This window comes from Callospermophilus lateralis, chromosome 4 (assembly GCF_048772815.1).
Source record: "Callospermophilus lateralis isolate mCalLat2 chromosome 4, mCalLat2.hap1, whole genome shotgun sequence".
NCBI classification, from domain to species: Eukaryota; Metazoa; Chordata; class Mammalia; order Rodentia; family Sciuridae; genus Callospermophilus; species Callospermophilus lateralis.
This window is the reverse complement of record NC_135308.1, coordinates 161,564,579-161,702,737: the sequence shown is the minus strand read 5'-3', so window position 1 is coordinate 161,702,737 and position 138,159 is coordinate 161,564,579. Positions and strand designations below refer to the sequence as shown.

The following is a 138,159-nucleotide window of genomic DNA, read 5'->3' as shown; positions in this document are numbered from 1 at the left end:
TTCTGAGGGTCCCATCCGACCCTTGGACTGAGTCACTATCTTGAAAGCTCCGCCTCCCTCTGTTCCCAGGTCAGTGGCGGGGCTTGGGGTTTGTTCTCAGGGCACTGTGCCGCGTCCTGGGTCCCTGGGTCGGACTGACTGAGAGCCCCCAGGCCACCCCGGACAGCATAGATGTCCTTCCATGTGGGAGTGCGACCTCACGGGCGTGTGGTTCTAATGACGTTTCCCTGCCAACTGAGGGGAAGGTCCTTGTGAGTCCAGAGGGTGCCCTGCGGGGAGCACCAAGTCACCCGATGGCACTCAGCCACTATCAGGCTGCCGCTCCGGGACCTGTCTGCTCCTTGGCCTCCCTTTTGTGCGTGTGCTGTACAGCCAGCACCTCAGTGGTTACGCTCCTTGCTGCTGTCGCAGCTGAGGGTTGATCCTCTGGTCAGGCATGGGCTTGAGGCCTGGTTCTGCTGTTTATTACCACGTCCTACACTGTCCCAGCGACTCTTGGGACCTTTATTTCCTGGTTTGTGAAAGGGGGTTAAGCTAGGAGTGGTGGCGCAGGCCTGTAATCCCAGAGGCTGGGGAGGCTGAGCCAGGAGGATTGCAAGTTTGAGGCCAGCTTGAGCAACTTGGTGAGTCCCTGTCTCAACAAAATAAAATGGCTGGGGACGTGGCCCAGTGGCGAAGCACCCGTGGATTCGATCCCTAGCACCAAAAGAGCGGAGTTCATTGTTTTGCCTCAGAAATGCAGTGTGGACCGCGCCGCGATTAACCTTCCGACCTCGGTCTCCTCGCTGATGACGAGGGTGGCCCTGGCGGCTAGAAGAGAGTGCTAGTTGCTGATGGCTGTTGCTGGGTGAGAGGTGCGGCTGGGGTTTGTGTCAGACATTGGCTGTCCCATGAGTGACCAGGGTCTGGGGCAGATGTTTCCTCTGCACAGTGTCCAGCACACAGCTGGGGAGCGTGTGGTGTCCTTGGCCTCAGGAGCGTGTGAGCTGGGGTCAGTGCTGCTTGTCACCCGGCCCAGCTCCGGCAGTGACTCTCTTGGCCCAGGATGACAGCCTGTTTTCTTGCCACCACTCTCCCTCTGTTTCCCTTCCTGATGGGCTGGGCCCGGGCCCAGGGCGGCACCAGCTAGTCATTTTCACCATTTCTGACGGGTTGGACCTCTCCCAGGCTAAGCTCATCGTGCGCCTGCTCCCAGCATTGCTTGGGCTGCAGCCCGAGCCCCAGGCAGCCTCCTCACCGAGTCCCTGCTCCCCCCAACACCTGGGCCACTGCTGAAGGGCCCAGTGTCCCAGCCCACAGCCCCATCCCATCTTAGGACTCCACCCCTAGTCCACGGGCTTTATCGATCCTGCGGCCTTTGTCCCCAGGCCCGTGGTCCTTTAGTTCTACCAGCCTCCTGTGCTGGGAAGGGTGGAGGCCGCCTGGCCCTGGGCTCCTGCCCTTCACTTGCCAAAACTTCCTCCCTGTGTACTGTCCTCCAGCCCCACCCTCTCTGGACCCTTCTCTAGAGGTCATCCTTCCCCCAGGTGGGTGGTGAGCTCCCTCTAGGTGCCACTTCCACTCTGTGGCCTCCTGCCCGCCCGGCATCAGCTCATCCCGGGGTCAGGCGGGATCTGCTGCAGGGACTGCCCGGCCCTCTCTTCACTGCTCTCAGCCGCAGCCATGAATTCAGGGGAGAAACTGGATGAGGGGGCGATAGGGATGAAGAAAAGACAGACACACAGAAAAAGCTGGGCCAGGTGGACAGCCAAGCTCTGATGGAGCTCCACTGACCCAAAGCTAGCTCAGCACATTCATTATGGGGGTTTCATTAAAAGGTTCTTTGTGGGATAGTTTCAGCAAAACAGACAACATGAGGGACATGGGCCTGGCGAGACATTAGGGTCATCTTGTTATGCTCAGAATTCTCCATTCCCGGGAGTTGGTGACTGAGCCCAAGGTTCCGACTGATACAGCTGCATGCCTTCACACCTAGCCTCCTCTGGCCAGACATCACCATAGCAATGGGGCCACCTTGACCTGCACCTTTGCACAGGCAGTTCCCAGCGCAAAAGCAGCCATGGGGGAGTCAGACCATGATGCAAATCACCACTCTCCACTGGGACCCTGGGCAGCTCCCCACCAGGGCTGGAGCCGAGGCCTGGCACCCTGGACCCTGGGGACCCATACCCAGGCACCCACAGGTGTTCACTGTGTCATTTAACATGACCTGTTCCCAAATGGAGCACCCTGGGGTTTCAGGACCCTCTGTGAGCCAGCAAGAGCACATTGGCTTTGTTTCCTGTTTCTCAGAGGATGGGCCCGGAGCTGCAGGCCGCGCTCTAGGAGACCATGTTTGGACAGGAAGATACACTAGGTCTTCTCTGGTTTCGTTCCAGCTACAAATGCTTTAAAGTCAAACTCGGCCTTCTCCGCTATTTGTGGGATGAAGTGTTGCCCAGCTTTAGAATAGACAATGAAGCCCATCATGCTTTATCTGGTCTGTTTTATTTGGTCCTGGGGATTGAACCCAAAGGCCATTAACCGCTGAGCCACATCTCCATCCCCTTTTTGATTTTTTAAATAAGTTGTTTAGGGCCTTGCTTAGTGGCTGAGGCTGGCCTCAAACTTGCAGTCCCCCTGTCTTTGCCAAGCCTCTGGGATGGCAGGCGCGTGCCACCACACCTGGCCCCATGAAGATCTTTGTAAACGGGACAATGCCATTCTCCCTGTTTGTTCCCCAGGAGCAAGTTCAAGTTCTAGCTCACACTCGCTCCTGGTGTGGGTCCTGGTGTAGCCGTTGGGCTGTTTGCAGGAGCCAGCTGGGGACTGCAGTGTCCCCTACAGGCAGCCACAGGCCTGCCATATGTGCCCAGCAACACGTGTTTACTACCTTGATTTTCTTATATAAAATGCCTCAGGTTGTCCCAGCCAAAGTCTGAGTGCTCTTCCTGGGACTTTGAGTAGATCTTTTCAGACGGTGAATTTCTGAGGAGCGTAGGGTGTAAAGCTGCCCTCGGAAGGGCTTTGCAGGTGGCCTGGCTGCTGTGCAGCCCTGTCATCAGCAGCCCCTTCTTAGGCACAGGGACAAGGATTCAGTCTCCTAGACACCACATACCTCCAACAGCCACGTCACCAGCCTCCTCATCGACAGCCCTGCTGCATGGGGCAGGGCAGGGCGGGGGCACACTACACGTTAGAACGGCAGGAGGGTGGCCCGGCCTGCACAGCTGGGGAGCCCTGTGCGTCAGGCTGGGGAGCCGGCCCACGGGATGGGATTCTGCAGGGGCATCACCTTCAGGCCCTCGGTGACGTCAGGCTGCGGTCTAGGTGTGTGGTTCAAGAGGTTCCCCTCCACCAAGACTCCTGTTCACTCAGACCCCAGAATGTGACCTTGAGAGAGGGTCTTTGCACATTAGTCAGTTAACCCGTCATTTGCTCCAGCCACAGGAGACCCCCGGGGTCGGCAGAGAGGATCCAGGGGGTCCTCCTCCCCCAGCTGGCCCTGGATGACAGCTGGGAGCCTGTCCACTGCCTCCTGCCTGCAGGGCCCCCAGCCTGGCCCGCAGCATTGTGCTGTCCACCTGCACTGTGCTGTCCACCTCTCCCAGCGCCAGGCTTCCACTTCCTCCCAGCCCCGCTGTGTGGACTGGCGGTGAGCGTCCCCAGATGGCTGCTATTGTGTCCCTGCACCTGGTACCAGTCCCCCAGCCGGCGGGTCCCTTGGAGCCTTGGTGTCTGATTCCAGGGCCTTCTCAGTACTTCCCTCTCCCTCACCTCTTAATCCATTGTCTTGGTTTCAGCCACTGAATGCCGTCCCCTCTGTCACCTGCCCCCATTCCTCCCAGTTCCTCTCCCAGAGCTGCAGCCTTCCTCCCTGGCCCTGGAGCTGCTTCTCTGAAGGGGACACCTGGCTGCTTCTGTGCTTCCGGACTCCTCCTGGCTCTCGGGGTTCTCAAGGGGGTGGAGGCAGCGGGGGCTGGTGGCACCCAGGGAGCTCTCCAGGACAGGGCTGGGGAGGAGACGCCTGCCTGGGCTCCCTCCTGCTGGACATCCCCCCTCCTGTGGCCACGGACTCTGCAGGCCCCAGCCCCTGTAGCCCGCACTTCTGGGCTGATTTCCACTCTGGCTGGACCGGCTCTCTGGGCTGGTCAGGCCGCTGGACACAGTGCCCAGGCGGGCCTCGTGGCTGCAGGGCCTCTCCGGGAGGAGGGCCAGGCCTGCCGGTTCACCTCTGTCTCAGTTGTCCTGACGCGTCCATAGACAGTGTCGGGGGGGTGAGGGGTGAGGAAGGGACATGGCGGGCCGTTCCAGCTGGGGAGACCTCACCCTGGAAGCCCTCGCTGTGACCTGGTCCCCAAACAACAGAAAGCAGTGCTGAGGACCATGAGCAGGCCGGACCCTCGTGACATGGTGTCCTCCTGCTGAGCATAAAAAAAAGGCACAAAACATTAACAGACAAGAGCAAGACCCCCCATGGCCCTGCATGATCCTGTCCAAGCCGAAGCGTGCCTCCCCAGCTGGGGCCTGGCCCTGGGCTGTCCTGGGACAAGGCTTATCCTAGGCTACCATTGAACTCTCCCCTCCCACGGGACTCTGCACAGAGCACCGCCCTGGCATTAGTGTCCCCAAACTCCCCAACAAAACACCACCCAGCAGGAGAGCCATAGGACCTTGCCCTGGGGGTATTTTTTGGCCCCCAATGTTCAGACCTTCATTGGGCAGAGGGGAAGCCGGCCCAGAAAAGGGCTGTGACTCCCCAGAGTCACACAGCTAGGGAAGGGCAGTGTGACCACCATGTGCTACCTCTGTATGGGAAGGTCAAAGACAGACTGAGGCTGAGCTCCCAGTGATCACCCAGCAATACCCAGGGGTGAAGATGGACAAATAGTGGTGCTCACTGGCCTTATAGGATCTGGGAAAGCAGAAGTGCTCAAGGAAGCGCCCAGGGAGTATTGACACAGACAGAATCAGGCAGCAGAAGACCAGGACCCTCTCTCTGCCCTGCAGCTTGCTGGCTGTGTGACTATCAGCAAGTTACTGAGCCTCTCTGAGCTGTGCTTTCTCATCGGCCTGGTGGAGATTATAACCTGAGCCCCACCTGCCTTACATGGTCGTCCTGAGGAAGGGAAGATAAAGGCTGCAGAAAGGCCAAACCCACGTTAGTTAACTTCTCTGGGGGGAGGGGGGAGTACCAGGAATGGAACCCGGGGGCACTTTATTACTGAGCTACTGAAAGACCCCAGCCCAGCAACCTTAGGCTTAGTTACAAAATTATTAGGGCACGTCACAAACCTGCAGACAATGTGTTTTTCAGATAATCAGTTAAGTGTGACCGATTGAAAAGGGAAAAACAGGATGGTTGGGAAAGAGCAGAAAAACAGATTCCAGGGCATGCCTGAATAAACAGGGGCTAATAAGCAGGAACAGAAAAATCAGAATGCTCATATGTAACTGTCATGTGGTATTGTTCCAGGAACATAAAATAAAAAATAACTTTACCCTTTAGGTAACCTATATGCTGGGTTCAAAATAGCCAATAAGAAACCTGTCACTTCCCGTGCGCGCGAAACCTGCCCCTTTACCCTATAAAAGACCTGTACCCCAAAGCCTGGTGTGCCAGCTCACCAAAAGCTCCGGCTGAGGTTTCGCTGAGCACCCACAGGCGTCTGTGTCTGAATAAACCTCTTGCGTTTGCAGCCAGTGCCTCGTGCGTCTTTCCTGGACAGGGAATCGGTGGGTCTTTCACTACATCCCTAGCCTTTTTATTTCGTCTATTTTGAGATAGGGTCTCACTAATGATCCTGCTTCCCCGAAGGTTGAAGTATAACCCCAGAGAAGCTTTATTGAAAGGCTAGAAGAGACTTCAATCTTGAGGAGGAAGGGGACCCAAAACACCGAATCCGTGGGATAGGAAGTCCCATCCCTTTATACATCTAAAGTTTTCTTTGTACTTTTACCTTCTTCCCTCATCTCCTTCCTTTCCCCTCATCCTGTGTGTGTGACTGGGAGATGCCCTGGGAAAGCCAAAAGGTGGGTGGAGTGATCCGGCAGGAAGCCCCCCCCCCCAATTAATCAGCAGTTCTCTAACAGGTCGGCAGGTGGGAGGAGATGCTTCATTAACAGTTCTTTAGGAAGGGCACCGTTGGCTGGGCTTTGGGGAAATCAACATTTCAATCTCCCCCCAGGCAGTCTCCAAACTTTGGGACCCAAACTAGTTGGTGGATTTTCCTCCATCTGGCCCAACTACCTTTTTTTTTTTTTTTTTTTTTTAAGGACACATTTATTCAGCGTCTTGATCAGACAATTGCATAGCAATCAACAGCATGAGTGCAAAAAGAGTCTACATTAAACCCTTTGTTGGAATGTTTACGCTTTCCACAGATCAGAACTAAAATAACCTGTTACACAATTAGTCACAGATACAGAGTTTTGGGCCCACACACACGAGCACTGTCTGAACTGTGTCTTTGGAGCAGGGAGGCCCGGCCACCACGGTGCTTGGCTGAGTTCACAAATCTGTGACCTGTGGCTTCCCTGTCACTTCCTGGCTCTCCTCTCCTGAGAAGCTCTGTTTCCTGGCAGTATCAAAACCTCTGCCCCTGCCAGAGCTCCTGCTGCCGCTGCTGGAGCCCCCAGAGCCACCTGGGTCTCGTGGTGGCAAGATGTTGGCCTCCTCCACCGTAAGGTCCAGAGCTTCTGCCTCCAGAGTTCCCCCCTTCGTGGGCCAAAGTTTGACGACTGGTTGTTGTAACTGCCCAAATCACTGCAGCTTCCACCACCTCCAAAATCGCTCCCATTGTTACCAGATCCATTGTAGCCAGCCCCGCTGCCACCAAAGCCGCCACCACCACTGAAGTTCCCTGAATCGCCATGTCCACCAACACCGCCTCCACCTCCACCAACACGGTTTGCAGAATCACTTCAACCTCTCTGGCTAGAGGAGGCCCCAGCCACCTCTTGCTTGGACCTGGCTTTCCTCACATCACAGGTGTGGCCCTTCACAGCAGGGTCTTTCTGAATGACAGTCTTATCCACAGAGTCATCAAAAGTCACAAAAGCCAAGCCCCTTACCCTAACCCTAACCCTAACCCTAACCCTAACCCCTAACCCTAACCCTAACCCTAACCCTAACCCTAACCCTTCAATTTCCCCTACTATTCAAAATGATCTCGTAGGTGATGTTCCTCGGTGTCTTCTTTAATGCCACCAACAACCATCTTTTTCACAGTTCAGTGGGCCCTGGTCTTTGAGAGTCTTCTCTGGAGACAGCCCTCTGAGGTTCCACACCTTCCATCCACCTGTGTACAAGGTCTTGCATTCATGGCTGCAGTTGTTATGCTCCAATTCGGGACCCCCCAAAACACAAGAGACCAAGATCGATGTAAGCAGCAAAGAGGTGTTTATTGTGAGCTAGCTCTGTCCTCCACCCACACCGTAACTGGTGATGCTGAGAGACCCCGAATCCAGGGTTTGGTGGCAGTTTTATACACTCTTTGGGGAAGGCAGGGACCCCCACATACATCATAGCATCTCTTAGCGAATCATCACACACCGCGGGAAAATCAAATAACAACTAAAACATGATTAGCACATTCACTGGCGGGAACAAGTTGGGTAGGGGTGATTGGTTACTACAAGAGGGGGATTCATTTGAACTGACTGGTTTAAGCCAAGAGGGGTGTTCATGATGAACTACATGGTTTCCCAACACCATAAACTCCTGGGAGGGTCATCTGGCGTCCCAGGTATTTCCCTGTCTCATGCCGATTGGTGGCTACTAGGGGATTGCTATGGGTCCCCACCTAGCCAGACTGAGTCAGGGACACCTGATGCAGCAGATCTCTCCTGTTATTTGTAGATAAACAACTTAGCAGGGTGGGAATGTGCCTAGGAGTGCTCTGTGGGTCTTTCCAAGGACAAAGGTCATGTCCCTTCCTTGGACAGGCTGGTTTTTCACAGCCACTTCCTCCACAGTGGCATAAATGACAAACCCAAAGCCCCTGGAGTGTTTTGTGTTTGGGTCTCTCATGACCACACAATCCGTGAGTGTCCCATTGCCCAAAATGGCTTCTCAGTCTCTCATCAGTTGTCTCAAAGCTCAGCCCTCCGGTGAATAGCTTCCGCAGTTCGGGCTCTTTAGGGGACTCTGATTTAGACATGAGGCAGCAGGAAGAGAGACTTTGATGATGCTTTCTCGGTGGCGTCCATGGGCAGAAAGGACCTGACTACCTATTTTTAATTCTAGCTTCACTAACTTGCTGAGGCTGGCCTTCAACTTGCAATCGTCCTGCCTCAGCCTCCCCAGCCGCTGGGATTACAGGCGTGTGCCACCGCGCCCAGCAGTTAATACTTTTGTTATGACTTTTGTTTAAGAAAGAGTTACAAGGCATATTCAACAATGACAAAGACAGTGCAGGCCCAGTGCCAGAGAAGTAGCATGGATGAGACATGCCCTACAGCTGTAAGTTGGGCTGGCTGGGCGATGGGGGGCTACCTGCTGTCACTGGTCCTTGCAGCTCAAGAGCTTCAGAATGGGTGGAAAGATTATGAAGGATTTGGGATGCCTAAGAATTTGCACCAATTCCTTAGGGACTAGGGAGCCACTGAATGTTTTTGAGGAGCAGAGTGATAAGACTGGTGTTCCTAGAGATGTGACTCTGGGGGCAATTGAGAGGGTGGTGGAGGCCAGGAGACTGGCAGGAGCCCAGCAGTGGAGGCAGATGGGGAGCTGAGGATGAGAACCAGGGCAGGCGCAGAGGATCCAGTGGGGAGCTGAGCACTAGGAGACTGCTTACAGGCAGAGGGCGTTGTCCAGAGCAGTTCTCAGCTGCCCAGCAGGGGGCGGACGTGTCCAGGGGCTGGAGCCTTGAGAGGAGAAGGATTGCCAAATAACACCCCCTGCGGGAATCCACCCCAAGGCCAAGAAGGCTCCCATTGGACCAGTTCCTGCATCTTGGATAAGTTATAACAAAAATCAGAATTTGGGGAATGGGAATTAATTGTAATGGGAAGCCGGACCTGAAGGCGACTCTCCCGCACAGCCGTCCCAGGCACCCAGCTTCAAGGGCAGGGGTGAGAAGGGAAGAGCAGGAGAGGAGGCCAGAATCAGGGGCCGGCTGGCAGCTGCCGAGGGTTTGGAAGCGGCCAGGCCTCCCAGGTGGTTTTGTAGAGCTGCTGGGCTCAGGCCATTCCTATCTGAAGAGGGCCCTGGGCTCAGAGCAGGCCCCATAGACGCACCTGTCCGGATCCAAGGGGCTAAGTTCAAAAGGTGCTGTGTCCTTGGAGATCCACCCAGAAGGCCCCTGAGCTGGCGGCCTGGCCCAGGCCTGCCCAGTGCCTCCCTTTTCTCTCCCGATGGCTCAGTGCTTCCCAGCAGTGGAATGCCCCTGGTGTCCTTCTGGATCACCGCAGCCCACAGAAGTAGCCTGGGCTGCGGGGCCGGCGCCTGTTGCATGGAACCCAGAGAAACTCTTCCTTTTTATGTTGCTAGTGATGACCCCAGGCCCTGGGCTTGTGAGGCGAGCACGCTACACGGACCCCCACCAGGCGGTTTCCCTCCTCCTCTCCTTCCAGGTCTCACTGAGTGGCCAGGCTGCCCTCGGCCTCCGAGTCACTGGGATCAGGGCTGTGACCACCGCTCGAGGCTCTCTGAGGGTCTAACCCTATAAAAAGTCGCCAGGTCACAGCGAGGTGAGCAGATGGAGAGCAAGGGGGGTGGTGGCCAGGAGAGGGCCTGGGACAGGGACGATTGCGGGGAAGTAGAATGGGTTGATAGGACCTGGTGGGCACAGGAGCAAGGGCTGGGGGAGAGTGCCCGGGCTCCGGGGTGAGGGGCCATTCACGGAGGGCGCTGCGGGTGGAGGGTGAGGGGAAGATAGAACCCCGAGTGTGAGAAATGTAAAGCTTGAGAAATCTTGGGGACACTCACCTGGGTGTCACGTGGCATCTAGAGGGTCTGAGGATAGACGGGGGTGTGGAGCTGAGGTCCGCGAAGGTGGAGGTGGGAGGGGTGGCCCGGAGCCCAAGGGAGCCACAGGGCGGTGCCCGGGTCACGCGGCTGAGATTCCAGGGTGCCTTTGAATTCACAACTGGAGGTTCTGTAGGTGAGGGCAATGTCACGGAGTGGCATCAATGTCCCCAAGGAAAGGGATCATCCGCATAGGCTAGCCTTTCAAGGAGGGTGGCCAAGGGGGGAAGACAGGGGCTGTGCTCCCATTGGGGTCCGTTAGGGTTCCTAAGCTACTTCTGTTCCCTGTCCCAACATTCACAGGTGCCCTCTGTGTGCCGTGAACTGTCCTAGGTGCTGGGGACACTTGGTTAAATCGGACGAGAAGGTCTCTGCCAGTGGAAATGGGAGGAGAGAGCGTTCTGTGACCAGCTTTATTGAGGCATAATTGGCATGTCCTAAACTCATTCGCTTTCAGTGTGCAATTCAATGATTTTTAGAAAATTCACGGAGTTGTGCAATCATGTCTGCAGTCCAGTCCTGGAACATTTCCACCATCCCAACAAGGTCCTTCATGCTCGTCTGCAGTCACTCCTTGTTCCTACCCCAGCCCCACGCCATCCCAAAGCCACCGACTGTTTCTATATTTGTCTTTTCCGGAAATTTCCTGTGGCATTCTGGTTTTGAGGTTGATGCCTGCTGTAACATGAATCGGCATTTTGTTCCTGCTTTGGGCTGAATGGGATTCCATCATCAATGGATAGGTCACATTTTCTTCCCCACCGCCCGATGACTCGCAGTCCAGCTGCAGCAAAATAAGGGGGGGGGGGGACGAGCAACTTAAGGGCTGAAATGGTGTCCACTATTTGGCTATGGTGAGCAGATCTGCTATGAGAATTTGCACAACTCTTTGTGTGGACGGGTGTTTTTACTTCTCTTGAGTAGACACCTTGGAGCGGACTTGCTAGGGGAGGAGACATTTCAGGGTATGAGGAGGACGGAGCGGTGCGTAGGCTCCCTGAGCCCTGGCCAGCAGGGCGAGGATGGGCCACCTCCACAGCTTCTGCTCACTTGCTGATCTGCTGCGTATCTCTGTCTCCCAGAGGAGGTCTGCCCCACGAGGGCAGCCCCCTGTCTCATTCACCACTGCCTCCCCAGCGCTTAGAACAGTGTCTAGCACTTAATAGGTGTTCAATAAACCTCTGACTTCAAATCCTAGGCTCTGGAACGGGAGTCCCTGGGGAATGCCTGTCCACCTCCTGGCCGTGTGATCTGATCTGGGCTCTCCCATCTCTGTTCCTTGGGGATGGTGACATGAGAATGACAAGTATCCCTACCTGCCAGATGGGCAGCAGTTGTGACTGACCTCGCACCCCTGGGCCTGAGCCAGGCCCTGGTTCCCTCCCTGCTATTCTTAGCAGCAATGATGACAAGCCTGTTGTCGAGAGCGGCCCCTCCCTGTCCCACTGTCCCCTGGACAGGCAGTTTCCAGACCCTGCCCACTGCCCTCTGCCTTCAGAGAAGGGCAGCCCAGCTGGTGGAGCCAGGATGTGGGTGTGTGCCAAACCGGAGAGACTCAGGGCTGGGAGAGCCCGGGGCTGGGCGAGGGCTGAGTCACAGCCATAAAGCTGGGGGTGTGTCCTGGTGACACCAGACACCCACTTCCGGCCCTGAGGGACTGTGTCTCAGGCCTCCCAGGCTAGGAGCCCTCACAGAAAGCCTTTGAGAAACACAGGAAACAGGACCAATGGAAATTTTTGCATAACAGCTGCTCAGCCTGGGAGCTCCCTTCTGCTCTGGAGGTCTTTGACCTGTACCTGGTCTAACCTGTCACTCGGCCTGGGCCTCCCAGTCACAGATGCAGCAGAGACTTCAAGAGTCCGCTGCCCAGCCCCCCATGCCCAGCAACCCCCGCCCCGCCCCAGGGCCACCGACATGAGGTTCCTGTTCCTGGCAGGCTTCCTACCCACCCCCCTCAACACTCGGTGGAGACCTTTCCCTGAGGCCCGAGGCCTTCCACCACCTTCAGACCCAGCGCCTGTCACTGTCCTCTGCCTGTCCTTGACACTCAGGCCTTGGACACCCCTGGCATGTCAGTGGGTGCTCCACGCTCACCCCTCTATCTCCAGCCACTAAATAAATTGTCCACGCCCCGCCCCCGCCATCGTGAACAGTCATCTGATGACCTCAAACAGTTCCACTGACCGCCACTCACAGTTGCCCAATCTCTCATAGGGACTTTTTCGTGGCCATATGACAAAGCAGCCTGCCGCGGGCAGGCTGTGCCCAGGGCTGGGGCTGCGGCTCAGTGGTAGAGCACTTGCCTGGCATGTGGGAGGCACTGGGTTCAAGTCTCAGCACCACTTATAAATAAATAAAAAATAAATAAAGGTCTATCAACAACTAAAAAATATTAATAAAAAAAAAAAAAACTGTGCCCAGTTGATTGTAGCAGCTTTATTCATAATTGCAAGCAAACAAAGTAGCCTTCGATAAGTACATTTTTAAAGAAACCAACTGGGCACTGTGGGGCATGCCTGTAATCCCAGAAGTTCAGGAGACCAAGGCAGGAGGATTTCAAGTTTGAGGTCAGCCTCAGCAATTTATCGAGGCCCTAAGCACCTTAGCAAGATCCTGTCTCAAAATAAAAAAATAAAAAGGGCTGGGGAATGTGGTTCAGTGGCTAAGCACCCTGGGCTCAGTGCCTGGTGAAAAAAAAAAAATGACGTGGCCCTGTTTTTCTCTATAGCGCTGAGAAGGCTCCTGGCCACACGTCTGTCCTTCCTCTGAGCTGCTAACAGAACTCACCACCCCATTCTTCTCTCCCCTGAGGCCTGAGCCCTCACAGGAGGCATTTGTTGGGTGACTTGTTTTCCTTCCCCTCCTTCCTGCCTCCTTTTCTTTCTTTTGATTGAACCCTGGGCTGCTCTACCCGGGGCCATAGCCCCAGCCATTTTTATTTACTATTTTGGAATAAGATCTTTCTAAGTTGCCCTGGCCTTGGATTTGGATCCTCCTGCCTCAGCCTCCCCAGTCACTGGATTATAGGTGACAAGTCTGTTTTTGTGACAAACCCACTCCTGTGGTAAGGACATGACTCCACTCATGAGGGGGGAGCTTCCATGACGTCCCAACACTGTCACACTGGGGATCCAATTCTCAACGTGTGAATTTCGGGGGGTCACATTCAAAGGATAACACATTCAAAGAGTTGCATGGCCTCAGGTCCGTCATCTGGTTGAGGAGAGGATGCAAGTATTTAAAAGAAAAAAAAATGCAGACGTTCCACAACTGTAGTTTGACAAAGAGAGCAGGAGAAGAGGGAGGGGAGGAGACTTCTGCTCACTCAGAAATTGTGGCTGCAATGTCAGAGGTGGTCTGGGGTCTTCTGGAAGGTTCTTCCTCACCTTTGTCTGGGTGGGCCCGTTAGCAGATGGGGTGGGGCTGAGGGGTCTGAGCCAGGAGGTGGGAGAGGGCTCTGCTTAACCAAAGCTGTGCTCCCAGAGGCCCGGGTCTGAGAGCCTGTGGGAGTCCAGGCTTCTCTCCCTGTTGGAGACTCAGCATGGCCTGGGGCAGTGTTACAGGTGTGGCTTTGGCACCCTCTGAGAGCTGCATGACCTTTACCTCTCTAAGCCTTGAGTCCTGAGTGCAGAGTGGGGTTGTGGCTAGGTAGAAAGCACTGAGCTCCGAGGGGGCCAGTTGTGTGGCAGCCAGTTCACCTCTGCAGCTCTTCCTGGGCTCACCCCGTCCTGCAGGGTCTGTCCCAGGAGGTGGCTGACCCACGGGCTGCATGCATGAGTGAGTGGGGAGCTATGCCCCAGGAAGGGGCCGGCGCTGGTGTCCGGGTCTGGGCACGAGCAGGAATGCCCGGAGCTGTAACTCACCCAGGCCTGGCTTGGCAGGCGGACAGGCGCTGCCCGGTGCCCAGGCCTACTCCCATCAGCCCTAATGAGTGCACGTGCTGCAATCTGAAACCCTGCCCCCGGCTGGAACCAGTTGCACAGAGAATAGAGTTGTCACAACAGGAAGGGTGCGTCCAGAGCTGCAGAGGGACATGGGGGTGCAGCTTACTGCACTCCAGGCCCTGGAGCAGCTGGGACCCAGATGCCTGGAAGAAGGCTACTGAGAGGTGCCTTTGGCAGGGCGCTGGGTGAAGGCCCTTCTGGCCACCCTGACTGTGGTCTGGAGCCGTAGGGGGGCTGTGCACTTGTGCTCTGGCACTTTACCCTCTCTGTCCCTTTACCTGTCCCTCAGACACCCTGCAAGTCCTTCTTTTTTCTGAGGAGCTGCTGAAAGTCCTCTTCCCAGAAGCCCCACAGGATCCGCCATGCCCTGCTCAGCCCATCTCTCGAGCACAGCCCCTCTCCGGTCTCCACCCACCAGGAGTCACTTGGAAGTGGGGGTGCTTCTTAATTCGGGCCTAGTGTGTTTCCGGTGAATTAAACCAGACAGAAGAGGGAGAGAGTTTGGTTCATTGAGGGAAGAACTAGAGAAGGAGCCCGGGGGCCCAAGTTTGAGGGGGGCCTCTGTTCTCTGGGAGCCCCCTGGCAGTCGCCTGAGTTCCCTGGGCCTCGGCTTCCTCACCTGGAGGCAGGGTAGGCCTCCCTCCCTCTCTCTGGGGTCCTCTGGCTTTGCTGTTCTGTGGCCCCAGTTGCTCATCAAGGCCTTGTCCTGCCACTCTCTCTGACCTGCCCACTGCTGCCCAACAGGACACTTTGATGGGAAATTGTCACCCTGTTCTAACTTTCTGACCACACTTTATGTCTACTCTCTATCATTCCATGCTCCTGAAGAGGAGGGGAACCGTCCTTCATCACTGTGGGGGCACACCCCTAGGTCAGATGACTCAAATAGAAGGTAGGCTCGGGCCTACCAGCGCCTAGACCCAGAGGAAGGTGGCAGCGGGTGCCATGGGCAGTCGTCTGGGCAGAAGAGTTGCTTAAAAGGGACATGGAGTTGGCCTCCCCACCTGCTGCCCCCAGGGGCTACTTGGGGTGGAATGTGGGTCTCAGACTAGGTCTGGAGGCTCTTGCAGAGGAGGGCAGGAGATGAGGCTGGGCAGGACCGGAGCCTGGGAGGAGCAGCTGGCTGTGGGCGTGGGATGCAGGGGCTGGGCAGAAGCCTGGAGGGGGGAAGGGGGCTGCCTTCCTCTGCCCCCGATAACAGCTGGGAGTGGGTGCTGACCTGAGCCCCAAGCCCAAGTCTACTGCCACTCGTCCACTCTTGAGCGGCAGGAGGCCTCAGCCACACTCCTCCTGGGGCAGGCGGTAGCGGGGTCGGGCAGGAGCCACAGGTCTGAGCTGCAGGCAGGGCACTTCCTCTACTTGAGGTGCCGTGGTCACAGCACTGGTGGAGAGAGCGCTGACTATGTGCTAGCATGGCCTACAGGAGGAGAGGGACTCAAATGCATCTTTGTTTTTGTCCCAGAATGGCAGGAAGATATGTCATCGAAACTCTAGGCTCAGGTTTATGGAACAATTTTCTCTTTTCCTCCCTCCCTTCCTTTCTCTCTCTCTCTCTCTCCTTCTCTCTCTCTCGTTCCCTTTCCCCCAGTATGAAAGGTGTCTGTGCTTATGATAGTGTATGGAGGCCATATTAGAAAGCAGACAGGAGAGGGGAACCTGAGCCATGGCTTTCTCCTGCCCAACGCTGGCACAGGAGTTCATTTCCTGTGGCTGTAGTGACAAAGTACCACCAACTGGATGACTTACAGAAATTTACCTTTACAGTTCTGGAGGCCAGAGGTTCAATATCAAGGGCAGATAGGGACCTTGGAAAGGAGCTATTCAGGGGACGAGGAGGTCCTGGGAGCCAACAGGTATCCCACTCTGAATCCTAAGTGTCATTTCTCCTTTTTCAGGGTCCTGGATTGAAAGGCACCCTGCGGTTGTTATGCAGGAGCAGAAGGTGCTGGGAGAAAGAGTTCCTGAGGGAATTGATATTTTTATCAGGTATTCAGTAGATCTTGACTTTGTCAGGTCTTCATTCAAAGTTGCAAAAGGTCAGTTTGGAATTTTTGACACTTGGCTCAGTTGGTACAAATGGTAACATTGTAACCTTAACCCTAACAAAAGAGATTTTTCACTTAGTAAAAGTTAGACAGTAACCATCCAGATTTGGCCCTCAAACAGCAGGAGGCAGAAGAAGCAACTGAGGAACTCCTGAGAAGTCGGGTCATCCTGATTCTGGGCACCCTGGCGATGCCTCCTGGGGAAGCCCTGTCCACTTGAAGTGTCATATCCCACTGCCTTTGGGTGGTGCAGGCTCCAGTCGATGGGTGGCATGTGTGTGAGCAAAGTGTTGTACTCGCTGGTACAATTTTATGTGAGCAGAGCACATAGGCCAGGGAACAAACCAAAACAAAGCAAGAAAGGCTGCAGCAATTGCCTCCTAATCAATGACACATTCCCGAGGAATTCAGATCTTTACACACTTGGCAGGGAAGCTTCATTCCTAGGTACATCCAGAAATGTATCGCTCCAGCTACAACAGTTAACGCTTTGGTGTCTGCAAGATATTAACATGCGAAGGACATGTTCTGTTTTTCCTTTCTTTCTTTTTTTAAATCTTATTTATTTTTTGGTGCTGGGGATTGAACCCAGGGCCTGGTGCATGCTGTGCATGCTCTTTACTACTGTACTATATCCCCAGTCCTCAACCACAAGTCTTTTTTTTTTTTTAATATTTATTTTTTAGTGTTAGGTGGACACAATATATTTTTATGTGGTGCTGAGGATGGAACCCAGTGCCTCATGCATGCTAGGCGAACACTCTACCACTGGATCACAACCCCAGCCCCTCAACTACAATTCTTTTTTTAAGTCGAAGCACTTTTACGAAAGGTGTAGGGGTCTTGGAACACACAGAACAAGTGGAGACTGTGTCAGGCCCCATTCCAAGACCACTGCAAGTTTAAGTTCAGGCAGCTGCAGTGACTTGCCCAAGGGCCCTAGCTGGAGAAGGGCAGAGGCTGCAGGGGGCTGTAGGCTGCCTGAATAGGGTTGAAGGAGGTGGCTGGGCTGAGATACTGTGAAATGTTCCCAGCCTGCAAAGAAAGGGGAGCTGCATATGAAAACTACCTGGATAAGCTGCTGGGATAAAAGGTGCCCCAACCTAAAGAATTTAGCAAACAGTATCAAACTGCTGGGCTCCAGAAAACAAGAGGAATTTTGTTTCTTTTGAGGAGATGGGGAGATAAGAAGAGGGGAATGTGAAAGGAGCCAAATGCTTGCAGAGCAACTGTATTGCTGCATGGGTCACATGACCAGGCAGTGACCCCTCACCCCTGGAGCCAGGAGGTCAAAAGGGCTTGATGCCTTTCTGTGGCTTCCAGTTTCCAGGACCCCTGATGGGATGTGTAACAGCAGAAGGGTTGATGGTGAGGCCAGTGAGCACGGGGCACAGGAAGAGCAAGGGGCCACAAGAAAGACTGGTGCTCAGAAACCTGGGTGGCACCTCTGGATTGCTCAGGGCATGGCTCTGCAGCAGCAGCTGACCTTAGGCAGGTCTTTAGGGCAGGGAACCCAGCTGATGCCTGGGTCCACTCAGGTGATCTAGAAGTCCCTGTGGACGGAGTCCCGGAGATCACATGGGACTTCTTGGCAGTGGTTTGTCTTATCATCAGGTTCTTTACTTTCTTTCTCAATTTGTGTATGTGTGTGTGTGTGTGTGTGTGTGTGTGTGTGTTGCTGGTTGGGGATCTAACCCAGGGCCTCACACATACTAGGCAAACTTTCTTGGTTCTTTTCTTTTTGGTACCAGGGATTGAACCCAGGGATGCTTAGGCACTGAGCCTCATCCCCAGACTCCTTAATATTTTATTTAGAGAAAGGGTCTCCCTGAGTTGCTTAGGGCCTGGCTAAGTTGCTGGGGCTGGCTTTGAACTCTCAATCCTCCTGCCTTGGCCTCCTGAGTCCCTGGGATTACAGGGGTGTTACACTGTGCCCAGCTACTTTCTCAGTTCTTATAAGGACAATGCAACAGAACAGTCTAGAAGGTGAACAACCACTATTTCTTTGTGACTCTTCTAGTTCCTATCCATATGCAGTAATAATTAGAGAGTTTCCACCATTTAAAAATCTATCCTGCTTTTACTTTTTAAAAATACATTTATTTATTTAAAAATAAATTTATTTATTTATTTTTATGTGGTGTCGAGGATTGAACCCAGTGCCTCACACATGTTAGGCAAGCACTCTGCCACTGAGCCACAATCCTAGCCCCTGCTTTTACTTTGAACATTTTAATTCCAGCATTTTCCATATTGCTACAACAGTCCTCATTACCATTCTCACACGGTGATGTGGGACCAGCACAGGCCGGCAATTGGTCCAGAGGATCTGGGCTTCTAGTCCTGGCTCTGCCATTTGCTCTTAACATGGTAACTTCATGTTATCCCCAGCAAGTTACCTGGCTTCAGGTTCCCAACCCTCACTTGGGTATACCCTTACCATCCTCTCACCAGAATGATGTTCAGGAAATGTTAGCCCATTTGACTCACTATTTCCCTCTGTACACAGAATGGGGTTAATATTCTATCCTATCAAGCAAGTTTTTTTTTTTTTTTTTTTGTGCTGGGGATTCAATCCAGGCCTTATGCACGCTAGACAAGCCCTCTACCAATTGAGCTATACCCCCAGCCCCACTATCAAGCAAGTTTAGTGTGAGAATGAGAAAAAATGTGGGTATTTTGCCATCGAGATGCACTCTTGGCCCTGTTTAAATTAAGCTGGCTCAAGTGGATACATTCAGAGTTTTCTAGTTGAAGGAACTTTCTGAAAGTCTACCTTCCCCGAGCTCCCAGTCAGGCACGGTGCTGCCCTGCTGCAACCCCCACCCCTAGGAGCTGGTTCAAGCCGCAAAACGCGCGGACCACGGTCTTCCTGAGGCTGCAGATCTTGACCCCCTCAGCCCTCTCAGTTCATTAGGAAGGTACTCCCGCTTTGATTGATAGAGGAAGCCGCCAATGCACGCTCAGGGGAGGCCCCTAGAGCGCGCTAGGGGGCGTGCCACCTCCTTGCTCCCCTGGCCCAATCCGAAGCTTCAAAGGGACTGTGGGGCGGAGCTCGGCATCTGGCAGCCAATGGGGCGAACACAGCGGGCGCGGCGGGGGCGGTGCTGTGGCGGCTGGCGGCAGAAGCGGCCGCTGCGGGTCTGGGCAGGGTTGGGCAGCGCGGCCGGAGCGAGCGGGGAGCTGGGGCTAGAGCCCGAGCTGTGGCTGGAGACGCCGTCACGGTAGGAGCTGGGTGCGCGGCGCGTCCGGAGGCGAGCGGAGGCCGAGGTGAGCTGCACTCCGCGACGGTTGGGCGCCAGGGCAGGACGCGGGGGCGCGGGTCGGCGGCCGGGCCCGTGCCTGACAGGCCGCCGCGCAGGGGCCGAGCCGAGCTCCGCGCCCCGGGAGCAGCTGTGGAGCCGCGCCGCGCGGAACTTCCCTTCGTCGTGGGAGGGGGCGTGTGCGGAGGAGCCGGGGCCGCCGGGAGAGGACGCCGCGGCCAGTGGGGTGCGCTGGCGGGAGGAGTGGGAGTTGGTGAGTTCTGGGGCGCGGGGCGCGCTGGAGAGGAGTCCGGAGCAGCGCCGTCCGGGCCCACGGGCCGCTCGCGAGGGGCTCTAGGCAGCCGCAGAAGTGGGAGGTGGGCGTCTTCAGGAGTCTGAGCCGAGCAGGGGCGCGATTGGAGAGAAGGCGGAGAGTCCCCGGGGCCCGCGGGTGGGCGAGGGGTGCCGGGCAGCGGGGCTGGAGGAGAGGTGTGGCCGGGGAGCGCCAGTGAGCGGGCAGGAGCCGCGGATGCGCCCATTCTGGGCTCTTTGATGACCGCCCTCCATTTCCTTCCTTTCCACCCTCCCTGTCCTGGCTCTGTGTGCGTGTGTCTGGGGAGGGTGGGAGAGCAAAGCCCTTCCATGTCAGCAGGACCCAGGATTGGGGGACAAGCAGGAGAGGCTTGAGTATTTGCCCGTCTGACTCTCCAAGTTTCTCCAGACTCATTGAATCCCAGATGGGGATTCTTGCTCTTTCTCTGGGGCTTGTAAGCTAGTTTATCCTGAGAGGTATGGTAGCTGCTGAATTTCAGCGATTCATTCAGTTTCGCCCACTCAGAGTCGGATTTTCTTTCCAGAAGGAGAGCAAGCTGTGCTGTCTTCTTGGGATCAGTACAGCCCATCTTTGGTGCCCCAGGGAGGCCACGCTCTGATAGGGTGCCTGAGGGAAGGTGGCCTTTGGGTGGGGTGTACACATCATTCCTGGGTCTTGCCTCTTCTCCTTTACCCCAACTGTCCTGAGTTTTTGTGGTCAAGGAGAGTTGGCAGCTCACAGTCTCCAAGGCTACTCATTATACTGTTTACCAAACACTCCCTGGCTGTCCTGATGAAAATCAAGAGACCAGCTCAAAGAATTTAAACCTGAGCTATGGATGTGAGCTCACACTTTCCTTCCCTCCTCTTGGGTTCCTCTCTTTGCAGTTATTTCAGAATGCTGACGTTCTGTTTTAACCCTCCTAGGATTGCCAGCTTGGATCCCAGGGAGAGGGGACCAGGTGGGTCTTATTGAGTGCTAGCCCTCCTGTTCCATCCTGAAACACTCTTATTCCCCCGGCTTTGCAAGTCTGCCCAGAGCTGCCTCATAAAGGTTTGAATGGGCGCCAGTGCAACTTGGATTTCTCTTGATTCACCTGGAAAGCATTGATCTGTGTTCGTTTAAACTGAACTGGAGTTGTTTGGCAGCCTCCTTTGTGAGGTTATGCTGGTTGAGATACGAAGCCACTACATCAAAAACTTTCCTGAGGGGCTGGGGATATGGCTCAAGTAGTAGCGCGCTCACCTGGCATGCATGAGGCACTGGGTTCGATTCTCAGCACCACATAAAAATAAAATATTGTGTCCACCTAAATCTAAACAAACAAACAAACAAAAAAACAAAAATAACAACAAAAAACTTTCCTAAAGTGTGTTTTTCTTTTGACAGTTGTCTTAAAGTTTTAAAGAAATTGGCCATTAGGCCAATGATATTTATTACTTGGGAAAGTAATATAACACAGGAGTATATGAACAACTCATTTGAATGGAAATGGTAGTTTTTTAAAATAATATTTTTTCATTTTATTCCTTTATACATGACATTGGTGTGAATTTTGACATATATAGGGAGTATAACTTTTTCTAATTAGCATTCCATTCTTGTGTTGTACATGACGTGGAGTTACACTGCTCTTGTATTCATATATGAGCATAAAAAAGATATGACTGATTTATTCTACTGTCCGGAAATCTCACGCTGTTTTGGGAACTGGATCTTCATTACTTTTAGCCCAGATGTTAAGAGGTCATAATATTTAAATAATTTAAATTATGCATATGTAAAAAACAATATCTAGGTTTTCAACAGGGCCTGCTGCTGTGAAGTAGGATTGCCTTTACCTGGTCCTGGGTGTCCAGTCCAGATTTCGGATAACCAGGTATTTCTGGGGTAGGAGCAGAGGGGTTCTTAGCCCTTTCATTACTCCTCTGCCACTTGAAAGTCTGTGCTGAGTTAAGACATGATGCCAGGCTTCCTGCTTCTGAAGGGATCATCAGTTGATTATTCCAGGATGTGTGGAATATCAAACAAATTAAAGTAATATTTATAATAGCAATGGCACCCTGTGTTTAGATGTTGCTGTAGCATTTACCAGTGCTCCCAGCTCCCCTCACCTGAACCACCCAGCTGACTTGAGCCTGCCTTATCTGCCATCTGATTGTATTTCAGCTTCATGGAGACCGCCCTGTAGATTATGTGGGTAATGGCCATGTTCACATGAGTGATAGTGTCAGTTCATTTTTTTTTTTTCCCCAGTTGTTTGGAACTGCCACTGCATACCTGAAAGCAGCAGAACCACCTTGCATTCCATAGGTAGAGTCCTTTCTTTATGTCCCCACCTGAAAGCATTGCTCTTTTGAAACTTGGCTTCTGGTGGGTCTCAGTGGTGTTCTGATAGTTATGTTCTGCCTGCTGAACATTACATCTTAAAACAATTCTCCAAGTATTTTGCACAATGTGACATTTTTGACATCTGTGTAGTTTCAAAGGTAACTGCTTGAGGGGTAGCAGGCGTCTGAGAGCACACATTTTGGTATTTTGATTAAAATCACATGTAAAGCCGGGTGCGGTGGTGCACTCCTGTAATACCAGCAGCTCAGGAGGCTGAGGTAGGAGGAACTCGAGTTCAAAGCCAGCCTCAGCAACTTAGTGAGGCCCTAAGCAACTCAGTGAGACCCTGTCTCTAAATAAAATACAAAATAGAGCTGGGATGTGGCTCAGTGGTCGAGTGTCCCTGAGTTCAATCCCTGGTTACCGCCCCCCCCCCAAAAAAAAAAAATCACATGTAAAACAAAGATCCTAAATCTCATGCTTATTCTCATCAGTGTGTGTTTATTTTTTTTTGCTTAATAAAGCAGAGTACCAGGTAATCATTATTTTTTTTTCTTAAAATAAAGTCTTTTCCTTTTTTTTTTTTCATTCCCCACCCCCCACCTACTTCTTTCCTTCTTCTCTGTGATGGGGAACCCAGGGGCTTAGTTACACAACCTAGCACATGCTAGAGAAGTCTTCTACCACTAAGGCTCACCCCTAACCATTTATTTATTTATTTAATTTAGTTGTAGGTGGATAGCATGTCTTTATTTTGTTTATGTTTATGTAGTGCTAAGTATTGAACCCAGTGCCTCTCATATGCTAGGCAAGCGCTCTGCCACTGAGCTACAACTCCAACTCCCACCCCTAGTCCATTTTAAAAATTTTTAATCTTCAATCACTCACGTTTCTTGGCTCCACACAGAGAATGTGGCAATGTATACAAAACAAACTCAATTATCAAAAATCTCAACAAGAAACTTTAGAAAGGATAAATAAGGATAGAAACTTTGCTATAAATTTAGAAACCACGGGTGTGATGGTTTGTGTAACATGCTCTGTAGCTATATGAAATTTTTTTTCACTCCTCAGAATATGGGATGGTAGTGTGGTAGGACGTGATGGAGATCAGGAGCCCTAGGCTCTGTCCAGCCTTTCCCTGACTAGCCCTGAGGTCAAGGACAGTCAACACAGATCTTGAGGTCTCAGTTTTCATATTTTCTTTTAAATATTTTTTAGTTGTAGATGGACACAATAGCTTTATTTTATTTTTATGTATTTTTATGTGATGCTGAGGATTGAACCCAGTGCCTCACACATACTAGGTGAGCACTTTACCGCTGAGCCACAACCCAGCCCCATCAGTTTTTCATATTTTCTTTTGAAATTTTTTTGTAATTGTAGATGGGCAGATTACCTTTATTTTATTTGTCTATTTTTATGTGGTGCGGAGGATTGAACCCAGTGCCTCACACATGCTAGGCAAGTGCTTTGCAGTGAGCTACCTCAGTTTTCATATTCTTAAAATGTGGAGCTTAGAGGTTCTTAACCTTTTGAAACTCTGATAATAACCATGATCCCCTTCCCCCAAAAGATGCATGTGGCCAGCTTGAGGGGCCTGGAACCCAGGTTAAGAGTGGGATCTGGGGCTGAGGATGTGGCTCAAGCGGTAGCGCGCTCGCCTGGCATGCGTGCGGCCCGGGTTCGATTCTCAGCACCACGTACAAACAAAGATGTTGTGTCCGCCGATAACTAAAAAATAAATATTAAAAAAAATTCTCCCTCTCTCTCTCTCTCTCTCTCACTCTCTCTTTAAAAAAAAAAAAAAAAGAGTGGGATCTGCCCCCCAAAGCCGCCTCTCGCATGGCCTGGTGGTATCGTGGTGGGCATCTCGCATGGCCTGGTGGTATCGTGGTGGGCATAGCACTTTCTTCAGCTGCCTCTTGCCTCCCGTATTCTATAACCCTATTTTCCTGGTCATCTTTGAGCTAATAATAACAGTGGCTTTTATTTATAGAGGACACACATTCCAAAGCATTTTCACCTATCATTTTTTGTGTCCAGAACATTTTTGAGTGGATGGTAGTGGTAGATGTTCCTTTTTGTAATGAAGAAAGGGTCGCCAGGCGTGGCCACCACTCTGATGGGATCTCGAGTGAGGCCTGTCCTGAGACTAGAACTGGACTCCAGTTGCCAGCATGGTTTTTTTCCATTGGGTTTGCTTCCTTGGTGGTTGTCATTATGAGTTATGTTTGGCAGTGTAAATATCCCAGAATGTGTCACTTGCAGAGGAAACTATTTGTGCGTCTCCTGAAGGACTGTTTTTCTGTTGGAATTTGGATCCCTAAACACCTTTCTGCCTGACCATGAAAAGGTTATTTATATATTTTTTTCTTGCCACATTTTTCAAAGGGGCAAATTTGTAGAGCTTGGGTTTTTGAGCAGATTTAATGTTTATTGATTAAAGAGTACATTGCAATGATGACTTCTCAGTTGCTTGGCACTTCAGAAAGTTGTGAAATAAATATTATTTGAAAATTCCAGATGTTTGACTTGTCCCATCCAAATATGTCCTCCTGGGCGATACGCTCCCTGTGGCCTGAGGTTCCTCCCTGGGCCCAGAGTCTCTGGGTGGGTTTGAAATTTTGGATTGTGCCAGTGACCATGACTATCTAACAGTAGCTTCTTGTGGCCACATTCCTAACACCTTCTGGATTGAGTTTTGTCAGTTTATAAGCAGAATAGAGAGCCTCAGCTATGTAAAGAGCACATGTATGTGAAAGAATACAAAACTTTAAAAAAAATATATTTATTTTTTAGCTTTTATTTATTTATTTATTTAGGTGGTGCTGAGGATCGAACCCAGTGCCTCACACATGCTAGGAGAGCACTCTAACACTGAGCCACAACCCTAGCCCCATGAACACGAAACTTTAGAGCTGCCCAGATGTTAGATTGTTTATTTCTGATGAAAGTAATCATCCTAATCAGTGTTTTGATTGTGCAGCATGGAAGTTGGTAGAGCTGCTCACAGTAGGCATTACTCACGAGTGGCAGGTAGCAGAGGAATCCCCCATCCTCCTGACAATCCATGCTGGGGTCTGTCAGGAGAAGGGCTGACTAATCTTCATCATTGAGGTGTGGAAAAGAGATCTGTGTGTATCACAGACCATTCCTTTAAGATACCTGCGAGTATAAGGTAGCCACGCGTGGCCTCAGGGATGTTGGACATGAAGCCTCTCCCAGGGAAGGGCCTTCTTGCGGTGAGAGGAGCTGTTGGAGGCTCCCGCTAAGGCTGACTGGTGAGCAGTGGGCCACCTCCCAGAGCAGAAGTCTGGTGGGAATCCAGGCAGTCAAAGGCGATGCTGTGATGGAGAAAGAGCAGCAGGTTGTGCCACCAGGCAGGACGGTTCCAGTTACTGTGGAGTGTGGACGCGGCCTGCCATAGGCCTGCTTCTCGGCTCTGCCTGCACTCGGGCTACTGCTCTTCCCTGTGGGTTGGCCCACCCCTTCCCTTGGCTTCCTCTTTGATTTAGATATCAGCAAGGGGGCAGGGTGTCAGCAGGGAGCTGGGGACACCGATAAGCTGCCATGGAAGTGCTGGGGTTTCACTACTGTCACACTCTGGGCTGCTTGGAGGTTGTCTTAGCTGCTGGTGTCTGGATGGGCGTCAAGCTGAAGGGAAATGGGTGAGGTGCGGTGAGGGGGCTGCACTGGCAACTGTGTTTCTGTTGTGCCTCTGGCACCTGGCTCTGCCTGCCTCTCTGGGCCCTGAGATTAAGGGACTGTTGTGCTCTGTGGAGTCAGCTCAGGGTCAGCAACAGGCCTAGAAACAGTTATGTTTCTCGGTGACAGTGCCAGATAGGAGGGGTGCACAGTGGGAGGGGAGGAGGGCAGGTGGGACTGCTCACGAGATGCGGCTGAGACTGGCCTTCGCCAGCACCGAGGTGGGGTGATGGAGGAGAGTCTTGGGCAGAGGCAGAGTTGTCAAGAATATGCAGGTGGCATGTGTACAGGCTGCCGGGTGTGGAGGAGGGAAGGTCAGTGGGCAGGCTGCCTGTGTGCTGGGCTTGGGTCTGAACCCCCTCCTGGAGACTGGGGCCCACACAGAGCCACTTTAGGGTATTCCACAGAGGAGGATGAAGGTCTTGGCAGAAGCGGGAGGTGGGTAATGGGTCAGCTGCCTGGGTCTGCTCTTTCCACGTGGTTCATGCTCACAAGTCTATGAGGTTAGAATGAAACCTTCACTGTCAATTCCTGCAGAAAAAAGGTCATGTCGCATTAAGGAATCAGAGGTTAGAAACATGGCTTTGGCGCCTTTTTTTTTTTTTTTTTAGTTGTAGGTAGATATAACATCTCTATTTATTTATTATTTATATATGGTGCTGAGGATCAAACCCGGTGCCTTGCCTTTGCTAGACAAGTGCTCTGCCACTGAGCCACAACCCCGGCCCCTAGAAACATAGTTTTATTTTATTATTTTTATTTATTTAGTTTTTTTTTTTTTTTTAAGGTGGACACAATATCTTTATTTTACATTTATGTGGCGCTGAGAATCGAACCCAGTGCCTCACGCATGCTAGGTGAGCGCGCTACCACTTGAGCCACATCCCCAGCTCCTAAACGTAGTTTTAAGTAAGCCCTGGGTTGTGTTTCCAGCTCTACCACCAGGTGACCCTGTGACCTTCCTTGGCCAAATGTTTCAACATTTGTGAGACTGGGTGTTTTAGTTTGAGCTACTGTAACACAGAGTACTTCAGACAGGTAGATTGTAAACAACCGGGATTTACTTCTCACAATTCTGGAATCTGGAAGTCAGATCAGGGTACTAGTATGGTTGGGTTTTTTCCCAGATTATAGACACCTGAATTCTGATTGTACCTTACAGTTTACCTTATAAGGCCATTAATCCCATTCATGACGTCACCCCTTGTTTAGTTCTCAGATCCCATCTTCCAATACTATTGCAGTGAGGGGCAGGACTTGAATAAAAGAATTTGGAGGAGACATAGACATTCAGTTAATTGTACCAGGACCCTGACAGCCCCTTTTTCCTAGGATTGAGGTAGGTCCTATGAAGTAACAGCCCCAGAGTTCATCATGTGTGCTTATTGATAGTCCTGGCTTAATAATTTTGGTGTCACTCAAAGTATGTGTAAAGTGCCATGTTGATTTTATTTTATACAATTCTGAAAATCCTTCTAAAATGTTTTGTTCTTTCTTTAGGTAGAATGTATGTAATGTGTTAGACTTCCCTTGGTGACAGGGGTCCTGTGTGGCATACCCTTGTATCCTGGCTCTCCCAGACTGTCTCCTCCCTTCTCACCAACTCTGGGTTTCTGCCTGCTTCTCTCGACTTTTTGGGAGTAAGGCTGAGGTTGGGCGCCTCTTCCCGGGGTTTTGAGGGCAGCCCTGCCAGGTAGGGGCCTTCCTCCCGGCTTGATGACTCTGTGCTGAGGGTCATGTTGGTGGCTTGCAGAAAGCCTGAGACTGGGATGAAGGGATGTGGTTGTGACTGCACATGGTGCCTAAGAACAGGAAGGGAGCCTGTGTGACTGTGATAATCACTCACATGTAGGCGAAGAAAAATGAAAGGACTTGGAAAAGTAAATGATAAGGGCAGGGACGCAGCTCAGTGGGTAGAGCGCTGGCCCACACACAAGGCCCTGGGCTCGATTCCAGCACCACCAAAAACTGTATGTGCACTGATCTGATCACATGTAAAATATTATTAAAATTTTATGCAGCAGTGATAGTTAAGGCTGTGGAATTATGGAAAGTCTTCTTTTTTTCCAGACTGTACCATTGCCTATTATGTTTCAGAATTAATATTTAAGTCATAACTTGATTTTATAATTAAAATAAGTGTATATAAAAAGAATCTGGGGGCTGGGGTTGTGGCTCAGTGACAGAGCACTTGCCTGGTGCATGTAAAGCACTGGGTTCGATCCTCAGCACCACATAAAAACAAATAAAGGTATTGTGTCTATCTACAGTTAAAAATTTTATTAAAAAAACCAAAAAAAAATTTGGTTCCCAAGGTCTTTGCAGCTTATCACCAACTTCCCCACAGCCTTCATTTTGTTTTCAGAACAACCTTGTTGGTTTGTTCCCCTCTTTGTGGTTCAGAGGAGAAGAGGCGAAAGTGGATGGGTCAGTGACTTTGCCTGAGGCCACCGACCCAGACCCGGCCTGAGCCAGAGCTCCCAGGGAGGTAGTTGAGAGGTCCTCTGTCTGTACCTACAGGGTGGTCTGTAGTACATGAAATCAACTGTGGCTGGTGTTTTGAAGTTTCCTATTGAATTAAATGGAATTTTAGTATAAAGTGATGCCTAAAATGTAGTTTGTGAACATTTTCATATTTTAAACCATGTTTGTGTTCCATTATACTAAATTATGTTGCCACCAAGTGAGTGTGCCAAGGTTGTGAATTGCGGTCTTCAAAAGAACCACGGACAGGCTCTGCTCCCTGCACAGACCTCCAAGCCTGCTATTAGCGGTTCTGGAACTGGTTGATTTGCTGAAGCCGGCCTACCTTGGTGCCCTTTAGCTTGGATACGACCATGTTTTAACTAAGCAGTTGTGATCCTGCACCAGCACCTGTATCATCATTACGGAGGCTGGGCCTGGGTGGGAATGGGATCAGTGGTGAGAGGGGGCACCCCCCTGCTGAGTTCTGGGGTTTTCTGAGGGACCATAAAAGAAAGTTTACATTCTTGCTAGTTGAATTCTTGCAACAAGATAACTTTAATTCTACTTTACCCAGTAGTAAACCAAAGTTCAGAGAGATTAAGTCACCTTCAGAGGGTCAGAGTTGATGCTAAAGCCTACACTTAGGTCCTTTTTTTTTTTTTTTTTTTAAGAGAGAGAGAGAAATTTTTTTAATATTTATTTTTTAGTTATCGGCGGACACAACATCTTTCTTTGTACGTGGTGCTGAGAATCTAACCCGGGCCGCACACATGCCAGGCGAGCTCGCCGCCACTTGAGCCACATCCCCAGCCCCCACTTAGGTCCTTTTACCGTGTTGCCTAAGTAGATTTGGAGCCACTTGCCCTCAAATGTGAAAACAGTCTCTCAAAGTTAATCTCCCTCTACACACCCTGAGAAACAGAATATGAGACAAATTATGTGGTCTTTGTTTAAGGCAGTATCTGTGCTTGCAACTGACCTGATGAAGGTAATTTGAAAATTCTTAGTACTTCATGCAGCAGGACAGGTGCAGCTGCTGATGTGTGGTCAACACCTGGTCATCCCGAGCTCACGCGGGTGGGTTGGTCATTCATGAGGAGCACACCCAGGATTCCAGAGGCCCTGACTTAGGGGCCTCACCTTCCACAGCTGCATTCTAAGAAATGTCACCTGCTATTAAAAAGCAGGTAGTCGAAGGAGAAGAAATTGCATTTTTGTGTGCTTGTCTTACACTGTACTTTGTAAAACTGAGAAAGGCTTACATTTTGTTGATATCTTGTTATCAAATGAAGATGATTTGTGCAGGTAAATTAGAGCAGATGTTTTAGTGCTTGTGACAGTTATCATTTTTATGCCAAAGATTCTTTACTTGTTTTTTTAATATATTTTAAGTTGTAGATGGACATAATACCTTTATTTTATTTACTTATGTGGTGCTGAAGATTGAACCCAGTGACTCACTTGTGCTAGGCAAGCACACTACCACTGAGCTACAACCCCAGCCTTACTTTAAGATCTTTTAAAAATTGAAGGAACATTCGGGTGTGGTGATATACACCTGTAATCCCAGGGACTCAGAGGCTGAGTCAGGAGTTTTGTGAGTTGGAGGCCAACCTCAGCAATTTAGTAAGACCTTGTCTCAAAAGTAAATAAATAAATAGGGCTGGGGAATGCCCCTGGGTTCAATCCCTGGTACTAGAAAGAAAGAAAGGGAGGGAGGGAAGAAGGAAGGACAACATAGAAAATGGGGTTTCCTGAAGAAATGCTTTTGTGTGTTATCTTCCATATGCACGGGGTTTATTTTTGTTTATTGTAGTTGTAGAAGGACAGAATGCCTTTGTTTATTTTATGTGGTGCTGAGGATCCAGCCCAGTGCCTCACACATGCCAGGCCAGCGCTCTGCCATTGAGTTGCAGCCCCAGCCCTGCGGGTTTTCATGAGTCCTAGCGTGGGTACCAGAAGCAGGTGCTGCTGCCTGTGGACTGCGTCTCTAGCAAGCATTAGACAGGCAGGAGCAGCGCCTGCCTCTGCCATCTCACAGCATTGCTCTCGGGCTGCCAGTCTGAACGCGGGGGCCTGTGGGTCAAAGATGGTATTCTTACTCCAGAGTCATCCATTGTAAATGGGGGACATTTGAAGCCTGCACTGATCTCAGGTGTCTGCCTTCTTTTCAGTAATCAACACTGTTATGGTTACATTTTTCAGATTCACTTAAATATTTTATCAAATATTTTCCATTGTTTTTCCTTCTCCATCCCTCCATTCATGAGACTCAGCAAATATGGCGTAGGGTTGCTCTGCCTCTGAGGATAAGTACCAAGAGGCCTCCCCCATGTTCTTATCATCTTTAAATTTTTTTTTGTGTGTGTGTGTGTGTGTGTGCGCACGCTTGGGATCACCCCAGGGCCTTGTACATGCTAGGCAAGTGTTTACCACTAAGCTATACACCCGAGTCTACTCCCCAGAGGTTTTTTAATGGCTGTATTATTCTGTTAAGGTAATGAGATTAAAACATTCCCTTGTGCTGGACATTTTAGGTTATTTCCACTTTTTGGCTAATGTAGATGATTAACAGTTTTCAATTTCACTTTTCTTTTTCTGTAATTTGTTTCTGGGGATAAATTCCCAGGAATAGAAATCTTGGATTAGGCTGGGGCTATGGCTCAGTGTAAAATGCTGAGTACTTTCTCGCACGTGTGAGGCCCTGGCCCAACCCCTAGCGCTGCCAAGAAAGAGAAAGAAATCTTGGATTAAAGGCTATGAATATCTTAGAGTGTTTGAAATCCTGCTCTACTGCTTGTAAGTCTTTATTTTTCTGGCATTTTGGGTGAAGAAAATGGGAGATTATTTCTCCTGAAGGTGCCTTGGTCTTTAGACCTTGTGCATAACTGTGAGATAAGAAACTTTTGTGAGGGTTTCTTGAATGAGTCACATTTCCTTCCTAAGTTTCTGGATATCTTTTTACTTGAGTTAGATGCTTTATTTTTGTGATGAAAAGCCCTTACTTGGGGCTGGGGGGTATATCTCAGCAGTAGAGCTGGTGCCTAGTGTTGTGCAAGGGCCTGTGATTCCCAGAGCGTACACACACACACACACACACACACACACACACAGAGTCCTTCTTTATTATTAATCCCTGAGCTAATGTTCTACGTTCCCAAGGCTGTAAATGTTTATGGTAGCATTCCTTCATCAGTTTTGTCCTCAGGATACTCTGAACCACAGCAACTCATGGGACACGTTTTAGTTTGCTTTCCTGCATTTACATTGTGCATGTTGAGGACTGGGCAAGGCTATTTCTGCTGGTTTTATTCAAATCAGACGCCAGCATGGTGACACACACCTGTAATCCCAGCAACAGGGAGGCTTAGGCAGGAGGATCCCAAGTTTGAGGCCAGCCTCAGCAACTTAGTGAGACCCTGTTTCAAATAAAAAGGGCTGGGGATGTTGCTCAGTAGTAGAGCACCCCTGGAGTCAACCCCCACTACCACCAAAACCAGAAAACAACAACAAAGACTTTCATTTGGAAATCAGGATAGCTCTGGGTCCTGTGAGCCTGTGGCTGTTGCCTCTGCACTTTCTGGGAGCTGCTGTCCCGAATGTCCCGTGTCTTCTCCTTGCTGGAGATGAACATGTCAGAGGAGCTTCCTGGGGAATGTGTCACGCTGATGCTTTCGCTTGGTTTTGTTCATTTACTTGTTTGTTTTTTCCATCCTAAAGTCCACTGTGGCTTTCTACCATGTCCCCTCTGTGGGCTGATTGGCTTTTCCACCTACCACTGTCCTCAGGTATTCACTTTCAGACTGAGTGCAACCCTGTTTTCTGGTGGCTCATTTTCCAGTGTTTGCGGAGGACAAGGTGCGTAGTGGGGACATGGAGGGGGCCCAGGTAGGGAGCCAGGGGCAGGCCTGCCCAGCTCAGCTCTTACCCTCATCCCCTTCCTTCAGTTCCTGCTGTGACAACTGTGTGTGTGTGGGGGGTGTCCACACCTCCCCTGGGGCTGTTTCCCCTTTAGTTTTCTGCCCTCCTCTTGGGCAAAAACTGGCTTTTCTTGGTTCCTCTTATCCCAGCTAAGCTGACATTCACAACCAAACCAAACCAAAGGACTTTATTCTATTCTAAGGTGGGAATAAGAGGAACAATCACAAATGACACAAAAGCATAAGTGTTTGTTCCCAACGCAAGCTGGCTGTGGTGCCAGGCCTCCAGGGCTAGTCTACTCTCAGCTCTGCTGGGCGCTGTCACTTCCTGCTCCCCGCCACCCTGTTTATTCTGTCAGTAGGACCAAATTTTTGAGTAACGCTTGGCTCTGTGCTTGCCTGCTGAGTTTTTATCACAAGTGTAGAGATTGTACTTTGCTCTGATTTCCACAGATGCCTAAACATGTCTGGGTTGCCGTTGCCTCGGCAACTGACTGAGCAGTGCTTGTGAGTGCAAAGGCTCTGGCCGGGCTGGATGGGCACCAGGTCATCCTTAGGGCGCCTCAACCAAGCCGAATGGTCACAGCTGAGTCCTTGAGGCACTTGCCCTTTGCTCCCCTTTGTCCATCCCATTTCCTTTTGATTTTCCTGAGAAATCTCTGCTTACCTGCCCCTGTTCTGCTGGGGGACATGGCACAGAGTGGGCCTAACCCTGAGGCACCATCCCACAGCAGCCCTTGACCTGAGCATTATTCTGGGATGGTGCCCGGTTCCTCATGTTGTCCTGTCAATTTTCTTTTGCTTCTCAGACCCGGGGCTGACAGTTCCATAGAAACAGGGCCTTGTAGTGGGCCAGAGGGATAGTTCTGACTTAGCATAAGTCATGGGAAAAATGCACCGTGATTGGATCACTGGGCCCTGCAGTGTGTATCCTTTTATGAAGACTGAGTGAAGGGGTTGGTCTAATGGCTCCCAGACTTACCCTTTGCTCTTCTCTCTTAATGTGGGTTTTGTTTCCTTTTGGGTTGCTTCTTGCTCTTGTAAGCCTGTGTCACACACACACATGCACACGCACCTCATTTCCAGAATGGGTAATTTGGACATGTCTGCTACTTCTGCTGGGAATGTGCGGGTTTACAATGTTTAGAAATAGTTTAAAATGGCTGTGCTCTTACTAATAAATAAAGGGATGGGACACTTCCTCGTATCCCTGCCCTCCAAAAACTTCATGTTAGCCGTGTGATTGGCAGAGAGGGAGACAAACTCAGCCCAGGGGGAACTCCAGGGGGTCCTGGGGCTGGTGTGTGGGTGGGGCAGCACCCCTTCCCCAGTGGATTGGGGAATTGCCAGCGCTGTGTACTTTACAAAGCCTGGGAAGTTCGTCCCCTCCCTCTGAAGGCCTGGGTCCTGACCTTTCCCTGTATGGAGCCCCTCTCCAGCAGTGGGATAGGGACTGGCGTCTGTTGAGTTTGGGTCTGGGGCCCGCCCAGGGCTGTGGGACTGCTGGTGTGTCTGGACTCCTTGCTGGATCAGAACTCTGCAGTCAGAATCCTGGGCTTCGCCTGCCGTTCATTGTGGGACCTGCCTCGCCTTTAGAGTGGAGTGCTGAGGGGACTGTTGTTTGTCCTGGATGAGTGCCTGTCAGGGCCCAGGCACGAGTCGCCCACAGAGCTCCCTGTAGCACAGCTCTTTCGGGGACCCTCCCCTCCCTCCAGCTGTGTGCTTCCCTTCTGGGGGTGGACACTTAAGAACTCTTCAGACCCATGTTCTCGCTTTGGTGCATGGGTGGTCCCCACAGTGGCTCTGGCTCCCCAGGAAGTCAGCAAGTGACTGCAAAGGACCACTCCTTCAGGGCTGTGCCCAGCCGGCATGGTTTAATAATCTGATATGTATGTGCTGCACCCCCACACATACAAAAAACATTCATATGTTACTGTTATAAACCATGCTGTGATATGATGAAATACTAATTCATTTAAAAACTAGAATTTATAATATCCTCTTGTCACCTTGATTTCCTATGCCATTGAATGCAAAAAGTACTATCATCTAGTGATTTAGAGACCTTGTCAGTCTTATAGGACCCTTTTCTTGCAGGGATGGTTAGTAGGAGTTACTGCTGTCCTTTTCCCTGCCCTCTGGCATCTGCGTGCCTCTCAGGTCAGGGCATGTTATGCAAATGCGGTCCCTGGTGTGGCTGGGCTGAGCTGTGCACTGGAAGCAAGGTCAGGTGCCCCAAACCCGATCAGTTCAAATAGGAGATGCCAGAGCACTGGCAGTTCCCACGGGGAGAGCCCTGGAGGAATTCTGCTGAATCTCTCCCTAGAAACGGGCTCAAACATTTTTGCAAGCAATTCTAATGGGTTCCTAAAGCCCTATCAATTTGTACAGCAAATATTTGAATATCTGCTGTGTTGGCACTGGGGCTACAAGATGGAAACAGCAGATGAAGGCATTATATTCTGATTAGGGGAGACAAAGTATAATTAAACTCCCTCTGGCTCAGTGTGCAGGGAAGGCTGGCCTCGGTGGGCTGAGGATCTAGGCTAGCTCCCTTCCAGCTGTCACATCCCTGTCCTGGATGTTTTTGTTTTTTAAATATTTTTAGTTATGGATGGATATGATACCTTTATTTTATTATTATTATTGTGTGTGTGTGTGGGGTGCTGGGGATGGAACCCAGTGCCGCCTCACATGTGCTAGGCAAGCCCTCTACCACTGAGCCACAACCCCAGCCCCTGTCCTGTTTTTGACCTTACCATGATGTTTTTTTTTAAAATTTGGTACATATTGAAGTTTATTTTGCGCCAGGTACCCAGCTTTCCCCTGCCTGATTACACTCATCCTCAGGACAGCATTGTTTTGCAGGTAAGAAGCTGGGCTTAGAGGGGTGAGGTGCTGGCCCCCAGTGAGTATGTGCTGATGATCAGTGTGCAGTGTGGATTTTGGCACTTGGGAGCCAGGCCTGAGCATGCCATCAGAAATGCCAGCAATAATGAAGTGTGGGGCTGGGGTTGCGGCTCAGAGGTAGAGCGCTTGCTTAGCCCACTGAGGCACTGGGTTCGATCCCCAGTACCACATAAAAAAACTACATCAACAAAATAAAGATATTGTGTCCATCTACAACTAAAAATGTTCTTAAAAAAATATTGAAGTGTGGGCTGGGGATATAGCTCAGTTGGCAGAGTGCTTGCCTCACATGTACAAGGCCCTGGGTTCAATCAATCCCAGCACCACCCCCCCACCAAAAAAAAAAATAGAAAGTGTGTCCCTTTTGTCCTGGCTCATGACTATTCCTCTGTCACCAGAAATTTAATCTTCATTGTGACTGTCACATCAGGTTGCTTTGCTCAAGTAGGGAAGGGTGAGTGGAACATGCTTTAAGTTCTCTGCATGGTGGACATTACTGACACTTGAAGTTGTTAAGTCTAACTATTTACTGTTAGCAAATTGTGTGATCTCATCCTCAGTCCCAAATAATTGCCTCATGAATGGCATTTGAAATGCAGCATTATTCTTGACTGAGAAGATATATGTGTACAATAGTTTTCTTGTTGTGACTTTTAAGGCACTGCCCACTGGACAGAGTCACTTCCTGAAAAGTTACTTTTAAAAAACACCTTGACTCTGTGAGGGTGGAGGGACACACATTTGCCCCTGACTTGGCCCCTGATGCCAGAGTCATCATTCCTCCTGGAAGTTTGCAAGCTGCCATCTTCCTGGCTCTGGCAGCTGTGAGTTCTTTAAATATTTACACTTAATCACTTTGTGGCTCTCCCTTTTTCTAAGACTTGCCTCACTTGATGTGGGATGCAGGATGCACGGTTGCATCTTTATGCCTATTTTGGAAGGGCCCCACTGTCTGGGTTAGGTTTCTCCGCAGGTGGGAAGGTGCTAACCAAGCACGCCAGCGTCCAGCCATTCTTCCTGGCGGCTGGGGCGGGTGGGTGGATGGTGGTGGTGCTGGGATGATGCCCTCTTTGTCTGTGTGATCAAGGGGCCATTGTTGGACAGTCCTGCAGTCTAGTGGAGTTTCCGGCTTTTGCAGGCTGCAAGAATGTAGCTCCAGATGTGGATGTGCAGGGGTGTTTAGGGAAGCCCCCAATATGAGCTTTTTTATATGCCGGGGTCACTGTGGATTGGCACATAGGACCTCTGGCCTGGACCTTCTGCTGAGAGACCATGGGGTAGTGCATACCTGTAACCTTCTATACCATGCATGGACACAGGGACTCTGGGATACCCTGGCCCAGTGACCCCAGCCCACTTAACAAAAGAACTGTGTAGGCTTCCTCCCTGAGTATGTCCCCCAGGGTGGTTTGTGCTCTAGGTGCACATGCCTGAGACCCACAGTAGCCACACAGTGACTATACACAAGGTATGTGTGGCCAGAACTGCGATGTGTGGATTGGGGTGTCCCCACCAGTGTGTGTGAGGATCCTTGTAGTACAGGACAAAGACCCATAGGTACACTTGGTTTCTTGAAATAAAAAACTCCATGCTTATTTATTTGGTGATGTCTGCCCCTCCTTGTTTGACAGATGGGACTTGAGACCCAGACTGGAGCCCTGGTGCCATGGAACCTGGGTCCAAGAGCAGGCCTGCCCCCCTGGGCAGCCATTCTTTCCAGAAACCAGTAACACATGAGGAGGCTCACTGGCCACTGCCTGTTTCCCCAGTCTTCCTTTAGGGCTGCCTGATGTTCTTTGGGTTTTGTCAGCATTCTGGCAATCAGAAGGATTCCTGCCTACGCTGTGGTCTTCTTTAGAGCTCACATTTCATTTCCGCTTTAGCTCAGCAGATTTTAGCTGAAAGCCTTCTAGTGAGGAATCTTCACGTTGGCGTCTGAGCTCTTCCTAGTGCAAACCCAGCTGCTCTGGCTCAGGGTGCTGGTTCTGGCAGAAGCAAGCCAGTGCCCCTCAGCTGCAGGCAGTGCTCTAGGAACCTTGTGGAGCCTTCTTTTTGTGATCTTGTGTTTTTTTGTTTTTTTTTTTTTAAATGCAGCACTAGGGATGGTACTCAGGGACATTTAACCACTGAGCTATACCCTAACCATTTTAATAATTATTTATTATTATTTTAAAAAATATTTTCTAGTTGTTAGTGGACCTTTATTTATTTTTTTTTATTTATATGCAGTGCTGAGAATCAAACCCAGTGCCTCACACATGCTAGGCAAGCCCACTACCACTGAACCACAACCCAGCTCCTAATTATTTAAGACAGGGTCTTGCTAAGTTGCCAAGGCTGGCCTTGAACTTGCACTCCTCTTGCCTCAGCCTCCTGAGTAGCTGAGATTACAGGTGTGTACCTTCGTGCCTGGCCTTCTTGTGACTTATCCTCTGCTAGGGAGGGAAGCAGTGTCTTGGTCCTACAGTGCACAAGGCCATCCCTGGCACTGTCCTTCTAGGAGGGATTGCCAAGCTAGCCATGGAGACATAGCAGGGAGAGCTTTGCCTTGGGCTTGGTGAGCCCAGTTGCATTCCTGCCACAGGGTCACAGAAAGTGATTGGAATGTGGGTTCTCGCCCACATGAGAAAATGATAGTGGTCTTCACATGTGTCTTATGAAGGAACTTGTTTTGGTATAAAATTGTGATATTGAACCTGTTTTAAAATGTCCTTTCTTTTAGCATTGTGGATAAGAGCTGGTAGGATTTTTTTGGTGGTGCTGGGGCTCAGGTCCCAGGCCTGGTCATGTTGGGTAAGTAAGTGCACTACATTGAGCTGCATTGCCAGCCTGGGACTGGTAGTTTCTGAAGAGAATACTTACTCGACAAAATGAAAGTTAACATAATTAACCCTATGTAATTCTCCCCCCACACTTCAAATACTCAGTGAGTTACAGTGAGTAGACAACAGGTTGTCCATATTTAAAGTGTACAGTTTGATAGGTTTTGACATACGCACACATTGTTGCTGTGACACACTGGAGAGTGAATGCGCCATCATTCCAGGTTTCCCGCGGTGGCTTTGTAGGCCCTTTCCCTCTCTGCTACAGGCAGCCACTGAACTGCTCCCTGCCCCTGTAGATTGATTTGCATTTTGGAGAGAAAGTAAATGGAATCATACACTGTGTACTCTTTGTAGTCTGTCGTCTTTGATTCATCAAAACTATTTTGAGATTGATCCATGTTGTTTATTATTAATTTCTTTTTTCATCAGTTGTATGACTCTGTCCCAGTTTGTCCACTTACCCACTGATGGACATTGGGCGGATTCTAGTTTGGGGCTATTGCAAATAATGATGCCATGTATGAGTTTTTGTATATGCATGCTTTCACGTCTGTGGGGGCCTGGAGTGGACTGGCTGGACGCCAGCACCTTCAGATGCTGCTGTGTGCTCTCGGAGGTGCTGCCGCGGTGCTGCGTGCGCAGTTCATCTTTCCTTGCCAGCAGGGCCCAGCCGGTCTTTTCCCTCTTTGCTGTTCTGGGGGGTCTCTCTGGTGCTCAGAGTGGTTTTAAATGGCATTTCTCCTGTTTGTTGTTTATGTCTTCCTTGGTGATGTCTTTTCAAATCATTTGCCCATTTAAAAAATTCAGTTTTTTGTTTTATTAGTTTTGAGGTATATATTTTGGACATAGGTCTTTTATCAAATAATGTGATTTGCAGATATTTTCTTACCATTCGTGGCTTGCTTTTCATTGTTTTTTTTCAATTTTTAAAAATTTTTAGTTATAGTTGGACACAATACTTTTACTTATTTATTTTCATGTGATGCGGAGGATCGAACCCAGGGCCTCACACATGCTAGGCCAGTGCTCTACTGCTGAGCCCAGCCCTGTTTTCATTCTTTTAACAATGTCTTTTGAAGTGTAGAAGCTTTAAAAACTTAATGAAGTCAGTTTGTTCTTTTGTGGCTTGTATTTTTTTGGCTGGTGTCACACCTAAAATCTTTACCCAATTCAATGTCACAAATATTTCCTCTGTCTCTTCCAGAAGTTTTAGGTTTTGCATTTAGGTCTGTGACCCATTTTGAGTTACTTTTTGTGAATGGTAAAAGGTATGAAATGAAGTTTATTTTTTTACCTCTGGATATTTAGTCGTTTCAGCACTATTTGTTGAAAAGTCCCCCAAATTTGGGGGAAAATCTTGAACCTGGGAATGAGGGTTCTGGTACCAAGGTCTCTTTCCTTTCATGAGTGTGGATTGTTCTCTGCTGCTTCATCTGGCCTGGCCTTGTCTCCTGGCGTCCTTGGCCGCTGGTAAACTGGGTAGTGGGTGAGGAAGGGCCTGGTGTCCTTCTCCCTCTGCTCCACGCTGCTGGGAGCCCTGGGCACAGAGGCGTTACAGACTTCCTGGTTGGTGGGTTCTGGGCAGCAGCATCATTTCCAGAGGTGACTGTGGAGGCTTGCCAGGAGAGAGAGATGAAAGGACAATAAGCCTTCTGTCCCTGGATGGGTGGCTCCCAGGCTGGGGACGAGGCTGTGTCTGCAGAGGGCGGGAGGGGCTGTTCCTTGTTCTGCAAGGGCTAGCAGTGGTGTGACCTGCTGGCTCTATTGTGCCCTGGCCCTTCATGGCCAGCTGGATGACCATGTGGGTGGCCCAGTGTTGATTCCTCTTTTCACTTGAATCTCAGAGTGGCTTGAGCAGTCTCACGATAGTTACCACTGCAGCAGCTTCCAGAAGGTGGGTGGCCTTCATTTGCTTTGGGACCTGAGGCAGTGGGTCTTGGTGATGCAGGTGCTGTTGGGGCCAGCACTGACAGTGCTGCTGCCACCCAGCAGTGATGGAGCTGTGCCGGGTTTCTGTTCTCGCAACTAAAAGGCTCAGGGGTCACTCCAATTAAACTGGGCTAACTGGGCTGCACGAAATAACCACATAAGAGACACAATACCTTTTTCTTTGGGGTCTCTGTGATGGCTTCTCTGACCTTAAGGGTCTGCAGAAAAAGAGAGCGAGAGCACGTGCTGATCCCTTTTATTGAGGAGAAGCTATTCAAATGAGGCAAGGGGTCAGGTTTCAGGGGGCTGAATCTATCTTCATGATGTCCACTGTCAGCAGGTTGACTGACACCTGGGTAGGCCACACCCAAGGGCACAGTAAGAGAAGGGGACACACACAAGGCACTTCCATGGAAGATTCTATCCTAAACAGGCAAAGGGTTATATTACAAAGGAACAGGTGAGTATAACTTCACCCATGGGGCTGTAGCAAGACACACCCATTCACTAGATACTGACCCTCAAACCCAAGAAGGGTGGGGAAAGCTCTGCCACATTTCTGTGACTGAGCGCCTCAGCACCCAGCCGGGGAGTTTGACTCAGTCACGTGTAAGGATGGTCTCCCACAGAGCTGCTTCTCTGTTCTGAGCTCTTGTATATATTGCCCCCAGTCAGTCTTCACACAGCCCTATGAGGTGGTGACAGTCAGTTTTCCAGACAAGCAAACTGAGGCATAGAGAAGGCGGCCATGAGTAAGAGGTCTTTGAGCCACACTTCTCATTACTGAAGGTGGAAGGATTGAGTTGCTTCATTTTTCACTGACCCTTTTATTTAGTTAGTTTTTATTGGTACTTTATGATTATACATAGTAGTGGGATTCGTAATGTGATATTCACATATAACATAGTGTGATCAGTTTCATTCCTTGGTACCTTCCCCTTCTTCCTCCCATTTGTCACCTACTCTTGCATTAAATAGAAAGAGTGCTTCCTGTGGTTCTCTTTGGATACTGTATTTCCTTATCAGCAACAGGGAAGGGTTGGGCTGTTTGGATTAAAATTTTTCAGTGGCACCTTATTGCCTGTGTGTGTGTGCGTGCGCGCGCCACATCCGCAGCTCTTTTTATTTACTTTTTTAAATTTTGAGACAGGGTGTCACTAAATTGTCCTCCTGCTTCATTCAGCCTCCCGAGTCTCTGGAACATGTTCCATAGCACCGGAAAAGGCTTCTCACTTTCTAGTTTTAATGCTGGGGGTGCTTTTCTTCTGAGTTTTACCCCCAGCTCTTTTTTTTTGGTACCAGGGATTGCACTCAGGAGCACTCAATCACTGAGCCATATCCCCAGCCCTATTTTGTATTTAGAGTCAGGGTCTCACTGAGTTGCTTAGCGCCTTGCTTTTGCAGAGGCTGACTTTGAATTTATGATCCTACAGAGTCTTGTTAACTGGCTGAGGATGGCCTATAATTTGCCATCCTCTTGCCTCAGCCTCCTGAGTTGCTGGGATTACAGATGTGCACCATCACACCTGACTTTTTTTTTTTTTTGAGACAGGGTCTGACTTAAGTTGCCCAGGCCTGGAACTTTCAATCCTCCTGCCTTGGTATCTCAAGGCACTGGGATTATATGTGCATGTCATAGCACTGAGCTCTTGTTGCCATCTTAATAAAACCCTGCCTTGTTGACTGGCCCTTGCTTACCACTTGGCCTTCTCTCTTGACCCACTGATGAACTTCTGGCATTTCTCTTCTGATGTGCTTCCCGTAATTCCTCTCATCTCTGCTGCAGCTGCTCTTTCTCCCATCCTTGCTTGCTGAACAACTCCTCATCCTTCAAAACCCAGCTCTGATTTCATCCGCCCTCTTCCCCAGATGTCCTGTCCTGTGGCCTGTGGAGCACATGGTCCACACCTGTCCCAGTGCTCCTCACTACAGGGTGACACCTCCTGTTTGCCTTCTCCCAAGGGACCAGGAGCGGGGTGAGGCAGAGGGCAGGCACTGCTTGTTACTGGTGTCTAGTTAAACCCTGCCCTGGCGGTCCCAGGCAGCAGGTGGCCCCAGGCAGCCACAGGCAGCAGGCGTGACTGAGCAAATGTGCACGTGGAGGCTGTGAGGATCTTCCATTTCTAAGCTGTGTCATTCTCATCAGTGTTGATTAGTTTGAATTTTGAACCGGTTTACATAGCTTTTTCTTTCTCTAAGGAAAATTTCATTTCTTTGACTTTTTTTTGATCATGGATTTAACTTCTGCGTTCCCCCCACGTGTCTGTTTTTATGTAAGCTCAAGGAAACGTCTCTGTGGAATTGGGCAGTGAGGCCACTGTGGATTAGAAGGGATCAAGCCCTTGTCTCTGATGGGGAGAACTCTGGTGGGAAACATGTTTCCTGCTGTGGGAAGCGGGCTCTGAAAGGTGCCTTGCCCCCTCTGCCTGCCCCCTCGGCCGGCGGCTGACCTGCGCTGCTCAGCTCTGCTCTGCTCTTGCTGCTCCTAGTCGAGGAGGTTTCTATAGTTCAAGGGGCGGTTAGACTTCTGGCCAGTGGACTCTTGGGGGCTCTTGAGGTCTGAGCCTTGAACCAGATTCTCAGTTCATCACATAATGTATCTCTCGCATTAGCTACTGGGAGGAGGTTTCCTTCTCACCTGTCTGCCTTTGTGGTTGGTGGGTGAGAGGAGAGGACAGTAGAGAATGGAGGTGGAGTTGTACTTTTACAAAAATGAGGTCAGGTTTTGTTTGGTTGGGGTCCGTTATTGTGAGGCAGCTAGCACCTGACCAGGGTAATTTTTCCTGTGCAGGAGGGGACAAGCCACCTGAGAAAATAGTCAGAAATAGTGAAGAAATAAAAGACAAAGTCAGAAAAATAGTTTGAAATGCAGAGCGCCTGCTAGGTCCAGCCCTCACAGGAGCTGGAGCTGAACAATTAGAAAATGGTTCTGTGGTTTTACTTAAGGGGCACATCAGAGGCAGGGATGAAGTTTCGGGGTGGAGTCCTGCTTCATGAGGCCTTGAAGTCAACAGATTGACTGGCATCTTGGCAGGCTACACCCATCTCAGAGGGGCTGTGTGGCTGCAGCAGGTCACCCCATCTCTGATGCTGTGAGGGACCTGGCAGAGCTGAGCAGGACTCACGTGTACCTGGGCGATCTGACCAGTGGGATTGCCACTGGGAGTTCCCAAATAGCAGATTAGCAGATTTTCCTATTCAGTGTTGATTTGGTCCACATATAGTCCACGGATGGCTCTCGACAATCCACTCCTGTTTCTGGCACATGGCTGCCTTTTTTTTTTTTTTTTTTGGTACCAGGTACTCAGAGATACTCGACCACTGAGCCACATCCCCAGCTCTGTTTTGTATTTTATTTATAGACAGGGTCTCACTCTCACTGAGTTTCTTATGCCTCACCAAGTCTGAGGCTGGCTCTAAACTCATGCTCCTCCTGTCTCAGCCTCCCAAGCAGCTGGAATTACAGGCGTGCCCCACTGTGCCCAGCCCACATGGCTGCTTTTTTTTTTTTTTAATATTTATTGATTTATGTATCTTTAGTTTTAGGTGGATACATTAGTTTGTTTTTATGTGGTGCCAAGGATCGAACCCAGTGCCTCATGCATGCTAGGTGAGCACTATACCACTGAGCCACCACCCCAGCCCCACATGGCTGCTTTTTTAGGTTGAGTGTCCCTCTGGCAAGTGTCCTTGTCCTTGTGAGCTCTCTGACCATGAGGGGACTTGGCAGTAGCCATGAATGACAAGTGTTCAGGGACTGTCTTCTGTCTTTGATATCTGGGGCACACCTAAATTTTCCCAAAGGAGTTTTCTTTTATGTTCTTTGGGAACAGGTATTTTAAATGAAATTCCTAGAGGTCTCAAACTTGAATGTAGCACTGTTCTCTGAGCATGGTGGCGTGGGTGTGTCTATGGGGGGTCGTTGTTCCTGGACTCTGAATGGGCTGCCTTGAGCCACCATGGTGGGTGTTCAGTGAGGTCCCTTGTTTAGTGATGTCATCGAGGGGCTTAAGAAGCAGTGCTCTGTGGCAAGCTCAGCAGCCCATGCAGAGCAGCGTTGGCCAGTGTTTGGACACTGCCACGTGGCAGGCCCTTCACTCTCTTGACTTCCACTGTTCGCCATAGCTCTGCAAGGTCGGTATCACATACAGGGAAAATGTGGGCTCACAGAGGTAGGTGAGTCACATAACTAGGTCTGAAAGGTTAGCCCCTGTGTTGTGTAGATCCAATCACCCCCCAGTCATGGACAGTGGCTTCTCTTGTCTGAGTATCAAGGTAGCCTAGTGTCTGCAGGCTGTCAGGAGGTCCCAGGGGATTGCTAGTCAGCAGGGCTTCCTGGTGGAAGTGGAGTAGCTCTACCTGCTTGTAGGTGTGTGTAATTTACATACAGTGAAACCTGCGCAGGAGCCTGGGTCTCAGGCTTCACTGTTCAGGAAGTGGAAATCAACAGAGGCTTTTAACCAGGGTGAGGTCAGACCTGGCCTGGGAAGGTTTTCCTGGGGTGGGTGGAAAAGGACAGGGACTGGATGGGGACAACGGAATGCTTTGTGCTGTGCTGCTCACTTCCTGGAACGTCCTTCCTGTCCTTCAGGTCAGAGCGCCAGAGCCCCTGCTCAGTGGCATTTAGTCTAAGGTTGCTCCCTCCCCAGCGTCCGTCTGCCGGGTGTCTGACGTTACTGTTTCCACATGGGTTTTGGTGCGGGTCTCCATTTCTCCATGAGATGTCCACAGTCATGCAGGTGTGGCCAGTCTCTTTCTGTGGCCTCTACTCTGGGGGTGCTGTGAGCTCTCGGAGTGCCCAGTGAGTGCGTGGCGTGGGGAAGCAGCGCAGGGCTGGGCACTGTGACGTCAAGCTGGTCTGGCAGGAGCAGGATGGGGAGAGGGAGCCAAGGTCATTTTTTGGTATTTAGTTTCACGTGACCAGATTAATGCTGCCCTGGATGCATACTTGTGCTGTTTCAGTTGGGTGGCCACTGCTCTTTCTCAAGCAGCTGGGATGTCTGCCAGACCCATGGCCACTCCTGCAGCCAGCTTTGTGGCTTGTGACAGCGGCATGGTTTTGCTGAGCGTGGGTCGCTTTCCCTTCGGGTTGGGCGAGTTTCTTTTGCCAGCCATGGTTTCCCTCTTTCACAACCTCCAGTATAGCTCCTGGGCTCCTTTTCCCTTGTCAATACTTACCTTTTCTGTATTCTAGGAAAAACAACTTGGGGTCTCTTGACAGAGACTGCAGGGCGGGGTGGGGTGGGCAGGCTGTCGACCTTGAGATTCATGGTCAGTCTCCTAACTTAGGGCTTTTTGCTTGGTTGGCTGAACCTTGAGGCTTAGTCAGGGTGACCTTGATATGTCCTTTGTGCTGTTGGTGTGGAGGTGAAGCCAGGTAGCCAGTGATAGTGGCCCTCAGTCCTGCAGTCAGGGAGGGAGGGCGTGGTGGGGTGGGGTGGAATGGTTCAGGAGGAGATAGGAACCAGCGAGTCTGGGTAAGCATGCGGGTTTGCTCAGTGATTTCTGGGTGGAGATGGGGGGTGGGGAAGGCTCCGATTTCAAACCTGTCCCTGGCTCCAGAATGTGATGTGGTCCTGAGGAAGACAGTTAATGGCAGCTGAAGCTGGGTGAGGGCCCTGTGCGTGCCCACGCGTGTGTTCCAGGGGCTGCTCACTGTATTGCTCTCTGTGTTTACAAGGATTTTAAAACCAGGTGGGCCCTTCCCAGGAGTTGGCTCAGTATTGTATCATTGTTGGGGGTGCTGGTTAGTAAAGGTGACCTTGCTGAGTCTGGAACTGGGCCTGGATGTGGGGGGAAGCTGGCTGGGGGTGTTGGGAGCACAGTAGAGCCTCCAGGCACCTATCTGTGTCTCCAGAGGGGGCTGTGGAGCACATTAGGAGTGGCCTGAGAGCCAGCCAGCCTGGGGGTGTGCACCCCATCACTAGAGGTATGTAGCCCAAAGAGGAGAAGTCTCCTTCTGGTCACATGGATCCCACATACTTCCTGATTCCACATTTATAGGAAGCAGCCTGCGTTAGCTTTCCTGGCCTTTGGTTACCAGCCAGAACAAACTAAACCCACATCTATCCATCTCTAAGGTTTAATTTAGAATAATAAATACTAAATATGTGCCCCACTTTGGTTCCTCACCCCACTTTTTGGGGGCCAGTAGTTACTGCTTCTGGATAATCCAGTCACAGCTGCTTGGCTGGAGGAGCTCACTGTTGGGAAGTCGGGGTGCTGCGGATGTGCCAAGGGAGGCCGTGTCTCTCTGTAGTGGGAGCTCCCCCCTTCCCAGGGTTAGTGAACCCTGTGACCGTCACAGACGCCGCAGCTCTGCAGTCCTTCAGCTCAGTTGAGGTTAGGGAGATTTTACGTCCATTCCCAGTGGTTTGCTTTGCTCCTTTCCCCACGTGTCCCAAAGCACTGGTTAAAGGGAGCATTGTTTGCACCTGGACTGGCTTTGGGTCAGGTGTAGCCAACCTGCCGTCCTGAGTCAGGCAAAGTCACCTTCTCTGACAGGACAGTCTCTTCCTCACCTCCAGGTTGTCCTGGGAGATGACTGGGGCAGGCTGACTGTCCACATCAAGAGTCACCGAAGGAAGCCTGTGTCCTGCAGCTTGTCTTTCAGGCTGGCAATTGAGAATTCTGCATTACTGACGTGTTCCTTCTTTCAACAACTGTTTAATGAGGGCAGGCAAGGACATTGTTAAGGTCTTGCCTCAGGGCTGTGGCCTGTGCAGGCTCCTCCCCCTGCCCTCCCCCAGACTCCTTTCTCCACTGTGTCCTCCCCAACACTTGCCCTGACCAGCATTTGTCTCAGGAAACTGGGACCAGCCACCAGAGAGCTGCTGAAGAAGCTTCAGATAGGTCTGTGTGTACACACGCTTATGAACCTATGAAATAGTGCAACTAGAAGTTGTTAATTTTTTAAAATTAAAAAATATAAAGGCTGGGGTTGTGGCTCAGGGGCAGAGCGCTTGACTAGCATGTGTAAGGCACTGGGCTCATCTTTGGCACCTCATAAAAATAAACAAATGAAGGTATTGTGTTCATCCACAACTAAAAACAAACAAAAAAACACCTGCTGACCACATTATAGGTGTGGGTGATACAAGTGTACAAGATTGGGTGAAAATCTAGAAAATTTAAGGATTCTGTGCTCATTTCTGTCTTCAGTCATCTTTAAGCAGAAATCAGAAACTCAAGAGAATAAATTATGGATATGGTTTTTACAAAACAATACCTGGCAGTTCTGATCAGTGAGTGAGCCCTGAATGTAAAAGGAAAGGCCCGTGGGGTGGGGCATGGCTTAGTGGTGGGGCACTTGCTAGCAGGCACAGGCCCTGGGCCCTGGATTCAGTCCCCGGCACCCCAAAATGAGAAGGCCAATGAAGGATTGGCATGTGAGAGTGCATTAGGTTTTTTTTTTTTTTTTTTTTTTTAGTTAAAAATAAAATGCCTGAACTATGTTTGTTTTTTTGGCACTGGGGATTGAACGTGTGGGCACTCGACCACTGAACCACATCCCCAGCCCTATTCTGTATTTTATTTAGAGACAGGGTCTCAGTGAGTTGCTTAACATCTCGCTGTTGCTGAGGCTGCTTTGAACTCTCCATCCTTCTGCCTCAGCTTCCTGAACCTCTGGGATTACAGGTGTGCACCACCACTGTGCCCAGCAAACTATGTTTTTAAAAACAATTCTCTCTCCTACTTCTTCAGTTAACCTGCAAGTGGCCAGTGTCCCACCTGAGGTGAATCCTGAGATCACTTGGCCAGGTGTTGTCAGTGCTGGGGACGGTGTTGCCTCAGGGAGGAGATGAGAAGGTAGGGTGAGGGCGGTCGGAGGACCCTCCACAGGCCGCCACACAGCACTCAGCAAGACCTTAAAAATGTTCTTGCCTGCCCTCAGTGAAACAGAACAGCTATGTAAGTTGTTTAAAGATAAGGACAAATAAATGAGAGTGTGTATATTGTACATTCACAGTAAGAATCACAATTGTCATAAGCAGAGACTTGAGGACAGACAGGTCCTGCACACTGGGCAGCTTGCGGGTCTGTTTGCCACACGTGGGCAGTAAGCTCAGGGTTCCCTTTAGTAAGTAGGGGTCTGTATTTAAGGTTAGGCATGGCAAATGTGCCTAAAGAGAGGACTCTACCCCAGCAGGACAGCTCAGATGTATAGAGAAGATGGCATTTGCCCCAGGCCATTAATTTCTTTTTGTGTTTAGTTGACTATTTTTATATTTAGTTAAATATTTACATTTTCCTATGAATAGAGATGTAAACAGATACAACTGGTCTTGGGCTGGGGCATGACAAGAATATCCAGAGTTCCTTGTTTTCCTCTGGTATTGGGGGATGGAACCAGGGATCTGCGCTAGGCAAGGGCTCTACCACTGGCCACATTCCCAGCTCCTTTGAAGGACTTTTGAAATTCCTGGGTCGCAGCCCTTTGTGGGGGCATGTCTGTTTTTCCTGAATGACAGAACTCCATAATTCTGTTGTTTGTACTCTGTTGCAGGGGATTGGTCAAGAGGGACAGGTTTGATGGGCGCAGTGGCATATGCCTGTAGTTCCAGTGGCTCAGGAGGCTGAGGCAGGAGGAACTCGAGTTCAAAGCCAGCCTCAGCAACTTAGTGAGGCCCTAAGCGACTCAGTGGGACCCTGTCTCTAAATAAAATACAAAATAGGGCTGGGATGTGGCTCAGTAGTCAAGTGCCCCCGAGTTCAATCCCTGCTACCCAAAATGAAACAAAACAAACAATAAGAAAAGAGGGACAAATTTCTGTCTGTCAAGAGTTCAGTAACCTGATCAGAAAAGCCATTTTCTTTGGAAGAACTGGGTGGGGTGGCCTCACCGATTCAGAGAAAACCTGAAGAGGAGCCGGGAGGAGGGACTGTGGTTTCCAGGGGGAGGGGAACCACTGGCTGGGGTGCTGTTGTCAGGAGGAGGAGGGGTGCTGGACACAGTGTGCCCATCTATCTGGAAGTGCTTGTAAAGCACCCTGTGGAATGGGAACCAGGACCACCGAAGACCAGGCTGCGTCCAGAATGCAAGTACCCACCGCGGGGTCTCAGTCTGGAAACCAAAAGTGCAGCACACCCCTCGCAGGACCTCCCTGAGCTCCTGGTGGCGGTGGCTGTGCAGGGGAGACCTCGCCAGTGTGCCTGTGTGGGTAGTGCACTTCGTCAGGGGGGCCACAGCACCGGAGGGCCAGTCACTGGAACAAGGTGCCTCCTGGCTCTCCCACCAATGCACCGTGGGCCCTGGGTTATGTTATGTTATGTTATGTTATGTTATAACGAGGGCTATTTGTACTATTTCTTACTGGATTTCTTAGAGGTCTTGGCGTTTGTTGTGTGCTCCTGCCAAGTGAAAGGAAAGACGGTCAGCAGCTGGAGCCTCAGCCCCAGCCCTCAGGTGGGCTGGCCGGGACTGCTTGGGGGGAGAGCGACCCGCACCTTCCCTTGTGTTTTAAGAGGACGCTCCTGTGAGCATCACCAGCACCTTGCTGTTACCGCTTCCCTTGAACTTCACATGCTTGAACTTAAGCCTCTGGAGGAGGCGGGTCTGGGAGTGCTGGGTGTCGTGGGTGCTTGGTGCTGAGCGGCTGTGGTGTGCTTGCATCTCTCCAGGTGGCTAGTTTTGGTGGCTTTGCCAGACTGACTTGCTTCAGCCTCTGGTCGACTTGTGGCCACAGCATGTGGGCATACCCCTTTGGGCACCCCACCAGCACTAGGTGTTGTTTTATTCCAAGGTGAGAATTCCTTTGTTGTTTTCATTAATTTTTTCCTGAATAGTAGTAGAGTGGGACATCATTTTTCGTGTTTTTTGATTGTTTGTATTTCTTTTTCTATGAATTTCATATCCTTTGCCCCCTGCCAAAGGACTGTTTTTCTTTTTGATTTCTAGGAATTCTTGGGCTGTTAGGCTCTAAGTCATTTATTGCATGTATTGCCAATACGCCCCCTGGCTATGGTTTCTATAATTTGTTTTTACTTTGTTTAGGTGTGTTTTGCCATAAAATGTTGAGGTTTGTATGGAGTCAAATATGCCTGTCTCATTTTTATAAAAATATTTGCATTTCCTGTTCTACCATGGTCTAGAGAAGGCAGTAAGACCAGTTTGATGTGTATGTGTGTCCTTATGCATGTATGTTTATACATATTTGCTACATTTCTAAATACATTCCTCAATTAAAAAATCTGAATACAGTTCTATATTAGAAGATGAATCCCCTCGAACAAGTAAGTATTCTGTAAATGCAAGGGTAGTCAAACACCATGGAGTGTAGTAGCCAGAGAAAGTGTCCCAGCCCTGCCATCCACTAATTTTCTGACTTTGGTCAAATTATTTAGTCTAACTAAGGCCTAGTCTCCTCATCTGTAAAATCGGCAGGACAAGAATAGTACTCCTGTATAAGGATTGAATTAAGGACCAAATGGGATAATTCCCCTTGTGTGGTTAGGACAGGACCTGGTACCTGGTAAGTGCTCAGTTAATATCATATATAACAATTCTCTACATCAAATTAAAGTCGGAACCCATGTGACCATGATATGGTCACAGATGTCTGAAAGGCATGTAATACGGTTCTATAGCTAATCCTAGCAAAAATATGAGTAAAACAGTCATAGAAGAAATCTGTGTCTGTATAGAAATATTTACCAGAACAGCAGTGAGCACATGGTGGCTGTTCTGTTCCACTCCAGGCTGGACGACTGGGAGGCGATGCCTGGCGTCTGCAGGCTTTGGAGCCTGTGTGGGCCCACGCTTGGGAGCCTGTGTGGGCCTGTGGGCCGTGTGGCTCCTGCTGTCCAGAGCAGCTGGCCCCTAGGCCTGCACCTCCCTGGGCCTCTCACCACCCTGGGTGTGGCCTCTGGCCCCACCCTGTGGAACCCGGAATTCCTGGAGTTGGGCAGGGAAGAGGACTGTTCAAGTGATGACCCTCCTCCGAACATGCAGAGAAGCAGAGGAACAGGTTGTCCTAGAAGGAATTTTGGGAACCCAGTGAGCTCTTTGGAGCTCCCAGGCTTAGCAACAGGTGGGCTGGCTGGACAGGAGTCCTTGGTGCTATATCCCCTGTAGGTGAGGAATTAGCATAGGCATTCCTATGCTAATTTATTTTGCACCTAGGAGGCCTGGTTTCCACCTGAGAGGGGGGAAGGCCTCTCCATGCAGCAGGACTGCAGGCCAGATGGGACCTTGCAGACTGGGCTGGAAAGCTGGGGGCTGGGGTGTTGAGAGCCACAGCCGAAGGGGCCCCAGCAAACTTTCAGACTGCCAGCTGATGAGCTGAAGGGGTCCCAGCAAACTTTCAGACTGCCAGCTGATGATTGGCTCACAGCGGCCCCAGCAACATCTAGCTGATTGGCTCCTCTGCGGTGATGCTCATTGGGCTGTTTCCCTGCCCTTTCAGACCACGGAGCTGCTCATTGGGGGACTTTTTTGGCTCCGCCCATGCGACCCAGCCAATCGGCCTCAAGAGCAGGAGGATTGTGGGAGGAAGAGGTTGTTGGGGTGTGTGGCTTGTGGGAAGCCGGTGGTGGCAGTTGGGCTCTGAGGGTTTTTTCCTGAGGAGCTGTTTTGTTTATCTTGTGTGGTTCTAAAAATAAAGTTAGTTTCTTTTGACAAGTGGCTCCTGAATTGTGCCCAGCCAGACTGCGGCACTGGGGGTGTGTCTCAGCACTGGCCTGCTTTTGCTGAATATCCGTATTTACTTCTGAGTCTGTCTTGGGACATTTATCTTGTTTACTTCTTATTTAGAAATGTTTTATTAGCTTAAACTTCACATAAAACCATAGAGATGAATGTGTAAGTGTGTGTGTGTGTGTGTGTGTGTGTGTGTATGAGAGAGATACTGGGGATCAAACACAGGCCTGGCTCATGCTAGGCAAGGGCTCTGCCGCGGAGCTGCATCCCCAGCCCTTTTTAAATTTTATTTTTGAGATGGGGTCTGGCTAAATTACCCAGGCTTTGCTTGAAGTTGTTATCCTCCTGCCTTAGCCTCCCAAGTTTGGTATTATAGGCTTGTGTTGCTATACCTGGCTGTTTCTGTAACATAATGATAAAAGCCTCGAGCCAACCTCCCAGCTTCAGAAGGGAACCATTGTCCCAGAAGTTAGCTTCTGGCTTCTGGTGGGTGCATCAGGAGTGGGCTTGGTTCTGGACTTTTCATCATTCCCTTGTTGTTTAGAATACTTACACACACATATATGTATCTGTAAATAATACATTCAGTTTTTGTATAAAGTAAGAATTATGAATAATCTGCAGAGTACCTTTTCATTCCTTTTTACTGCTAGATAATTTTCTATTGTGTGCATCGTATTAGGGTTCTCTAGAATCAGCCATGTATCCCCTGCATGTTGTGTGTGTGTGTATGTTTGTATGTGTGTGTATGATTTATTATAAAGAATTGACTCATGCATTTATAGAGACTGGCAAGTCCAAATATGCTGTGTTTGCTGTCAGGCTCTAGACTATGGTAGCTCATAGTGCAGTTCTAGCCTGGAGGCTGGCAGGTAGAGTCCCTCAATGTTCCTGTTCTGTTTAGGCCATCAGCTGATTAGATGGGGCCCACCCACATTGTGGAGTGCAGTCTGCAGTCCACTGATTAAAGTGTTAATATCATCCAGAAATATCCTGGTAGAAGTATACAGAATGTTTGACTAAATATCTGAGCATTCCATGACTGAGTCGAACATGCACAGACAGTATTTTTGTTCCATCAGCAGATCCTGAGTTGCTTCCATTTTTTAAATTATTATGAGTAGTCTGGCTGTGAGCCTTCTTCACCAGTTCTCTTGGCACACAGAAATCCTCATTTTTCTTAGGTTTGCTCTTAGAAGTAGAGTTTGGCTCGTGGGGTGGTTTGCTCAGCATGCAGGGGAGGTAGTGAAGTAAAGCTTGCCTCTACCCTGTGAGGTCAGAGGTGCAGTCTTCTTTGTGACAGCTGGAGAAGCCGAAGCTCAGAGGTGAACCGATGTGTGATTCTGCAGCTGGGGGCTGTGCACTGGGTTTGAACTGAGTCTGCACTCCACACTGAGATGTCTGCACCTGTGCTGTGTGCCCAGAGCTCAGGCTGCCATTTCTCTTATGGACTTTTCTCCATTCTTCTTTGGGCATATGCTGGCCCCATAGGTGCCAAGCACTGTATGGTACCAAGGAAACAAGGGCGGTGAGGTGTGATGGAGATGAGCATGGGGAAAGGCCCAGGCCCAAGGACCAGACAGAACAGGCCGCTCATAGGAGGTGAGTGGTTCTGGGGAAGGGGCCGTGCCTGGGGACTGTGTTAGGCTCGCCAAACCTGGGTAGAGAACATGCAGTTGGCCTGGGAGCTGGCCACAGCTTTACAGGCCCCCCCCCCCCCCCCCCGCCAGTGTGTGAATTCCAGGAGGGTTTGGAAAGTTTCCAAGTTTCCAATTAAATAAAATACTTTTTTTAATGAATGGGAAAAATTCATATAGCCTTGTTCTTACTGAGAAGATAGGGATGAAATGACATGGTGTTGAGCATGAGGGTACTGTGTGGATTCCTAGATGCATAATCCAGAGCACTGGGGGAGTCTTGAAAACATTTTGTCAGAAACTTATCAAATACTGTGTAAGAAAAAAAGAAGTTGCTCAAGAGGTCTTGATTCACTGGGAGAAGCACGTCAGGCTCTGGAGAACAAGTGTGACCTTCTTTAGATTGCCTTTTCAAAAAAAATTTTTTTTTAGTTGTTGAGTGACCTTTATTTTATTTATTTATATGTGGTGCCGAGAATCGAACCCAGAGCCCCAGGCGAGTACGCTACTGCTGAGCCCCAGCCCCTAGATTGTACCCCCCTTTAAAAAAAAGATAATTTTAAAACATCACTGCCACTTGCTGGCACTCCTTCAGCAGTCGTGTGGGGTGTTTTGAATGGGCATGCTTCGCAGAGGTCCTCACTGGCCAGCATTCTCAGGCCAGGCGTGTCTGCTCCCTTTCCCAGGCACTCAGCTTTGTGGCTTGACCCCCACAGCAGAAGTCGGCATAAATCCAGTTCAGAATACATTCAGCCCCCGCGTGGTGGCCATCACTTGAAATCCAGGTGTGTGATTTGGTTTCAAGGATCTTGTCGTGCTATTTCAAATGCAGGGAGACATTTTTATGAAGACGCACATCTAAGACTATTTAAGGGCCTGGTGGCATGTGTCTGTAATTCCTGCAACTCTGGAGGCTGAGGCAGGAGGATCACAAGCCACTAAACAAAGAAGGGGACTGAGCTTTATACAGGTTATGGGTGATTTAGTGAGCATGTCAGTTTGGGCACTCAGGAATTTGGGTCTTTGGGCTGGGGGGTTGGTGGCCAGCACCTGGAGAGGGTGTATCTGGGTATTAGTGTTTCCTAGAGACCATCACTCTAGGTGTGATAAGACACTTTCTCCCCGCCTGCAGCCAACATCTGAAAGGATTTAGCTTGGCGGAGATGAAAGCTATCAGTGCATGGTTTTCTTTTCACTCCGTTTCCCAGGCCTCACTATTTGGGGTTTTTCATTTTCCATATCTAATACTAGGCATGTAGCTCAGCCCTTGGGTTCAATCCCCAGCACCAGAGTTAAATAAACAGATAAAAACATGACTGAATTCTTGGCCTGCTCAAGGCAGCTGGTAGGCTTAGGGTTTTTTTTTTTTTTTTTTTGTCCTCCCCTTAATTTTTTTTATATTTATTTTTTAGCTTTAGGTGGACCCAATATCTTTATTTTTAATTCTTTATTTATAATTTAATATCTTTATTTATAATTCCTGAGTGCCCAAACTGACATGCTGAGGATTGAACCCAGTGCCTCATGCGTGCTAGGCGAGCGCTCTTCCACTGAGCCACCACCCCAGCCTCTCCCTTAATTTTGAGGTAGAGTCTCATTAAGTGGCATATTCTCCTGCCTCTGCTTCCCCTGTAACTGGAACTATAGGCACATTGCCTATAGATGTTTTTCTTTTTTTCTCTTTTTTGCACCAGAGATTGAATCCAGGGGCACTAAACCACTGAGCCACATCCTCAATTATTATTATTACTTTTTTAATTTCAAGATCAGTTCTCACTAAATTGCTGAGGCTGGCTTTGAACTCACAATTCTCCTGCCTCAGCCTCCTAAGCCCCTGGGATTACAGTCCTGCGCACTGCACTCGGCTTTTTTCCTGTTTTGTCTCAGCAGTCCTGAGTCTGATCTCCGGATCAGAAATTCCAGAGGCAGGCTTTTGCTTCAGCTCCTTCTCGTCTGCCCTTACTACGAGGCTGTGACTTCAGGTGTCCTGGGGCTGAACTGAATCCGTTTCTTTTTCCTGGATAGACGGAGGGAGAGCTGTTTTTATAGTATGGCGTCGCAGGGTGGTTTGTGATGCCAGCTCCTCTTGTTGTTCTCAGCTTAGTGTTAACCTGCAAACCCTCAGAAACTCCCAAGTGGATGAGGAGGGTGCTGGGTGGGCTGCAGCAGAGAGGGCTGGGGGCCCGAGGGAGGTGGGGGTCAGTGGGCCAGGGAGCCCGCGCGCTGCCTGATGAGCACCCTGGGCTGAGTGAGCAGACCCTGCCGGGCAGCCTCGTGGTCTGGAAGTCACCCTGATTGAAGGCGCCATCTGTGACTGTGGTCAGCTGGGGTGGTTCATCCTCCTGCGTGACCTTCAGCTTACAGAGGGCCTGGCCTTCGTTTCCAGGTCCTCACTTTCTCTGAGATTTTTAACAGATTGTTTTCTTACATTGGGCTTCATCTTACCTGGATAAATGTTGAAATGAAGACCATGTTGTCACTGACTCTGTTTACAAAGGACTTCATAAATATTCATTAGGCAGTTTACATTTTTATATTTTTGTAATTAGCTTTTCTTTTTGAAAAATTTTTACAGATATAGAAGAGTTACAAAGCTGACGGAGGTTCCTGTATTTTACGTGGCTTTCCCCAGTGTTGACATCTCATAAACCATAGCACATCTGTCAAAATTAAGACATCGACATGGCTACAGTATTAAGTGAATTATAAACTTCATGGATTTCATCTAGCTTTCCCTACATTCCCTTTCTGTTGCAGGATCCCACCCAGGTTCCTGTCGTGCTTAGCTGTCACGTCTCCTTAGTCCTCTCTCAGCTGTGACAGTTTCTCAGACTGTCCTTGTTTTTCACAACCCCCGCAGTTTTAGGAGTGTGAACTGGGAATTTGGTTGAATGTCCTTAAGCTCCGGTTTGCCTGGTGCTTTCCCATTAGTGGGCTGGGCTTCTGGGTGGGGTGAGAGTCCCCCAGAGGTGGAGCGCCCTCCTGTCACAGCATGTCTTGTGACCTCAGCATGACTCCTGGGGGGCTTGTTAGCCTTGCAGGTTTGCCCTTGTCCTTCCTTGGCTTCACGTGTGTGTTAGGTGCCCTGACTCCCCACAAGGGGGCTGTCCCTGCACCCTGGCTGCTTGCTTTGTGCCCCTTCCAGGGTGAGGCTCTGCTGCATCAGTCTGTCCGGGTGCTGCCAGGTCAGGTGGAGAGGTGCTGGGGGTGTTCACAGCACGAGACGCAGGATTGGTCAGGTGTTGACCATTGTTGAAGTTGGGAATCTTTATTCCAGTCTCTACCTTTAACGTTTGACATTTTTCATTGAAAAAGAGAAAGAGTAAAAACATCTCCAACGCAGAGCTAGGATGAGTCCCAGACTAGTATGTAGGTGTTCTCGACTCAGTGGCTGCCAGAGCCCTGAATGCACTGGGCTCTTTCCCAAGGTCTCTGTCAGCACAGCGTGCGTCTAAACCAACAGTAGGCGGCCCTGCTAGGGCACTGTATAAGAATATTCCTGAACATCTTTGAGAGTGAAGGATCATTGGTGTGTCACCAGAAAAAAAAATCCAATTAAAAGGAGGTTACAAATTAGTTGGAATAAATTTATAGAAGAAAAAGAAGACCTTATCATATAACATCATGCTAATTTGTTGTCAACATTATCTGAATCTAACAAATTTGGAAACACCTTTTTAAAATAATCTCTGTGGTACTTTGATGCTTCAAACTGTCGAGTCCATCCTTTCAGTGAAGTAGCAGAGAAGTTCTGATACCACCTATAGATCCTAGTCCAAGCTCCTGAACCCCAAGACAGTTACTGACAGTGGGGTCTCTGTATGGACCGGGAGTGGTTGCGGGGGCCAGATCCATGGGCCTAAGGTCTGGGTTAGCTCACCCTGCCGCTGTGGTTTCCCGGCTGTGAGTTGTGAAGGCGAATGACACAAAATGCATACAGAACAAGCACACTTGGGGGCTGGGGCTGTAGCTCAGTGGCAGAGCACTTGCCTAGCACGGTGAGGCATTGGGCTTGATCCTCAGCACCACATAAAAATATACAAATAAAGGCATGCTGTCCATCTACAACTACAACAGTCAAACAAACAAATAAACTACTCTAGGCAGAACAAGCACACTTGTAGGGTTGAATTTAAAGAAAATGTCCACTGGTATGTGTTCAGTACTTAGCACTCTGAGCGTGCCAGTCTGTCTCTTGATTTGTTCTGCTCATCCAGCAAACAGCACTTGCTTATTCACAAGAATGTCTCCCTCCTGCCTACCTCTGCCTGGAATCAATTCATATCATTGACATCAGAGAACCTCCAGGTGACGTGGCAGCCTGCTGATTCCAGCCTCGCTGGAGTGGCACACCCTGGTGGAGGAGCTCCCTGGGCTGAGGACTCTGCCTTGAGTCTAGCAGAGTCCTGACTCTCCCTAGGCTTTGTTTCACAAAACCTCCCACTTTGCATCATGGAGTAAATAGTGCAGAGTGACCACATTTTTCTCCCACATGAAATGGATGAAAGAGGCTGCAGCCTGCTGTGGGGTGTCAGGCTTTGGTTAGTAGTAACTGTTTTCAGAGTTCATCCAGCATCAGGGATTTTGTGAAAGCCCTGTGACTTCTCTGTGCCTGCTTTGGAGCAGGTGGCTCTGAGCCCCTCTGTTCTCTCTGCAGCTCTCTAGTGCAGCCTGGCTGTCTGTGCAGGTTGGAGTCAGAGGGAATTCCCTGGCTTTCCTTTCTCCCCTCTCCCACCCTTTTTGTAGTACTGGGGATTAACCCAGGGACGCTTAAACACTGAGCCACACCCTCAGCCCTTTTTATGTTTCATTTGAGACAGGGTCTCACTGAGTTGCCAGGAGCCTTGCCAAGTTGCTGAGTCTGGCTTTGAACTTGCAATCCTCCTGCCTTGGCCTCTTGAGCTGGAGCTGCTAGGATCACTGGTGTGCGCCACTGTGCCGGGCTCCGCTAATTTCTTCACTGTCAAAATCAATGCCCTTGGTCAAAACAAAATATTCAAAAGAAGAAAATCACTGTCCATATCACACTTTTCTAGATATTTGTATTCACACATACACACAGTGATTTTTTTTTGAATATTTATTTTTTAGGTGTAGATGGACACAACACAATGCCTTTATTTATTTTTTTATGTGGTGCTGAGGATCAAACCCGGGTCCCGCCCGTGCTAGGCAAGCGCTCTACCGCTGAGCCACAATCCCAGCCCCACACACAGTGATTTTTTTAAGAATAAAAGTGGAATCATATTATTTTAACTGTTTTGTAGCTTGTTCATGTTTAGCTTTTAGTTTCACACATGAGAGATAAGTGTCCTCTGTCTACCTGGCACCTGGAGTCAGTCCCTCTGGAGCTCATCCAGTCGGCTCCTGGTGAGGTGCCGTCCCTGTATTTTCCTTCATGTGACCTCTGAGCCAGCCCTGCCCGTACCTATGCTTGGTTCCTGGTGGTCTCTCTGGGCCTAACGGTCGCTCCTGTGTGGACTTTGTGGCATGGATTATACTTTACGACTCATTGCTGGCCCACTCTGAGTTTCCAGGGGTTGACCGTGTGCCGGAGCCACGGCTGCTGTGCCTGCCCTCCTGAGCTCCAGCCCTGCTCCTCGAGGCCCTCTTGGCCTCTTCTGTGGTTTTGTGCTCAGCCTTTTTGGGAGCTTACCTCAGTCACCAGGAGGTGGGCTTCACCCTTCTCCAGGCCACACATTGTGCCAGGCCCTAGGTGCACACCTTCTCATTTAATCTCAACAAGCCCACGAGATGGTTATCAAGCTGTCTCTACTGTAGCACAAGGGGAATTGGAGGCGAGAGATTTCCTGGTCTCCCAGCTACTCACAACCCGCTTTGGCTATTTTATCTGCTCCACTGTTTCCCACACAAGTGCATGTGGAGGGGCTGCTGGGACCCAACTCAGCTAGTTACTGTCCAGATCCTCGCAGGGCAGTGTCTCATCCCAAGCCCAGAGACCACTGGAAAAATTATTTAAAAGACTTTAAATATAATGTACTCCAACTTTAAGTGGCAAAAGTAGAAGAAAGATAAAAAGTTATAAAATGAGACACGTTAAGATTGTAGTTGGTAGTCTGTAATATTCTCCTTATTTCATGGAATGGAAGCTTTTAGAAGTCAGCAGCCATGCCTTTTAAATCGTACTTAACATAACACCATGCCCAGGCTTCAGGTGTACGTTTGTTCCATACCAGCTTGAGGTACAGCATTGAAAATCCCGTCTTGGCATGTGGAGTACTTGGTCTTTTCCCATCTTTCCCACTTCTTTTTCCTTGGCATTGGTCCAAAATGGAGAAGGCGCAAGGGGAAGTCTGGAAGATCTCGGGTGGTGATTGCATTTATTTATATATTTTTACCTCTCCTGATTTCACAAAGGATTTGAGTTGGTGGTTGCTGGGAATACGGGGGGGGGAAAGAAAGAAAGACCGACCTCCTCCTTCCATCGCCAGATCAATGACAATAAGATAAATGTTTCATTCTACCAAGCACCTCAGAGATCACCTCGAGCCCTGTCCCACTGTCCCCTTGTGTGTCCCTTGGGTTTAGGGCCCAGGGCACACTGTGCTGTCACACATAGCAGCTTCACACACTTTCACCTCTGTGTGACTGTGGGCAAGCCACTTCCCCCTGAGCTGCATTTTTCCCATCTGAAAATGGGCCAGTGCTCCTGTCCTGCACAGCTAACATGAGCACAGTCACTGTACACAAAGGCCCTGGCAAGCATGTCTGGAATGTCATCAAATACACACTCAACAAAGTTGAATTTGATGGTATTGTCCCCTTACAGGGTTCCTAACCTGTTTTTTGGAATTTCATTCCATGGTCATGTTGGTTTTGGACTATGGCAAGAGCGTGTAGCAGAGCATAGATGCTCACCTGATGGCTGGGGTGCAAATGAGAGAAAGAGGAAGAGTAGAGGGCCCCATAGTTGCCTTTAAGGCTACATCCTCCATGACCTGAAGAATTCCCACTAGGCTCCACGTCTTTAAGTTTCTGCCATCTCCCAAAAGTGCCACACTGGGTGGGGGCTGAGCCGTTAACACACAGATTTTAGTGGGGACAATCAAGGTCTAAACTTCAGTCGGCACAGTGGTGTAAGCCTGTAATCCCAACAGCTCAGGAGGCTGAGGCAGGAGGGTCCTGAGTTCAAGGCCAGCCTCAGCAATTTAGCAAGGCCCTAAACGATTTAGATTCTGTCTCAAAAAAAAAAAAAAAAAGAAAGCTCTGGCAGAGTGCCCCTGGGTTCAATCCTAGAACCGGGAAAAAAAAAAAAAAAATCCAAAATTTAGCAGATGGCTGAATTAGAAAGAATATAAGTAAATGAGGGAGAAAATCATGTTACAAAACATTAACATAGCGGGCTGTCTAACTTTTCCTGAAAATGCCCTGAACGCACCGTGAACCTTGCTTCTCGAGGTTTCCTTTCTGAACTTAGAACTCCTTTTCCATCTTCAGTGTATTGCCCAAAGGAGGCCTGAGCTTTTCTGACTGCGTGCAGTGTGGCATCTCAGCCACCACGGTGACATCTGGACACTCAGACATGTTAGGAAATTAGGTGTTGCTTTTCCTGATGGCCTTTGGGGGTTTATAAAATGTGTAAGAAAAAGCTTAGCACATCCTCTCTGTCCTGCGAGTGCGCAGGCGCGCTTTCTGTGGGGCTTTCTGCCTTGTCTGGCGGCAGCTGCTGCCTTCTCTCCCTTCCTTCCTCTTCCCTCCATCTTTGGACTGCTGCCAGAGTGGAGAAGTGAGGTGAGGGACTTCCACTTTGTTTTGCTTTGCCAAAGATAGAACTGGTACTCAGCTTTGTCCTGGCACCTTCTTTGAGAGAGAGTGCTAGAAATCTGGCTTGGTGTACCCCTCTTTGTGGGTGGTGGGAGGAGCCCAGCAGGATGGCTCTATTGGACGAGGGGCTGACAGGATTTGAGATTGGTCCCCACCCTCCCCAGCCCGCCCCCAAGACTGACATCACAGTGTTTTCACATGATCTTAGTTATTGGTAGGCATTTTCCAGAATTTAATGTTTACTTAGCATTTGAAGACAGTCTGCACGTTAGCTTGGTACCTGTGTGGTGCCCGTTGGAGCCCTCCACGGAAAGTTGCCATTTCTGTCACTTCCCTGGCGTTACCACATTCTGTTGCAGTGACAGTGGCGGGAACCCGAGTTAGGCTGGCTGGCAGAGTGGTGCTGGGCACATGAGAATCCCTGGTGTGTGGCAGAGCGCATTGTCCCAGGGCTTGAGACACAGTGAGGAACGCTCAGGCCAACACGAGGGCACTCGTTCTAGTCTGTGACTCCGGCTCCTTGCGATGCGGTTCGTGGTCAGCGCCATCTCCACTGCGGCAGAAGCAGGGCCTGGAGGGGTCTGTGGAGGGCTTTTCTTCCTGCTTTACCCCCCTCCCACCTCCTTTCCCCTTGTCCCCCTCTTCTCCCTTCGGTCTTTCTCTTTGAGATACTGTGACAGACAACTGAATCCTCCAGGTGTGGACCTTGACTGGGGGACACACCTGTCCAGATGGAGCATTTCCACGGCCCTCAGAAGTTCCTGGAGCCCTTTGTAGTCCCCGCCCCGCCCCGGCCAACAGTGATGCAGCCTGCAGTGGGGTCTTGCCTGGCTTGGGGTTCATACTCTCAGGCAGATACAGCACGTGCTGTTCGCATGGGGCTGCCTTTGCTCAGCAGAATGCTCTTGTGATTCCCCACGTCTGTCACTTGGTAACCCGTCCTTTTTCATTGTTGAGTAGTGGTGTGCGTTGAAGAAGTCCTGCCACTGCAGGGGTATATGCGTGGTCCTTTTTAGTCCCCCACTTCCTCCCCAACTTTCCGTAGGTTTATGGCAGGCAGAGTGACAAGCCAGATTTGGGGCTTTTTCATAAAGGCCCGGAGTCCTGGGAGTCCCTACGCAGTTTGGCTTCTCAGAACAACTCTACGCTGGCTTGGGCAGGCAGTACTGTTGGGATTCTCGCTCTTCTGGAGATGGGGACATTGGATTCCTAATGGTTAAGGCTTTGTAGTCAGGGGCTCCTCCTGGGCTCTTGCGGGGCTTCTGACATCCCTCCTGATGGCGGAGCACCTGGCTCTGCATTTTGGGCTCCTTAAGTTCAGGGACCCGGATATGTGCGGACTGTGGAGGCTGCCCAGGTGGGACTGCCAGACACCTCCCTCCCCTGTGGCCACCACTGTGGAGGTGCCCGCTTTGTTCTCACCTTGTTCCGCCTCATCTTGATCTTTAGTCTTGTGGGGTGGGGAGACTGATGGATAGGACTGCAGATTAATAACCCAAACCAAATATAGGCAGAGACAACAGGGTTGCAGGGTTGAGGCCAGCCTCAGTAACTTCAAAGGCCTTAAGCAACTGACTTGAACCTGTCTCAAGATTTAAAAAAAAAAGGTTGCGGGGAGAAGGGGGCTGGGGATATGGCTCAGTGGTGTAAAAAGCTCCCTGGGTTCAATCCCTGACACCAGACAACAACAAAAGCCATGACCCAGTCTGTGTGCCCGCCACCACTTATGAATATGGTATAGGAGGTGGGCTGCCTTGTGCCGGGGGGAGAGCTGGAGGGAGGAAGGTCCACTGATGAGTGTGGGCTCTTCTGAGGTGATGGAAACACTGTGTGTTGAGGAGGTGATGGTGCATCCCTCTGTGGGTATGCTAAATACACGGGATTGTGCTCTGTAAATGGTGAAGTGGGTGGCATGTGAGTTAGATCTCAATAAAGCTAGAAAAAAAAAAAAGGACTAGGGCAGTAGCTCAGTGGTAGAGCACTTGCCTTGCATGTGTGAGACATTGGGTTGGATCCTGAGCACCGCCTAAAAATGAAACAAATAAAACAAAGGCATTCTGTCGTCGTGTCGTCGTAGTCGTCGTCCTGCTACCTACTACTACTACTACTACTACTACAAAAACAGGACAAGGTGACTCTAAAGCAGGGATAGACCAGTAGAGGGACAGGGGAAGATCATGCTGTATAAATTTTGTCCCTTCCTCACATAACATAATTTTGTCCCCCTGTTGCCAGATATCCAAATTTCTGACCTGAATGTGATAGAGGATATTCTTTGAAAGAATCACATGGGCCTGAATTTGACTCCTGTTCTGGCTTGTTAGCTGACAGTTTGCTTAGCCTCTCTATTGTGGTCGCCCTTCCTGTAAAACTGGGCTAAAAGTACCAATCTTATGAAGTTGGTATGTAATTGTTTATTGTTCCTAGTTACTGGGGTTGAATCCAGGGGCACTTTACCACTGAGCTACATCTCCAGCCCTTTTTATTTTTATTTAGTTGTCAAGGCTGGCCTTGCACTTGAGATCCTCCTGCCTCAGCCTTCTGAGTAGTTGGAGTTACTGTAAAATAGCCTGTGAACTTAAGCCATTTCACTGTGTAGCATCAGACAGAGTAACAGCCGTGTCAGATCCTTGTCCCGTTGTCTTTTTTTTTTTTTTTCCCTCTCTATTTTTGGGATGGGGATTAAACCCAGGAGCACTTAACTACTGAGCCATATCTCTAGCCCTTTTTATGTTTTATTTAGAGACAAAGTCTCACTTAGTTGCTTAGGGTCTTGCTGAGTTGCTGAGGGTGGCTTTGAACTCACAATCCTCCTGCCTCAGCCTCCTGTTGACCTTACAGGCATGTGCCACCATGCCTAATGGTCCCAATGTCTTTGAGTTTGGCTTGCTTAATACTTCTATTGGCTTGAATTGCTACCAGGAGACTTCCCATCATATGATGTGCTGATGTGTGGGCACTAAGCCACTGGATGAAGACCAGGTGATGGATGGCCCTGGTCATCTTTAGTAAACTGGCTGGACTTTCAGTTGTTGAATTTTTTTTTCCTGCCTTAATCCACATAGTTTGAGTGGGCTGAAGGCAGGTTCTTAGAGAATCAACTCCTTTGGGAAGACTTCCTTGACTTTGCTACTAATTCTGGATCATTGCTCCCTTCCTTTGCAATGTCCCCCAGCACTTGGTACATCTAGGTTCTAGCATTTATCTGCTGTCACCGTTTTTATTTATTTACGGTTCTGCTTGGCCCACACACCGAGAGCCAGTCCAAGGCAGGGACTTGGCTTTTTCAGCTGTGGGGTGCTAAGTCCCTAAGGACTGTCCCTGGCACTCTTTATTGAATGAGTGCCCAATGACTTCAAGTCTTTGGTGACAGGAACCAGATTGGAACTGGAAATACCAGCCGAGGTGTTGCATACGGAGGTTACCAGGTGGGTTTCTGGGGTGGTGTTTCTATCTCAGCACTGCGCCCGGGGGCTGTGTCCCTCCCCAGAGCAAGACTGCTGCCTGAGCCAGTCCTGTCCCCTGCCAGAGGGGCTACTATTCCTCCTGGAGTCCTCTGTTGAAGCGTGCCTGATGTTATTGCAAGGCGAAAGTGCCCTAGCCATGCTGGAACGCTAGGCTGGCTACTTCATAGTCCCACTACCGTTCGTATTCTTGATTCAGGTTGAATTCAGAGGTTTATTAAGTGGCAGTTGTATCAAAGACCCAGTTCTGATCCTTAAGGAAAGCCAAGATGGAGAAGCAGTGGGTGCAGCAAGCTGAGACTCAGATGGCTTACTGACCGGGTTCCAATCTGCACCCCTCTCCCATAGTAGCTGTGGGTCACAGGTAAGCTTTGTGACCTCTCTGTGTACCCTCAGTTATCAACTGTGGAAAGTTGAGCTGACAATATTTCCTCCATAGGGTTATTTTCACAATTAACCAGAAATAAAGTAAGCACTATATAAATGTTTATTGAATAGCCTTTGTTGGATTTTTAAAAAGATAGAATGAGACTCTCTTTTAAAACAAAATTTTTTTAGTTGTGGATGGACCTTTGTTTAATTAATTTATTTATATGTGGTGCTGAGAATTGAATCCAGTGCCTCACACATGCTAGGCAATTGACCTACCACTGAGCCACAACCCCAGCCTCAGAATGAGACTCTTGAGATGATTTTTTTTCTCTTTTGGTGCTTAAGAACCCAGGGGCTCTTAAGCACTGAGCCACATCCCCATCCCTTTTTATTTTTTAAATACCTTTATTTTATTTATTTTGATGTGTGCTAAGGATCGAACCCAGTGCCTTGCATGTGCTAGGTGTGCGCTCTACTACTGAGCCACAACTCCAGTACCACCTCCATCCCTTTTTATTTTGAGACAGAGTCTCATTAAATTGTTTAGGTTGGCTTTGAACTTGCAATCCCCTTGCCTCAGCCTCTCAAGCCGCTAGGATTATGGGCTGCTTCACCAAGCTTGGCATATTATAAAAGATATTTTTTTAAAATTAAAAAAAAAATTTAGTTGTAGATGGACACAGTACTTTATTTATTTATGTGGTGCTGAGGATTGAACCCAGTGCTCGACACATGCGAAGCAAGCACTCTACCACTGAGCCACATCCCCAGCCCTTTTTTATATTTTATTTAGAGACAAGGTTTTACTGAGTTGCTTAGCGCCTCAGTAAGCTGCCGGAGGCTGGCTTTAAACAGGCGATCCTCCTGCCTCAACCTCCCAAGCCTCTGGAATTACAGGTGTGCGCCACTGTGCCCTTTTCCAATTTTATTGTGAGAAAGTATCTTGCTAGGTTTCCCTGCTCTTAAACTTGTGATCCTCCTGTTGCAGGGTAGCTGAGATTACTGGCATGCATCATTGCATCTAGCTAAAAACTGTTTTTTAAAATTTACTTCTTCACGACTGGTGTGTGAACCCAGGGGCATTTTACCACTGAACTATATCCATGGTCCTTTTACAATTTTGAGACAGGAACTAAATTGCCAAGTCTGGCCTCAAACTTGTAATCTCTCTGCTTCCGTTTCCCAAGTCTCTGAGATTACAGATGTGTGCTGGCTAAAAACTCTTTATTGAAGAATATCATGCATACACAACAATACCCAATCACAAGTGTGCCTGTGCCTGAACTTTACCCGCAGCGTGCACATAACCAATCAAGGACCAGAGCACCCTCGGAAGCCCGCCTGGACCTGCTCTTGCTGCTCTTCTCCTGGCTATGACACACAGGGACTTTTGCCTAAGGGGACTCAAGTGCTATGCGGTCTTGTGGGCACATACATCTTAGAATTAGGAAGGATTTCTTTCCTGCCTAAAGTTACTTTGTTTTTTTTTGTTTTTCTTCACTTTCAGTTCTTTCTCAGAATGGAAGATGTGGGGTGTGTTTCCTGTTTTACTTTTTTTTTTTTTTTTTTTAAAGAGAGAGAGAATTTTAATATTTATTTTTTAGTTTTCGGCAGACACAACATCTTTTTTTTGTATGTGGTGCTGAGGATCGAACCCGGGCTGCACGCATGCCAGGCAAGCGTGTTACCGCTTGAGCCACATCCCCAGCCCCTCCTGTTTTACTCTTTGTAATGACACTTGACTATTTGAGTGCCCTCCCTCTTAGGAGACAGTGTAGGACCCTGTGTCCCCAATCCTCTCTCCGACGTAAGGGTCCACATTCATTCTGCTAACAAGCTGCATTGCGTGATGTGTGCAGCATGGAAAGACGTGGTGCTCTGTGTGTGGGGCAGTGTGAGAAGAGTGCCCCCAAGCCAGTCCCTGCCACTGGCTCCTCAGATACAGCTGTGCCTTTTTTATTGTTGTTCCTAAGCAGACCTATCCCAATACAAGAAGGGAGGCTGGGAGTATAGTGTAAGTTGGTCTGTATACAAGTTGACTTTGGGGTTGGTGTTATTAAATTTCTTTGTCAGACTCCTTCCTGATTTCCCATGGAAACACCAAGGTTTCTGTGGCCCCTTTCTGAAAAGAGCTTTTCTGTGCTGGGCGCGGCAGGCTGGAGCCTGCAGAGCCCTCTGAGAGCCTGGTGCTTTACAGTGACTGCAGCAGTGTAAGGGAATGACCTGATCTCAGCAGCCAACAGGAAATGATGAAATGTGCTGGAGAATTCGGCAGGGAGACAGAGGTCAGACTCACCAGCAGTGCTGGGCAGAGGCAGGTGCGGAAGCTGCTGGCAGTCAGGGGCAGGAGCCTGCGGGCAGGAGCAAGCCAGCTGCTGGCCAAGTGTGCATTTCCGGAAGGTAGACCTCCTGCAAGACAACGTTCATGGCTGGGTTTTGCCGAGCGACTGGTTTAGCAGCAGTCTTACCTTGTCAGCAACCCAGGTAGTTTCGGAATTCCCGGAGGGTGTCCCCTTGGGCCAGTTCTAACCGGTGTGGACCTGCCGTCCTGTGTGGTGAGTATGTTCTTGGTGGATAGGTTTTGAACAAACTCAGGAAGCTTGTGCCTTAGCATTTGGGGCTGGTTTTAGAAGGTGTGCGTGTGGCATGACTTTGCTTTTGGTCTCAGCCTGGCTGCTGCCTCCTGCTGCTGCCTGTGGCTGCACTTTCTTCTTGCCGGGAGCTTGTGAGTTTCCAAGCTCGCTGTACTATAGGCTGGCTTGTCCCTCACTCAGACGCGTCATGCTTATCACATGCTGCCAGCGCCTTCCCACCAGCCACCTCTAAGCTGGAGGTCTGGAAAGAAAAGGAACAAGGAGCCTGTGCAGTCGGCTGAAGTTGCTGTTTCTTGCCTGCCCAGGCTCTGAGTTGGCATGCCACCTGCGCCAGCCCCTTCCCTGTCCCCCTGAGTCAGCGCTTTTTAATTTCCTTCTCAGCTGGACCCTGTGCCCTTGTCTCCATCAGAGGGGCTGCCACCAGGCCCTGTGCATGTCCTTAGCAGATAGTGAAATGCAGAAGTTTTATTATTTTATTGTCTTAATAACGGGGCAGCCTCACACACACATTTTTAACTATTTCTTTTCTTAGATGTCACACTCTGACACTCTGGAATTGAAAAAGCGTGGCTTCCTCTTCCCTTTATGCAGCACTGCAATTCTAATTAGAAGGTTTTTTTTTTTTTTTTTTTTTTTTAAATCCTAATACTGAAGTAATCACCACCAAGCAAACTTCACTTATCAGATTACCTGTGGCCATGAATGTCCACGAGGCAGGGTTCTGTTGCTGTTCTCCAGAAAACGCCATGCTGGGTGGTCTGTGCCACTTGGAGAAGCATGTTTTCCTGCTGGGTTGGTACCTACTGTGATTTGTGTATGTCCAATACTTTCATAGGGTCTCAAAGGAACGGTTTCTAGAAACCTCTGAGGTAGAACACATCTGTGAGACTTTAATTTGATCCGTCAGTTTTGTCTTTGTTCTTATAGCTCTGCATAGTTTTTCTCAGATCCTGACCTTGACAATAAAATATACTGAATTCTAGACCAATTTTAAATGGTACATTTATGAAAATAATTAAGAGGTTTCTTAACTTCAGAGCCTGCCCTGCAGGTATGAGATTTGTGCCAATAAGTAAAAATAAGCCTCCCTTTCTGTGCTTTTCTTTTTTGTACAGTATTAGTCCTTTGACTCTCCTCTACCCACAAATTCTACACATTTGGTGGCATAATTTAAAAGGCGGAACACAGTACTTAGCATTGTAGTGGTTGTTGGGATGGGTATGGCCAGGCCCCTCATCTTAACAAAGGAGTGGGACCCCGGGGTGATGTGGCTTGTTCAGGGTCCTCGGCCTGCAAGCAGAGTGAGTGTGGAGCCCAGGTCTCCCATCTTCTAGGTCGTGACCTTTCCATCCACATTTTTGTCTCAAGATAGCAGTGCTTGGCTGAGAGGCACTTTCTTTTGCTCACTTTTAATTTGTTTCCTTTTCAAATACTCAGCTTTTGTTCAATAAGGATTTCCCTGTAGGTACTGTTTGACACAGATGTGTACTGAGTACTATGTAATAAATTATATAGTGCACAGTGGAGTGCTTTTAGTACAAAGAGCATTGAGGTTTTTGCTTCTTACAGATGCGTTTTCTAAAGAGTTGTCTGTTTTATAGTTTTTCCTGCCTGTCCCCTCAGTCAGGTTCCCATCAAAGAGGACTTCACTGTGTGATTATCTGCTGTATGAGGATGCCCAGCTAAGATCACAGCTTACACGGAGCAGACAGATATCAGTTCTTATTTGAAAGAGGATTCCTCGGGATGTGAAAGGAAAACCCTGAACTTTTCTCCCCCATTTCTCAGCATTTCGGGTCCCGCAAAGAACTACCGACAGCGCTCAGAAGGTCTTAAGAGGGACTGAACAGGTTAGAACACTGTAGTGGGATGTAAAGAAAGAGCGATTTTATTTATAAAAGAGAATTTACTCCCAGCTTCTCAGGATCTCTAAAAACAGTCTCTACAGGGGCCTCGCTCAGCCGTAGGTCACTGAGAGCGTGCGAGGCCTGGGGTTCAATCCTCAGCTCCGGGGCTCGCACTCACACAGAATTGCCTAAAAACTGAATTTGAAATCTTCTGGAAATTCAAGTATGAAAATAGAAGTGCACTGAGAACAGAAGGTGACTTCCCTTAGACCTTGGCATGCCTCCCACTGTCTGTGCAGAGCCACTGGCAGCGCCCCAGTAGATTCATATAATGACAGGCGTTTGTATTTTCTGAAGTATTCAGTGCATATGGTGATGCTTGAGGAATTTTTGAAACAGATACACTCCAGGAAAGTGGTCATTTTCATACATGTTTTAATTGTACTTGAAATTGAATTTAATAACTTTATACCTATTTTAATTAATGAGCTACTAGGATGAAGAGGGATACAGGAGCAGTATTTTTAAGCCACAGGACAGAACTTCCCTCGGGAGTTCTGGTGGGCAGGATTTGTCAGCATCCTTGAAGAAGTTGACTCTTGGATGGTGAACTGGATGGTCACTGCTGATGGTCAGCAGGCCCTAGGCTGCAGCAAGAGGACTGGGAGCTGCCCAAGGTGCGGCTCAGGTCACTTCTTTGTCTGGTGACTTGTGTCCCCCGCTAGCACTTCAGACTTGCTGCTGTCTTTTCACACATGGGGCAGCATGGGTACTGCTTGGTACCCTTTCTTTCTGTCCACATTAATGTTGTGAGACTTAGAGACGTGAAGGGACAGCGGCTCTGTAGTTATGGCTTTGCTGCAGACAGGAGGTTAAAGGGTACCCCTGGGGCTGCTGGGGCCCAGACATCTTTGAGAAGTTCAGCTGTCTGTCAGCACACCATCGTGCCATGGTGGTGGCGGGGGTTGTTTGCTTCCATCCCTGCGTGGGGCTTCTCTCCAGACCAGAGCTGAAGAAACTTCTCACCGCTGCTCTAGGCCTGTGCTTTCTGTATGTAAGATGGTAACTGTAAAACAGAGGTCACTGATTTTAATGAGTGAGTGAGTGGACTAGTGAGTTGCAGCCTTCTGTCTGTATGGATTTTGGCTGTTGCTGCAGTGCTTGAAGCGTGCTGGAGAAGGCTCTGCAGCTGAGCTCTCTCCCAGCTTGAGGTTTGTCTTGAAGGCACTCTAGTGGTCTCGACACATTTGCATATCTCAGTTGTGTCTTGATGCCCCAGACAGGCTGGGTGTCTATTTGATGTCTTCCCCAGCCCTGGGAATCTGGCATACTTTTCTCATTCGACCCCCATCATCCATGAATCATAAGAAAATGACTCTCTGTGTGGATTCATAAAGCATATTGTTCCATTTTGGGAAACAGAATCTAACAAAGTATTCTGAATTTGAAATGTGTGCCGGTGGTCATCACAGTAGTACGGGATTTAAGTTTTCTTTTTGTTAACGTAAAGCTTAGACTGTGAATTTCATAGTCTCATTTCCCATCAAGGTTTGTTCTATAGTGCAATCCTTCTAGGAGTGCAGGGGATGATTTTATTGGAAATGGTTACTTAACAAGACATTAATGTAATTAAGCTGAAATGTTGAACTTCCCTAAATTCCTAACATATAGTGGTGGCACTAGTTTAAGAAAGTAAATGAAGCACAGGGCAATATGGGGACAGTGAAGTGCTTTTTCTTTTCTGATTTTGGGAAGAAAAAATGGTGCAAGGCACAGTGGTCTGGCCAGCAGTACCTGTTGACTTGGAAAGCTCACCTGTGAAGGAGGTGAGCTCAGGGTCACTTAGATCCAGTCCTGCCTGTGCAGGAAGAATGTTAGAGCAAGGTCATGAAGAAAGCAGCAGACAGCTTTCAGAGGTGAAGTCTCTGCATTCTTGACATTGAACTCTCTAAGACATTAAATTTATTCTTGGGCACATTCAATAAACTGCTAAGATTGAAGACTTTGAATTGGGATAGCAGAAGTTGTACTGATGGAAATTCTTTGTGTGAGGCTTATGCAAACTGTGATTGTCCCAGCATCTCACTGCCTTTGTTGATGGACATGCTAATATCAGAGTGAGCTCTGTGCTTATTTCCAGCCATTGATTAAGTTACTACCTGGAGGGACAGTCTACCCAGGATGCTGGCTGGATGGACTGATTTGTTTGTTCATGCACATGTACATTCATTCATTCAATCCATCCATTTGTTCTCTTGTTCACATTAGACACTGCTAGATCCTGGGATCCACAGATGGTTGAGACTGAATTCTTTCCAGGTCTAGTAGCACACATGTAATCCTAGGTACTCAGGAGACTGAGGCAGGAGGATTGTAAGTTTGAGGCCAATGGGGGGAACAGAGAGGGAGGTGGGGGAGAGAGAGAGAGAGAGAGAGTGAGAGAGATTGAGTTTTTTTTTTAATGTATTTTTTAGTTGTAGTTGGACACAATACCTTTATTTTACTTATTTATTTTTATGTGGTGCTGAGGCTCAAACCCAGGGCCTCACATGTGCTAGGTGAGAGCCCTACTGCTGAGCCGCAGCCCCAGCCCTGATTGAGTTCTTGTCTATGAAAAGTCATAGACCAATGGGGAGAACACGTCTATTTTATTTTTTTTCACCCAGTAGTGGGATTGAACCCAGGGGTGCTTTACAATTAAACTACATCTGCAACCCCCTTTATTTTCTGAGACAGGATCTCATTAAATTGTCAAAGCTGGCCTTGAATTTGAGATCCTCCTGCTTCAGCCTTCTGAGCTGCTGGGATTATAGGTGTGCACTGCAGGGATTGTGTTGGGATAAGCATTTCTAAACTCAGGGTGGCGAGTCTTCTTATAGCGCTAGAGGGACCTTATTCTTCCGTGAATAGAGGAGGTCATGGAAGACTTCTCAGTTTGGGGATGATTTTTGAAGAGAGGTTTTGTGAGGTAGTCGGGGGAAGCAGAGGGAACAGTACATGCTTGAGAGTTTGAAGTCCTCTAGAGCTGTGTTGTCCCAGTTGAGGGTTCTGGGGCTGCAGCTCTGGGGCTGCAGCTCTGGGGCTGTTCTTGGCTCTCTCCAGGGAAGGCTCCTCCGTGGTTTGGATCCGTTCGCTCACTGTGACCTCCAGGAACCCAGACCTGTGGAGGCCTCCGCCAGGAGGCCCCTCTTGTGCTCCCTCATGTTCATGGCTCCCGCTGCCTCCTCTGCTTCTGGTCTTGATGCTGTGTGTCATCTCCAATGTGTGCTGTTCCTGCCCTCTCTCTGTTAGAAGTACATCCTTTAGAATTCCTTCTCTGCACATTGGTTTTGGAGGTGTGCATTTTACACGCCAGCAGTCTAGTTCTTGAGAGGCCGTGTGACCTGGTTCTGGTGGGCGTGGCTGCTGCTCAGCGTGTTGAATGGCGTGTTCCAGTGCTTGCTGCCCTCGAGGCGCTGTTAGTCCAGTTGTGATCGTTTTGAAGGGCGCCCGCCGTCTTCTCCTTTGGCTGTGTTCACGATCCTCAGTGAGCCTGGGAGGTGTGCGGTGAACTTGTCTTGGTGACTCTAATTTAAAGTCTTGCTTGGCTCCTTGGACTTCTGGACTGGATTTAGTGTCTTTCAACTTTCTGAAATATTTTCTTTAAATTCTTATTTTTCCTTTTCATCAATATTTTTTCTTTCTTGAATATCATTAAATATAGGGTAGACTTCACTATTTACTAATAATCTGTTATTTCTCTTTTTTTCTGTTACCTCAGAGAGAAAGCTGACTTATCTTCTTATTTATATCGTAGAGGCTTTTTTTTTTTTTTTTTTTGCAGTGCTGGGGATTAACCAGGTCTTTGCATATGGTATACAAGTACTCCACCTCTGAGCTACACTCCTAGCCCCTGATTTCTGCTTTCAATTTACTACTTTGGTGTCTTTAGATGCCTTTATTTTCTTGCCAGTTCAGTGACACGTCTATTTTTATTTAGCTTTGAAAGTCCTTCCACAGGAGAGCTACTTAGACACCTGACTGCTGGTGACAGCAACGGGGTCTAGCTGCTTCATGTCTGCGCGCCCTGCACGTTGCTGGACTCAGTCACCCAGGAGTGACTGTTGAGTGCCTGTCGCCCCAGTGCTGGGAACTGAGCAGTGAACTGAAGGAGAGAGATGATGTATAAATACATCATCTGGCAGGTGGGAGATGCAGCAGGCTGTCAGAGGCTGGGAAGGACAGGGCAGGCTTTCCTAAGAAGAAGGGCGAGTTTGAGCACCGGCTGCCTGGTGCTGGGTGGTGGCAGACTGAACCTGGAGACACAGAGGTGCCGAGGTCAGCTGGGCCTGTTGAATTTGGGGAACCATAGGCAGGTCACTCCAGCCGAGCTTGGGGTGGGAGCTGGGTGCTAGAAGCAGGGGCCAGATCACAGGGACCTGTGGGTTGGGGTGGGGAGTGTGGATAACTGATGAGCAGCTCTTGGCAGGTGTCGAATAGCTGAGGCTAAGATGGTGGGAAGTGGCCACGCTCCTGCTGGCTTAGGGTGCATTGCTGGGGTGTGGGCATGAGGTAAAGGGCAGTTGGGATGACTCACCAGGGTGTTCTCCAGAGAGGGGCAGATCAATTGGGGCTGGAGGAGCCGGAAATGGGTTTTAGCTGGTGCCTCCGGGCCGGGGTGTGGGGGGAGCTCAGGGAAGAGTCAAGAGGCCTCAGCATGGGGACAGGTTTTAAAGCCACCAGAGTTTTCTAGGCTTTATTCCTGGGTAATTGTCCACTTATATGTTTTTAAATAAGCTTAAGAGTTCAGCTGTTTAGATGTGGTTTGAAGCTACTGCAGGTCATCTTTGCACTGGCTGGCAGTTGGGCTTGTTTTCCGAGTTTCCACAGCAGTGGCTCAGGTGTTCCCAGGGTTCCTCCACCTGCCTTGGTCCAGGCCTCCCTTGGCTGCCTCCTCTTCCAGCTGCTCATGCGTCTGCCTGTGCTCCCTGCCAGCCTGCAGGGTGCCCGTCTCCCCTCCTTCACTTCCAGTTCCCCGCCATGGGCCTCGTTTTCACTGCCATCCTGGCTCTTAGCAAGGCTTCCAGCTCTGAGGGTCATCTTTACAATTATTTTTATTTTTATTATTTATTATTTTTGGTGGTGCTGGGGATTGAACCCAGAGCCTGGAGCATGCAAGGCAAGCACTCTACCAACTGAGCCATATTCCCAGCCCTAGAATATTTTATTTATTTATTTATTTTTAAAGAGAGAGAATTTTTAAATATTTATTTCTTGGTTTTCGGCGGACATAACATATTTTGTTTGTATGTGGTGCTGAGGATTGAACCTGGGCCGCACACATGCTAGGCGAGCGCGCTACCGCTTGAGCCACATCCCCAGCCCCCTAGAATATTTTAAATAAAGAAAATTGGGGGAAATATGTGTGTATGTATGTGTATTATTATTATTATTATTAGAGTGTGTTAAATATATAATGTTAGAAAAACTTTTGATTTAATATTATTTTACTCAGCTTTTTACAGCAAAGTTAATATTTTGTTCAAAATAATTAAACATTTGGGATACAGGTTATTTCTCAGGTTAGTCAGACGACACGTTTTATGAAGGATCTTTGTGTGTTAGAGAGAAAAGCATTATCTTTGAGGTTAGATAGTAAGCAAGATATTTTCTTCAAGACTTTCCAGATAATATTTGGCAAGACAGGTCTGGGAATCCGGCATTTTGTCATAAATGTGAATGTCATTGATTCTCTCCTTCATAAAGTGGCCACTGGAAATGTTTATGGGGCAGGTAGCACGTGGAAAACAAAAGTTTTCAGGGGTCAGCCAAGGCACGAGGGCTGCTCAAGCCCTGCTTGCTGAGGGCGTCTGCCCCGTGGAGGGACAGCAGGCCAGAGGGGCGGGCAGGAGTTAAGGGGGACAAGGGCGTCGGGGTTAGGGAGCCTGGCATTTCCTAAGTACCTAGAATATGCAGGCCCTCCCAGGGGTCACCTAAATTCCTCATAATTTCCCACTGAAGTAGGTCAGCCATATTTATCCTCATTTTCGGATAAGAAGGAGGGAGGCGGCTTAGAAATTGACCTGCTCCTGTCCCAGGTACCGTGGAGTTCTTGCCGCTTTCCTCATTTAAGGGAAACCTGTGATTAATTTATGCTTTGTTTTAGCTTGGTAATTTCAGGATGTTAGTGGGTTCTTTATTCATTTTTCCATGTGACTGGAAAATGAGAACTCAGTTTTCTGTATGGTCACACCAGGTCCAGCCTGGCCCTGTGCTCTGTGCTCTCTAGAGGAGAGCGCTTGGCTCCAGGTAATACCTGTGGACTGCTAGAATGATTTCTTGAGAAAGTGGCACCATGTTGAATGCAGAGATGCTCACAAAATAGTTAAAAATCCCGTCTTCGTGGGTTTTGCACGACTTGTTGACTTGGAAGACGCTTGTTGATGGTCTAGCTTGAGAAGTACCTGAGCGGTTCCTTTCCTATCAGTGACGAGTCACCGCATGTCTGTTTCCTGCTCTCCAGTCTCCTCGTGCTGGGCTGGGGGCAGGCCTGGGGGACAGGCCTCGTGCTCTGGGCTGGAAGTGCTGCTCTTTTATTGCTGGTTGGTGGGGTGGATGGAGCAGAAGTCACTCTTACGGTGACTTGCGTGACAGGCTGTACCTGTTCCTCGCACCCTGCTATCCTTAAGTCTCTGTTTCCTTCTGTCAAAGCCACAGCTTCTCAGGGCTCCCTCCAGGGCCAGCCAGACCCTGATCCTGGCGCTCTCTTGTTTCATCACAGGTCTCTTCCTGAGATACACTCCCTACTTTTCAGATGATGAGTTCCTGCTGAAACATCAGCCCTGGTCACACTTTCTGATCCCGTCCACGTCCCCATAGTGTCTTTGCAGAACTTTTTCCTAGTGTGTGGCCATGGTGTTGGAGGAGGTTGTGCATGTGCCCGTCAACCCTGTGGGAAGGCCCCCAGGTGATGGGCACCTAGCCATGGGCGTCATCCCTGTGGCTGCTGCTGAATTTGAAGACCCTTATTCTCCAGAGGCCGTGCCAGGTCCCAGAGGTGTGCCATTTTATCTACACAGCCCTTAGGCAGATTGGATTCCATTTTACAGATGAGCAGGTATTTTTCTCTGAAGTGCTTGGAACATTAGAAAGTTCTGTCTTGTGAAGAATCAAAGTTAGGGCTGTGGTTGTGGCTTAGTGGTAGAGTGCTTGCTGAGCCTGGGTTGATCCCGGCACCACATAAAACTAAACAAAATAAAGGTATTGTGTCCATCTAGAACTAAATAAATATTTAAAAAAAAAAAAAAAAGAATCAAAGTAGCATATTCCAGAGACTGTCAGAGCCTGCATCCCAGCCGCCCCTTTCTGTTGCATTGCTCTCTTGCTGTCTCCAATCTCTCGTTTTCCACTTTGCAATTTATACCCTTATCCAGAGATGTCCCTCCCTCGAGGGTTCTGCCCCATCAGAGTGTGGGGTGGGGAAGAACCCCAGAAACTGCTGCCTGTCTGCACAGGAAAAGCATCCGCTCCTCCTCTGTGGACAAAGGACCACAGAGGCCCTTTGTGTGACAGGAAGTCCTGCATCTAGAAGGGGCTGCTTCAGAGTGGAGGGGTTCAAAGAAGCTGGAGGGGTCGACCTGGGGCCACTCTGACTCATGCTGTTGTTAATAGTGCCCTTTGTCTATCTTGGGAACCTGCGTGGCTCCTCCATGGCTGCCCCCAGCCCCTGTTCCAGGCGGTCAGCGTTTTTCTTCTCCCTCTTCCCCCCTCACGTTTGCCTCCGTGGAGAATGCCCCCATTTTCTGGCCTGAATAAAGGACAACCTCTTGACCCATTCTATATTTTTTTCCCTTCTACTTTTGCCAAAGATTATTTTCTGAAAGATTATTTTCTGATTCTTCTGGGTCTATGTAGTTTTTTTTTTTTTTTTTTGGTGTTGGGGATCAGACTCAGGGCCTTGTGCATTCGAGGCAAGCACTCTACCAACTGAGCTATATCCCAGCCCATGTGTAACTTCAGTTTTAGGGGTTTTTATTTTTGGTGCCGAGGATTGAACCCAAGGATGCTTAATCATCGAGCCACATCCCCAGCCCTTGTTAAATATTCTATTTAGAAACAAGGTCTCCTGAGTTGTTTAAGGAGTTGCTGAGGCTAGCTTTGAACTTGCAGTCCTCCTGCTTCAGCCTCCAGAGCTGCGCTATCACGCCCGGCCTTTTTAGGATTTACATGTAGTTCTTGAATGGGAAACTCTGCAGCTTAAGGAAGAGGCACCCACAAGGAAGGTGAATCTGACTGAGAGGGGATCTTCAGGAAGTGCTCGATGTGACATAACAGCTGGCCCTGGTGGTGCCCCTCAAAGACTGGCACAAAGGGGAGTAGAGACTCGAAAGTGCAGGGAATAAAGACGAAATGCAGTCCCGAATCAGTATTCCAGTCCTCTACAGCCTTGTCACCTCTCCTGTCACTTTGGGGGACTGTGATTAGAATGTGAAGACACCCTGAAGTGAGGGGGTCCTAGTGTGCTCAGTCCTGACCCCTGGCCTGATGTCAGGGGAACGAAGCGTGTGCACACGTGTGTGATGCAGGAGGGCTTCTGAGCCCGTGGGGGAGCACCTCGGCGGCACGTGTGGCAGAGCTGGAGGGCTCCCTGCTGTGCCCTCAGTGAGTGGCTGCGTGTGGCAGCCTGGGCAGTAGGAGCTTCTGTCTGATGTGCCTCACTGGAGCTGAGATTTTTGAGATCTCAGTGACCGTGGGCATAGTGCTCTCCATGTTCAGAACAGGAGAAAATCAAACTGCAGAAACGCAGTGTACCTAGCAGGCGGGTTAGAACTGGGAGGAGGGGGCGGTGCGATGGTGGGGGTCAGTGTTCACCAGGAAGGTGAGCAGGAAGGAGTGGGCATCAAGGATTGGCAGTACTGCTTCTGTGGGGCTCTGAGGCTGGGGATGACGATGGAGCAGCGGCCAGCGCCAGACAGTGGGTGGTGGGTTCCGAGCAAGGACCGAGGAGAGCTGACCCATGAGGGACTGCTCTTCAAGTTTCTGGTGTGTTATCCCATTAATGCAGATACCAGCTCAAAGGAGGAGCCTGATTCTGTGATGACCGGCAGGAGCCGAGGCCCCGAGGCCTGGGCAGGTCTGGAAGGTCTGGATGGTGAGGTGCTATTGTGTGGGTTTCTGGAGATGCTTTGGCCCCTACAGGGTAAGGGGAACCCAGAGGGACCTCTCCCAGGCCTGACACTGCCAGGTGGTCTGCCAGCCCCCCTCTGAACTTCAGGAACCCCACTATAGAGGAATTCCTTCCTGGAATTCCTATGGAGGAGATTCCCTGTGAAGGAGGAATAGCATTTCTCCTTGTTTATTTCAAACACACGCGTCTTCTACAGACCAGAGGCTGCCGAGCCTCGGCCCCTCCCACCCTTGTCCCTTCCAGCCTGCTTCACTGACTTGACTCATCGACGTGGTTAGGATTGGTTCAGACATCCAGTCACTCGGCAAACATTTGAGAGTCCACCTATAATATAATAGGCCCTCTAGGGAGGTGGGGGGAAAATGCCAACCCTCGCCCCTGACGTTCATGCGTGATCAGTGTCTGGGTGCAGTTTTGCTTATGCCCAGTCTCAAATGCAGAACGGCTCACCTGCTGTCCTTTATGGTGGCCATGCAGTGTCCATTCTTCAGTTTACCCTGGTGTCCTTGGTGTTTGAACTTGTAACTTGTCTCCAAATGTCTGCTACTGGGATGAACAGTCTGTTCCAGCTCTTTTCCCTTGGGGCTTATTTTCTCAGAGCGCAGCCCCGCAGTCCCCGGGACTGCGGGGTCAGAGGTTGGTGGCTGTTAGCTGCCTTGTTCTGTGTTTCCAGATTTTTCCATGAAGCCTGTCATCAATGTTGAAACACCGTCCTACCCCTCCAGCCCCACCCAGCTGGCATTGTCGAGTTCACGTGTACTTTTACAGGTGGTTTCCATTTGTTGAGGAAGTCGTGCTCTTTCTGCCACACAGCAGTTGGTTGTGTTGCATTAGGCTACGTCATCTCCCAGGAACAAGTGGACCCCAGGTTTCGGAGACCAAACACAGATGTCTTTATTTTCGCTCTGCAGTCTCCTGTGCTGTGGCTGAAGTGCCGTCGCACACAGCCACCCAGGGGCCGGCCTGCCTCAGGAGCCCGCTGTCCTGCAGCTGCCCCTCGAGGCCTGCTCAGTGGCTGGGACAGCAGCAGAAGGAGAGGGCCCAGACTCTGTGCAGCCTTTCCACCTGGCATGTGACCCAGACAACTGGCCCAGCCTGGCTGCGCAGCTGGGACTTCCACCGCCACTCCCGTCTCTGGCCTGGCGCGCTCTCCTCCTCTTTGTCCCTCTCAGCTTCTAAGACAGTGGAATTGGATCCCAAGTCTTGGTGTCAGTCTTTAGAATATTTTTGGTGATGAGATTTTATCAGCTGTGTCTTATTCCTTTCTTTGCTTTCTACATTACGTTGTGTTATGCAAAGGTTCAAGTAATTACATGTTTGGAGCACATTCTTGTTTTTCTCTGATATATCTTTTTTTTTTTTTTTTTTTTTTTTAAACATTACAAACTCATCTTAATGCCAGAGAAGAACTGTTTTCTTTGAGTTGCTTAAAATGGATCTTACTTAGTTCCCAGGATGCTTCAAGTTAATCAAAGTATGTAATGGCAGGTCATTGTAATCCAAGGTAACTTTGGTCCCTTGTGATGCCTGTTTGTTCTGAAACATTAAACTTACATGCACAGCATCGCCATACTCCTTAGGATCAAAGCACTCAAACAAGTTAGGAGTAGCTTGTCTGGGTGGAGGGCGTTAGCGAAAGACAGACCTTCCCCGTGACTGGGATTAGGATGATGACTGCTCTCTTGCTTCTTCTGTTCAACATGTGTCGAAGGTTCCAGCAGGAAAACTAGGCAAGAGGAAAAAATAAAAGGCGTATAATTGGAAAGGAAAAAGTTAATCTGTCTCTGGTGACAGGTGGCACGATCTTATATAGAGAAGTCTTCCTTAAACTTGTAGTCCACCAAAACCTAATAGGTTTAGTATCCCTTATCCAAAATGCTTGGGGGAAGAAGTGTTTCAGGGTTTGGGGTTTTATAGATTTTGGAATATTTGCGTGGACTTTATTGGTTGAGCATCCTTCACCTGAAAAACCAGTATCTGAAGTGCCCTCAAATCAAGAGCTTTTTGAGTACCAACGTGACACTCCTCAAATTTCAGATTTTGTATATTTGAAGTATGGATGCTCAACCTGTATTAGAACTAGTACAAGTTCGGCAAGATTGCAGAATACCAGGTGTGACGGTACACACCTAAAATCCCAGCAACTCGGGAGGCTGAGGCAGAAGGATCACAAGTTTGAGGCCAGCCTCAGCAACTTAAGTGAGGCCCTAAGCAACTTAGTGAGACCTTGTCTCAAAGTAAGAAATAAAAGGGCTGAGGATGTGGCTCAGTAGGTTAAACGCCCCTGGATTCAATTCCGAGTTTAAAAAAAGAAAGCCAACAAGCCAGTTTGGAAATTCCTAAAATTCAGGGGCCTAGAGTACTTAAAACAGTTTTAAAGAACCAAAACAAAGTTGGAGTACCACACTTTCCAATTTCTAAAATTTTACCAGTCTTTTGTGCTCTAGACAGTGTGGTACTGGCATAGATGAACACACAGAGCAATGGGGTAGAATTGAGAGTGCATAACGAAACTCCTGTATTTGTGGTCAGTTGATTTTGGCAAGACACTAAGCCGATTCAGTGGAGGGAATGATATTCTTCAACAGGAGGTACCAGGGTGACTAAATGTCACATGAGAGGAGCCAGTTTGGATCTCTGCCTCATGCTGTGCATAAACTGAACTCCACGTGGTAGACCAGAGACCTCAGCCAGGCTCTGTGGTGTGTGCTCAGAGGCTGAGGTAGGAGGATCACAAGTTCAGGGCCAGCCTGGGCAACATAGTTGACCTTCATCTCAAAAAACAAACAGGGCTGGGCTGGGGCTGTGGCTCAGCGGTAGAGCGCTTGCCTCACATGTACAGGGCCCGATCCTCAGCACCACATAAAAATAAATAAATAAATAAATAAAGTAATGTGTCCAACTACAACTAAAAAATAAATATTTCTTAAACAAAACAGGGCTGGGGTGTGGCTCAGTGGTAGAGCACTTGCTAGCATACACGAGGCACTGAGTTAGATTCTGAGCACTACATATAAATAAATAAAGGTCCATTGACAACTAAAAAAAGAAAAATTAAAACAAATAGAAAGACTTAACTGGATCAGAGACCTAAATGCAAGAGTAAAACCTGTAAAACTCTCAAGAATAAAATATTGATGTAAATCTTTGTTACCTCGAATTAGATGATGATATCCTAGATATAAAGCCATCAACATCAAAACACAGACAACAAAAGAAAACGTGGATCAGTTGAACTTCGTAAAAATTAACCTTTCTGCTTCCAAGGATGCTGTCAAGAAAGTGAAAAGGCAAGTCACAGCCCGGAAGGAAACACGCTAAAGTCACACATTGATCCAGGACTCTTAAAACTCAACAATGAAAAACAGACAATTAAAAAACGAACTAAGGATCTAGAGAGAGACCACTCCAATGATAGTGTTCAAATGGCAGTAAGCACAGGAAAACATTAGTATCATTAGTCACCAGGGCGGCGCAAACCAGAATCCGTGGATCAGACGGTCATGGTAAGAATGAACGCTGGTGAGGACGTGAGAAATGGGAAGCCTCACGTGTCACTGGCAGAGTGGCGCATCCACTGTGGAAGACAGTCTCTCTGCACGTCGGGAGCCCCCGACTCTGGGAAGCCGCAATTCCACTTGTAAGTTTCTACCGGAAAGAAATGAAGACACATGTCCACAAATTCTCGTGGTCTTCTTCATACTGCCCCACAGTGGTAATGGGTAAATAAGTTGTGGTGTGTCCATTCAATGGAATATTCTCTAGAAACAAAAGGAATGAAGTTCTGATAAGGCTGCAACAGTTTGGGCCTTACAGACTTTGTGCTTAATGAAAGATGCCAGTCACACAAGGCCACACCGAAATGTCCGGAACAGGCATATCTGGAGACAGACAATAGATCGGTGGTTGCCAGGGCCCTGGGTGACTGCTAAAGGGGGTGAAGCTTCTTTTAGGATGACAGAAGTATTCTAGAATTAACCTACAAATCACCATGTGCAAGCCAGGCACAGTGGCGCATGTCTGTAATCCCAGTGGCCTAGGAGGCTGACGAAGGAGGATCACAAGTTCAAACCCAGCCTTAGCAAAAGCAAGGCTGTAAGCACCTCAGTGAGACCCTGTCTCTAAATAAAATACAAAATAGGGCTGGGGATGTGGTTCAGTGGTCGAGTGTCCCTGAGTTCAATCCCTGGTCCCCCCCTCCAAAAAAAACAAAAAAACAAATCACCATGTGTATCGTAAGTGGCTGGATTGTGTGTGAGTTCTATCTTAAAGCTGTGAAATAGCAGAACTTACTAGTGCTCAGTGCTCAGCAGTTGGCCCTCCTGAGCAGCTCTCCTGGCTACGCCATTTCATTTCTTTGTCTATTCTGTACAAACTTACACAAGGCCCTTACAGCCAGACTCCTGGGCACCCTGCATCCAGGGTGGTGCAGAGCTGTAGGGGACTTGCGCAGTGGTCCACGGTGGTGTGTGTTTGGGGGGTCAGTTTCAGACTTTGGCCCTTTTTAGTGGAGTCTGCAGGGACTCGGGACAGGATCTGTGGCTCGGGAGTGAAGCACCTGAGGAAGTTGTCCCCAGGAGCCAGTGAGAGCAAGGGGACAGAAGGAGCATTTTTCCAGGACCAAAGGTTTCCCTTCCAGCAGTGGCCGCAGTTAGTTACAGGAGATGAAGAAAGCTGACGGCCATCAGCCCGGCCCCTGCACAATGCCATGAACATGAGGCCTTTTTAAAGACCGTTCGTGTGGGCCAATGTCAGTTTTCTTTAAGGTAAAATCATGGAAAAAAACTGAAATCCAATTTAAGTTTAATCAGCCAGAACAGAAGCAGTGAACAAACCCTGCTGAGCATAAAAACCATCAGGAGACCTTTTCATGGTATGTACAGAATTTCACTCTTTTTGAAACTTCTAAATTGTCTTCCAGGATGAAACCCGAGGCCTCAGGGCAGGGGAGGCCGAGGGGGTGCTGTGCCAGCTCCAAGGGAAGCCCAGGGGTGAGCGGGGGCCCTCCCCAGGCCATGCTTGTGAGGGCACTGTGTCCCTGTTCCCTGGCCAGGCCCGCATTCTGGGGGCACACTTCCTACCTGACTGGCCTGCTCTCCCAGCTTTCATCATCCATAAAAGAGGAGCGGACACCGAGCTGAAAGTGCTAGAAGTGCTAGTGCACGTGCCTCTGTGCGCAGCCCACACCCCTTAGGCAGAGCCCCAGTTCCCAGCTTCTGCTCAGAGATGAAGACGACACAGGCCCACAGCCTCGCGACTCTCTGCAAGCCACTTCTTTCCTTTCATTGCAGAGTCGGAAAACCTATTTTTGGAGTAAAATGACTGTTCTAATGACTGAGTAGTGGAGAGCGAGTTTGAGTTTTTACTAGCATGTGCTTCCATGTAGCTGTAGACTGTCTCCCCTGAACAGCCAGCTGGGTGCAGGTGCAAAACCCACCAGGAGCACCTCAGCCTCCACGGAGCAGGCGCCTGGTGCGCAGGCAGGAGGACTCAGCTCAGGAGTCTGTGATGGTTCTGCTGTGCAGCCTCCTCCTGCAGGTCATCAGAGCCTGCTCATGCCCTCCTCCCACTGCAGTCTCCAAGGAGGCAGGAGCACACAGGCTCTCAGGACACCTGAGTGACCCAGTGAGGGACCGCAAGAGGCAATGATAGTGACCTGTCATTTGGCCTGACCGCTGGACAGGGCTTGTCTCTCCCTCTAGTAGTGGGTGAGGAGACAGAGGCTGCTGGAAAGTGACTTGTAAAAGCCAGGTTTCCCGACTCGCCCTCCCACTGTGCGTTCTGCCCCTCAGCCTGGAAAGCAAAGTAGTTACTTATTTCTCATAAAAACCCTCCCTGGGGGTGTGCACGGCTCCCCACATGGCTGACCCTCTAGGAGCTGGAGGGCACCGTGGCCGAGGGGCACGCTCTGGTTCACCTAGTATGGACGTAAGTGGGTCACCGTGGATCATTTCTCTTTCAAATCTTTAGACTGTTCCTGTTCATTTCCTTGCACTGCTGTTTGCATTCTCACATTAATATCCAACTTGAAAACTATGTCCTTTTTGTCCTTTTTAAAGTAACTCTATTTTAAATCTGTGGAACAGTGACTCAGTATTTAGGTTGGAAAATTTTCAGGCTGAATCTCCATATTCCCAGGGTCCTTGCCAACCAGATGTCTAAAGAAACATTGCTGTACAGTCAGCCGAAGGCACAGATCTGTCAGCTGACGTGTTCATTATGTAAGAAAAATGATGCTGGGGACATTTCTGACCTCATGCTGCGAACGGCAGCCCTTCACCAGTTCCATCCTGGGGGTGAACCAACAGCTGAGACCTTGTGACTGTGGGCCTCCTCCTACCTTTGCTGTTGGTTCTCTGTATCCTGAGGCTGCCACACCCCAGAGCATATCTAAAATGACCAGACGCCTGGCCATCAGCTTGTCTTCTTGCACTGTTAGGTTTAAAAGTTATTTTAGGGACAATAGTCATTTCAAGGGGCAAACAGTTATTGTAACGGTTACTGCATGCACCCACACCCACTATTTCTTTTATACTGATTTCTCACAAACAGTATTTTTTTTCACAACACCTTTATTCATTTTATTTATTTTTATGTGGAGCTGAAAATCCAGCCCGGACCTCGCACGTGCTAGGCGAGCGCTCTACCACTGAACTACAGCCAGCCCACGAACAGTATTTTTTTTAAATACTGACTTCTCTACCTTCAGGATCCAGGGCCAACAGCATCTCCTCTCCTCCCTTCCCTGGCCTCCCTGCTCACTTCCTGAGCGCCTGATTTGGGTCCCACATAGATGAGCAGAGCAGAAGCCCTTCCTCATGGAGCTCCAGGTGGAGGTATGGGAGGCCTGGCAGGGGTGGCCCACAGGAGGCAGAGAGGGGTTCAGAATTGCTTGAACCAAGCCAGCAGAAGCCCCCAGGGGTCCATGTCTCTGACTAGCCTCTAAATGGTGTGGGACCCCTGGGGTTCTGGACCTTCCTGCTTCCTGGAGCTGTGTTGGGTAGAGAAGTCTCAGGCCATGTTCCTGCTCCTCACCCACAGGGGGCCTTGAAGGGACAGTCGAGGTGGGAGCCACATAGGGCTTGTGGTAGGGGTGGGTGTGACTGTTGAAATCCTTGGGTGTGCTGGTGTGTGTCCAACCCCTCCTTGTACAGGACTCAGGGCAGGGCCACGTGTGCATGCATACACAGCAGCTCCTGAGCACAGGCTTGCGGATGATTGTGCCAGGAAATCTAGTCCAGGGGTCAGTGGTAGACATTGAGGGTGAGACAGAAGTTGCAAGAACGAGGTCATTTTGTTCCTTAAACTCATGCGTTGTCATTGCTCCTACTGTCTGGGTGGTCTTGGTGTCACCCTCTCCCCTGGGCTCCTGCAGTAGCTGTCTGCCCTCTGCAGACACTCCAGCAGCCTCCCTGGCTGCCGCGTGGGTTCTTCCTTTTGCCTGGGCTGGAGGCCCAGGCGGCTCCTCCTCCCAGATCATTTCAGGTGTCAATGAGGCTGTCTCAGTCATTCTGTTTAAAGCGCCTCTTTTCGACTTCCTCCTGGTCCCTTTCTCCCACCCTTTTCCTTGCCTTCTTTCTCTGCCTAGCAACTTCTCTGTCAGTCACCTGTACTAGAACACACACTCCACAGGTGCAGGGATTTCTGTTTTTTTCTGTACCTGGTGGATTCCCCAGGATGTACTTGGTTAGGGAAACATCCCCAGAATGTTCTTGGCTGCATGGATTCCCAGTGCTGGGTGTGGGAAGAATGGAAAGTAAACAGAGGCTGGGTAGATGGCCAGTGTGTGCCCAGTAAGTGTATGCTAACTTAAAGGAAAACCGCCTCTTCATTTGTTTATTTAAAAATCAACTGTTTTGACACCAGGTGCACAGTATGTATTCTCACTTACGACTTCCAGCAAGTCCATCCTTTGCCTGTGCTCCCAGCCTCCCCTCAGGTCGTTAGAGTCTGAGCAGACTGAGAGATCACCTGCCTTAGGAACAGGGAGATCCAAGGTCCAGGGAGGCTGTGCCCTGCCCCCAGGCATTCTGCTCAGCCTCACTAATTGTGCCAGAGCCAGCGAAGGGAGCCTCTTCGAGTCATTGCCAGACAAGAGGCAGGTGCCTCCCTGTAATCCCTGAGCTAAGCCTCAGGTCATCCCCACTTTGGGTGAAGACTGAATTATCTCGGAGACCTGTGCACTCACTGGACACTCGCACTCCCGCCATGGCTATTAAACTTGATGGCTGGGGGTCCTGTGCAGCCCTTCTGGAACCTGCTCCCCAGGACGCACATTGATGTTGCTGCCTGCAGAAGGTTTGGTGCACCTGCTGATAGCATGTTCTCGTCAAAGGAAGTAGTTGTCCCTCCTTGAAGTTGGTGTGCATTTGGGTGGTTTCCTGGCATTTTGGTAACAAGACAAATTGAAATTTCAGTGATTATGCAACTTAGTGAATAATTTTTGTTGTAAAAGATTGAAAAACCAGCCTTACAGAGTTGATTTTCAGGGGCTGCCAAAGTACAAGTCGTTGAAAGGGCTCAGCCACCAGCAGAGCTTGTTCTCCACAGGTGTCCTGGAGCTCTGGCTCCAGACCTAGGGGTGGGAGGGGACCTGGTGTGTTCACAGGGTTGCAGGCAAGGGGCAGTTGGTACCGAGAGTGTTTTTTTTTCTTTCTTTTTTTTTTAAATGGCGAATGAGAGAAGGGATGCAAGTTAGGGCAGGGAAAAGGGAACGGGGCGGAGGGGAATGTCCTGGGTACAGCACTCACTGAGCAGCTAGCTGCAGGTTCCGTGCAGGCACCAGGGCAGCCAGGCGATTTGAGTGTGGTCCCTAGGAGCTGACAGCTTGCTTGGGGGAGCAGCAAGGTGGCCAGGTATGGGCACTGTGTAGGACTGTAGTGGCATGAAGGAGGAGGGGTGAGGTTCTAGCGCGGCCTTGCAGCTGACAGGAGTGGACTAGGAAGGGCAGTCAGGTCACAGCGTGCCACACGGGAAGTGCGGGAGGTCAGGGCTGAGCAGGTAGGGCAGGCATGAGTGGGAGGCCCCGAGGGTCTCCTGTGTGAGGCTGCAGGTGTAGTTAGAGGTGGTGCGGGGAGACCGGATCCAAGGTGGGGGGTGTTCACACAAGCCAAGAAGGGGAGCATGGCATTGCGCACAGCTGCAGCTGGAAGGTAGAAGCCATGCCGTTGTTCTTGAGATTCACTGATTTGAACACTGGGTTTGGCACACTCTAGGGCCCTGGTTATTGTTTTGAATTTATTTATTTTTTATTTTTTATTTTTTTTTAAAGAGAGAGTGGGGGGGGAGAGAGAGAGAGAGAGAGAGAATTTTTTAATATTTATTTTTTAGTTCTTGGCGGACACAACATCTTTGTTTGTATGTGGTGCTGAGGATCGAACCCGGGCCGCACGCATGCCAGGCGAGCGCGCTACCGCTTGAGCCACATCCCCAGCCCCTGTTTTGAATTTAGTTTGCTCTTATTAAGGGCCTCAGTGCTCCCGATGAATGTTCATTTCTGTACTCCCAGCCCCAAACATAAGATCTTATTCATGTGATAAAATTAGAGAAAAGTTCAAAGCTGCCTTTTTACTCCTGTTTGCCTCACGTTTCTGCAGTAGGGGAAACGCCTGGAAGACAAGTGTGTTAAAGAACGGGCTGTGCTCCAGCACTGAGGGGAACAGGGTGAGTCAGTGTAGCTTTTTGCTGGTATTTGAGTATCTGGTTTATTTTTAAACAGCTCTGCGCAATTGGAGTTTCTTTGGTAGTTTCTGTTACCATGGCTCCATAATATTTCTTCAAATCTGCTTGTTCATACTTTCACACACTTGAGCATCAACTTTATAACCCCTTAGACTCAGAACCTCTTGTTCATAATGTCCATGTTCCTCCAGTTGTGATGGCAGTTTTCTCCACAAGGGAGGGGTTGGTTGTTTCAGTCACCTACAGAGGTTGGGAGAGGGAGGGTTGGCTCTGTGATGGCCCATGCAGTGGGCATGGGCTGTGGGGCTCCACTGGAGTTTGAGTGGACAGGTCATGTCCTCTGCAAGCAGCCACTTCCACTCCCAGGGTCATGGTGGGAGAACAGGCTGCGTGGGCCTCATGGGTGCAACCACTGTGCAGTGTGGTCCAGACAGCCAAGAGACCCTTGGTTCTCGGGCATCATCAAGCATGAGTATAGTTTTATTCTCTTGATCTTGTTTAGTAATTTGTTTTGGACTTGACTGAGACTTCCACTTTGGGCAGATCCGTTGCTTCAAGAATCTGTAGTCTAAAGAAAAACCATGTTGGTCTTGTTATTCTCTAGCCATGTTTGCCTTTCCCGTTCTTCCAGGCATTTGGGATCATTCTAGGAGATTCTTCTCTGCATTTCAGTGCTTTGAGAAATGTGGATTTACTAAAGACTTGTTCAGGGTTTAAAGAAAGCACCAAGAATGCATGGAACCGTAGAGCTAGTTTGTGTCTAATCTCTTGAGGTCTGTGACCACCTCCACTTGAGTGATTCCTGATGCTTGAAAATTTTGAGTGTAGTTGACTGATGTATTTCCTGACAAAGTTGGTTCTCCTGGTGCAGAGGGGACTTGAAGAACAGAAGCAATGCAAACATGTGGCCTTCTAGAGGTGTGTGCTTCTGGGATATTCTGGAGGCAACAGGAGGCTCCAGATGGGGAGGGCTTCTGACTTGATGGGCTGTACCACTGGCTGTTGAGCAAGAATTGGCATTTTGCCTTTATTTGTTCATTTTTTTAAGGATTGGCTCTTTAAGGATCACCAAAAAAAATTAAGTTGTATTCTCAGCTCAAGAAATGTCTTTGGTTAATCTGAGTCTATCTTTTTTTTTTTTTTCTGTCCTGTGTTATCCAAGAGTTGTTAATATATAGCCTTCATGAGTGAAATCGATAGTGTAATTACTGTAAAGTTCCTGACCCTGATACTCTTTTCTAGTCAACACTTTACTCTTCAAAGACCTCAGCATGTGTCTGCCAGTTTGACAGACAGGGAGGACCTGTCACTGTATGTGAAGGGCCTGTGGGACCCCCTCTGGGAGAGGCCTGCTGTAGACAGCACCAAGCTCTGCGGTGGTGTGTGCTCTGAAGAAGCCTAGGAAGAGTTAGGATGAGAGCAGCAGGTTAGAATGGTGGCGGTGGGCTAGATTAGAGAGGATGGTCAGGAAGGGTCCCTGAGGAATGGCCCAGTGGTCTCGGGGAGCCAGCCATGCAATTATTTCAGGGAAAAGCATTCCAGGGCAGAGAACAGCATGTGCTTGTGTCCCAGGGTTCTGAGGTGTCGAGGTAACAGTGGGACGATCGCCGTGCTGGAGCAGAGCAGGACCAGCAGGAGCGGAGCATGGAGGGGACCGGTAGGAGGGCAGGCAGAGCGGGCCCCGAGTGACCTGCCACAAGGGGAAGGAATCGGGGTTTAACAGTGACGCAGTGCATTTGGAGCAGGAAGGTGATGTGATTTGAGTGTCTGCACAAGTTACCATGAGGAGACTAGAAATTGTAAATGAGGGTGGGTTTTCCTACCTAATGTTGATATTCCTCCGGGAAACATCAAACTTGTACTTTCATTTCGCTTTGAAAATGTGAAGTTATTGACATATAACTACCTGTATCTGTTATGATCCGGGATTCTGCAAAGTTTTCTGGGCTCATTTGGAAGAGAGTGTTGTGTCATTAAACAATAAGAGCGGCATGATCTGTGTGGTCCTGGTAATTTAAAACAGTATTTATAGCATGTAAAATAGTTCTTAGTCTAGCCAGTAGCTGGACAGTTACGAAGTGTGACAGTGTCTTAAGTTTGAACCACACAGGGATTTTGGGTAGAAAGACCCCAGTTCTCCCTGCCCCCTCACCCCATCCCCTCTGGGCAGGCACCAGTGTCCCATGGACACTGATGCCTGTGCCCTCTTCTGCCCCATCCACATCCCACCTCCACTCTTACCTAAGGTTTCCTGTCTGGGGCGCCTGCCCCTCCCTGTATACCTGCCTTGACACTGGTGTCACTGGCTGGGAAGCTGCTTCCTTAGAACCCTGGGTGGAGCACAGCTACTTCCACCTTGATTGAGGTTCATCTAATCTTGACCTTGAAGAACAATTAGTCGCTTGACCTCATCTGAGAGGCACTTCAGGGAGGAAGATAGTGTGAAAGGAGGTGCAAAGCCCTGACAGAGCAGGGCTCTCCTTGGAACCCTGAGACAGCAAAAGCAGCCTGCAAACTGGACCAACTGGAAGTACGTCACCATTGTAGAGTGGACATCCTGTATTTGACAAGATACTCAGCTGTGTGGTCAGTATGACATCCATTCTAAGAGTGGGCAAGCTGACCTTGAGAGAAAACCCGGTGGGTAAGTCACCTGCAGGTGCGCTGTTCCCACCTAACCTTTACAACCCACTGACCCCTGCTGCGACCATGCCTGGCCTCCCAGAAGCATCTTTGGTGAGAAGTCTTGGGACCTGGGATCAGAACACCCGTGAGTTCTCGAGGCAATGTGTGTTGGTTGCTATCAGCTTTCCCTTTGAATTTTAGCATCTGTAGGCATAAGATGTGTTGGATTGATGAGCTTCTGTATCACTAACGTTGTAATTTCTGTGATGTAGATATGCTTGGGAAGCTTAGGCTTTGTGTGGCTTGTTTCACATGAGACCTCGGGAAAGAGTTCAAACCTGGACACTGGGGTCCTGGTGCGTTGGAATGTGCTCAAAGGGTGGCTGTAAGGCTCAGGTGCAGTGAGGCCCCAAGGCATTGCATCGTTAAAGTCAACACAGAAACACACTCTCCTCATTTCTTAGCTTTACTCCATGCAAGTTCTTTCATAATCTCTTCCCACTAGGAGGCTTTTCTAAAAATTTTTAATTTCATCCAACTCTGTTCTTTTCAAATGAAGGCGATGAGATACTTAAACAATAAGGGGTCTGTCCAAAGTCCCACAGCTGTTTGGCAAATTTGAGACGAGTCTTCCAAATTTGAGCCCTGAGAGCCCTTTGTGAGATTAAAAAAAGATTTTTGAATCATTAAAAATTATGTTCAGTGTGGCTTTCTTCATTTTGTTTATTTGCAGATATGTGAATACCTGGGATATTTTTCTTTTAAAATTGGCGTTCCAGCTGGGTGTGGTGGCGCACGCCTGTAATCCCAGCGGCTCAGGAGGATGAGGCAGGAGGATTGAGAGTTCAAAGCCAGCCTCAGCAACGGCGAGGCACCAAGCAACTTAGTGAGCCCCTGTTTCTAAATAAAATTCAAAATAGGGCTGGGGTGTGGCTCAGGAGTTGAATGCCCCTGAGTTCAATCCCTGGTCCCCCCCCCCCCACAAAAAAATAAATAAATAAAATAAAAATTGGCATTCCAGGCAGTGTACACCAGTGGTTCCCTTCTCCCCACATCTAGGCCACAAGCGCACTGTACCTATTCTTGCCTATTGGGTGCACTTAATCCCGTTCAGATATTGGCACGTCCTGCCAAGTTGAAAGGAGTGGTCCCCATGGGTATCTACAGATGAAGCACTCTGATAGCTGATACTAAATAAATTTAATATTTAAGATTTTATGAGTGTCATTTATGTCCTTGATGTTTATTAAAAAACAAGCCAGCCTGATTCCTGTTCCTGCCAAGAGTGACTCCACACAGCCAGCCCTGCTTTCCTGTGAGCTCTCTCTACTTCCTCCACTCTGTCCACTTCTTACTCATCGCCGGTCATGTTTGGCTTCCCGAAACCTCCTCCTGTAAGGTGGATAGCGAGTTACGGGGTGCTGTAGGCGGCGGGGGGTGCGGGGAGTTACTGCAAGGACTCCCAAGACAGCAGCGCTGTGTGCCGTGGAGTGTCTGTGGGGGGTGGTCTTCCCGCTCCTCTTAGGGTGTCTCCCACTTCTTAAGGGGGTGTGATCTGCCCTTTAAGTGCCCCTTAAGGGCAAGGCTTGCCCACTGTCTTCAGGATGCTTGAGCCAGACCATCCTGGAGGAGTCATGGGACAAAGGCGCAGAGCTGTACAGGCAGTGCCCTGTCCCCAACCTTGACTCTGACAGGACAGCCTGAAATGCTGACATCCGATGTAAGTGCTGGACCACAGGGTGATGTGTGAAAGCTGTTGAAAGTGACAGGGAGACAGGTGGACCTTAGGGAGAGGTGCCTGCCATGCGGCTGAGGAGCGGACCACAGGCTGGTTGGCTGTGATGACAGTGGGGCCGGCCCAGGACAGCAGAAGAAAGGCCAGGAGGCAGCACCGGTGCTGGAGCAGAGCCTGGCGTGGAGTGTCTATAGGTGGTGCCCTCGTTGGCTGTGACAGCTCTATGCTGGCTGAGGGATGGCATTTGGATTTTCAGTTGTCATGGGCCTCTCAGTACTGGTGGTTGGAAAGAGCAGAGATAGAGGGATTGTGCCCAAATGGAAGTTGGAGGCTTCGGCAGGGACGCTGTGTCTTGGCTGGGCTCTTTGGCTGAGAGGAATCTGGATTCACTCTCCTTTCCAGGCTGAGATTTTTCTCCTTGCAGGAGGAATAGGACTGCTCTGCTGTGTTGAGTAAAACAAAGTAAGAGGCGTTTCCCTACATTTCCTTTTCTTTTTAACTGTGATATTTCAGCCTCTGAGTCACGCTTGTGTCTGGAGAACTGGCCTGTGTCCTGGTGGACTCCTGACGTGCCCCACCTCTCGCCAGCCCACCCTGCAGCTTACTGTGGATGGTCTACGACAAGGTGGTTTAAGATCCTATGCTAGCCAACCTGGTTTTCAGATGAGTGTTTCCAGGGCAACCACAAGCTGTGTCTGCCTAGGGGCGCTGACTGTTTTTCTAAAACTTTATAGTCCTACGGTTCTGCTGTTCACAGTTGTGAAAACATACTCTGGCTCTTGCTGCCCAGGACCGGACAGCCTTGAGCCTCAGCGTCCTCCTCATAGGGGTGCCTTTAAACTCAACGTCTTGCAACCCAGTGTTTTTTTTCCCCCGTCCTGAGTTAAGTGCACCACACAGTGTTGCAGAGATTGCTGATCTGTATCTCTTCCCTTTGAGGAGTGTTCACTTTTCCAGATGAAATCATTGGAAACAAAAGAGGTTGGGCCAGATACTTGAGCTTTTACAGCTAGAGGCACAAAGCAGTGCACTGGCTCAGCCTTCCTCCCTTTGGCTAGGGGGCTAGAGAGAGGCAGGAGACCAGTGCGGCAAACAGAAATGGCCCATGGCCAGGCTGGCAGCAGCAGGGACTCGGGCCTGGGACTGTGGGCTGTCGGGCAGTAGGAGGGCCTGCTGGGTGGCTGGGGGTGGATGGTGGCCGAGCTGCATGCCCCCCACCGAGGTTACTGAGTCCGTTTGTGGTGTGATATAACCTGTACTGTAGTGTTCATCACATAATTCTAACCACTGGAGTTAAAGCATCTTCAAATAAACGTGCCAGTTAGTTTCCATCTGTGGATCTTCAGTCTGTATGAATGACTGGAGTCTTCAGTTCAGCTTTCCCCTTTCTCCCCTTGTGCTGGTGCTGGGGATTGAACCCAGGGACTCAGTGTGCTGGACAAGTCCTTTACCACTGAGCCACATCCCCAGCCTCGTTCATTTTTTCTTATCCTGAGTTCCTCTCACAAGTTTTATTTTATTCTTTAAAACTTTATTTATTTTAAAATAATTTTTAGTTGTTGATGTACCTTTATTTATTTATTTTTAATTTATTTATATGTAGTGCTGAGGATTGAACTCAGTGCCTCCTACATGCCAGGCAAGTGTTCTGCCACTGAGCTAAAGCCTCAGCCCCTCCTCTCGCAAGTTTTAACAGTGACTGTTACTGTGATACTCTGGCTTCTGGGGCTGTACCATTGAAAAAGGCGTCACCAGCGCCTGCCCTCCTGGAGCATGCATTCTACTGGGCAAGGCAGATAGCGAACAGAACAGGGAAGTAAATCACGTAGCTTGTTGGGAGGCCATAGTGCTTGGGACAGCAAAACAAGGCTGGGCGGGGGCTGGGAGTGCCAGGCCACGGAGGCAGAGGGGACCTCACTGAGGTAGTGGCTAACACGGGCCTGTATAGAAGGAAGGCCGCTCTAAGGAGGGGATGACCAGTTGGCTGTGCCCCTCAGTGCCACCACCAGCACAGTTACCTGGCTGGAGCTGGGGTTGTGCTGGCTGGGGAGAGGCCTGGGGACCAGGTAACTTGGGGGAGGTGAGCAGAGCACAGCTGGAAGGATCTGGGCCCTTTCTCTGCATGAGGTCACTGCAGCGGCTTGGCAGGAGCCATTGGGAGGGCCCATTGTTGAGAATAGACTAAAGTGGGGCTGGGCATGCTGGGAGATTCTCTAGGAGACAAGTGACAGCAGCAAAGTGAGTGGCAGTCGTGATGGTAGAAAGAAGTCATCTCCTTGGGTTTGCAGAGGGGAGCCAGCCCAGGAGTACAGGTGGACCCCAAGCTCTCCCAAAGCCCCGAGCATGTCCTAGGGTGGGGTCCCCCTCCCTTCCAGCTCAGGCCAGTCACAAAACAATGGGGTATTTGCTGGGGTTTTATTAGCTAGTTTGTATACTAAAAGCTTCTCATACCGATGGTCAACATCCTAGAGTAGTTTGGGAGGTTACCAGGGGAAACCTGAAGGTCCCCCCTTACTCCTGTGACATATCCCTTGAGACCCTGCAGGAACTCGTGTGCACCAGCGAGCTTTTACATACCTGGTCATTTTTTTAATACTATGGGAGGACTCTGCTTGTGGGGCTGTGGCTCTTTTCACTCTGGGGCGCCCTCACAGGCTCCTGGTGTCCTTCTGCAGGCACACCTGCACTTTTTACTCTGGATGGACACGTGGTAGCTTCAATTTTTTTGTTGTATTGGTTTTGTTTGTTGCTATTGAAAGCAGTGCCATGGTGAACTCTTGAATTTGGCTCTTGGGTGAATTTATCTGTAGGATAAACCTTCCGAAGAAATAGCTGGGTCCAAGGGTGGGGCTGGGTCAAGCGCATCTCGCGTTGAGAAGGCGTGCGTCAAGTGCGGCTGCGTGGCTCTGAGAAGGTGATGACAGGAGAATGCATGCTTGTGCTTGGGTTTTATAGCATTTCTTTTAAGTAATTGAGGCTTTTATTTCTATTTTTTTTAATATTTATTTTTCAGTTTTTGGTGGACACAACATCTTTATTTTATTTTTATTTGGTGCTGAAGATCTAACCTAGCTCCCCACGCATGCCAGTTGAGCACATTACCTCTTGAGCCACATCCCCAGCCCAAGGTTTTGATTTTTAAAACCAGAGCACAGATATTAAAATCCGAGTTAGCAACGATGCCATGTCACCCTTCCCTGGAGCCCTCAGTGCCACCCTTCTGCCCTCCCACCCTGCTGGGTGCTGTGGCAGGCCCAGCACTAGTGCCCTCTGCTTCTCCTGGAAGTGCCCCTCGCCTGTCTTTCCCATGCCCACTCCTCATCTTCCTGGGGTCCTCCGAGAGGCCACAGGGGTATCAACAAGCCCTCTCTTATGCTCTTTTTCTAGAGCCCCATTCCTTTCTGTTCTAGTGTTCCCACATGCTGCAGCTGCATGCCATGTGCCCTAGTAGGACATTAGCCCTAAGAGGGCAGGGACCATGTCTGTCCCACTCACTGCTACATTGCCAGGCTTACAAGAGTACCTGGTCCTTGGTGGATGTTTGTAGCACAGATGGGTAAAGAGGTGTCTTACCTAAGGAAGGATCCTCCCCTCACCCGGGCAGAGCAGTAGCAGGAGACCTTCCAATCACTTCCCAGTTCCTGGAGAACATTCCATCCCAGGTCACTTTCTTTGCCTCCCAGGAGGAGAGAAGCCAGGAGCACGGCCTTGTACTCCACGAGGCTGCAGTGCAACCCAGATCCCGGCCTGCCCCAGGGACAGGCCCTCTGCGGCTCTGTGGTCAGGGATGGGAGGAGACTTCCAGGGAGACTCGCCAAGGAGTATTTTGTATGGAATGTTTTTGCTTTAAGCAATGGCCTTTGACCCAAAGAATGACGTGTGTGTGTATTTATTTAATTCATTAATTAATGAGAGAATAAATAAGATAAGCTGTTCAAGTGAACACTCTCTCCTTTTTTGGGGGTACTGAGGATTGAACACAGGGGCACTTAACCACTGAGCCATAGCTTTGGCCCTTTTTTATATTTTATTTAGAGACAGGGTCTCACTGAGTTGCTAAGTGCCTTGCCAAATTACTGAGGCTGGCTTTGAACTCACAATCCTCCTGCCTTAGCCTCCCAAGCTGTTGGGATTACAGGCATGCACCACCATACCTGACTCACTTTAATTCTAAACATTTACTGTGGGATAAGGAATGCTGAAAGGACTTTCACAGATGGGCAAAGCTCACTAAACTGGCCAGTATCCACAGAGCAGTAGTCAGTGGCATTATACTTGGCACAATTTACATTTCTGTGGACAGAAATGATTCTAATTACTATGGTTAGCTTCATTTCTGCAGTACTATGAAATAACAGTCAAAGGCAAAGGCAGAGGTAAACTAGATTGCTGAGCTAGGAAGCATGACCATTAAATTTCAAAATCCTCCACAATTTTCCCTTAGAAATATGTTGTGCATGCTGGGAGAAAGAGCACACCAGGAAAAGGCCAGGCAAGAGAAGACTGTTCGTTCTTTTCAAATTCATGTAAGCTGTTAGGAAACTTCACTGGGGCCTGATTCTTAAGGTATGTGATTCCCCATATGTGTCAGGGTATCTCAATATAGTCATAACTTCTTACCATTCCCTACACATCATTCTTGACCTTGTAGAATGTAGAGTATCTTTAGCAACAGAGAGATTAAACCCAGACTATTCCAGCGCTCCAGGGAGTGGTGTACTCACAAGCAGAGCCCAAGATCCCTGGGCATTTGAGCGCCAGGGAGGAATGACCTCTACTGGTTTTTCTTTTTGGAACAAACTAAGGTGATTAAAGGGGACTAGAGGTACTTATGCAATGTGTATCTTTTGTTTGCCTGATACCTGTTATCAGGCCCCAAGGGGAGGAAGGAGGTCATGCCAGCTTCCAGCTGAGGCCAAGGGCACCCTCGGCTTCCTGTTCACCTCTGAGACTGCACGCACTCAACCTCAGCTGCGGCTGACTGATGGTGTTCACGGTCCTCATGGCAGAAGTCAGTGGAATCGGAGATCTGGGCCCCTTTACCCAACCCAGTCATTCTGGATCCCTGAAGAGTGCCTGTTGGAATGTGGGCACAGTGAGCATCTTTGGAGGGCTTACTGTGAGCCATCCTGGAGGACCCTGAGTGTGTTTTTCAAGAGGCTGGGAGGGGGAGGTAGTGATCTGTACATCTTACACTTGGGATTTTCTTGCAGTCGAGCTGTGGTTTGCTGCTTGTCCGCTTTGATGAGCCCGGGGTGCATGCTGTCATGTGAGTGGGAATGTTATGGTCTCTAAGGAGCTGACCTGAGGGAGCCACCCATGAATGCAGTTTGCTCAGTGACCATAGCAGCTCTGTACTCCTCCCAGCGGGTGATAGGAGGGAGGGGAGGCTGGGCGCTGCTGTGACCCGCCCACACCCTCACACCCAGCCTTCACTGAGGCCCTCTCACACGCAGTACTGTGGGCCCCCTGAGCTAGAGGGGAAGTGGGGTGCACAGAACAAAGCTCCTCGTCCCCAGGCCTTCAGGACCTCAGGTGCTCCTCCTGGCTGCCTGAACGGACCCTTACATTTCTCTTTATCCTCCTGTTTTATGGAAGAGGAAATTCCTGTGGTTTTATCATGCAGGTCACTAGCTGCTGCTGCTGTTTTCTTCTTTCTTTCTTTTTTTTTTTTTGAAACGGGGTCTTTATGTGTCCCAGGCTGGTCTTGAACTCAGCTGCCCAGGTAGCTGGAATTACATGCATATGCCACCACACCTGGCTACTAGCTTCATATTTAATTTTGTCTATTATACTAAAATTACTTATTTTGGTATTTAATAAAGTTCTAAAAAGAGTAAGGTTTCCTGACTTCTGCTTTTCTATGGCAAACCATTCATGTCTCATGGTGATGCAGTCACCCTTGACGCCCTAGAGAATTCTTACCAGAGTTTTGTTGGGTTTCTCCCTTGTCCCCTGCCTGGCAAGGCCCCTCCCCTCCCCTGGTGTTTGGGTGGTTCCTTTGTGTTCTCTAGCCTGGTCCATCTACTTGCTTCTAGTCCAACCTCCATTCCTGTGGCTCTGCCTCTTTCTTGTGTCTCTGCATTGTCACAGATTCCCTCTTGTCACCTCAGTGGACCCTCGGCAGCAGGAGTGTGCATCTTAAACTGGCTGTTTTAGTGTCATGGTTTTGGAGGAAACAGTTTGGGGAAACATACTTTCACGACTTTCTTTTTCTTACCCAACGGAAACCTTTCAGCCTGTGTGGATGGGCAGTGGAGAGCATGAAAGTTCTGGATGGGGTAACTTCCTTTTTTCCTTGAGAATGGGAAATTGCAGTGACCTGTGCTTTTCCTCCTTAGGTGTGTCTGCACATCTTGAGCATCTGAAGCTGACCCCTGAGTCCGGGAGCTCGCTGCTGCTGCCTCACCCTTTAGAGAGATGTCTGTTCCCTATGATGACTCCGTGGGCGTGGAGGTGTCCAGTGACAGCTTCTGGGAGGTAAAGCCTGGCACCCTGCTGGTGATGCAGAGCCCGGCCTCAGTCCTGGCAGCCTGTGTGTTGGTCGAGATGATGAGATGAACACACCCAGAGGCCACCAGGCACTTGTGGTCAGGTCTGGATGGCAGCAGGGAAGGGGCGGTGTTTGCCGTTGGCCAGTTCAGGCTCGCCTTCACTTGCAGGGAGGTGACGCTGGTCCTGCTGGGAGTCGGGTACCTGAAGAGGTTGGGGACCTTTTCCATTCTGGATGTTTCCTTTTCTGCTTAGCACTTTTGTGACCAGGAGCAACATAGGCTGATGACCTAACTTAGCCTGAGGCAGCTTTACTTTTGTTGGAATGGAGACACAGACAGCTGTGATGTGACATCATGCTGCAGGGTGCAGGCAAATGGCCAGAGGGCTGACCACACTGCCCTTGAGCCCGGTGCAGCATCTGCCTGCTGCCCTGTGCCTGTGAGGAACTCCCTTCCTGGCTGCAGTGTGAATGTTTGTGTTGTGTTTTGTTCCAGAAGCCATTCTTCCTGAGCCCCACTTACTCTTCCTGCCCACTGATGGAAGGAAAGTCAATTGTGTTGTTGTTTGGGTGGTGCTAAGGGAGGGGACCCAGGGCCCTGCACACGGGAGGCAAGTGCTGTACACTGAGCTACACCCCCAGCCTAAAAGTCAGCTCTTGATCTCCTGTTGTCCCTGGGGCAAGACCCCGGAGCTTCTTGGCAGCATGTTGTATGGTCACTTCATGGAAAAAAGCAGCGCCCTGCAGTGGAAAAGACCTGGGCTCGGGTTCCAGCTAAGCCGCCACAGCTGTGTGACTGTGTGACTGTGGGCAAGTGGCTCAGCTCATCCGAGCCTCAGGGTCTTTATCTGTAAAGGTGGATACTGGTCCCCAGGGAAGACTGCCAGATAAAGTGGGACACCATCAGCACAGCACGGGCGCCCTCCTGACACAGGCGCTCTGGTGATGGAAGTTAAGGCTGATGTCCTGGTGTTGGCCAGGGACAGCAAGAAACAGGGTGTCAGTTTGTGGGAAGTCAAACACATCTATGTTATGATTTAATGGGGACGGGAGATCTCAGAAGCCCAAGGTTTGAGCCGAGGGGCTCAAATGTCTATCATTTGTACTCTCCTTTCCTGTTCCAGTGAAAGGCCCCAGTGGACTTTGGACTAAATCCTTCATTCCAGGATGAGTATGACCTGAGCCTGGTGCGGTGGTACATGCACAGTCCCTGCATTCCGGGGGCTGAGGCAGGGGGATCGCATGAGCCCAGGAGTTCAAGGTCAGCCTGAGCAAAGTAGCAGCCTGTCTCAAAGAGCTGCTTCCTGGAACACGAGAACATGAAGGGTTCTTTCTTCCAACCGGACCTGTTTTCTTCCCAGGAGCACTTCCTCCAGGAGGCCTCCCTGGACCATTCCTGGCCAGCGTAGGCAGTCTTCGCACCTGCTCATCCCGCATGTTGTGTGGTCACTGCTTGCTTCTTCATCTGTACTATGAACTCCCTGCCAGCAAGGACGTGTTTCTCACATGACAGTCTGGGACTTAGCAGAGAGCCCGACTGAAGGGAGGAGTGGCCAGGGGTGCAAATTGATCTGAAAGGATGAGGCCAAACTGGGTGGTGTGTTAGGACTGCTCTCGAGATGCAGACAGATATTTGGAATAAGATATGTACTTAGATAACACTGAGCAGAAATCACTCTTTCTCTAAGCATTTATAGAGACCTGCTAGGCACCATGCCCTCTTCTGGACCTGGGGACACAGCATGGATAAAGCAGACAAAGGGACTAAAATGGTCCTAGTTGGAGGCTGTGTGGGTCCAGCAGAAGGCCCTGCCTGCCGACTCAGAGCACCAGCTGGGTTGGGGTGGCCCTGGGCTGCCTGCTCCTAGAGAGCGGTGACCCCCTGGCCCTGTTGTGTCCCAGGCAGGGGGCATTAAGCTTGTACACATGGGTGGTGTGCTTTTGATCTGTGACCTTTTCTGAGGGCATGTTAAGCTTCAAGAAGTTTAGAAATGGAAACCAGGGCTCTTGGTTGGTTTTCACTGCACCAGGCCCTGCAGTCATTCCAAGGCTGCAGCTGCCTCTTTACAGGTGGGAAAACCCAGGCTCAGAGTAGTTTAGGACTGCCGAGTTCCTGTAGGGAAAAGGTGTGGAGCTGGGGTTTGGGCATAGGGCTCCCTCCGCTCGTAGCCTCTGGAGCCTCTGCCAGAAGAGAGTCATCCTCTGCAGTGGTGGCCACGTGTGAACACAGCAGGGTCCTCTGTGGGCTCAGAGAGGTGAGAAGGCCTGATTGGCTTCCCAAGCAGTTCCATGGCATTGCTGGGCCCTACTTCCCAGGTCAGTCGTAATGATTACTGAGAACCTCCATGAAGAGCCTCACAAGGCACATGACACCCTCTTCCTTTTTCCTTGACAGAGACTCTTACCCTGCCTGATGTGACACGCGCAGGATAAGCACGCTGCACTTGTTGGCAAGTGCACAGTCTTTATTTAAGGTTCTTCATATTTCTAGGAGAGTCACATTGCTGCTGATGGCCTTTGGTCACTCTGGGACTGCTAGACAGGCTGCTGTGGCCTGCTCTTCAGAGCTCTGTCCCTAGCTTTTTAGGAGTAAGTTGTGTTCTTGTGCAGTTCTTTTCAGTCAATGAGATAATGTGGTTTTCCTAAGATCCTGCACTTCTGTGGTGGGTGAATGTCTCCACTTTGGTCCTTGGTCCAGATGGTAAGGTGGTGTCCTGAAGGATGCTGGGCTCCTAGACTCTGGGGCTGCCTTTGTCATGGCCTGATTTGTCTGGTTCTGGACCTCATGACTTACAGAATTTTCAGAATTAAACCTTCTGAAAATTCCTCTGTGATTTTATAGTTCAGAAGACATACATGTGAGCTGTGGCTGGATGCCTCTGACAACATCCAAACATCAGTGCCGGGCGTTGGCTGAGACTTTGATGTTAGAGCAGAACTCAACAGGTGCTGCGCTCTCTGTCCAGCCAAAGGGGTTTTTGGATGGGGATTCTGGGTTTTCTCCAGGCTTCCTTTATACTTCTTGGTCATTCAGGTGAGCCTGTATGAGTTGAGCACTCACCATGTCCCTGAGGTGAATACGACAGGGACAGTTTCCGTCCTCGTAGAGTCCACAGCTAGCATCAGTGCCCTGGGTTCCTTCTGGTTTTCTGTTTTTTTTTTTTTTTTTTTTTGCTGTGGTGCTGAGAATGAACCCAGGGCCTCTCACCTGCTGGGCAAGTGCTCTACCCCCGAGCAGAGCCGCACCCCAGTGGGTTTTGTTTTATGTTGAGCAAGATCTTGTCGGGTTACCCCGGCTGTCCTTGAACTTGCAGAGCTGGGATTGAAGGTATGCAGCACCACGCTGGATTATCAGTGTGTGTTTGGTAGCCTTTAGCACCCTGCTGCACCTGGCCTTGGCTGCTATCCTGTGGTGCAGCAGGAGCAGGGTGGACCTGTTGGCTTGTGATGCCAGTGCCTACCACTGGGCATGGGACAGGGAGGTACTGAAGGTCCTCCCAAGAGCGCTCTCCCTGCCAAGCCCAGTGTGTCCTCTGCGGGAGCCTGGGTTCAGGTGCAGAACTGGCCAGTTCTAGCAGGCAGCCACTGGACCTCCAGACAGCTCACTGCATGCAGGGTGGACACCACAGGGTAGAGCAGACATGGCTGGTGCCAGTCCCCTTCACCTAGCTGCCCAGTAAGAGTTGAGAACCAGCCACCAGCCAGATGGTTCATTTTAGCTGCTGCCCCGAGCATGGATTCTGTGGGTATGGTTTCGGCTTGGGCCCTCCACATGCCCCGTTTGCAGCCCTCTTGAGCCTGTGCACTCACTCACTGCTAGTGCTAGGGAGAATCGAGTCGTGCTTTTAGTGGGGAAAGGAAAGGTAGAGTTCAGGGTGCATCCCCACAGGGTAGACTCCACAACCAGGGTGGCCTGCTCCTGAATCGGGACCAGCTGTCCATGCCAGGTGCCCCACACGCTGGTGCTGACTGGCACTGGTCCAGCAGCACTGATCAGCATGTTGAATCCAAAGCCTCTGGTATCAGGGCAGAGCCAGGGTCCAAGGGGCTTCTGAACCCAAGAGGCCTCTGCAGCGCCAGCTTTGCTCTTACCTGGGCCCTCAGTGGTGTGTATGAGCCTGGCACGTGGTGATAGGAGTGGTGGCGGAAGTAGACCCTCCTAGGTGCGGGCAGCCTCCTGAGTGTCCACAGGGTTAGAGTGGCTCTGTACTTGCCTCCTGAGAATCCAACACTTCAGGGTTGTGCCATTGGGGCACCACTTCTGAAGAAGAACTTTCTTTTCTCCCTGGGTTTCAATGATTTGGAAGTAACTGTTTAAGGGGTTGGAGACACATTTCCCTTTCTAACCAGTAGAGTTTAGAGTGGGAAAGGCCTTTAGGCTCAATGACACTGTAGTAACTTGGCTCCATTGTTGGTTTGGGCTGGCAGGGTGAGGTGGAGGTACCCAGGTGCAGTCAGCGGTGCCGCAGTCTGGCTGGGCACAAATCACGAGCCACTGAAGCAGGAACAAACTTTATTTCTGAACTCCACCAGCACACTCCACACACGCTCCCCGGGAATTCTCTCGAACGCCACCCATGCTGCTCCTCTAGGAACCACCAACCGGAAAATCTCTCCTCCGGCACTTCCCCAACCAATGGGAACTCTCCGGGAATCCCCACGAGAACTCCAAAGTAGCAGGCCGAGGTGGACAGCAGGGGTCTAATATACACAGCTTAACATAACCATTATCATCTCAATGGCTTGCTGGCGTCACCTCTCAACCACTCCATTCTGGCAAAAATGCCATGCGTCATTTGGACTCGGCTATGTGTCATTTGGACTTGGCTATGGCTCTCAGCAGCTCCCCCCTTCTGTTTAATTAAACACCAAGCATGTGGCTTAGGGACGGTGCCTGTTAGGCTGTTCAATACTACATATGGATGAGCTGACTTTAAGGCGTCAGCCTCCTGTCTTAGGTTGGTCACTGCAATTGGATCTTACCCATCACTGACTACCGGTCCAGCATACAGCCATACTTGTGGATAGGCCTATGCACCAGTGGGGGGGTGAGGTTCTTTGCCTCACCTCTGTTGGCCCCCAAATTTGGCCTTTGCACCAGTGGGAGGTGAGGTTCTTTGCCTCACCTCTGTTGGCCCCCAAATTTGGCCTTTGCACCAGTGGGAGGTGAGGTTCTTTGCCTCACCTCTGTTGGCCCCCAAATTTGGCCATCACTAGCAGAAGGGAGGAGGATACAGAAATGCCACGACACCAAGCCAATTGACGGCTCCTATGGAAAAATTGTACCACCGGTGACACCATCAGCAAAGATACGCCAACACTACCGCAATTCGCTGCACCAACAGATAGTTCACAATTCATACAAGTGATACATAGTCCAGGCAAGTTCTGCAAGCAGTTTAAAGCAGAGGAATCTATCAATATGTCCATTTCCTCCCAAAGTAAATCAACTCCTTGATTGAGTATTACTTGTTGAGTTATTATTCATTGATGCATCAGTTTATACAGTTTACTGTGATAGCTATCGAAGAAGCTGTAGTTTGGTTTTATCTTTGTCTTCACCGGCACTGGGATGAAGATAGGAATTCTGGCAATGATGGCTAAAAAAAAATTATGTAACATTCCAACAGGCAATAAGAAAACAATTTTCTGAACAATTTACATTATCCTGAACAGAATTATTAAATATGATGAAAAGGAAAGGTGAAAGTAAACAAACAGATCTGTTAACCTCCTTATTTGTTCACATATTAAAACAATCCTCAACAGCTGTTTACCCAATTTAAATTAAACCATTTAAATCACGTGAATAAAAAAAAATTCGGATCCATTTTTTCATGAGCGCTCCTCATATATGAGATATGGACATACGCACATACAGACATACAACACAAAACACAAGTGTGCACACATAACATACAACACATAGGACAATAGTAAAGGCCTTGTAGCTTTACACAGGTGAAATCTCCATTGCAATGTTTAAAAACTCCACAGCCAAAAAATAAAACTGATCAGAAAAACATTAACCTAGGTCTGTATGAGCTCAAAAAATAAAATAGATCTTCAAGATGTGGGAAAAGGCAATAATAAAATAGATATTGAAAAAAGCATCCTGGTTACCACCTGGGTTTGACTCTTTGATATCCCATCCTTCTGGGTGTAGGGTGGCGAGAGTCGTAAGTAGACAGGCGTCAGGCTCAGGGGTCCAGGGCCAGGGTAGAGGTAGACTGAGGTCAGGGACAAGGGAACTGGGAGGGTGCAGGGGCAGGTGTTCCTGGAGGAACCCCCAGTGGTGATTTCCTACCAGAGGGTTTGGTTTTGTACCTTAGGGGCTGGCCCCGTCCCTGGTGTCTCCAGGATTGTTCCTGCCGCCTTCTGTGGTTAGTTGGGGGATGCTTCTGGGTTTCTGCTGAGAGCGGCTGGCCTTCTGCAAGCACTTACCCATGAAAAGGATCTTGCCATCCCCTGTGGCAGCCAGGTGCCTGCCATGCATCAGGCACCTCGCTCGGGTGCAAGGGATCATGAAGAAGACGACAGTTCAGCCCCTCCAGAGCCATGGATCATGCTTCTGCTGTTTGCCAGGCAGTTGACTGAAGGACAAGTGAAGTTGTGCATTTCTGCCCAGGAGACCAGGAGGCAGAGGGGAGTGTCGGGGTGACTGCTCGCAGGTCTGGGGTGTACTGTCTGCGAGAGCACCTGGGCGGGACAGTGCGGGGGTGGGCTCCTGGGCACCACATGCCCCGCAAGCACTGGGCACAGCAAACCTGGCTCAGGAGGAAGGAGTTTGGCTCAAAAATAGCTTTGTTTAAACATCCTTCCTCTCGGCAGTGTTTCTTTTACGTGTTCTGCCTTTGGACTCAGGATCTGCAAGTTGAAGTTTCTGGGTTACTAGTTCATCCACTTTCTAGTTTGTCATCTTGAACATTTTGATTAAAGATGGATGACTCAGTTGATCTTTGAAGTTGTGGAAATCTGGGGTTTTTGTTTAAAACTGTCAAAGGACGGGCTGCCTTTGCAGGATGGGGAGCCTTATCTTCTTCCCCCTCCCACCTGATGAACAGCAGATCCTGGAACAGAGGGTGGGGCCACCCAGTGGGGGTAGGAGCCAAGCACCCAGAGTTGAGACCGAAGGAGGCCCCAGGGAAATAGCAGTAGTAGTACTGGGTCAAAGTCAGCCAGGTACTTGCAGATCCAGCTCCAGGTGGGCTGGACACGAGGCTGTTAGTGACGCCATGGCTGCAGCAGCAGGCCCAAACCAGACCCTCTCAGGTGCTGCAAGGTAAAAAGCATCACCCTGTTTTGCAGATGGGGCCCCAGTGAGGTTTGGTGTTGTCTGGGATGGTGTTTCAGGGGAGCATCCAGGTGAAGGCTTAGGACACATCGGGATCGTAGGGTCGGGTGGAAGGAAAGTTGGAGACAGGAATTTGAGGAACTCATAAAAACAAGGATTCAGAGAGCACAGTTTTCTAAACATAACCCTTAGTGTCTTTAAGCATGCATGACAAATTTCACAACTCCAAAATCAGTTGTCACCCCTATTTGGAAAGGAGGATTCAGAGGAGGGCTTGGAATGGGAAGTCAGAAGGTTGCCTGAGATGGGGAGCCCTGTGCTTTTACCAGGGGAGACCCTGCAGGTAAGTATAGGATGCAGAATCTGCAGAGCACCGCCCTGGGGAGAAGGGACCCTGTCCTGAGCCCTGCAGCCTGCCTGGGACACCAGTGGGCTTGGGACAAGCTAACTCTGGCCCTGGACTTCACGAAAAGATTTGTAGGCTGCAGTGCAGGAGCAGCGAGGCCCTGCTGGTTTGTGCTACGGTTTTTCCACCAGAGATGTGACAGAGCATGTGGAGCTGCTCATCTGTCCCCGTGGAGTTACTTTACTGCATGATGACGCATGGAGAGTTGAGTCTTTTGAACAGTTTTTGCGGGACTTGCTGGACTAGACTTGTTAAATAAAAGGCCTCAGGTTACTCCATTGCCTGTGCCTCTGAGCTCTCAGCAACTCTTTGGTCCCCTCCTCCGTGGAACAGAATCCCAGCCTCTGTGCCTTTTGGGTCCCGAGAAGACACTGTGGAGTGCCCTGTGTGTGCCTAGCCTGCAGGATGGAGAGAAGGAAAGCTGCAAGTCTTCCCTTGCAGCCTACATTTTAATATATCTTGGAGTGTGGCAGCACAGCCCATTCAAGGGGACCGGGGTGCGCCGGGCTGAGAGCGGGAGGAGGCACACAGAGGGAGATGTGTGCACTCAGGCTGCGCTGGCGGTGCTCACTCCTCTGGGCTGCCCCTTCCCATCTGTACTTGTTCATCTGGCCCTCAGTCCCACGAGTGTGGCGACAGTTTGTTCTCCATTACATTCCTGCACCTCTTGTGTCCCTGCCTCCTTGCAGATGTTTGTTAAGTGTCCGTGGGCGGCCAGAGGGTGTTGCCAGATCCTCAGAGGTTGAGAGTTAGGAATGCCGTGGTGGCAGATCCGGCTCAGTTGAAATCCCAGAACTGTGAAGGCTTAGAGTCATCCAAGCCTCGCCTCCCCCCACTTCCCCCCCCCCAGGCTGAGTGGACAAGATGATTGAATGGGAACCAGAGGCCAGGTTGAGTCAAGTGAGGGCCGGGTGGAGCTGCCAGCCTGCAGTGGAAGTGCCTACTGTTGCCCTGCTCTCCCAGGCTCAGCTTAGACCCTGCCTTTCAGCTGAAGGGGCAGAAATGCAGAGAGGAGACTCAAGGTCACACGTTTGGGGCAGGGCCAAATCAGCACTGCTCCCTTTGTGAGAGCCAGAGGGCAGGCGGCCGTAGGTGCGGGTGAGTTTTCAGAAGCCATTTAGCCCTCTTGTCGCCGTCTGTAGGACTGTAATTAGGAATCCCTGAAAGAGTCATCTTTCACCCTTGTCCTCCAAGCCTGCAGAGAGGGCATTAGAGCTGCTCGACCACCTTTCTCAGCTTTGGGTGTACTGTCCGACTGTGGGGTCCCTGGGCTTGCCTGGGAGGAGGCTTAGCGCAGCTGGCTTACTTTGAACCTCCTCACCAGGGTGGAGAGGGCAGCTGTGGTACTTCCACACACGGTCACAGGTTAAGTGACATGATTGTTCTCAAGGTAAAATCAAGGGCATCCTAGCAAGTGGTCTTAGTAGGGTGCAAATTTGGGGTTCTTGGGATGAGCCTCATTGGCATACAGTGGAGAGCGGGGTCTGTGCACCGCTTGGTGGCTCTATGCACTCTCTCATTGTGGCTCCAGTGGTGGCCCCAAGGCCAGCACAGTTTCCTCAGCCACCTCCAGGACCACCGACAGCTTGCACGGAAGCCTGGAGTGTGTACTGGCTGAGAAAGCCTTCCCGCCTGTGACTACCTTCAGGTGTCCCCAGTCCAGAGCTCCTAGTTGAGCGGAAGCTGCAGCTGCACTGTGTGCTGATGAACCTGTCAAAGCTTGGCTTGTGGGGAAATCCCTTCCTCCCGGGCTTTTGGAGAGCCCACCGCCTGCTGTGATGGTCAGCGCCTGCCTGTGTGAGAACTGCTGGCAGCAGGAGATGAGAAGCCACTCGGCATCCCAGCTCCATGGCAACCGTGGAGGCTGCCTAGGCCTGTGATTATCTTTTCTCCTCTTGCCTCCAGCTCAGCAGTACTGAGCTGTGTTTAATCAGGGTTTGTTTGTTTTTTCATCCGGCTGTAAGTGTCAAAATGATAGCAAGGCCCCATTTTAGGAAAAGCAGGTACACTTCTAATAGGTTGTGAAAACGCTTGGTTTTGTCTTGGGAAAGGGCCTGCTGAAGTTTGTAGCCACAGCTCATGTGTAGCCCCGTGTCTGGCTGAGCTGCTGGCCTTGCTGAGGAGTTTCTACCAGGCCACGCCTGGGAGGAGGGGCGTCTGTGGAGGGAAGGACTAGGCACAAGGCTGGGGTGGCGGGCGGGGGTGGGGGGTGGGGGGGCAGATCTGTTTCCTTGCCATAGCAGATAGGCTGGAAATCAGGCGGTCCTCTGGAGAAGCTGCCCAGGCAAATTACCTGTGGAGGTTCTGTGCTGGGCAGGGGTCATCCTAGCCTGTTTAGAGCGCTGGCCTCAGGGGACAGTCCTTCTCAAGGCGCCACAGCCCTTTTCTCTCCCCTTGCCATCTGTGCGCAGGGCCCAGGGGCTGTTCCTCTGCAAAGCCTCACCACCACCCCCGCCTTCTGGCAGAGCCACCCACCCACCCAAGCCCTCCTCCTCCACTGGCTAACCCAGCTTAGGAAAGGAGAGACTCAGGGGTGCCGTGGCCATTCCACACAGAAAAGGCATGTGTCCATCCTGCCCTCTAGGAGCTTCCAGGCTGGCCCTGAACAGAGAACATCCTGGTGGTCAGCCAGGCAGAGACTGTTAGAAAAGGCAAAATGGATGAGAATTTTTAAGACAGTGGAAGAAAAAAGAATGAGAATATAATAGATCCTTGCTTTTGTCATTTCCTCTGGGTGCTCCAGGGTCAGCTGCCCTATACCCTTGCAGGTCAGAGACTCAAAGGATGAAATATTAAATATTTTGATTTTCACCCCAAATTAGACAGACATTAAGGCTATTTCAGTTATAGTTTTATTATTTCTAATTTAGATGGGCTAGTTTCTCCTTTCATATGTAAAATAAGCAGTCAAAACTCACCTTGCCCTTGACAAAGCAGATAAGAATTAAACTTTGCGGGAGTCTGTCCTTCTGCAGCCACTGGAAAACCTACCTTTAGCTCCAGCCCAGCTGCTGCAGCTTTGAGATCTCAGCCTGGTTTGCTTATCTGTGAAAGAGGTGGTTGTTCCTACTTGGTAGCAGGTGGCAGTGGTTGGAGGTGTGCACTTCCTAGTCTGGTGCCTGGCTGAAGCTAGGTGCTCAGTAAGGGGGAAATAGCGTTTATTACTAAAACTGGCAAGTGATAATCCAGCATGTAATGACATCAGAGCAGGTTTATTTACAAGTCACCTAGTCTGGGAAGCCGCCCCTGGCCCCTCCCTCTGCCTCCCTCCCGGGCCACAGGTGGCTTTCTGCCCAGCTCCTGGCTGCAGAGTACTGAGGAGCTCTGGTTTCCTGAATTGCGCCCCCCTGTGGTAATACAGGCAGGGAGGCTATTGTCCAGCCTGCAGGGTGTCTTTCAGACTGTGGGGAGGGGGAGCCCAGCCTGGTGGCTTGCCCTGTAGGCAGCAAGGGGCTGGCAGGTGAACAGCTGGCTGGGCGTCTGCCCCATAGCATGGCTCTGTCTCCTAGGTTGGGAACTACAAGAGGACGGTGAAGCGGATTGACGATGGCCACCGCCTGTGCAGTGACCTCATGAGCTGCCTGCATGAGCGTGCGCGCATTGAGAAGGCCTACGCGCAGCAGCTCACCGAGTGGGCGCGGCGGTGGAAACAGCTTGTGGAGAAGGGTAGGGAGGCTGGCCCTGCGCCAGGCGCTCACCGGGGCTCTGGGGAATGCTTCATGCTCTCTGACCTGTGTCTCCCAAGATCTGGGCAGCAGGATACCTTACATTTCTGCGGCTGTGATTTTTCACGGGGCTGGTGGGAGCCTTTCGCCCACTGCATGAGCTTTTGTCCCTTTTCCTTGGGGACTCTGAACTGCTCTTTGCAAATAGCCCTTGAGCCTCCTGTTCCAAACCAGTCGTCCCCAGGCACTCAGCCTTGATGGCCAGCTCGGAACAGCTGCTGGGGCTGACTTGTGAGGAAGTTCCTGTCACCTGCAGGCGCTCTGCTCAGAGTCTTGCTTTCTCACACCAGAGCTGTTCATTTCTAAGCCCAGATCAGGCTAGATGGTGACAACTGGCTGGCTTTGTAGCTGTGAGTCTTAAAGGGAGTGACTACAGTGTCACATGGTGGACTTTTGTCCCTTTGCCCTCCCTACCAACATCTGTGTCCACAGATGCCACTGTGAGGGTGGAGCCCACTTCCCAGCCTAGGGGTGGGACTTGATTGGGTTCCTAGGAGGGACACAGCGTAGGGGAGCTTCTCGCGGGTGCTTGGGGTAGGCTCTCCCAGGGCCAGCTGACCTCAGAGGAGCCAAGCCCCTGGGCATGGGTTCAGCCCTGCCTTGTCCAGGTGCCTGTTCCTTCCCTGGATGCTGAAGTAGGTCATTTAAGGGGCTTACAGCACAGCCTGGCACAGGGTGTGTGAGCTTTTGTCCCCTTTCCTTGGGGACTCCAGACTGTTCTTTGCAAATAGCCCCTGTTCTAGCCCTTGTCACCTGCAGGACACACGCAGGCTTGCTGGCTCAGAACTCGGGTTCGGGGCTCAGGTTGTAGAGAGGCACATAGCCCTGGGCGGGGGAGACCTCCCTCAGCCAGTGGCAGCCCTCTGCTGCCTTTCCACCGCTGTCAGCGTCCGCCCTCGCCCTGGTGTCTGGAGGGCACTGTGACTCAGACAGCAGGTTGCCCTTTTTGCAGTCCCCTCATTATGCAGTCCCAAGGGATTAATGTTCAGAGGGGCCACACTTCTGCTGTTCCCACGCATGAGTTGTGTGCCCTACTCCTCTGTATTTCTTGGCCCAGTCACTGCTAATCCCTGTGAATGAATACCTCAAGGACCTGGCCAGGGTCTCATTTTTACCCTCAGCTTTGTCATAGCTCTGCTCTTCCCCTGCCGGGTCCCCTTATCAAAAGTGACAGACCAGATTAAGTTTCCTTCCTGAGCATTGTGGACCAGAGCAGCAAGGAGCCGCTGAGGTGGTGTAGCCCCCGCTGCACTGTGGAGATTGCCATCTGGGCCTGTCTCCTGCTCGCCTTCCTCCCCTCCTCCCTCCTCCTCCAGGGACAGGATTGGTCCTGCCAAGGAGACGGGCCTCCATCCCACAAGCATTCTGGCTGCTGCTCGGGGCTGGGAGCCTGCTGACAGCCACAGCGCTGGCCAGGGGCTGCCTGAGAGCCCCGCCGTCAGGTGGTGTGGTGGGTGCAGAGCAGCCTGGGATAGAGAGGACCCATTTCAGAAAGCCTCCCCTTCTCTGGCCATCTTTAAGCAAATTAATGCCTCCAAAGTATAGAAATTTGCATTTTTAAAGAGCTCATTGCCTTAAAAAAAGGAAATGCGTGTGGGCCAGGCTGTTCCCATGTGAACAGCTGCAGGGTGACAGGAAATCCCCGACACCAGCTGCGGCCAAGTAACCCAGTTCTTGTCCCATGCCAGGGCCCCAGTATGGAACGGTGGAGAGGGCCTGGATGGCGGTCATGTCTGAGGCAGAGCGGGTGAGCGAGCTGCACCTGGAAGTGAAGGCCTCGCTGATGAACGAGGACTTCGAGAAGATCAAGAACTGGCAGAAGGAGGCCTTTCACAAGCAGATGATGGGAGGCTTCAAGGAGACCAAGGAAGCGGAGGACGGCTTCCGGAAGGCCCAGAAGCCCTGGGCCAAGAAGCTGAAAGAGGTGCCTCCCTCCCGCAGGCCACTGCTGGCTTGACCTCTGTCCTGCTGGCCACCCCACCACCAGGGCTCTCTCCCGCCCACACTCCCAGGAGCTCGTGCTGCTGCCTTAGCCATGGGAGGCCACAGATGGTAGAGGAAAAGCCACCCCTCAGCCCAGAGTCTGAGTGACTGACATTTACCCAGATCGCAGACACGAGTGCTTTATGAACGTTCTTTAAATGTAATCCCTACCAGCCCGACTTGGAAACAGGCTCGGAACTGTATATTAGTGGTGGAGCTCAGGGGAGCTCTCACCCCCTAACAGTACTTCCCCGACCTGGGGAACTGTCTGCTAGAGAGACTGCTTCCTTTTGTATTAGTAGAAAGGAGTGACTTTTGTTATTCTTTTGCTTGGGTTTTTCTCCTAAATTTGCAAAGGGTACTGATATTCCATTCTCTAAAATGAGCAACCGGTCATGGAGTCTGTTCAGGCCCCTGCTAGCTGGAGGCCGACCTCGGCCACCCCAGCCTGCAGCTGTGCCCTGCACCCTGCTACAGCCTGGGCCCCCTCCCTGCTAGGCATGCCTCCTTCTCCACGTGGCTTTTCTCAGGAGCTGTGCTGCCTGCCCTCTCATAATTGTTCAGAAAATGCCTCCAGTCTCTGGGTTTTTACAGCCATCTTTCTTTTCCTTCTCACCCCTGGGCCCATTCACAGTGGAACTGTTTCCCCTCTCATAAGGCCGATGCTCCGAATGCCTCTTTCCCTCTAAAGTGAACCTAGGGCTCTGGAGCACACCAGGGACCCGCACTTTGACACCTCCGTGCGAGTGCGTGTGGAATCACGGGCGGCAGCATGTGCGCCCTCCTGCCCCCCAACACACACAGCCTGCTTACTCGAGATAGCCCCTTTGGAACTTCTCTGCCTGGCATGCGCTGGCCTTGGATAGCCATGCCTCCTCCCTGGTGCTCCATGTCCGCTCAGCTGACTTGCTCCAGCCATTTGTGAGTCTGTCGGCCCCCTGGTGTTCCTTGGCTCTTGCCTGCTTTCTTGGTGGTCCTGTTTCAGAAGTAGAGTGCATGGAGCCTGTGCCTCCTTGTGCCTTGGCTCAGCAACACACACATGCCCAAGTCTGTGTGACCTCTGGTGAGGATCCTGGACTTTCAGCAACGAGGCCTTCAGAACTCATTCTCCTTGTAGGTAGAAGCAGCAAAGAAAGCCCACCATGCAGCATGCAAGGAAGAGAAGCTGGCCATCTCCCGAGAGGCCAACAGCAAAGCAGATCCATCCCTCAACCCTGAACAGCTCAAGAAATTGCAAGACAAGGTAGAAAAATGCAAGCAAGATGTCCTGAAGGTAAATTGCGCTGTATCTGTCACATAGTAAACCTTTTGCAATTGCTTGGTTGACTGGGTGGGTGTAGAGTTAAACAGCAAGAAACACTTCCTTCCCTCTGGGTACTGACCTTACCTCCACTGTGGCGCCTGCCCCAGGCGAGGGGCAGAGCCAAATGCTAGGCAGGAGAGAAGGAGGTGCCCAGGGGGAGGGTGTATCTTGGAGCCCATAGGAAATTGAGGGCTGGGAGAGGGGTGGAGCTGTCCTGCATTCATGGCAGTGCCAGGCCCGAGAGAGCAGGGCAGAGGCTGTGGGAGCCTGGGCAGCAGGTAGTCTCCTTTGATGAGGAGACAGTCAGTGCCCAGGCAATTTGAAATCCTGGGCATGCTTTTGTTTCCCTGTAAAAGAAACTTGTGCCTCCAGGGGTGAGTGAGGAGATGACAGGAGATGATTTTGTAAAAGTGCTCTGTAAACTGAAGTGCCCCACAGATCCTGGGAGCAATTCTTCCTGGAAGGTCCCGGAATCACAGGAGTCTAAAAACTTGGCAACATGTTGTAATTTTGAAGTTTCTTGTAAGTGAGGGGCCGGCCCCTTGTCCATGCCCCCTCTCATCTGCTCTGCGGTGAGGAGCTGGCTGGAGGACGCCCTGCTGACAAGCTGCCTCAGGGGTCTGGCCAGACCTGGCTTTGCAGGAGCAGATGGGCTGGAGCTAGAGAGGGGCTGCGCTCCACAGACAGAACTGGAGGCTACACGGAGCAGCAGGAGTTGTGGGCTGATTCCCAGGCCTGCATCGAGCGTCACCATGCCCTGTGGATTGGGTAGTGGCACACGTGCATTGTGAGAGAGGCAGCCAAGGCCAGAGTTGAAGTCATGTTGCCCAGTGGCTCAGGAGCAGGGGTTTTGACCCCAGGGCCAGTGCCTTTCCACACTATTCCCCTGCTGGGGAGGAAGCGTGATCCTGGGAGAGTCCATCAAGTGTCAGAGTCCCTTTGGGGAGCAGCGCCTCTGGCCTCCATTGCTGGGGTGGGGCCAGGAATTAGGGGATTTTGAAGCACTCCAGGTACCTCCCTGTGGGATTTAATGAGGGACCTGGGCTTACATGCTGGATGTGGGGGGTGCCCCTAGGTTTTAAGTCAAAGACCAGGGTACGCTGGCACACGCCTGTAATCCCAGCGTCTTGGGAGGCTGAGATAGGAGGATCACAAATTCAGAACAAGCCTCAGCAATTTAACAAGGCCCTAAGCAACTTAGCGAGACCCTGTCTCTAAAAAAAATATGAAAAAGGGCTTGGGGATGAAACAACTCACCAGGCACCATGGTACACACCTGTAATCCCCATGGCTCTGGAGGCTGAGGCGGGAGGATCACGAGTTCAAAGCCAGGCTCAGCAATTTAGCAAGCCCCTAAGCCACTCAGTGAGACCCTGTCTCTAAATAAATACAAAATAGGGCTGGGGATGTGACTCAGGGATCCAGTGCCCTTGAGTTCAATCCCTGGTACCCTCCAGAAAGAAAAAAAGAGAGAGAGAGAGAAAGAAAGGAAGGAAGGAGGGAGGGAGAGAAAAGGAAAGAAGGCAAAGAAAGAAAGAGAAATAAAAGGGAAGGGGCCGGGAAGAAAGGAAGAAACAAGCCAAGGAGCGCTTCACCCTGGCCAGGATGGAACTAGGTGCGCTCGAGGGCGCCTGGAAGAAGACGAGCCTCTTCTTGTGGATCGGTTGTGGGGTGCCTTCATGTTTCACAGACACATCAAAGCCATGCTTCTGCAGAACAGAGGTGCAGTGTCTGTGGGGGTTTTCCTCCTGGGGCCTCCCCACCTCTGTTCTGCTAGTGATGTAGATGCCTTGGAGGTTCTTATAGCCTTTGAGTCCTGCGGAGAGCCCAGTTCCCCCGACCCTTGAAAACGTCAGCATTGACTGGTTGCACAAGGACTTGGGTTTGTGTAGCGGCCAGGCAGAGATTGCATTGGGCAGTGTCCATCAGAGAGGAAGCTCTTGCGTTTGGTGCCAGAATACTCCAGTGCCCCAGAGGGCGAGGGCTGCCTCTCCATGCAGTCAGTGAATATTCACTGGGAACTTCCTGCAAGCTCTGCCTGTAGGTCTCCTGAATAATAAGGACCCAGCTTAGCACAAGGGCTGCACTGGGGGAGAAGCGGGGCTCAGCACCATCAGCACAGCCTGGGGACAGGCCGAGTCCAGGGGTGGGAGCACCGACTGCACTCCAGGGGCTCCCAGGAAGCCACCTGTTTCTAGCTCCTGCCCCACAACCTGGGTGCTTGAGCCCACTGCCCTGCGTATCCTGTGTCTGAGCCGGGGCTCCACCCTGGGCTCCCTGGGCAGCGGGTGGAGGCAGAGCTGATGGAGACGGGGAATAACCACAGTGGCTGTGGAACTGTCTTCTTGCTGAGCATCCCCCAGCCCTGGCAGGGATGGCCTTCTCCTGTGCTCTTGGAGGACCCACACATGACCACCTTTGAGAGCTCAGAACAGAAATGAGGAACCACAGATGCCAGGAGAGGGGTCAGGGAGGAACAGGCCCCAGGGGATGGTGGGACCTCCCCCCAGAAGATGGGGAGAGGCTTCAAGAAGAGGGACCTCTGCTAGACATGGTGGTGCACACCTCTAATCCCAGCTACTGGGAGGCTGAGGCGGGAAGATTGCAAATTTGAGACGAGCCTGGGCAACTTAGACTCCATTTCAAATTTAAAAAGGGCTGGGGATGTAGCTTACAGGTAGACTACTCCTGGTTTCTCTTCGGAATACAGAGGGGTATCCCAGCCCCTGAATCAGCAAAGGATGACTGGGAAGGGAGCAGGATGGCCTAGGCTGGCAGAGCGACTCAGTGTCCTGGGGGAGCAGAGAAGGTGCCTCAGAGGCCTGCAGGCTTGGGAGGACTCGGTCCTTCCCCAGAAGGCCCCACACATGAACAAGGGAGACCAAAGCAACGTTCCCAGGTGGAGCCCCTGGCTACCCCCTTGTTTCTCAGGGTCTCATGGTGGAGAACCCTGCAGGAGAGAGATGGCCCCAGCCCGGCTATGCCTCCCTTCATGCCAGGGGGCTGCCACCAGAAAGCAAAATGCCCTGGCCAGCAGAGCAGTGGGCCAGCATGATGTGGTGGGGAGAGTGTGGAGTCTTTGTGGACGAAGCCACTCTCCCCAAACACCTGCCTGCCAGGCAGGAGCCTCACATGTTTTCTAGCTGTCCCTGGGTGCTCTTGAGATAGGGATGAAACCCCTTCTCAGGACCGTCTGGAAAAGAGCAGCAGTGTGGGGGACAAGGGATGAGACCTTGCAAATGCCTGCTTCACCACCTTTGCGCCTGTTGTTTGCACTCAGAACACTGTGAGGTGGGGAGTGTGCCCATTTTTTGCTAAGGAAAGTAAGGCTCCAGGAAAACAAAAGAGCTCTGGGGTTCAGCCCCAGCCCTCTGTGGCACTTAGAGCTGTGACTTTGTTTCTGTGGTGACTCACTGAGCCATTGCCGCTGGGCACCAGGGCCAAGGCTGCAGGGTGGCCCTTTCCAAAGGCAAAAAGGACAGGTGTGTGGCACGGGTGGCATCATGCACACTGAGCTCTGGAGTGACCCCTGCTTTGCCTGTGTCTGTCTGCCTGGGCCTCACTCCAGTGAGAAGCAGAGCAGGTGCACAGAAGCAGGGCGACTGGGACTTGAGCTTGAAATCCGTCTGAGAGCTCCTGCCCTTTGGGTTTGAAATCCTGGGGGCCTGAGAAGCTACCCAGCAGGTGGCATGAATGGAAAGGAAATGAACATCTTCTTGTGCCTGGGTTTTCATTTAGACCAAAGAGAAGTATGAGAAGGCCCTGAAGGAGCTGGACCAGAGCACTCCCCAGTACATGGAGAACATGGAGCAGGTGTTCGAGCAGTGCCAGCAGTTTGAGGAGAAGCGGCTGCGCTTCTTCCGGGAGGTTATGCTAGAGGTTCAGAAGCACCTGGACTTGTCAAATGTGGCTGGGTAAGTTTCCTTCTGCTGGAAAACACAGGGGAGTTGCTGGGGAGCGGAACTCGGGTGCCATGCTGCAGACCTGGGGGCAGTGTCAGCCAGAGGCCTCCCACTGCAGCCCTGAGCCCAGGGTCCCTCGTGCCAAGCCCCTCTGCAGCACTGCCAGCCAGCACCTTGCGCTTCTGGGCAGGAAGGGGCCATAGCTGGGATCAGCCGCAGCTGGGGGTCTGATTTTCCCCTGGACGTGAGTTCCATGTTTTCCAGACTGGGTGTCCCCTGTCTCTGGACAGGCTCATGCTGAGGTCCCTCATGAGGTCCTCTCACCCTTGCTGTCTACTCCCCTTCACAGGGGTCCTAGACCTCCTGGGGAGGCTCAGACCCCTCAAGGTTTGGTTCTGAACTGTGACACGGGATCTATGACGACTCTCCTGGGCCCTCCTTGTCTTTGGTCAGAACTCCAGACTTCCTGGGGCATTGAAAGAGTTCTACTTTCGTCATTCATCTAACAGAGCCATTAAGAGAGAAATCAGAGGTCAAGATCTGTTTATAGGAAATTATATTCTCCTTGTTATCTTCTTCATTTAAAAAAAAGAAAACAACAATTATTGTATAGCCAACCTGCCACCATGCAATTAATCTTCATGAACAGCCTTGAAAAGTACACAGCACTGTCCCTATCTTGTTGATAAGGACATGGTGGATAAGGGTTAAGTGACCTGTCAGGCCAGGGGAGTGGGTGTGTCCTTCTCTCTGCATGTGGGGTCACCCCTGCCTCATATGTGATTAACCTCAGACTGCAGCCAGGTGTGCGCATCTTGACTCCCTGTCTTCCAAGCCACTGGGTGAGGTGGCCAGTTGCATCCTAGGGCTGCTGTAACAGTTCCAAAATTTTGGTGGCTTGAAAACCGGAGATGTTTGTCACCTGACAGTTCTGGAGGCCAGAAGTCCAAAATCAAGGTGTAGGTTATGCCACACTTCCTCCAGGGCAGATCCTTCCCGTCTCTTCCAGCTCCTGGTGTCTGCCAGAAACCTTAGCTTCGTCAGCTTCTGACCACATCACTCTGGGCCTCCTGGTCTTCTCTCCATGCCTGTGTCATCATGTCACCTTCCTTCTGTATCTAGTCCAAATTCCTCCTTTGAAAAGAACACCAGTCTTGATTGATTGATTGATTGATTGTGCTGGGAATTGAACTCAAGGGCACTTGACCACTGAGCCACATCTCCAACCCAATTTTGTATTTTATTTAGAGACAGGGTCTCACTGAGTTACTGAGGTGACTTTGAACTCGCATTCCCCCTGCCACTGCCCCCTAAGCAGCTGGGATTACAGGTGTGGCCGCCAAGCCCAGCCCTTATTGGGGGTCTTAATGTTCTCGTTTGAACTTGCTTACATCTATTAAGACCCTGTTTTCAATCAGGTCAAATTTAGAGATCCTGGGTCTAGGACTCCAGTGTGTCTTTACTAGAGGACAAACTCAATCCTTAACAGAGGGCGACATGCCTGCTTAACAGAGGAAATGAAGGCCCAGAGAAGGGGACTGACTTGCCAGCGATGCAGATTATGAGTGAAAATACCAGGTCCAGCCCTGACCCTGGCTCTTGCTTCCTGGAGTGACCAGAGCAAGGCCCTATGGTGCAGTGGGCATGTCCTGCCTCTCAAGCGGCCTTCAGACTGGACTGCCTTTGCACTCTGCTAACCACCAGCTTTCTGAGGGCCATGGGGGAGGGGGCTTTTGGCACTCTCCAGTTGCTGCTCCCTCCCCTCAATGTGCCCCAGTGCAACTGCACAGTGGTGCCCGCACAGCCCATGAGTGCCATCTGACCCGGAGCAAAGCTCACTGCCTGCCTTCTGCTCTGATCCGCCATCATTTGTTGGAAGCAAGCTGTGGTGGGTGGTTGTCCCCATCTGTGCATGGGACAGCCAGCAGCCTTCGCCTACCAGGGAGGGCACTCCTGACCACTGGGAGATCGACTCATGCTGGCTACGAGACCTGGGGGCCTGCTGCAGCTGGCACTGGGTGGGGGAGTGGTGGCCGGCCCCATGTCCCACAGCACCGTGCTGCTTTCTCTGATTTAGCTACAAAACCATTTACCGGGACTTGGAACAGACCATCAAAGCTGCTGATGCAGTGGAGGACCTGAGGTGGTTCCGAGCCAATCACGGGCCTGGCATGGCCATGAACTGGCCACAGTTTGAGGTAAGAGGAGGCTGCATTACCCCATCCTCCCAGGAGGGGACCTGGACCCATGGCCAGACTCTGTCAGCATTACTCTTGGTTATTAGACAGTCTTCTTGGGTGGCTATGGTACGGACCAGGTTTGGTCCCAGGTGCCACAGGCAATACTGAAGGCCTTCTGAGTCTCTAGGGATGGTGCAAGGTAGGGTCATTGAGTGTCACTTGCTGATCACTGGCACTCCCTTCCTGCTGCTATTCCCACAGCTGCAAGGACACACGGGACCTCCTGTCCTGCCCCTTCCTCCAGGGTTGGCTGAGAGAGCAGCAGCCACAGTGTCCCCTGCCCTCCCTGCAGTGGGCACCCTCCCTCTCCTAGCCTCCCATCTGTGGGCTGAGCCTTCCAGGGTCTTCACATCACAAACCCCAGGGCCTGGGGAACTTGGGTGATGGTAGCATAGAAGGCAGTGGCCAGAAGTCCTACCACCCTGTTCCCTGAAAGAGGGCGGGCCCCTCCTTGTGGCAGGCCTAGCCCATGGTGTCAGCCACGTCCCTGTGCGCTGGGGAGGCTCTCTGACTCGCTTGGCTCCTGCCTCGCTGTGTTGCAGCCGTGGGGTGAGCGAGCCACTTGCCCTCGTGTGGCTCAGTTTCCTGAATGTGAAATGGGAATGACAACCTGGGGTGGTGGGGCGGTGACTTGGTCCTGCTGGGTTATGGGCTCGACTCTGGTCCCTGAATGTTGGCACTGGAGAATGCCAAAAGCCACCTCCCCCATGGCCCTTGGAAAAGCCAGGGCCACCACACACGGTCCCTTCTCAGTCTGCACTAGGGTCCGATCTCACCCTATGCTTCTGTTCTCTGGACTTTCACACGGTATCTCCAAGTGCCAGGGTGGGGCCCCTGGGGCTGAGCTCTTCCCACCTGCCCAGCAGAGGCTGCAGAGCAGGCTGTGCCCCTTCTAGGAGGCTTTGGGGTTAGTAGGGGCCAGCCCTCGAGTGCAGGTGGCCCTGGAGGGGACAGGCAGCCTCCCCTCCCCTGGCAGCCCCCTGGGAGGAAGTATGAGCTGGAGTCTGTGCACTGTTTGGCATTCAGCCCACAGTGGTGCTGCTCCTCCAGTGGCCTGGGACACTGTTGTTGGAAGCAACAACAGTGGGATTCTTCTGTGTCCCTCAGAGATGCCCGTTAATATCAAGAGGGGAACTGAGGGAGGAATATCTGACAGACTGTCTCCCTGGAGAGGTGTCCTGGCCAGAGCCTATGGGTTCCCTGTCCCCATGCTTGCTGGGCACACATCTGCCACTGGCACCAGACTGCTTTTCTTTTCTCTAATGAAGTTATTTGCTTTTGCTTTTCATGCCACCAGGATGAAGTAAGTCTGATTTATGACTAACTCATGGCTTGCCCAACCCCCTGTGGTGTGTCTCACCCAGCTCGACCCTGGGGGTGGGGGGTGCCCCAGCTCTGTGGCAGAACAATTGATGCCCCTTTGTGTCAGGGCTGTTAGCTGCTGGCCCTCTTTCCAAAATCACTTGATGCCAATCCCATCAGCCTTTGGAAGCCACCCAGGCAAGATGGGCTTATATTCAGAGGTCTCTGTAAGGAACAGTGAGGTTCCAGCTGAGCATTTGGTTAGGAGAGTATTTAATAAACATGGCAATCTGGATTTGAATCCGGCCATGTCTGCTCCCTACTCTGCGGATACATCAGGAGTGGGCTTTGGGGACCTGCGTGGCCTTAGCCCACTGGGCTGCCCCCTTTGTTGTGCCGTAGTCAGCCTTGGTCTTGTTTGCAGCATAGGGTTGAATGTCCCCACTTGGCAGGGTTGCTCAGACCTCTGCAGAAGTTAGTGTGTAAGTGGGAAGGGTCCTCGGCACCTCAGGACAAGGCCATGTGTCCCAGTCAGGTCCCCAGAGCACTGGCTCCCTGTCTACTTCCCTGGGAGGCTTGGGACACCTGGCGAGGCAGACCAGAAGCTGAAAGAATGGTGCAGGAAGGAGTGGGAAGTGCCGGGGCTGGGTACTCGAGTCAGCCCTGGTTCTGTCTGCACCCCACACCCGTGTCGGGACAAGTGTGCTCCTCCCAGGAGGTGGGCTAGGCCCTGTGGTTATAGGGTGCCGACCTCCAAGCCCTGTAAACAGTAAGGATGGGCTCAGGTCACTTGGCCCACAGGTGGGTGCTGGGGAGCCCGAGGTCACAAGGGAGGCTGGCAGCCTTGATGGCAGATGTCACTGATCCATAGGGCTGATCACGGTCCTGCTAGATAGATGTTTAGACCTCTGACTGGTTCTCTCCCTGACCCCTGATGCCCAGGAGTGGTCTGCAGATCTGAATCGAACTCTCAGCCGGAGGGAGAAGAAGAAGGCCGCTGATGGCATCACCCTGACAGGCATCAACCAGACAGGCGACCAGTCTATGCAGAGCAAGCCCAGCAGGTGAGTGCCAGGAATGGGCTCAGTCCACAAGAGGCCACCTGTTGGAGGGATCTCCTGGGCCATCTGCCTGGTCCCTCAGTGGCACCAGCTTGTTCAGCTGAAGGAGTCCTTGGTGGTAGAGGGACCCTAGAGGAAGGGTCCTCCACCCCCAGACATCTTTCCTGAAGCACCCCCCCGGCTCCTGAGGACTGGGCAGTGTCTCAATAAGGTTGTCTTGCTGCCTGGTGCTGGAGCTGCTAAAAGTTCACAGAGAAGGGCTGGGCATTCATGTCCCCAGGGAACGGCCCTATGTGGACGTGGCAGGTAGAGGTAGCGCATGCTGGAGTCCTCCAGCAGGTCAGGTGCTGTCAGGGTGGATGTTTCCTTCCCACACTCTGTACAGGTGCCAGTTGAGGGAGTGGCAGGGGACCCTCTAGTGTCCCCTTTTTAAACTACCTTCTTATTGACAACATTGATTATACTTGGGTCAAGTTTTTTCTAAAAATTAGTTGTTTAGGCCAGGTGCTGTGGCCTGTAATCCCAGTGCCCATAAGGCCAAGGCAGGAGGATCATGAGTTCAAAGCCAGCCTCAGCAAAAGTGAGGCGATAAGCAACTCAGCGAAACCCTGTCTCTAAAAAATAAAAATAAAAAGGGGCTGGGGATGGGGCTCAGTGGTTGAGTGACCCTGGGTTCAATCCCAGTATCAAAAAGAAAGAAAGAGAGTTTGCTGCACAGTTGTTAGATGCTTCTGGAAAGCGAGTGTGCTGTAGAAGGCCTATTGCAGGACTTGCCCAGAGGCCGCTCTGTAACACTTAGTTACCTTGTGACTGGGTCTTCCCAGGAAGACTCAGCCAGGCACGTGGCCTGCCTGTCGCCCTGGGCACTGCGCCCACAGGCTCCCAGCAGATGTGGCTGGTCTTCGCACAGCCGCTGTGCACGTGGTCTGGGCAGATGGGCTCGGCAGTGAGCACTGGCTAGAGAGCAGGCCGGCCCTGTGTGCTGGGGCAGAGGGTAGGAAGGAGGCCCGCAGGCTCCTGGCTGGCCAGAGACACTGTACCAATGTGGGTGCTGGCGTCAAGCCCCCAGAAGAGTCTGCAGAGAAAGGTGCCAAGGAGAGCCACCGTCCCGTGGTCTCACCCCATGCTCCATGCCAGGCTGGACCCCATGAGGCAGTGGCTGCCATTCAGGCCGTTCGGTGGCATCCAAGTTATTTCCTTGCCTCCTTTCCCAGCTGTGGGATGATGGACGCTCAGATGCATTCCTGTTCCCCAAAGCAGTGTTGCCCAGGAGAGGGCAGGACGTCAGCCCAGAGTTATTTGGTGGGCATCCACTGCCTGGTTTTTTTTTTTTTTTTTTTTTTTTTTTTTTTTTTAAGTTGAATTTCTTTTAGTCCTAGATGGACACAATACCCTTGTTTTATTTATTTATTTTTATGTGGTGCGGAGGATGGAACCCAGGGCCTCGCACTTGCTGGGCAAGCGCTCTACTGCTGAGCCCCAGCCCAGCCCTCAGACTTCTTTCTTAACTGTTGTCCCCTCGCCCACCCCACCCAGTGCTTAGCACCCTGCAGCCTCTTCATCTCATCCCCCTCACTTCCAGTCTCTCTGGTCCCCACGCTGGGCCTGTCACACAGAAGAGCAGATAGAGTTGTGAGAGCGGATCGTCTCCCACAACACTAGAGAGACCCTTCGCGCTTCCTGGAAAGGGTTGCAGAGGAGCCTTTGGTCCTGGCTCTGGAAGCTCCAGCCCCAGGAGAACCAGGAAGCTGCCGCTAAGCCTTTTAGTAGTAAAAGGAAGAGGCCTCTGAAAAGTTCTGACCACACAGCACGCAGAGCTCAGGGACCATCGGTGTGATCTGGGGCTGGAGAGCTCAGAATGGCCCCTGCCAGGCTGTCATCCTCCCAGGAAGGCCCACTGACTCTGCCCCGTTGGATTGGCCCCATGTGGGAACAGGGGGAGGGGAAGAATGTGGAGAAGCCCCGAGCCAAGAGCAAGTCAGATGCCAGCTGTGGCCCATTGCCCCCCACCCCTAGGGCCTCTGTGCACATCGATGCCTCCAGGTGGAAGGAAGGAAGGTGGGCAGCTGGTTGTCTCTAGACTCTTGAAATGTTTTGAACAGCTGAGGTTTGACCGCGTGTTTTGCTAAAATAACCATTTTTGTCCACGTGACATATTCCTCCTCCTCTGTACGAGGAACTAGTTTGTCCTGGAAGGGCTGCGCTGTGATCCTGCCGCTGGGAGTCATCAGGACCCTTGGCGGGCCCCAGCTGGGGTCCCTGAAAGCTCTGTCTCTCCCCATAGCAACCTTAGTGTCCTGAACAACCCCGCCCAGTCTGCGCAGTCACAGTCCAGCTACAACCCCTTTGAGGACGAGGACGACACGGGCAGCACCGTCAGTGAGAAGGAGGACACTAAGGCCAAAAAGTTGGTGAACACACATCTCCCTTTGGTCTCCGCCTCGCTCGCTCTGTCTCCCTTTCTCTCTGTCAAGGTTCTCTCGGGGTCTCGGCCGCTCGGCACTCCAGCAATGCATGAGGCCTGCAGGAGGTGGGCGCCTGCCACTCTGCACGCCAGGCCCCTGCTGGCCATGGACAGTTTCTGGCTTCTCCACTTCTGGGGAGGGCACAGCTAACGCTCTTTGGTTGCTTTTTCTCATCCTGCATTAACCCTTCAAGGCCCTGGCACCACTGCCACAGGAACACAGGGTGTGCTGGGGACCTGCTGGAACAGGCCCAAGTCTGCCTCTGCAGCCACTGATGTGGGGCGTCTCTGGCCCCACTGTTGGGGGCTCAGGACGAGTGCGAAGGGCATGAATTCTCACAGGGATCTGGCTCCACCCAGGCTAGTAGGCCAGAGGGAGCTGTGTCCCCTCAGGAGCCCTCAGCCCAAGGGGCAGAGGCCCTGGGTGGGGGCCTCAGTCCTTTGCCATCCCCATGCTGAGGGCCCTGTGGCCACCTCTATGTTACAGCGTGAGCAGCTATGAGAAGACCCAGAGCTACCCCACTGACTGGTCCGATGACGAGTCCAACAACCCCTTCTCTTCCACGGATGCCAACGGGGACTCCAACCCATTCGACGAGGACACCACCTCAGGGACAGAAGTGCGAGTCCGGGCGCTCTATGACTACGAGGGTCAGGAGCACGACGAGCTGAGCTTCAAGGCCGGTGGGTGCTGGTCCTCCCTGCGGCCTCCCCTCCGTCCCCGCTGGGTGCGGATCCTCCCTGCGGCCTCCCCTCTGTCCCTGCTGGGTGCCAAAACTCAGAAGACAGCCAGGTGCCTTCGTGTCTCTCCCAGGAGGCCCACCCTTGTTGGCCACTGGCTAGTCATGCCGGACCTGCTACTGGCCTGAGCAGCAGGCCTCGCTCCCTCTGCGCAACACAGCAGCCCCACAGGCCCTGAGGGAAGCCTCGTCTCCCCAGGTCCCAGCTGCCAGGCTTTGCCCAAAACCCAAAGGGGTCTCCGACCCCATCATCACCCCTCTGCAGCCATGGTGCGTGCTCCTCGCCATGGGCAGTCGGGCCCTGTTCGCGTGTGCTCTGCTGCACGTTTTCCATCCTGCTCTCTTTAATGCTGGCAGCATTTCACCAAAATGGGCCTGGGTTTGGTGAGCACTCCCTCAGATCCCGCCCTGGAGGTTCCTTCCCTTGCCCTACACCTCCCTACAGCCAGAGCCACCCCTCCAAGAAGAGGGAGGCCAGGCTGGAGCTCAGCAGCAGGGCGGGGTGGGTGCCTGTCCCCTCCCCTAACAGCCAGGCTCCTGACCCTCCTTCCTCGGGGCGCTCAGTAAGGCCAGCCAGCTGCCCCAAACACCTGTGCCCAGCACTGGTCATAGGCATCTCTGGCCTGCTGTAGATTTTTCTTTCCTGTGGTGCTGGGAACCTAACCCAGGTCCTGCACGTGTTAGTCAAGTGTTCTACCAGGTAGTCGTGTGCCTGGCCCTAGAAGTGTTTTATGTACCTTTAAGCCATCTTCATCCACTTTTCTGATTTCAGGGATCCTTGTGGTCACTCACTACTGTGTTGATTTATTTACTTTTAACTTCTAATCATTTTTGCATCGTACGTATTGGACTTGGCAGCAATTTCATAGATTTCAAATGTGTCCTCCAGGTGTGAGTAAATTGTCAAAAAAGAAACGCTGATGGGAATGAGTGTTCTCTAGCCACCAGCCGCACTCCTTCGCTTTCCTGCCCGTCTCTTGTGGTTTTGCTTTTTTTAACCTTGGAAAGCAGTGCCCAACCGGTGCCGCTCCTCCTGTGTCCACAGCAGGCTGAGCTCCCTCTCTGGACGTGGTGCTCACAGAGCCCTACCTGGGTTTTGTCCGCCCCGTGCAGCATCACCCGCCAGCAGCCTCTGCACGGACATGGGGAGCAGCTGGAGCTGGGCATCTACCTCTAAGTGCAACCGCTGTGAGGGCCGGACCGTAGGCCGGAGGGGCAGGGGAAGCTGGCAGCTCATTGTGGACACAGACACACGTGTTTCCAGCCAGCACCAGCCTCACTACCTCCCGGGCCCTGCGTGTTGAGTGCATGGGCGCATGGCACCTTCCCTCTGCAGACAGCAGATACCCCGAGAACAGGAGCTGCACACAACGGCAGACGGCAGCCCCGGCTTGAGCTTTCCATCCACTGCTTGCAACTGAGGACACCTGGGGTCCAGGCTGCTCTGCTTGCCCTAGCTGGCAAACATGGGACCTGGGACCCTGCCCCAGTGGCCACCTCCCATCCCAGCTCCCATCGCCACACCATGGACCTTATTCCCCATCTCTCTGAGCTGGGCTCTGTCCATCTCTCTCATCTCTGTGTCTCTCCCTCCAGCAAGGCTGGGCCTGGAGCTGGGGCGTCTTCAGGTTGGAATAAACAAAAGATAAGTGAAACCCCACTAATGCACAGAGCCACAGGGAGGTTCCAGAATGAAGCCTGTGACTTCCATCTCAGCATGTAGAGGAGGATTGACAGATGTCATCTTGCACAAGCCAGGTGCTAGGGAGGGAATGACAGGTCTGAGTCATACATGATCTCTGGCCTCCCATAACCTGGAGAGTGGCAAGGACAGCGAGACCCAGAGACCATGGCCTCAAGAGCTAGTTGAGATAGGAAGAGCTGACTGTCTGGGATTCAGGAAGGGATGCAGCATTGAGAGCCTGGACTGTGAGGAACAGGGGACTGGCAGGAAGGCAGAGGCCAGGCTGGTAGTATTCGGCTCTGCAGCATCTTTGGGGATTATTATAGCAACTGAGAGCCGGGTGCTGCAGGGTCACTATGTGAGAGCTGTTTTCTTTAGATCCTGGGCTCCTGGGACTAAAGAAACATTAGAGAAATAACCAGGCCCACTGCCCCTCCACCCAGAAGCACCCCTCACAAGCTCTCCTGCAGCCAGCATCAGGTCAGTGTCACCCACCCTCTAAGACCACTCCCTCTTTGTTTTGCAGGAGATGAGCTGACCAAGATAGAGGACGAGGATGAGCAGGGCTGGTGCAAAGGACGCTTGGACAGCGGGCAAGTTGGCCTGTACCCAGCCAACTACGTCGAGGCCATCCAGTGACAGGCTGTGAGCAGGCTGGTGGAGGAATGGAAATGGTTGGCCCTGAGCTCCGCTAGCCTAGGCCTAGAAAGCAGCACCTCGGGTGCCCCAGCAGCCATGTGGCATCCACTCCACCTGCAAAAGATGGTTTCTTGGCCTCCTGGTGTCCTTTGAAGGCAGACAAGCTGATCGTTTCCCCTGGGACTCAGCCCCTTTCCAAGTGCATCTGGGGAGGACTGGGCACAGGCAGATGCAGCATGGAGAGCCAGGCCCCTCCCTGCCCGCTAGCTCTGTTGGCTTATCATGGATCTGTCTATTCTTGACCTCGTCTCCTCCAAGTCAATGGTGGTTACACTGATTCTTGTTCCATTGATTATTTTCCCTGATGAGTCCCATACCTGTAAGTTTAATGAACAAACTTACATGCCAATTTCTGAGTAAAGATTTTGAGGTTTTTAATTTAAAGGCTATGTACAGTTATACTTTTTTATACACCTGTTCTTCCATTCATTTGTACATAAGTGATGGTGAGACTGAGCCACACCGTTCTGTTCTCAAGGACACAGTACCTCCATTTCCATGCCGTGCTGCTCATCAGCCAGACCTCTTCCTGGGCAGGTGCAGGACTACAGTCCTGCGACAGGGAGTGCCCTTGGCAGAGACCTGGCAGAAAGGTGGGGGGCATGCATGGTGAGGTTTCAATACAGAGTGCGCACTGCAGAGAGAACCTTTTGAAGAACTCCCCAGAGTCGCCATATTTAAAAATTATTTTCATTCTGTTGCTTAAAACTTTACTCTTGTACAAATTAACATTCTATCAGTGATTGGGAAGGTTAAAACATTAAAAGGTTAGCTTTTCAGGCAGATGCATCTGTAGATTAAGATGCTTTATATTGGACTGCCATGTCTTGCTCTATATCTGTATATATTATTTGATATTCAGAGAATCTAAAGAGTTCACCTAGTGTTTAAATGAGATTTAATAGCTTCTGAATGTGGGTGTCATTGTAAACTGCTTGAAGCCTGAGGTGACCACCTGGGGTGTGGCTGACTGGCTGGCTGGACCTCCCCTGGACTCTGAGGCAGCCCTGGCCTCTGACTGAGGCTGTCCTCACTGGCCAATTGTGACTCCAGCGCCTTGACAGGCCCCAATTCCAGCTCCCCGCAGGGCACTGTGCAGGCTCCACCACAGAGCCGGTTGGACTTGCAGGCTGTGCAGTCCTGTGTGTGCCTCAGGAGCTAAGGGAGGCTGGGTCTCACCCAGTGCACAGGTCCCTTCGAAGTCCCAGTGGTGGGCGTAGGGGAAGTTCAGGAGGGCCTTGGTCTTGCTGCCTGAGCGGCCCAGCAAGCTGTGCACTTGCTCAGTGTTCACAGCCAGCGCGGGTCTTGCTTGGAAAGGGGGTGCATCTGTGTGTCACGCAGCTTCCCAGCAGAAACCCTTGTGCCTGTGCTGCAGAGTTACCAAAAACTGTTGTCTTTGATTTTTAGGCGTTCCTTTGAATGTACAGTATTTTAGAGCAAAATCAATAAACAGTCGATCTCATGCTTCCCAGAGGCCTCTGCTGCGCATCTACCTCCCGCTTGCGTCAGTGGTTTTCCCAGGGTCATTGGCTTTGGAACTGGACCAGATCTAGGGCACAGGGCCTCTGCCCAGGGGGTGTCCCACTGCCCCCCACAAACCAGAGGTTGGGGTGGGCATCTGCCTAGCGTTTACCTCTCCACAGGCCCTCACAGCAGCAAGGCCAGTGATCACTCGCCCCCCCCCCCCACAGCTGTCCTCAGAACATCTTTTCCTGAGCACCTACTGTGAATTGGTCCTTGTGCTCCACTTTGTATTTATATCGCCTGCAAACAAGTCCTCAAACAGCCCCATGGGTGAGACTGAGTCCCTGTTCCCGTTTTACAGAGGAACAGCAGAAGCTCCCAGAACCAGATCTGCCCCAGGAGGGCTGAGGTGCTCAGCAAAACCCCAGGGCCCACCCTTCCACTGGGCTGGGCAGAGTGAGGAGTGGGCTGACCTGGGCAGCACCTACCGATGTGAAGTGGGGCAGGGGAGGGGGGAGGGTCGCCACAGCCACACTCGCCAAGCCCTGCGAGGCTGCCCAGCCAAACACCCCTCTGGCCATGGGGCTCTCCCAGAGGAGCCACCTAAAGGGGGGCAGCAGGTGGCACCTCTGTTCCGAGCTAGACCCATTCTTACGGCCACCCCACCGCGCAGGGACATGTGGTGCTGCCTAGGCCTACTGCCCTGTCCTGCTCTGCTCTTAGGGGCAAACTTGGGAAGCCCACCTCTTCTCCGGGCCTCTGTTCCCAGGCAGAAGGATGTTGGCCTTCCCCCTTGGAGGGTTTGGGTAAGGGGGAGTCCACAGGCACTCAGGAGGCATCATTGTCCTAATTCTGAGGGGCACTCAGATGGGGGCTGGGACTCTGCCATCCCTGATTGGCCTTCCCACCACCTCCATGTGGAGCTGCTATGTTCTCCTGGCTCCTCCTTGTTCTGCCTCCCACAGCCACCCACAGCCACCATCGGAGCTCCACACTGCATTTGGGGGAGTGTCAGGGCCCCAACCTGCTCCTGAGCAGGAGCTTGGTTCAGGTGGCGGGAAGTGTTCCTTCCTCTTCCTCCCAGCCGCACCTCCCCACCACCTCCCACCATAATGCAGACCGAGCCTGGGGACCCAGGCAGGGACCTGACTGCTACACCTGAGATAAAGTGCTGCGTTTTTGCAGACAGGAGAGGACTGCCTCTGACCCAGGCTTTGGGACAGGGCCCTGAGCCACCGAAACACATGGAAGGCCTCTAGTCACCTGGCCTGGTCTTCTCTGAGCAGGCTATGGGTGGGGCTGGGCTACACCAAGGCCCTGGGCGCTGGGACAGCCCGTCAGGGCAGGGATGGGCGAAGTGGGGAAGTGTTGAAAGCCACAGCGAAGCGGCCCCAGCAAACTTCCAGCTGATTGGCTCCTCTGCGGTGATGCTCATTGGGTTGTTTTCCCGCCCTTTTAGACCATAGAGCTGCTCATTGGGGGACTCTTTTGGCTCCGCCCATGCGACCCAGCCAATCGGCCTCAAGAGAGGGAGGAGTGGGGGTTGAGAGGCTCGCTGGAAGCCGGTGGTGGCTGTTGGGCTCTGAGGGAATTCCTGAAGAGCTCCTGTGGTGCTGCGTGTGTGTTCTAAAAATAAAGTTCGTTTCTGCTTGATAAGTGGCTCATGAATTGTGCCCAGCCAGGCTGCAGCATTTGGTGGCTCACATGGGGAACGACTGAGGGTAAGTGATAAGGTAAACTGCTCGCCCCTGAGGGCAGGGCAAGAGGATGGGGAGCCATTTTAAGATTCTTCTTTTCGTTTTGTTTCGCTTTTGTTTTTAAGTTGCCTGTCCCTGGAGATGAGTGAGACGGAAGAAAAACCGCTCACATCTGAGGAAAAACTATTTGTGTCTGAGAAACAGATAGGGAGCAAGGACGGATGGACATTTCAGGAGGATAGAAAGGCTGATATAATGAATTTTTGTTCTATTTTTGTTTCATTCTGTTTCAGTTTTGTTTGGTGTTATCTTGTTGGGTTGTGTTATCTTTATAGTAGAAATACGGGATCAGAAATTAGTAAAAAACAAACCGAAAGAGTGTTAAGTAAATTGTTAGAGGAAGGAGGCACCCCAGTAAAACCAAGAGCAGTCAGGGCATACGTTGATACAATACAAAAACGTAGCCCATGGCTTTTTTAAGGAGGAGTTGTTAAGTATATCACAATGGAACCATCATGGTGAAGATTTAAGGGAGAGGGAAAAGAAAAGCCCAGGAACTCTGCCAGTTGGCACATTGCCATTGTGGATGATGATACGATTTTGTTTGCCTAGTCCAAAGCCTTCAGTTCAGACTATGGTAGAAGATATGTTAGATCAAGTAAAAGAGAAGGTCTCTCAAGCTAGTCAGACAGAGGAAGAAAATTTAAAGGAGGAAAAGCCATCAGGGGAGAAGTTACAACAGGAGGCTGTTACACCTTTCTATCACCAGAGGGCGTAAGTGTCCAACCAACAGCTCCACCTCCATATGCTGGGAAGCCCCCAACCCCTGTAGTTGATAGATGGGATCCTGAGACAGGACCTCAAAGATTACCATGCCCTGTATTTGAACAGGCAGGAGGGCAGCGAATTCACCATGTTTTAGATTTCAAAACAGTGAAGCAGCTAAAAGAAGCTTAACAACCCATGGTCCTCAGGCACCCTTCACTGTGAACATGGTCGAATCCATTACCAATTTCAGCATGACGCCAGAAGATTGGACTAGTATGTGTAAAGCTGTGCTAAATGGAGGACAATACCTGTTATGGAAGGTTGCCAGTGAGGAATTTTGCATGGAGACAGCTAGGTGAAATGCAGCAGCTGGTTATCCTCAGAGAAATCTAGATACGTTGTTAGGAAAGGGACCTTATGAGGGTCAGCGGCAACAAGATCCTACATAAGATCCTGCCATATACTCACAAATTGCTGTAGATGCGGTTAGAGCATGGAAGACTTTACAAGGACATGGAGGTTTACAAGATCAATTATGTAAGGTAATACAAGGAGCTAATGAACCTTACGCTGAATTTGTAGATAGGCTTATTCAAACAGCTACCAGAGTTTTGGGGAATACAGAACAAGCAATGCCATTAATAAGACAACTGGCTCATGAGCAAGCAAATCTTTGGTGCAGAGAGGTCATTAGACCATGGAAACATGAAGATTTAAACACATATATTAAATTATGTAGAGACATTAATGAACAAGGGCAAGTCTTGGCAGCTGCAGTACAATAGGCTTTAGATGCCAGGCCAAAAACATGCTACAATTGTGAACAAACGGCATTTTAAAAGGAATTGCCCCATAGAAGGAGGGTTTAACAAAACTAGGTATCAAAGGAGTATTTGCCCACGGTGCCGTAGAGGGAGACATTGGGCTAATGAATGCTGTTCTCAAACCACCATAGGTGTCTATCCACGATATCGTAGAGAAAGGCATCAGGCTCCATTGCCAAAAAAAGGACAGGGGGACCCATGCTCCGGGGCCCATGACCACAAATATTCGGGGCACTGGAGGAACCCAGAAACACCATCAGGGTAGTGCCCAGGACACATTATCCATTAGATCCCTCACTAGACAAACCAGAGGAAGCGCAGGATTGGACATCTGCGCCTCCACCAGAGCAGTACTAACTCCAGAGATGGGAGTTCAAATCATTCCCAAGGAACAGTAGGCTTATTATTGGGACGCAGTTCTTCTACTCTAAAAGGACTTCATAAGTCCTGGGGTAATTGATCCCGATTATGAAGGTGAAATAAAAATTATAGTTCTCCAAGGGGTACAGCAGTAATTTCATCAGGAGATAGAATAGCACAGTTATTAATAATACCCAGCCTACATAATAAATTTTCCAGTTGTACTGTAGAAAGAGGTTTCAGGGGATTAGGCTCCACAGGTGTAGATTGGGCTATGCTGTCTTTAAATTTAGATTCTCGCCCCATGCTAAAACTAAATATTCAAGGACATGAATTTAATGGGCTACTGGATACAGTTGCAGACCTTATCATCTCTCCTCAAGAATGGCCAAAACATTGGCCGTTACAACAAGCCACTCAAACACTTCAAGGCCTAGGAGTGGCGACTAATCCCCATAGAAGTGTGATGGTATTAGATTGGAAGGATCCTGAAGGATGTAAAGGAACTATACAGCCATATGTTTTGGATCATATTCCTGTAAATTTATGGGGACAAGATGTCCTAGATCATTTAGGACTAACATTAACAAATAACATCAATTCAAATGTGTCCACTATTATGGCTAGAAAAGGTTTTAGGAAAGGAAAAAGATTAGGAGGACAAGAACAAGGTATAGCACCACCAATACAAATAGATCAAGGAACAAACAGACATGGATTGGGTTTTCAGGAGGGGTCACTGAGACAATAAAAATTACATGGAAATCAGAAAGGCCAGTATGGGTTCCTCCCTGGCCCCTGACTAAAGATACAAGCAGCCCATGACCTGGTCAAAAAACAATTAGTGGAGGGACATATACAACCTTCCATATCTCTCCATAATACTCCCATTTTTGTCATCCAAAAGAAATCTGGTAAATGGAGATTATTGAAAGATTTAAGAGCCATTAATAATGAGATGGTTATTATGGGACCTGCTCAATCGGGGATTCCTCAATTGTCTGCTTTGCCAAAAACCTGGTATGTTTTAGTTGTAGATATTAAAGATTGTTTTTTTTTTTTTTTCAATTCCAATTCATCCCAAGGATAGTCCATGTTTTGCATTTACTATCCCTGCACTGAATCATGAAGGTGCTGATCAGAGATATGAATGGAAAGTACTCCCTCAAGGGATGGCTAACAGCCCAACTATATGTCAAATTTATGTTAACAAAGTAATCCAGCCACTTAGAAATCAAAATCCTGAACTACAAATATTTCACTATATGGATGATGTATTGTTAGCACACAAAGATAAAAATACATTGCTAGAATGTTATGCCACACTTACAAACTTATTAAAAATTATAATCTAGAGATAGCAATAGATAAAGTACAATTAAATTTTCCAATTAATTATTTAGGAGTTCTATTATCCTCAACCATGGTCCGTCCACCAAAAATTCAAATACGAGTAGATCAACTCAAATCACTTAACGACTTTCAAAAGTTATTAGGAGACATAAACTGGATAAGGCCTTATCTAGACATACCAACAGGAGAGTTGGGACCTTTATTTGATATCCTAAAAGGTCCATCAGATCCAAATTCACCCCGAATGTTAAGGCCTGAAGCAAGAAAGGCATTAAAAATCATTGAAACATATATGGAAAATATGCATTTGGATAGAATTGATATAAGTTTGCCTTTATTATTTATTGTACTACCAACAAAATTATTCCTACAGGAGTATTTTGGCAAGAAGATCCATTATTATGGATACATTTATCTTATTCTCCTAACACTATTCTTACTAGGTATCCTGAGGCTGTAGGACAATTAATACTCAAAGGAATAAAAGCAGCAAAGAGAGTGTTTGGAATTTCTCCCAATAAAATTATTACCCCATATACTATGGACCAAATTGATGAGTTAGCTAATGAGCTAAATACTTGGGCAATAATCATGTGCAAATCTTATGTTTCATTTGATAACCATTTACCATCTAATCCTTTGTTGTCTTTTTGGTCATCACATCCTGTAATTTTTCCAAAAATGACAAGAAAAACACCTATCATGAATGCTCCAAATATATTCACTGATGGGTCAAATAATGGTACAGCAACAGTAGTTACCCCTGATCAAACTTTTACATTTTTTAGTAGCCAAAGAATTGGCTCAAAAGTTAGAGCTTAATGCAGTATTACAAGCTTTTGTGATGTTTAAAGATTCTGTATTTAATTTATTTTCCGATAGTCAGTAGATAGTTAATGCTATAGTATCCCTTGAAGATGCTGGTAGGATTTCCCCTTCCTCTACTGTTTTCTCTTTGTTTTCCACTATACAAAGTCTAATCTGGGACAGAAAAGATCCATTCTTTATAGGACATATCAGGGCACATACAGGATTGCCTGGAGCCCTTAGTTTGGGCAATGATTTAGCAGATAAAACTACACATGACATACATATTTTCTCTACAATAGAAGAAGCTACAAATTTTCATAAAAAGTTCCATATCAATGCTAATACTTTAAAATATCTAAGGAACAAGCTAGACAAATAATAAAACAATGTCAAAATTGTGTGACCTTTTTACCACAAGTTAATCTTGGAGTCAATCCTAGAGGACTGATACCTAACCATATTTGGCAGATGGACGTCACACACTTGCCAGAATTTGGAAAATTAAAATATTTACATGTTACAGTTGATACTTCTTCCAGATTTTTGATAGGCTCCCTTCATACCGGAGAAAAAAATTATAAAGATATTTTAACTCATTGCTTTCAAAATTTTGCCACTGTGGGCGTTCCAAAACAGTTAAAAACAGATAATGGTCCTGGCTATACTTCTACCTCTTTTAAACAGTTTTGCTCATCATTTGGCATTACTCATATAACAGGAATCCCATACAATCCACGGGGTAAAGGCATAGTTGAAAGAGCTCATCAAACTATTAAAATGTACTTATTAAAGCAAAAAGAGGGAATTGGGAAGAGGTATATATTCCCCAAAGATAAACTTAAAATAACCCTTTTTACTCTAAACTTTTTAAATTTGGATTCATCAGGGCTTAGTGCTGCGGAAAGGCACATGTGTCCAAAAAATGTACATAAGCCCAAGGTACTTTGGAAGGATATTCTAACAGGACAATGGAAAGGTCCTGACCAGTGATTGTCTGGAGTTGGGGTTCTGTTTGTGTGTTTCCACAGGGAGAATAGCAGCCGATTTAGATTCCAGAGAGATTAACTAAAGTGATTTCTACAGACCAAAAAGAAGATGATTTGGCTCAAATCCATAACAGCTGATATCCAGAACTCCAGTTTGACTATCCTTACATATTAACGGTGGTTCTCCCACACCTGGAGGCTAATGAAACCAGGATGCTTTTTTCAATATCTATTTTATTATTGTCCTTTCCCACATCATGAAGTTCTATTTTGTTTTTTGAGCTCATACAGACCTAGGTTAACGTTTTGCTGATCAGTTCTATTTTTTGACTATGGAGTTTTTAAACATTGCAATGGAGATTTCACCTGTAAAAAAGTTACAAGGCCTTTACTATTATGTTGTGTTGTATGTATTATGCATTCACACTTGTGTTTTGTGTTGTATGTTTGTATGTGTGTTTGTCCATATATCATATATGAGGAGCGCTCATGAAAAAATGGATCCAAATTTTTTTTTCTTATTCATGTGATTTAAATGGTTTAATTTAAATTGGGTAAACAGCTGTTGAGGATTGTTTTAATATGTGAACAAAAAAGGAGGTTAACAGATCTATTTGTTTACTTTCACCTTTCCTTTTCATTATATTTAATAATTCTGTTCAGGATAATGTAAATTGTTCAGAAAATTGTTTTCTTTTAGTGCCTGCTGGAATGTTACATAATTTTTTTCTTTAGCCATTATTGCCAGAATTCCTATCTTCATCCCAGTACCGGTGAAGTCAAAGATAAAACCAATCTACAGCTTCTGCAATAGCTATCACTGAACTGCTTACAGAACTTGCCTCGACTATGTATCACTTGTATGCATTGTGAACTCACTTGTATGCATTGTGAACTATCTATTGGTGCAGCAACTTGTGGTAGTGCCGGGATATTTTTGCTGATGGTGTCATTGGTGGTACAATTTTTCCAAAAGGAGCCGTCGATTGGCTTGGTGTATCCTCCTCCCTTCTGCTCGTGATGGTCGTTCAGCTAAAATTTGGGGGCCAACAGAGGTGAGGCAAAGAACCTCACCCCCCCACTGGTACAAAGGCCTATCCACAGGTGTGACTGTACGCTGGACCGGTAGTCAATGATGGGTAAGATCCAATTTCAGTGATCAACCTAGGACAGGAGGCTGACGCCTTGAGGTCAGCTCATCTGATGACAGGTAAGGACCATATGTAGTATTGGACAACCTAAGACAGGCATGGTCCCTAAGCCACATGCTTGTTGTTTAATGAAACAGAGAGGAAGAGATGTTGAGAGCCACAGTCGAAGTGGCCCCAGCAAACTTCCAGCTGATTGGCTCACAGCAGCCCCAGCAAACTTCCAGCTGATTGGCTCCTCTGCGGTGATGCTCATTGGTCTGTTTCCCTGCCCTTTCAGACCACAGAGCTGCTCACTGGGGGACTCTTTTGGCTCCGCCCACACGACCCAGCCAGTCGGCCTCAAGAGCGAGAGGAGTGGGGGTTGAGAGGCTCTCCTGAAGCCGGTGGTGGCAGTTGGGCTCTGAGGGAATTCCTGAAGAACTCGTGTGGTGCGGTGTGTGTGTTCTAAAAATAAAGTTCATTTCTGCCTGACAAGTGGCTCCTGAATTGTGCCCCGCCAGGCTGCGGCAGGAAAGGGCCTCTGTGAACCCCTGATCAGTAGTTGCTGGGGGGACTGAAGCCAAGTGAGAGGAAGGTGAATCCTCTCCATGGATGAGGAAGGATGTGTATCAGGCCTGACCCCTAGGTCGCCCTTCCTTATCCACTCAGGGTCATTCACTCAATGGGCATTCATTGGCTGCTACTGTGGGGGAGACTGTGGTGCCAGGGTAGGCATGAGGAAGAGCCAGGTTTTGCCCTTGGGGAATCCTCGGAGGCTCAGGGACCAAGTCATTCTGACTCAGAATAGGAGATCTGGAGAGGAAGGGGCAGGAGTGTCTTAGAGTGCACATGGATTCTGGAAGCCTCAGGAAGGTAGGCTCTGGTCCTTGAGCTGTTCCCCTATCCACAGTGCAAAGCACTTGAGTCCCCCTTAGGCAGGAGGTCAGTCAGGCTGGACTGTAAATGGGCAGCGAGGATGCAGCCCAGGTGTGGCCTGAGCCCCACTTCCTGCAAGGTGGGGATGACTAGTTAGGATGACTGCGGAGAAGCCAAGAGACCCTGCCAGCAGTCCCCCGTGCCCATTGGAGCCTGTAATGACCCTTCTCCCTGTACCTGTTCGCACAGTCCAAGCCAGGAGCCAGGAGCCCCCAGGCGCATCTGCCCTAGGTCCCCTCCATGGCAGAGCAGTCCCCTCCCCATCCAATCCCCAGACACTTGCAGGGACACATACCCCTCTTGGTCTGGCTTTCCCCACAGAAGTGTTGGCAGTGACCTCAGAGCCTGACTGTGGAGGGAACAAGAAATGGGCCCTGGGGCCTGGATGGTTCGTCTCCACGAAGCCTGA

At 50.3% G+C, this 138,159-nt stretch overlaps 1 protein-coding gene across 3 annotated transcripts; it reads left to right on the top strand.

Annotated features, from left to right (window-relative positions):
* The first annotated feature begins 19,070 nt into the window (after positions 1 to 19,070).
* On the top strand, positions 19,071 to 128,893 carry Pacsin2 (protein kinase C and casein kinase substrate in neurons 2). 3 transcript variants are annotated; one of them, XM_076855413.1, is made up of 11 exons: positions 19,071 to 19,208; positions 98,468 to 98,606; positions 109,829 to 109,985; positions 111,733 to 111,968; positions 113,145 to 113,300; positions 117,069 to 117,244; positions 119,310 to 119,430; positions 121,717 to 121,838; positions 124,120 to 124,242; positions 124,787 to 124,983; positions 127,250 to 128,893. In XM_076855413.1, the coding sequence occupies exons 2-11, from the start codon at positions 98,547 to 98,549 to the stop codon at positions 127,360 to 127,362; spliced, it is 1,461 nt and encodes a 486-aa protein (XP_076711528.1). In that variant the 5' UTR covers positions 19,071 to 19,208; positions 98,468 to 98,546; the 3' UTR covers positions 127,363 to 128,893. The 3 variants fall into 3 exon arrangements, with proteins under 3 accessions (XP_076711528.1, XP_076711529.1, XP_076711527.1); XM_076855414.2 differs by lacking the exon at positions 19,071 to 19,208 and adding an exon at positions 66,769 to 66,962; XM_076855412.2 differs by lacking the exon at positions 19,071 to 19,208 and adding an exon at positions 66,769 to 67,033.
* Positions 128,894 to 138,159: the final 9,266 nt, after the last annotated feature.

Bases quoted from the DNA above. Each gene is read 5' to 3' on its own strand.
- Pacsin2 (XM_076855413.1), top strand. From the start codon at position 98,547: ATGTCTGTTCCCTATGATGACTCCGTGGGCGTGGAGGTGTCCAGTGAC. The intron at 109,986-111,732 runs GTAGGGAGGCTG...GTCCCATGCCAG, and splicing joins GAAACAGCTTGTGGAGAAGG to GGCCCCAGTATGGAACGGTG. The intron at 113,301-117,068 runs GTAAATTGCGCT...GTTTTCATTTAG, and splicing joins GCAAGCAAGATGTCCTGAAG to ACCAAAGAGAAGTATGAGAA.